This window comes from Mirounga angustirostris, unplaced genomic scaffold (assembly GCF_029215605.1).
Source record: "Mirounga angustirostris isolate CCGP_5_RB_7025 unplaced genomic scaffold, mMirAng1.0.hap1 SCAF_8, whole genome shotgun sequence".
NCBI classification, from domain to species: Eukaryota; Metazoa; Chordata; class Mammalia; order Carnivora; family Phocidae; genus Mirounga; species Mirounga angustirostris.
In genome coordinates, this window is record NW_026991716.1 from 54602482 (window position 1) to 54727624 (window position 125143).

The following is a 125143-nucleotide window of genomic DNA, read 5'->3' on the forward strand; positions in this document are numbered from 1 at the left end:
TGAATAAATAAATAAAACATTTAAAAATAAATAAATAAATAAAAGCTGGCTATGGGCACTGGGTGTTACACGAAAACAATGAATCATGGGTCACTACATCAAAAACTAATGATATATGGTGACTAACATAACTTGATAAAATAAAATTAAATTAAAAAAATAAAAATAAATGAATAAATAAAAGCTGGCTATTATTGCCCTATTTTTAGCATACCTGATAAAGGAAGTTGATGAATTCTAATGGTGATAAGTAAATAAAGTGATAGGAAGGACTGAATGGACAGGTATCCCAGGTTCTACATTCCCCCAACCTATGCACCCACAAAGTCTATTTCTTATCTATACAACAGCAATTCTTTTGAAATATAAGTCAGATCATGTTATTTTTCTGCTTGAAATTCTCTAACGCTTTCCCATTTCATTTACAATAAAATTCAAACCTTGCCAAATTATCAAAGTCTTATCAGAATTTTCCAGACCATGTATCATGGCTCATTAATGGGTTAAAAATAAGTTTCCCCAGAAAACCACAGTAGGTCACCCTTTATTGCTTTCAAATTCAAACATACCCAGAGAGAACTTTCCTAACCACCCTATATAAAGTAGCCCCACCAACATCTTCACTCTTTTTTTCCTTACCCTACTTTATTTTCTCCAAGGCTTCTATTATCAAATGAAATATCATGTATTTGTTTGTCTGTTTTATCCATCTCTTTACTAGAATGTAAACTCTATGAGAACAAGAACTTCATTGTTTCACCACAGTATCCCCATGCCTAGAATAATAGGAGCTCAAAAAAAAATTGTCAATGAATCTACTGGATGCATGAATGGATAGCTGGAGGAAAGAATGAAGTAAGGGGATGGCCTTGAAAAAAATAATATGCAAAGAAGACCCTGGAGCTAACAGAGGACCCAGTTTCCTTCTCGGAAAACCACCTTGCCTCTCACCATCCCCTGCTATACAGCTCCCTTCCCCTCCCCAAACAGACACACATATACACACACCACACACACCTCTCTCCCTGCTGCCTTTAGGACTCCGCCTACTGCTAACAACATCAAGAGAGATGGTTGGCCAGGTGGTAGCAGGGAGAAGAGAGTGGAGTATCTGCCTTGACCTGCCTAGACTGAGGGCTAAAGGGGTGCTGAGAAGCAGAACTGTCTCCAGACCTTAGCATCCTGCTTCAAAGGCTATAACCAGCTAAAGTCTTCGCCTCAATCAGCAAGAACCCCCAGTTATCTCAGATCCTTGGCACCAACCTTCAACTCTTACAATTCTTGGGCTCTTACCTCAGACTGCCTTGTTCAAAAACCCAACTTTATATTTTCACTTCAGAAATCCAGTTAATTACGCTGATTAAGCGTGTGGCAATTTTTAATAACACATCAACCAGAAAACAATTAATTTCATAGTATATGCAATTTGTTGCAAGTCTTAAGAGACAGAAAAAAAAAAGTTTATTTCTTTTTTTAAGTTTACCTATAAACCTTTTATTAATTTTTTCAAATTGTTATTTAAATTCTATTTAGTTAACATATATTGTAATTTTGTTTTCGGGAATAGAATTTAGTGATTCATCACTTATATATATAAAAAATGTTTATTTCTTAAAGCAACCATATAGCATTGGTTATTACCAAGACATTTACATCAAAACCAATTGTTTTCAAAACAAATGAATTGGCCCACTCCATTTGCAAGTATGCTGGCCCTTGTAACCAAGAACCCTCTACCCCTAGATTTTGCTGCTCCTTCACCCCAGATTGGCCTCCTTGGGACCCTGCCTGTTCTTAAAAGGAATGAAGCAATGACCACCATTCCCCAAACAACAAGGCTGAGAATCAACACAGAAAGGCAGAAGGAGGATTGGCCCAGAGCCTGCTGATTGAGATTGAAGGCCCAGCAACTCCACAGAGTTTTGAAGAATAAGAAGACATTCTTAGAAAAAGCAAGAACTTATTAATTCATTCATTCAACAAATATTTATTTGCCAAATATTAGTGGCCTAACATATGCCATTCACAGCGCTAAGCCCTGGGGATAAAATGTCGAGAAAGATGGACAAAGTATCTGCCTTCACAAAACTTATGTTCTAGTGGAAAGATAAGGGAAATAAATAAGCCACCAATAAAACAGAATCCTATTAGACAGCGATAAACCCTTGCAAAAAACAAAATGAAGCATCTGGGAATGGGGGTGGGTGGGGTGGGAGGTACCAGAGTGGTCATGTAAAGCTTGTCAGACTAGTGACATCTCAGCTGAGTGATGAAAAGGAATCAACCATGCATGCAAAGATCAGAAAAGAAATCTCCTGGAAACAGGAACAGCAGATACAAAGGCTCTGAAGTAGAAACAAGCTTGGAGTGTTTGAGAAAAATGAAAAAGAGTAGGATGGCTAGAGCCTGGTGAAGAAAAGATCAGAGAAATAGCGGACTTCAGATCAAATATGCGTTCAGTCCAAATACATGTTGTAGCATTGTTGTGAAACAATGCAAATGCCAACATGATTCTTAAAAGAGAGGATCTATGATGTGAAAAAATTAATAATCATCAAGGGAAAAAATCACAATTGATGCTAATAAAAAACCGGGAAAGACTGGAGGATTAAATGGGAGATATGGGAGAGTAACTTTCATTAAAACTTATATTACAAATAGCATAAATAAATTTAAAGCTATGAGAATTAAATGGTAATGCAGGATCAAATGGAACCAAACCAAAGACGGAATTTTAGATTAGTGCTGGAAAGATGGATTATAGATTATGTGATAAATAGTGTTGAGATAACTGGGTCACCACTGGGGAAAAAAATAAAAGTTAAACCAAAATAAACTCTAAATGGGTTAATGAAATTATAAAAATACCAAAACATAGAAGCATTTTTATAAGTATGAAATGCCATCTTAAATATGATACCAAACCCAGAAGCCATAAAAGAAAAAATGGATATATCTGACTATATTTAAAGATTCTGAATAAGAAAACTGCAAACAAAGGCCAATGAGAGAGTGGAGGAAATATTGCAATTCATAACATGAGCAACTACTTCCTTTCATATATAACCAATGAGAAAAGATCAACAATCCAAATGGACAAAATGGACAAAGCCTAGATCAGGCTTCTCAGAAAACAGCCCTTAGAAATATGAAATAATATCCACTCTCATAAAAAGAGACAAGAAGTTAAAAATGCACTGAAATACCTTTTTTTAACCAGATTATCAAAAATCTAAAATTTGATAACTCACTCTTTAAGGCTGAGCCTGAGATCTATCTTCCACTAGATGGGAAGTTTCTTGTTCTGTCTTGCTCTGCCTGCCCCAAGTACACAGCGCTTCAAAGGACCACAATATGTATTTCTTGAATTGACTCTCTAGTGAAGAAAAGGAGTTTAAAAGCACTATTAACTATAGAAGCTGTGGCAGAAATTGAAAATGATTAATGGAGTTAACGTTGAAATTCCAGAAATCCTAAAAGCATTTATGTCTTAGAAGATTTAGTGCAAAAACCAACTGTCCTTCCAAATCTAGTCTCTCTCTCTAGTCTCTGTCCACACTATCATGAGAATTACCTTTCAAAATCTCAGAGATTAGGGCGCCTGGTGGCTCAGTCAGTTAAGTGTCTGCCTTCGGCTCAGGTCATGATCCGGGGTCCTGGGATCAAGCCCCACATCCAGCTCCTTGCTTGACGGGGAGCCTGCTTCTCCCTCTCTCTCTGCCTGCTACTCCCCCTGCTTGTGCGTGCTCTCTCTCTCTCTCTCTGACAAATAAATAAAATCTTTTTAAAATAAATTAATTAATAAATAATAAATAAAATCTCAGAGATTATTAGGTCTATGTTGTCTTGATGAATATTTGATATTACTTAAATATTGTGAACTTATATGTATGTAATTCAATAGAAACTATTTTTGTTTTAATTTCATGCCTAAATGATTAAATTCAAACTATGAGACAGGAGGTCATTTTACATTCTGGTTCCAAACAACCTTTTCAGTCTTATCTCTTGTCATACCCTTTGGACTGCTCTTGTCCTCCACCAGTTTCTCTCAGTTCCAACCACCCAGACGAATTCAATTCAGATTGAATATACACTTTCATATCTCGAATCCTTTAGAATTCTCTCTGGTGGGAAGGCTTTCCCTTTGAGCTCCAGCCCACTGGACCATTTGTCAAAACTCTGCTCATCAAAGTCCAATTCAGATGTTGAATCTTCCATCCCCATACACATGGTCCAACACCCTGGTCGGAATTTATTACCCATCCCTTTGTGATTTTATAGCCCTTTATTTATAACTCTCTCCTAACTTCAAAATCCTCTGATTGCCTTCTTGTTCACTGTGATTACTTTTCATTTATTCAACATTTACTCATTTGTTCAAAAAAGACTAATTGAGCGCTACGATATTCCAGGTGCTGGTATGTAGCAGTTAAAACGAAAAACAGAGTCTTCTAAGTTCTCACGGAGCTTGGACTCTGGTCATGAGTAAGTTTTGAGTTCCTTGAGTGTCAGCATCACTTTCACCAGCACCAAATACCAGCAAGTACCAAACGCTGTGCCTGCTTGTTCCCCCTTTCCCACAGGTAACGGTTGCTCTGCAGTTAACAAAGACTTGGTTTTTTGTTTGTTTTTTCAAAGATTTTATTTATTTATTTGACACAGAAAGAGATAGCGAGAGAGGGAACACAAGCAGGGGGAGTGGGAGAGGGAGAAGCAGGCTGCCCGCCGAGCAGGGAGCCCGATGAGGGGCTCGATCCCAGGACCCTGGGATCATGACCTGAGTGGAAGGCAGACACTTAACGACTGAGCCACCTGGGTGCCTCTAATAAAGGCTTGTTAACTGAAACATGCCAGATAGAGTGTAGAAGTTGTCTAACTACTTGAAAGAATCTAATAGTAAATACCATTGTCTTAGTAATAGCAGTTAACTCACACACAATAGCAGTCACCTGGAGTATTTTTTTTATCACCTAGGAATAATGGTTTATTTCATCATCAGGACACGATGCTTCTGGAGTCTTTGCTACACACCAGATATCGTCTGAGAGCTTTTCATATTCACACATTTAAGTGTCTCAACAACTCCAAGAGATATTGTTATCTCTTTTTTATAGATGTGGAAACTGAGAAAGGCTGGTTAAATCACTTGCCCCAAATCACATAGGTGGTAAGGGATGGAGCTGGCCTTGGAATTCAGGCAGTCTGGCTGCTAAATCTGTGTCCTCATCCACTACATCTTAAGGACATAGAAAGTGAACATCATTTGCAAGATTTGATAGCCTAAAATGATTTATAGATGATCACGAATGCAAGAAGACTGATACACTAGTGGTTATAATTTCTGTTAGGCTCCTTTATTTGTTAGACAGAGAGATTTCTTTCAATTTACCTGAAACCGTGGATGGTAATATAAGTTCAAACATATGTGGAAACCCCAAAAAAAGCAGGAACCATTTAGAATCAACGTCATAGGGCCAGAAACTGTAAGTTCTTTCTGATTCCTAATCTTCTCTATGGGTCTGAGGAACAGGACATCCCAAATGTTCTTTACTCTACCATTCCCCTGTTAACCTACCTGCTCCTGTGTGTCCCTTTCACTTTATGTTATCAACTAGTTTTCTTTGCATCAGTCTCAGTTAAAATTCTGAGAAGGATCTGGTTGAATCAGCTCAAAAGGGAGAGAGCCTTTTGTCCCAGGCCCACTCCTGGAAGATTAGCAGGCTATGGATGGCTGCCCTTAGCCAATGCCCTCTCCAGTCACCCCAGGGCAGGCTGGAGGAAAGGAGTGGACTCCAAAACACTTGAGCTAAAGCAAACCCTGGGCATAGGTAGCTTCCCTGGAAAAGTGTTGTGTGCATGGCAGACACTCTTGTTATGTCATGTTGCATATAAGAATTAAGAACATGTGATGACTTTTAATATAAGGATAGATGTAGAGAATTATGCTTTAATAAAATATTTAATGTATGTGGAAGTTGCACAAACTTTCACCTGAATTATTGCAATTTCCTGCCTACCTTGTTCTTCTTCCTACCCTAAACCCCCTATTATCTATTCTCCACCCAGCAGTCATAAGGATCCTTCTAAAGTATGTCACATTACCTCAAAACCCACCATGGCCCCTCATCTCTCTCCAAAGAAAAGCAAGAGTTCCTGAAGATGGTCTAAAAATGCACATGGTGGATACTCTTCTTTCCAAGTCATTGACTATATTTCCTCCCCCTTATTCTGCCCAACAAACTTTTTTTTTTCTGTTTCTGGAATACACCAAGCAGACTCCCATCGGCCTTTTCATCAGCCTGGAATTCTATTCCCAGATAGCCCTCATCTCTGCCAGTCTTTGTGTAAATCACCATTTCGGTAAGGCCTAGCTTGGCCACCCTAATTAAAACAGCAATCACCCTCGATGTTTCCAGCCTCCCTAGGTCCCTCTACCCTGCTCTATTTTTCCCCCATAATACTTAACATCTTCTGACACACTTTATCATTCATTAATTTATTATTCTTATTATCTGTCTCTTTTTGGTAGAATATAAGTTCTACAAGGTTAGGGATTTTGTTTCTTTGGTTCACTAACGTATTTTTCTCAAAAGAACAGTACCTAGAACTTAGAGTATGCAACCAATAAAATGTTTGTTGAATGCATGGATGAAATTGCCATTAATTAGGTAAGGTGTAATCCATCCTATTTTCTATACCTGAGAGTTTTGATGCATTTCGAACATAACCCCGAGCTTTTCAGCTAATACGGGGTTTTAAATTGATGTGGGTTGGGGATTTTATTTGATGCAAGAAAATTTCAGTATAGGTGGCTCAGTCGGTTAAGCATCTGCCTTCAGCTCAGGTCATGATCCCAGGGTCCTGGGATCCAGCCCCACATTGAGCTCCCTGCTCAGCAGGGAGCCTGCTTCTCCCTCTGCCTGCCGCTCCCCCTGCTTGTGTTTGCAGGAGCTCACGCTCACGCGCTCTCTCTCTCTCTGACAAATAAAATCTTTTTAAAAAAAAAAGAAAAAGAAAAGAGAAAATTTCAGTATAGTTGGAGAAAGTGAAGTCCAATAAGAATCACTTTTCTGTTTAATAGTAGTTAGCAATACAGATTTGTTTGTTCATCTTTGGAAATCTTTCTAAAATAGTATAGACTCTGCTGTTAGTGTGCCTACCAATAGCAGCCTCTCCTTTTTTATAAGCAGTTGTGGAACGGAATATCTGCTAAATGTGAGAACTGGCAAGTCTCCACCGCAAATAAAGTGCTAGCTTTTTTGCCATCTATTGTGACTACTCAGATGCTTTTTTATGTTTATGTTCTGGTTCTCAGCAGCAGGTGTGGTTTGGACTGTCAGAAGTGTCACTACAGAATTTAAAGAGTAGTCTACAAAATAGAATATTTTGCTGGGCGGCGCAGTCGATGGAGCGACCGACTCTCGGTTTCGGCTCAGGGCATGATCTCAGGGTCCTGGGATAAAGCCCCACATTGGACTCTGCACTCAGCGTGGGGTCTGCTTGAGATGTTCGCGCTCTCTCTCTCTCTGCCCCTCCCACTCATGATGTCTTTCTCTCTCTAAAATAAATAGAGTCTTTAAAAAAAAAATTGAACGTCTAGTTTTACTACCTTATGTGGCTCTGTATTCTTAGGATTCATTTGCGATATTAAAAATTTGAGACACATATATGAACATCCTTGGTAAGACCTTAGGGTTACTATTACCTTGGACACTATAAATATTACAAAATAATACTTTTCATGTCAAAACCTTTTATTTATTTATGCCTCTAACCTTTGGGCAATCTTAATGGAACACTTTTTTGAGTTAGTCTGTAGATGCTGACTTCAAGTATTAGAATGCTATAAGGCATATTACCAATAATCAAATGACGGATAACATTTATCCCCAACTCAAAGTAAGAAATCCGACTAAGTTCCCCAGTAGAATTTAGATGCCATCCTACAAGAAACTGAAAGCCTAATGAGCTATGCCCATTGAAAATTTTTGTCAGCAAAGGTCATCTGATTCTTTTATTTCCCCCAAAGGTATGTTTCTTTCATTAAAATAATATTTTGTATAGCTGTACCTCATAACATAATAATATTTCATCACAGAATGAGGCGCTTTTAAATTGAGAACAAAACAATCTCTTCTTCAAGTTATAAAGTACTTGGCAAACCTTCAGGATAAAAGGCACTGTGCAAATATAGAACATTACTATCTCACTATGCTATTTCACAATGTCCTAACTACTTTTTTGTTGTACTAAGAAAAAATAAATAAAACTTAGAAAAGAATCACAAGTACAAAGAGGAGATCTGGACACCTTAAATTCCCTTATCAAGGAATCGGCAATTTGGATTTGTTTGAAAAACTAAAAACCAGCATATACCTAAATCTCCCATGACTTTACTTTATGTTCTGAATGTTCTATGGAAGACTAAATATCTTTATGCATGAGTCAAAGGAATGACTTCCTGAGGTATTTCAAGCCAAATCTATGGAAAGTTAACGACCTTGATCCAGTTACATATTGAACCCATATTTTTATCTTCACCTTTGCCCCAAGTACCTATACAACAATAGTTACAAAATTTTTAGTGGATTAACCCACAGGGACAGCAGTAAACAGCAGATCCAAAGTAAGACCAGGGGGAGGGGGGAAATAGAAGGAAAAAAAGAGAGAGAGAGATGGGGAAGAAACATCTAGTATAATAGTGAATAGATTTCCCAAGATTACAGTTGTTTAAAATTCCTAGAAAGCAAACAGTCCAAATTGGATCAAGGAGGCAGAAGACAGGGTATCATCTAGGAAAAAATGAATATATGATGTGTGAGCTATTTAGAAGAGGTATTTCTTAAGTCCATAGGTAGAATTTGGGGTTGAACTAGTGGTTGAATCCCTAGTAAGCAACAGAAACAAAGCACTAACTCTAAATAGTACCAACTCCAGGGAATACAAGAAGTTGAACAAGAGGTGTAAGCATAGTACACTATGTGGCTTAACTACAAATAATAGTCATATAATAATATAAACACAGATTATTGATTGAACTAAAAAAAGCAATACTACATTTTTAAGGGATATGACACATGAAGAAATATGTATCTGAATGTGTGTGTGAAAGAGAGAACAAAATTATCATGTTCCTTAATAGAAAAGCAATAGATGATGTCTAAAAATAAAAAAAATAAAAAAAAAAAACTTTAAGAAGCATGTTACCTACAAACATGAAGGTAAATACCAAAATAAACAGCTAAAGTATTTGAAAGTGATTGTTTCAGGAAAGCAAAAACCAAAAGTGAAAAAAAATCAAAAGGGACGGAGGGCTGCCTTTTTATATGAGTTTGGTAATACCATTTGAAAAAGTATTCATTAGTTAAAATAGATTGAAAATTTAAAAAAAAAGCTAAGTGAAAAGAGCAACATACAGTGAAATATACATGCATGTATTTTATGCATCTATTAAAATGATTATGTGATTTTTAGTCCGTTGATAAGGTGTATTACATTGACTGAATTTTCACATTTTAAGCTACACTTGAATTCCTGGGATAAACCCAGTTAGTCATGATGTATTATGCTTTATATATCACTGAATTCAATTTTCTAAGACTTTGTCAAGGATTTTTGCATTGCATCTATGTTCATGAGGGATAATAGAGTTTAGTGGGGTTTTTTTCTTTTAATGTCTTTATTAAAGTAATGCTGGCATCATAAAATGAATTGAGATGTATTCTCTCCTTTTTTTATTTTTTTGGAAGAGCTTGCATAGAATTGGTATTGCTCCATCCTTAAATCAATTAATTAGTAGAATTCACCAGTGAAGCCATCTGAACCTGGGGTTTCCTTCATAGCACAGTTTTTCACTGTAACTTCTATGTTTTTTAATAGATATAGGAAATATTTGAGTTTTCTATTTCTTCTTACATGAACTTTGGTAGTTTCTGATTTCGAGAGAATTGGCCTAGCTCACCTAACTTTCCAAATTTATTGGCACAAAATTAGTCATTTCTTTATTAGTCTTTTTAAAGTATCTGGAGGAACAGTAATGATGTCTCTTACTTCATTCCTAATATTGGCAAGTAACCTTCTCTCTCTCTCTCTCTCTTTTTTTCCCCCTCTGTCAGTCTTGCTGCGGATTTATCAGTTTTATTGACCTTTGTAAACAAGTGTTACAGTCCACTGATTTTTCTTTATATTTTTCTGCTTTATATTTCACTACTTCCTTCTCCTATGTTTATTATTTCCTTATGCATACTTTGGGTTTAATTTGTTGCTTTTTTTTTTTTTTTAGTTTCTTAAGATTGAAGCTTCTATTATTAATTTGAGATCTTTTTTTTAGATTTTATTTATTTATTTGACAGAGAGAGACACAGCGAGAGAGGGAACACAAGCAGGGGGAATGGGAGAGGGAGAAGCAGGATTCCCGCAGAGCAGGGAGCCCAATGTGGGGCCCGATCCCAGGACCCTGGGATCATGACCTGAGTCGAAGGTAGACGCTTAACCGACTGAGCCATCCAGGCGCCCCGAGATCTTATTTTTAACGTAAGAATTTAATGATAAAATTTTCTGACCAAGTACTATTTAGATTGCACCCACAAATCTTGATATCTAATAGTTTCATTTAATTCAGTCCAAATTGTTTTATAAACTCAATTGTGATATTTGTTTGACCCATGTTTTATTTAAAAGTATGTTGTTTAATTTTCAAATATTTCAAAATTTTCCATATATTAGTGTTATTAATTTCTATTTTAATTTCTTTGTAGCCAGAGAACATAGTTTGTACTATTTTATTTCAATCCAGTTAAATTAATTAAGATCTGTGTTATGGCCTAGAATATGGTCTGTCCTGGTGAATGTTACATGTGCACTGGAAAAGAGTATGTATTCTGCCACTGTTGCATGGTGTTTCCCATAAATAATGAAGAGGTCAGATTTGTTGACTATGTTGTTGAAGTCTTCTATATCTTGTCTAATTTTCTGTCTATTTGTTCTATTAATACTAAAAAAGGGTTGAAACCTCCAGCTGGGATTGTGAATTTATTTATTTCTCATTTCAGTTCTTTTTTTTTTTTTTAAAGATTTTATTTATTTGCCAGAGAGAGACACAACAAGAGAGAGAACACAAGCAGGGGGAGGGGGGAGTGGGAGAAGCAGGCTTCCCACCGAGCAGGGAGCCCGATGTGGGGCTCAATCCCAGGACCCTGGGATCATGACCTGAGCCGAAGACAGACGCTTAAGGACTGAGCCACCCAGGCGCCTCTCTACTTGCCGTTCTATCAATGTTTTGTGTCAAGTATTTTAAAGCTCTGTTTTTAGGTGCATATACATTTAGGATTGTTAGGTCTTCTTAATGATTTAACCCCTTTGTTTGTCCCTGGTAATATTCTTTACTGCAACATCTACTTCACCTGTTATTAATATAACCACCCCAGCTTTTTTTTTATTTTTGCTTTGCTTTGATTGTTTTGTGTTTGCATTGTATATTGTTTTCTGTCCTTTTATTTTTAACCAACATATGTCATTGTATTTCATATCCAAAACAACTCTATGAACTAGGTGCTATTGCCATTCCCATGTGAGAAAATTAAGATAGAGCATTCAACACTACCCTGCACTGTCTGTCTGCTCAGCCTGTTTCCAAAGCACCTAGCTGTCTTCTCCTGATGTGACTTCTCAAACATGTCTAAATTATATTTTCACTTATATTTCAATATAAATAAAATATTATAAATTTATATAAATAAAATAATTTATATAAATAAAATAAAAGGTGTACTTTCTCTTACCATCATCATGGAACCCAGGAAGTTTATTATCATTCTGCATGAGGAAAATAAAAACATGGATTAAAACATTTTTATTTCCCTGAATTGATTCTGGGCAAAAAATTACATAAATAGAAAATAAAAGTGGTAAGTTTTCCTTACTGTAACTAATTTCTATTTCCGTTAACTAATAATTTCTTTATTGACAGATAAAAAACTTAGGGCCAAGATCTAAACTAGAATTTTTTACAGTTATTTTGTTAAAGGAACTAAGCCAAAGCGTGCCCACCAATAGCACCATGTGGCTCGTAGTTATTAGTTTATGTTTTGGGAGAGAGTGACACTGCAGAGTATTGTGAGTATATGCCCCACACCCCACGAACTCAGTGCAACCTTCTCATCCTGCAGCAGAGCCTTGGAGCTTGGGCTCCAACCAATCGGTCATGCCACATTGCCTCTGCTTCTAAGAAACCGAAAATATGATGATGAGCCAAAGAACAAGGGTTTGGAAACTGATATGTAGATGCTCTTTTATAAGGCAGGGAAGACAAAGTTACTTTGTCACGAGGTCAGGCCCCAGCGTATTGTTGCCCAATCAGATTTAACTAACACTTTTACATGCAGACCCTATGTTAGACACTAGGTTGGGAACCTTTACTTCATAGTAGTAAAATGTCAAGCTGCCATTCTCACAATTCCTTCTATAGAGGCTATAATTTTATTAAATGACCACTTATAATAGCATTGGAAATAAATGCCAGTCCCTGCAAGTTACTAAATTTCTTCACTTCAATTTCTACAACTATGACAATGTTATTATATTTCCATACACCTTCTTTCAGAACAAAAGGTGACCAGTAATTCTCCTTAGTATCTTAAGAAGAGACTTGAGTTGGGAGCCTGAAGTTCTTGGTCCTAGGAGCCTGCTGAGGTTGGGTGGAGGACTCTGTGAAAGTCACTTCAACATTCTTGGTCTCATTTTCACCACCTGTGACATTAAAAAAGTAGACTAGGTGTTCCCCAGGGACTTAAGAGTCTAAAAATCCTTCAGGAAAGAATGTACTTTGGAAACAACCAACCAGGTATATGTTTTTTGAAGTGTTAATGATTGATAGGTTGTGACACTGAAATCAGTAAAACACGAATCAAATATTTACACATACCTCCCATGCAGTGTATTTTCCATCATGGGAAAGTATTGGGCAATGGAAAATTTCTCAAATACTTTTACTGGAAGAGACTAATTAGGCTCAGGGGTTTTGTTACTATTACATAAAGTTCGTACTAGAGCAATAATGATATGTGAAGCCCTCTGTTTATTCAGACTAAAATATCACATTGAGAATTATTTAACAAGTTGCTCTCAGGCTAAGAGGCTTATGATTTGCCTAAGAATAGAGTGCTTTGCTTTATATAAGATGGTGATTTTTACCTTAAAAAAAGATCTCTTGTTGTTAATATTGTTAATGATTGTAATTCAAAATTATCAACAACATTCTCATGAATTATAGACACTGTTTGCTAAGTTGTCCTAAAATGGAAGTCCGATATCAGGGTTTATATTTTTAACGCATCCACTGTCTTATGAGACCGTAAAATGTCAAACCACTTCAATTCTCCCAAAAGATGGAAAAAATACCATTCAACCAAGTACCCCAATTCTGTCTGTGGACAGGTAGAGACCATATTAATTGGTCCCCATGCGTTAATGAAAGCTTTGAAAAACACCCAAGCTGCCTAAACGTTTACTGAAGTTTGTTAGAAATTGATTATCTTGCTCTTCCAAATTGTAAATTTGATATTTAAGTTTTCAACCTGTTCAGGATGAATTGCATATGTATATTACGCATTTTTTAAGGTAGATCTTTCCTTTATTTGCCCTAAATTAATTTTTTTGAGGTTTTAATGATTACCTAATAATGCTGGAATTTGGAGATTTGATGACCAAGTCCACACTCTCCCCACCCACACCCTTTACTGTGCAACAGACCTTTATTCTATCTCCTTTGGGCCTTTTCCACATCAGACTCCAGTCTTTCAAATCTGCTTCTACCTGGAAGTTTTCCATTCCCTAATTTTTATTACCTTCTACCACTGACCTTTATTTATGTTTAGCTCTATTGTCTTTCTTGGGTATGTTGCCTAAAAACACACCCTGGTTTTTTGAGTGAAAGAAAATTATGCTTTCTTTTATCATGATAATAACTTTCCTAATAATATCCAATATTTCACTTGTATTAAAATAACACATTGAGTGATTAAATGAAAATCTACCCTTGAATTCGAATTGACATTTCAGAATCCTTTACCTTGAAATCACACTTTCTATTATTCATTACTGGATGCTGACCATTACTCTTGCCTATACTGAATATTATTTGCCACTTTCTTGTCCGTTTCTATTATTAGGAGAAATTTCCTTAGTTCCTTCCCTTCCACTATTACTTAAGTGGAAACTGTGTTTCCCAGAACATGCCAGCCCAAGGGGAAAAAATAATCACAATGGTAATCAGGCATCAGGATTTTTCTGGTTCTGTCCTAGCATGCCCTGTGAAAAACTGAGCCAGCCACCCAAAAAATTAAGAGTGTGTTCTTCTGAATATTCTATTGGCTGCACTCTTCCATTCTAGCTTACTGATGTGATGTCTCCTGTTGCCCGTGACATCCGGTGCAGTAGCCAGAATGTTTACTGAAGAGGTCTCTACTGTCCCACACAAAAGCATGTGCACTGCTGCAGCCCACTGAGAGACTAAGCATGGACACATGTTCTGCACATATCGTCATAGACCCCTGCGTGTCAGTTTTTCTCCTCCATGCAATTGGCTTAAAACTATTTCCCAGGATTGAAAAGGGCCTGGCACCAGCAGGTTTCTCCCTTCCTTCTCTTCTGCAAGCTTCAAAGTCTTTTTCTCTCAGCCAGATTTTTTCTAGAAGTCATAAATAAGCCCCTTCCAATTCTCCCAGACAGAACATGAACACTTCATACCCTGTAAACCTATTATCTTTTGCAAACTTCTCTCGAACTCCGTATCACATTGCTTTAAAATATCTACAGATCTGTCTTGCCCAGTAGGCTTTGAGGTACTTGAGAACAAGGATTGTTATTCAGGGCGTATCCTTAGTGTCAGGAAATAATAAGAACTCCTGAGAAACCCCATGACTAAACCCCACTGTTTACAGATATGTATCCCTAGATTTTGTTTTGTTTTCTTTTTTTTTTTATTGGTCAAGTTTATAGCTTTATTATTTTTTTATTATGTTTTGTTTTCTAAGCCTCAGTCCCAAGCAGTTGATTTCACACTTCTCACCTACATGTTTCTGGACAGTAGGACAGTGTGTCCAGGAGGCCTAACTCTACACAACATACTTGCCATGAGTTCAAATTTTGACATCTTGATTATCAATTAGTTCCAATTTTGCTGCAGTCTACTCCATAATCCAAAATGTCCAAGATCATGATAGATGAGATCATCTGGAGTGAAATACAGATAAATATACGGTTGACCCTTGACACACAGGTTTGAACTGCGTGGCCCCACTTATATGCAGATTTTTTTATAGTACTAAAAATATATTTTCTCCTCCCTGTGACTTTCTCAATAACATTTTATTTTCTCTTGCTTATTTTATTGTAAGAATACAATATATCATACATAGACCCTACAAAATATGTGTTAACTTACTGGTCATGTTATTGTAAGGCTTCTGGTCAACAGCAGGCTATTAGTAGTTAAGTTTTGGAGAAGTCAAAAGTAATATACAAATTTTCAACTGTGTGGAGGCTGGTGCCCCTAACCCTCGCCTCGTTCAAGGGTCACCTGTGTTTCTTTTTATTTCAGTAAATATGAATTTATTTTCGAGTGTGTCTTAGAACAAAACATGAACTGCTGACCAGTCTGTTGATTTCATGGATATTTTTTTACAAATAAGAATTATAAAGGGAGTACTTGAACACCTAGATGTTTGGAAGATATTGTTATATTGGCTCCTTTTTCTTTTGTTTTTTTCTTTTTTTTTTTTAATTTACACAAAGTTATTTATTTAGTAAACCACAGCGTAGGACCTGTCACCCAAATCTTCTGACTTAAGTCCAATAATTGCTTTTTTAAACCACAGGGCATTACTACAAATACCCTGAACCTGGCATCAATCCAAAAAAATATGAAATGCTTCATGAATTTGCGAGTCATCGTTGTGCAGGGGCCATGCTAATTAATCTTCCCTGTCTCATTCCAATTTTAGTGTATGTGCTGCCGATGTGAGCACTCCTTTTTTTGATAGGACAGATAGCGTAGTAGCAGAAGCACAGACTCTGAAATCAGACACCTAGGTTGAAATCATGTCTTCCCTACCATTAGCTGTGTGATGTTGGCAAACTTCTTAACCTCTTTGTGCCTCTGTTTGCCCATCTTCCAGATGGAGATAATAATTGTACCTACCCCATAGAGTTGTGAGGATTAAGTGAGTTAATACAAGTTAAGTATTTAGAACAGTGCCTGACACATATTAAGAACTATATAAGTGAAAAAAAAAAAAGAACTATATAAGTGTCTGTTGATGTGATTGTTATTATTATTTAAAATTTGTATTATTTATGATAGAGTGCAATTGAGGCTCCACGAAGGTGTGCCACAGGGATCTTGCCCTCCCTCACCCTTGTGCAATGTTGCATACATCTAGAAACACTCATACTCCTATTTGGGAAGCAAGTTGTGATAGATTCTTGTAAATATTTATGATGCTCAGGGTGCCTGGGTGGCTCAGTCGGTTAAGCATCGGCCTTCAGCTCAGGTCATGATCTCAGGGTCCTGAGGTTGAGCCCCATGTCGGGCTCCCTGCTCAGCAGAGTCTGCTTCCCCCTCTCTCTCTCTGACCCTCCTCCCCGCTTGTGCTCTCTCTCTGTCTCAAATTTAAAAAAAAAAAAAGATTTTTTTTTTAATTTATGATGCTCAACAGCTCCTCTTTACTACAATATAAAAGTAATACTTTATTGTTTTCTCTTAAGACTACAGTCTTGCAAGGACTTATACGTTCCATGTAACTGCTGACTCGCTATAAGAACTCTGGCGTATTTATGAGGCATGATGTTATTTGGGAAACCACATTGCTGGGAAAAAGCAGGTCACACTTGTCTGTACTCAGCCAAGCTAGACTTTGATGTAGAGCCTTTAATTATGTCAATAGTACATACAATGTGGGTAATGACATATGAGTTGAAAACCCAATCTTTTTTATAATGTTTTATAGTTTAACAAAGTGTTTTGAATATATTGTTTTAATTCATATTCAAAAAATCTCAGTATCCATTTTGCAGATAAGGAAACCTCATTTCAGAAAAATTAAATAACACCCACAAACACCAGGACAAAAATGTTTAGTACCAAATTTCCAACCAGAATGTGGTTTAGTATTTATCTTTTAGAGATAACATTGAAATAATTAGTAAAAAGATGGTTTGGATTTCATTCAAAATAATCTAACCAGGAAAAGGAGCATAGATGAAAAGAAATTGGCCAGGAGTTGATGAATGTTGTAGTTGGAGGATGGACATTTGGCGTTCATTATTCTATTCCATCTACTTCTGTACATTTTTAAAATATTCAATAATTAAAAAAGAACTTTTTTTTATAGTATTGTTTCTGGAACCAAAATGTCAGAGTGTGAATCCTGGCTGTGTTTTTTCATCTGCTATCTATCATTGGGCAAAGCTGTGACCAGTCGCCTTACCCGCGATGTGGTAACAATAGAGCACTTCCCTCCTATGGAAGCTGTGAGAATCAGATGAGCTGCACGTAACTGTTGCAGGCAACGACTTCGTAGAGCACTACTCTGATCCCCAGTTGTTTGCTTTTTCCATAACAAGCTAATATCCATTTTGAACAAAATATAATAAACTCATCCATTCTTTCAATAAATAAGCACCTAAAGCATGTGCAAGACATGTTCTAAGCACGAGGGATACAGAGGTGAACAAAATAAGCAAATTACTTGGCTTTAGTTCACCTAAATTCCAATGGCAAGAAAGAAAAAGTGTGTGTGTGTGTGTGTGTGTGTGTCTTCAATGCTAACGGAGAAAAATCTAGCAGGATAAGGGGGATAAAGAGTGACTGGAAGAGGATAGCCATCTGATATAGGACGATAAGCAAAATGGCCACTGTTGTCCCTGGCCCTACTCTTGCCAGCTCACAGAAGCAATCAACTTTCCAGGAATTCTGTAAGCCAGTTGAAAAACAGTCATCACTAAAAATTAAATTCTATCAACTTAAGATTAAATAAATTTTATAAAAACAAAGGTAATAAGTATTTAAAACGAATCACTCCCTAACTGGTTTGCTACAGTTTACTATCTACACTTTTGAGGTTGTCCGTGTCTATCGCGTCTGCCGGGTGGAGATGCTATGGAAGAGAGTGCAGCTACCACTCATCTATTCCCAACACCACCTGAAATAGCAGCACTGTAGGCGCCTGCAGTTGGCCATGCTGGGAATATTTACACCAGAAAATCTGATGAGTGCACCAAATCAGAACTTGGTTTATTGTTTGTTGATGATCACCCTAAACTTCAGAAAATGATGAATGAAACGTCAACAATGCTGATGAAACTTAAAATTGTGCTTTAATGTGAATACAAGCACACATTTTTCCTCAGAGAGCTGGTTGTTAAACATTTACCAGCATACTACAAACTAAGCTTCTCTAATAAAGTGATATTTGATTAATAAAGTGATAAAGAGGCTTGGAGATGAGGGTGAGCCTGCGGATAGCCTGCAAAAGAGTGTTCTAGGCAGAAGGGGCAGCAAGTGCAGGTAGGTGGGGCTGGAACCAGGGGAGTCAGGGAAAAATGCTTGATGTCAGAGAGATAACTAAAACCAGCCCTTTTGGCACCTTGTAGTTCATTATAAGGACTGCCTTTTAATCTGGAAGAGATGGAAAACCCCTGCAAGTTTTTGAGCAGACAAGTAACCTGATCTGACTGACATTTTAATAGGATGCTCTAGCTGCTGTGGAGAATACCAGAGGGAAACACAGAAGCAGAACACCTTGGAAGGCAAGGTGATGGCCGCTGTAATTTACTTTGGTAGTAAAGGAGGCGTTAAAAATGGTCACCGTTTAGATAACATTTTTATGGAAAAGCCAACAGGACTTGCTGTAGGATGGGAAATTGGAGATGAAAGAAAGGAAAGTCAAGGGAGACTCCAAGGTTTTAGGCCTAGGCAACTGGAAAGATGGAATTGGTGTTTGCTGAGATGGAGAAGACCAAGATGGTTTATCAGCACCACAGGAAGGGGTGGGAAGAATTTGGAGCTTGGCTTGGCTTTGGACAAATTAAATATGAGATGCCTATTAGATGTCTAATTGAAGATATTGAATAGGCAGTTGGATATTTGTGAGGGGCTCAGAGGAAAAGAGTAGGCTAAATGTATGTATAGCTGGTGTTTAAAGGCATGAGACTGACTGAGATCCTGCACGGAGCCAGTTTATACAGGACAAAGTTAAGTCTGAGCCCTGCAGCACTCCCACATTAAAGGGTCTAGAAAATGAAAAGGGACCAGCACAGGACATTGAGAAGGTAAGCCTGTGAAATAGGAGAACCTATAAACACAAAGAATTTATTTAAATTGTTACTTATTTCTTTGTACCCTGGTTCTTTCCTACAAAGGCTTTGAGGTGGGAAAAAATGAAAACAAATAATAAGCTAACAAATTAAAATAGAAAAAGTCTGTGTCACCAAAAGAAAGACTAAAAACATGTGAACCATGAGAAATAACAGTATGGTTTCCGTGAACTTCGCATTTGGTTCTGAGTTTTTTAGAACTCACAGCAAAAATGGAAACAGGATTCATGTATTAGTTGGTGAGGGCTGCTGTAAGAAAATACCACAACTTGAGTGCCTTCAACAAGAGGAATAAATTTTCTCACAGTTCTGGAGGCTGGAAGTCCAAGATCAAGGTGTCAGCAGGTTTGATTTTTCCTGAGACCTCCTGCCTTGGCTTGCAGAGCGCTGCCACCCTCCCCCTGTGTCCTCAAATGGCTTCTCGGTGCCTGAGCAACCCTAGCGTCTCTCCCTCTTCTTACAAGGACAGCACTCCTATCGGATTAGGTAGGGCCCCACACTTATGACCTCATGAACCTTAATTACCTTTTTTAAGGCCCCATCTCCAAATATAGTCGCATCAGAGGTTAGGAACTCAACACATGAATTTGGGGGCGGTGGGGGGCGGGGGACACAATTCAGTCCATAAGGATCAGCGACACTCTTTATTGACAAAATTCGAAAAAAATCCTCAAGTAGGACTGTGTACTATAAATGTTAAATTCATCCTCTTTACGTCAATGTTATTACAGAATGTTTGGTGTGCCCTAATATTACTTTTTAATGATTTTGTTGAATGTGCGTGAGAGACAGCGTCCAGAAGGAACGTTCCTGAGCTGAGCAGAGGAGCTGGGAACTTGGTATGCACCAGTGTGCTATCTTCAGAAGTGCAAATGTCCTCTCTAAGAAATAAAGCCTGCTGCTATTCTGCTTTGATTGCATCTTTAGGCTTTGATACTGAGAAGAGGGGTAATCAGGAAGGAAAAAATTCTACATAATCCTTCCTAAAAGCCAGGCCAGATGCTGGGAGGTAATGCTGCAAGCATCGCTGTTAGAAATAGAAGTAAAAATCAAAGACCCAGAAAAAGTCGGTGGAGCAGGACCACTAATATTTAAGATACCATGGGGAGTCACAAGATATATTAAGAAAATTACCTGTTGAAAAAAAGAAAGAAAGAAAATTACCTGTTGAAACACAACACCTTTATTCTTTAGGAGATGTATAAATACATATTTTTATTTTAACCCCCCTCAAAAAATGTGTAAAGATGCTAGAGACTTGTGACTTCTCATGCTTTACCAGGGCATTTTTATTTCCATTTGTTTCCTTGCTCTGATAAACGGTAAACCTTAAAAATAAAAAAGAGCTTGTTTGTTTCTAATTTTCATTAGCATATCTATTGTTCTGGAAAAGTACTTTAGTTAAAATTTTTAAAAGCCCTTAAATTTGTTTCAAGGGCCCAATTTACTTAACCAAGGAACACTTTTTTTAATGAAATACCTACTAACATCTTGATAAACTGAAAAAATTTTAGAATAGTGACTTAATTTTTTTAGCACAGCCCACAGAGAATACGTTTTGCATTATAGCCTATTGAATTCACCTAAACATGACAAAATCTTCACAAAATAATGTTAAAAATGTGATTTTTTTTCTATTTATTTCTTTTTTCAACACAAGTAACAACCCCACTGAATGGTTTCATGTCCCGTTAAACCATTGTAACCCATTCTTTTAAAAATGCCACTTTTAAAGATGATACTCAATAGTTGATGCAGGCACGGATGGATGCAATGATGTAATGATTATACAGGTTATACCAAAAGTTTCCTTCCTTGTCCTTTAAAGTCAGCTGATCCATCCATGTGACCATGCATGCACCTCCTGCCCACCGAAGCAAGTCCAGATCACTCTTTGATGTTCTTCCCCCACTGCTTCTCAGACTTTCCTGCTGAAGTATCCTTTATAATAGCAAAGGAGAGAGAATATGCACACCGGTGATGGCTTGATCATAGCCCAGAGCAGCCCACGCAAGGGTAAATTGTCTTTGAAGTCTTAGGTTTTATCTTAAAACTTCATGCAAAATTTGCATTTGACTCTGTAATGTAGGAAGTAATGTCATGTAGACGAACATTAAAGACAACTGACTTTCCAGGAAAGTGTTCCAGGAAGGTTTTTTCGGCAGGAAAACTGCGGTCCCCATTGACAGATCATTCTTATTCTTCCACCTAATCACACCCTAATTGGATCCAGGATTATTTCAGTTTCTCCATCTCTAATCCTCAAAGTCTAACTTCCTGCCACTGCAGCCACAGATTTAGCAATCTTTCTAATTCACCTCTTCTTTGTATTCTTTTATGGTTTTTGATGGCGCATGGTCTTATCAATCCTTGCATCCAATGAGAAGCCATATTCTAGTTCCCTGTCCAAAGAAACCCATTCCGAACTCCAACCCATTCGTCCACACTTGACTCAATCAGGCTTGGCCCCTTCTTGGCTGAGAATTTATTCAAAAATAGAAATGGGGGATGGGAAGTGGGTAGAAAAATGCATCAAGATTCCAAGGTTCCTCAGGACAAAATGTACTGGATTTTAATGATGCCTGAACTACTTCAGCATTGGGTGCTTAACAGAGGCACTCAAAACTAGCACCTTCATGTATCAACAGAATCTCTTACCACTGTCAGGTCCCCAGAGAGTTTCAAGGATCCATGTATGGAATACCCATAGACACTCATGCAAGACTACATATATATCTACAACCCACAATTTTGGGAGAAGCCTCTTAGTCCACCAACCAGCAAAGGCAAAAGGGCAGCTCTCTCCTTGAAAATTATGTTCAATTCCAGGCTGTCCCTTCAAAGTGTTGACATTTCTACCACTCAGGATTTGGTAAAGGAGAGGATCTTCCAGTTTAGCCAAGTCCACCAAGTAGCTGTGCTCCAGGAAAGGAAATATGACACACTGTCCTGGACTCGATTCAAGGAAGGCCACATTAGACCTTTCATTAGAAGGTCTCTAACTGATACACACCCAGCTCCAGCTCATGCTTAGCTTCAGTCCCTGACCAACATCTCAGCAACACCAGCTCTTCTCCCCTGCCCCCACCACATACCCACTACATACATCATTGTCTGGGAGAAACAGATCACAACAGATTTTATATCAATTTTTAGTTCCTTATGAAACAGGTGAAAAGACCCTTGGCCAGTGTGGATGAGAGAAGTCTCTGAGGTCTTCTAGCCTGGGGTCCTTCTCCTTCCATTTATTCCTCTGCATATGCCACATGGCTTTGTTTCACATGAGTCCTTGGGATGTCACTTCCCTATTTAAGTCTCATTCGGTCTCTAAAAAATTGTCCTTGGTTATAATTGCTCAGTGTTAGCTGAAAATAACAATATGCATCATAATTATGCAGAAAACCCAGGAACTAAAATTCTATCTCATAACCTTCCAGATTCAGATATAGGCACATGCTCTAAGCCAAGATCCTCACACCATATATTGCTGGCACCATGCTTTGTTTGACCCACACATTTGTTTATAAATTGACTTGGTAGCCCATACTTGGAAATCAGAAGATTTCTATTCAAATGTCCAGCTCTTCATGAAAAATCAGAAGATCTGGCAAAGGTTGGCCCATCTTCTGACATTCCCACATGAAACCTCTGGAGCTGAGTGCCAATGCCTCCTTTAGATACTGCTTCCTTTCTCCGATTCAATCCAGTAATCACCACTTTCTGTTTTCTCTCTAACACACAAACCAAGTATGAACTGCCATTTATCATTTATATTTGCACTGCTGATTTTCTTGAAACATAGAAATATGTCTTTGCATTCATGCCTACATCAAAGGTGGAAAAATGAAACATAGACTTCCTCAGAGATTTTGCAAAAAAATGAAAGAAGAGTATATTCTTTGGTGGAAGCAAAAAATTATTCTTACAAGTTTAATATAAAACATGGTTTAAGCTGAAGGCATTCAACTTAAGACATCATTATTAAACAAACCACTGTAAGAAATACAAGGTAAAAACAAGTGTGATTAAATAAAAATAAATAATAATAAAAGGAAATGAGGTGTCAGGGTTTGTTTGGGGATGTAATAAAGCTGCTATGAAATGCATTTACAAACCTGCCTGTCTTAACTCATGTACCTCACTGTACAGCTCCCTACCCCCTAACCTCCCACCTTTATCCCCATCTTACCCCACTTACTTTTGAGTTTGTAACTTCTGCTCTAAAAAAATAAATCTATCAAAAGAAATTATAACCAACTGCCTCCTATTAACTCCCATGGACCCTACATACCTCTCATCTAAGGACACCATAACAACATGGCATTTTTCTGGTTAATAATGATCGCAACTCTCGGAGAAGTGATACATGTATTGCTTGAGATGTCTGGGAAAACCCGGTGACTTAAGAGTGAAGCAAAATCTGATTATACAACTGGATATTTCAGATAGGTTGGTGGTGAATTTCATCTCCTGTTCTAGACCAGTGTAGAGCTATATGGAAGTAAGGACTGGAATATGTTTCAAGCTTGATAGAGAGGATCCAGACTTGATATAGGGCATAGACAAAGGCTAGTTGATATGGCAGGAACACATTTCTAATATTTGGACTAATGAGAGTTAAATAAATGCTGTAAGCACTGATTAGGCAGGAGGAGGAAGAAGTCAGTGGCAGCGTAGGCAGCCTGGAAGAGAGTCAGAAAACATTGTGAGTAGATCAGCATGTAGTCACACACAGTGTTGTGACGCCAGCAAGTCACGCTCAGGACTGTCTGCCCCGGAGTCAACTATGAGCAGGGGCTGCCCAAATCCTGGCAGGCCCAGGGAGAGCTATCATCAAAGGCAGCCCTTCCCTGAAGAGGGAGAGAACAGGTGGTCTGGAGCAAAGTTCAAGGAAGTAGAGCACTCTTTCCCTCTATCATTCAGATAAAGAACAGAGTGAAGAGAATAGGCATTATTATGTAGTTTTTTTGTTTTTGTTTTTGTTTTTTTACTGTTAGATGTAATGAAGACATAAGAGATAGTGGCTTAAGGAGATACTTTACCTACCAATAAAATCATTAAAAGTTCACTTTGGTGTGAGAGTACTACCTCATAATTATATGACTTGTTTGTTGCAAGCTTTCAAACTGAGTTCTGCTATTCCTGGAAATCCAAGAACCTCATCATGTAAAAGCCTGATGTGAAAGAAGTTGCTAGAGCAATCTAACAAAATTAGGACAGTTCTGGTGAACTCTTGGGGCGTAATAAATTACCCCCCCAAACTTAGCAACTCAAAACAACCATTTATTTGTGTACAGTGTTCGGTGTCAGCAATTCAAGAAGGGCTCAGTTGGGTAGTTCTCCTTAGAGATCCTCAGACAGTTGCAGTCCAGATATTGGCTGGACTACAATAATTTGAAAGCTCAGCCAGATGGGATGTCCAAGATAGCCAGCAGTTCCTTCTGGCTATCAGCTGAGAGCTCAGCTGGAGCTGTTAACTCAAGCACCTACATCCTATCTCTCAATGTGGCTGGCTCTTCTCACTGCTTAGCTGCTGGTTTTGAAGAGGCAATATCTGATGAGGAAGAGTCTGGAGTGCAGAGAGCAAGCATTCCAAGAGACCAAGGAAGAAGCTGCAAGACTTCTGACTTAACCTTGAAAGTGGCTCAGTGTCATTGGCACTGAACTTTATTGGTCAAGGAAATCACTAAGACTCTCCTGGATTCAATGTATCCCCATCATTCTACAAAAGGAGTATCAAAGAATTTGCCACCCTCTTTGATCCACCATATATGCCTTTCCATCATTCTGTAAATCTTCCATAATTGCTTTTTCTACCTTTCTTATGTTACTCATGCCCATCTGAATTTGGAAGTTGATCTCCTTTATTCTAAAGCTATGGCCTTTAATTGAAACCCTTCCTGGTAGTCAAGCCTGCAGGTATGGAAAATATGCTCTATATGTTTTGTTTCCAACATTCAATTTACTGTTTTTACAACACCAAAACCCTTAGAAGCAACATTTCTCACCCACAGTTTGTGACAGGAATGTTATTTTTGAGTTATATTTAATGTATAGAATTTCAGCTAATCTCCCTTGAAGAAATAATACAAAACAAAGTTTCTTAAGCTTGGGAATCAGGAAAGACAGGCAGTAGACTTGTCTTTGTTACATGCTGTTTTAGTACAGTTGGTGTTATGTAGTCTGTTCCTAGTTAATCTCAAATTACCTTTATATAATAAAAGCTTATAATATCACTTTTAATCAAGTTTTTTGTCTTTTGTTCTCATGTAAAAAGATGTTTCTGATCTCTAAAACTCTAAAAAGAGTAAAAAGGATGTTCTTATTTTCCCCATAATGACGAAATTTCTGTATCTTCTTTCCTCATGGCTAGTAAAGCACTTAAAATCCACACCCCAAATCAGATGCCTTATTGAAAGGAATTAGAGTTTACCATGGAAATAGAGGCTTCCTTTCAAACATGCCTTGGGGCCCTTATCCTAGACTGTGAAACTTAAAAAATGTTTTTCATCATGTACGATCTGGTTCTCTTTTTTCATCCCTTTTTGTTTGCAGACTTGGGGTGGTTGGAGATTTTTGTTGTTGTTGTTGTTGTTTTGTTTTTTTTTTTTTAGAATCAGGCAGTGGCTGTTTCTTCTTTAGTTTCTTCAATATAATTTCTTTTCTTCTATGATACTGTCACATTCCTCCTCCTCCCCTTCTTCCTCTTCCTCCCCCTCCACTTCCTTCTTCTACTCCACATGTTTCTCACATTTATTCCCCCCCTTTTTTTTTAGCATTCTGCACCCTTGAATTGGATTTATATTAAAGGGAAATGAAGAAAATCAATAAAAGAGGAAAAACTAGACATGAAGCTTTGTATATCTTTCACTGTAAGGATTTGTGAAATCAAATCTATGGTTCTTCACTAACCCTCCCTAAATTAGAAGAGTTTCAGCTTAGTAGACAGTCATTTAAATTAAACTAAAAAACTATTTAGAGCAAAGAGAGGAGATTTTAAAAGGTTAGAAGAGTATTAAGTTAAAAGAGACTTAAAATATATAGTAGGTGATAGGCAAATCCATAGTGACGGAAAATAGATAAGTGGTTGTCAGGGACTGGAGGAGGGACAATAGGGAATGGTTATTAATAGGTCAGGATTTCTTCTTGGCGTGATGAAAATGTTCTGGTAATAAAGTTCAACTCTTCATCTATTGTTTCCCCTAATACTCCTATGGACCCCAGGATTTGTTCTGATCTGAAGAAATTCTACATTTCCTTCATCAATCCTAAATAGGTTGTATTACACCATCCTGGTAGGTTCGTGGGAGGTAAGCAGGAAGGAAAGAATTGTCTGAGGAACAAAGAGCCAAAAATAATCCCAAGCTGAAAGTGCCACCTCACCACCCCCATGTGTGGCTCTCTCCAATCACATGGATGATCATAGTTCATTCTGCTCTAAGTATTCAAGAATTCAAACTTACTCCCTCAAAAGGAATTGCAAAAAGCTAATGCAATCTTGAGTAAACAACTAAGGTGTTTATTTGTTAATGAGCTGGACACCTTGATACAGACATAAGCAGAAAGAATATTGTTAATGCTTTGAAAATCAGAACACACACTGTGTGATTTTGTTTAGTCATATAAAATTCAACCTGTGTCTAATTTTCATGCAAACCTTTTCCCTATGTAAATAAAGAGAAGATGATTTTGGAATTATTTCCCTTTGTAAAGAAAATTCGGTTCTTTAACCATCTTCTCCTTGAGGTTGTTTCAAGGCATTGTGCTTTATTTTGTCTTGGGCACAGGGGGTAGGAGGTTGAGGGAGTATTGCTTGTTTTCTATGGTTAGCTTCCATAATCTCTTTATAACAACAGTGTTTTTGAAGGCCTAATAGATTGGTTACTGTCCTAGGCTAGACAGAGCTGTTTTCTTCCCCTCCGAAAACCTTGAATGTGAAAAATAGAGATGTGTAAGAAGATTGTAATCAAAGAGGAAGAGAAGCGGTAGGGAAGGAAGAAGAGAATGAGGAGGAGGAGAGGAAGGAGGTTTGTAGAGAGTTGGAATGGAGACATGAGATTTGGGCTTGAAAATGGTCCAGCAGATCCCTCAGATTGGGAAGAAACCTAACAATTCATTGATGGAGGAAACCACGGGCCTCAGAGTCTTAGAAGTATCAAAGAAGCCTGTTGGATTAACATTTTAATTCAAAATCAAAGCCACCTCCATTTCTGTGTCTCCTTTTTACTGCCTCTTCCCCAGGAAGTTTTTGACTACCCCCCAAAAAGAAGTTGCTACCTATTCCCTTCCTTGGCCATCTCTGTTCCATCTAGGTCCCTCTGGGATGGCCCCACAAAGCCAAGTAGATTTATTCTGTCCCTTCCCTGTATAGCCATGTCATTACCATATGGGTAATAGTGTGATGACCTTCGCACTTACTGTTGTTTCTGCAAGGAAATGTTCTTCCTCGGATGACCACATGGATACCTCCCTGTCACATTTGGGTTCTCCAGGAAGCCCTCTCTGAAACAGACTTGGGCACATAGGATGTTTACGAAGGGATATTCTTGGAATCAAGTGTGGAAAGGGAGGAAAGGAAGTTATGTGGGCTCAACATCCTCAACTGCCCCAGGCAGAGACTCTGAAACTGAAATTGCCCATCAGGTAGGTCTTGTTTGGGCTTTTATACCCCACCTTGATTAATCAGTAGACGTGGGCCACCCATAGGAAAAATGTGCCCTTGAGAAAGAGGCTTTTTGCAGCTGAAGCAAACCCTGAAAGTTCTGACATTGAAGGCTGCCTGGTGACAGCTCACCAGCAACTAGGGCAGAAATCCTTCCTTGAAGGGGAATCTGGGTGACACATCCCTGCATCTACACATCCCCCACTTCATGAAGACTCTGCATATAGTTTACCTCCTCAGAGAAACTCTTCCTACCATCCTTTGTAAAATATCCCCATTCCTAGCCCCCAAACACAATCCCAGCTTTCTTTCCCCGTTACCTTGCTTTATTTCCACTGAACATATTATATATTTATTTAAGTATATATTTTCTACACATTACACACACACACACACACTCTACATGCTAAATGTAAGTTTCATGAAAGCCTGAACTTTGTTTAATTCAAATTGCTAGGTCCCCAGTACTTATAACATACAATAATTCTTGGCACATGGTAGGCAGCCGAAAAATATTTATTGAATTATCAAATCTGGCTGTCACCTAGATCACTTATTTGAGGGATATATCCACTGAGACAGTCTAATAATTCTGTTGCATAAGGCTAGGATTTTTAGGTACTATCCAAAGTGACCAGAGTAAAACAAGAACATTAATGTAACGTGGGTATTGTCTAAGGTTTGACCTACCGAAGATGCCCTCTACTACTGGTAGAAGGAACCCAAGCAAACTTATTCTAATGTATGAGGGACCCACCCTGAGAGCCCCTTAAAGAAAATACAATGTATTTAGTTGCTAGGGCTTTTGCAACAAAGCATCACAGACTGGTGGCTTAAACAACAGAAATTTATTTTCTCATTTATCTTTTGAAGCCTAGAAGAAGGGTGTATGCAGTGTGGATGTCTTCTGAGGCCTCTCTTTGGCTTGTAGATGCCTGTCTTCTCTCTGTCTTCACATGGTCTTCCGATATGTCTGTGCCCAAATTTCCTCTTATAAGGACACCAGTCAAATTGGATGAGGGCCCATCCTGATGACCTCATTTTAACTTAATTACCTCTTGTAAGACTTTGTCTCCAAATACAGTCATATTCTGAGGTACTAGGGGTTCGGGCTTCAACACGAGCTTGGGAGGCGGGCAGGAAACAATGCAGTCCATAACACACAGTCTACTGGGTTTCTACAAACCAAGTAGGATTAACAACACAATAGATTTTAAAATTAATTCTTGCCCCATACACCCACCCTAAAATAAATGAGCATCAGTCCACATGGAAAATCCCATAAGACTGCCCAGATATGAAAGCTGATTGACAGCGTATAAATAAAGGAACAAGACAGACTACAGGAGTGCTTTCCGCTTTTTTGCAAGTGGACAGGCTTAGTTTAGCTTCAAGTTGGCACCTCAAATCTGCATTCTACACCAAGGCACATATTAAAAGATGATTTACTGCCTAAGACATTATATTGTAGAATGACTTGGTCCAAGGTGAATAACTTCTGGACCCAGTTATATCAGTAATACATGCTATTATTGTTGAAAACAAATAGTGAGCTCTTTACAAAGGAAACACTGAAGCGGTTTCAGTTTGTTCGAACTGAAGTAGGGATGAAGTGATGAGTTATAACGCACCAGCTTGCGATCACCCTGTTGCTCCTTATCTGTGTTGCCAATCAAACCTTCAGGATTTGAAGGAAGTTGTGGATTTCATCTGCTTTTTCTTTTTGTTTATAAAAAGATACTATTGGTATTTTAAAATCTTGGTCTTTCTAAGATTTTATTTATTTATTTGACAGAGAGAGCACAAGCAGAGGGAGCAGCAGAGAGAGGGAAAGGGAGAAGTAGGCTCCCGTGGAGCAGGGAGCCCGATGCGGGGCTCGGTCCCAGGACCCCAGGATCATGACCTGAGCCGAAGGCAGACGCTTAACCAACTGAGCCAGCCAGGTGCCCCTAAAATGTTGTTTCTTAAAATGTACCCCTTTTCAGCAAGATTAGAATCACCTGGGGTCTTATTATTAGCAGACATTGTGGCTCTCCAGACCCACAGAAGGTGATTCCCTGGCGATGGGACCCAGTAATCGGCTTTTGTAACAAGTTCTTCAGATGATTTTTATGTATAATATGAAACTTGAAGAACTTTGGGGCACCTGGGTGGCTCAGTCAGATAAACATCTGACTCTTGATCTCGGCTCAGGTCTTGATCTCAGAGTTGTGAGTTCAAGTCCCATGTCAGGCTCCACACTGGGCACAGAGCTTGCCTACAAAAACAAACAAACAAAACACTCGAGGATTATTGTTTTTAGGAGTTTTGATCAAGATGTCATACCGAAAATATTTACTTCAGTGGATAGATGGGGTTGGGGGTGCTCCTTAGGATAGCAGGAAAAGAAACATTTACAACAGTAGTTTCGTTTTGAACAGTTGTACATAGGGCACACATTAGCCCAAATGTCATTACGACTACTCTTACTGAAGTCCATCCCATGCCTAAGGGCTCTCATAGAAAGTGAAAATCATAGGTCAGAGTGGGAATCTATCTTCCAGGTGAGGGACGCCTGGTCGAGATTCTAAAAAAAGGCGAGGGTCCTACCTGTCAAGCAGCCGAGCAGATCCTGAGCAGTAGGTCAGTTTGCCAAACTTCCTGGATTCAGCAGCGAGGGGGCAAGGAGCCCACATGGATTTGTACGGTTTGTTACACGTGGCACAGAAGTGTGAGCGCCACGTTCACACTGGTCGCTCTTGCACCCCAAATTCCATAGCCACTAAGCAGAGGGAGGCCCAAAGGGTTTGTGTCATAGTGAGGAACCCTGAGCTTCGAAAAACCCCAGTCTATAAAAGGAGCTACTGATAAACCTGTCCATCCACCCTTACCAAGAGAGACAGTATCTTTATTATCCTGATCGGGAAACAAATCTGCCTACTGACTCAGAGAGATACCATTCTTATCACCCTGGACTGTCTCCAGGGAGGGTGGGAACCCAGCTTCATTATCCTGCAGAATAAGCAAATCTCCCTCCTGCCTGGAGCAACTTTGCAAATATCCTTGAACAAAGTTGTCAATGCTCTTTGCTCAGAAGCCATCCAGAAGGGCTGGGATTATCTCTCAACGCTACCTCTTAATATGTTTTGCTTTGATGACTCAAATTTGGCCTGAGTGTTAGAAGAACGTAAGCCTGTCTTCTTTCATTGAGTTCCGAAGATAAATCTTTCTGTTTAATACTTTGTATCATCATGAATTCAGGCTTCAAACTTTCTAGGGGTATATCCTAATCTCCAGCAGAATCTGGCATACAGCCTCCGTAAAGACAGATCAAAGCAGAACTGTTCTCTCGGAGGAATTCTCTCATGCTGTCATGAGCTGGGACTTCTCAGCCCCCTTGCCTTCACCTTCCCTGCATTAGGTTCTGGCCCCATTTGGCCTTTGAGCATCCTCAAAACCGCATACTCCGTAAAACATACGTGAAAACCATCACTGTACTGAAACGGTGATTGATGTTTTATAATTACTAGCCCCCCTCAGCAGGTTGGTAGGTTATCAGGCAATGAAAGAAGGGGTCACATGGGTATGAATAAATAAAAAGCAGTTCTTACTGACATTAGTGGAGACAGGGGAAAGCCGGTAGTTATAATTAGTCACTAAGGTGTGGAGGCAAATAGTTTAGTTTCTGGTAATAGGAAACATGTCTAAGGGTAGCCTTAGAAGATCATACCACTGCACCCATTTACCTAATTACTCACTCATTTATTTTATTCAGCAAGACTATTAATATTGATAACCTACTAAACACCAGACGGTATTGCTAGTACACAAAAGTGAATAAAACATGATCCCAAAGGAGGGATAAGCAGAAGCAAGTATTACCTAGGTAAAAATTATGTAATTTACACACATGTGCTCTAAGAGGGTGTGATGTGTTTCTATGATGTTTTCTGCTAGTTGACTTTTTCTGCCTAAGACAGTCGCCAAGAATATGTGCAAAATTCTTTGTGTTGGTGAAGAGAGAAAGGCTTGAGGACACTTTTTTTTCTTAAATCTACTGACTTTGAAGGCACTGAATCTTACAAACTCTAAATACTCTTATCCTTAAACTTTCCAATCAGTTAACCAAACTGTGCATCAGGAAGGCTTATCCATATTAATAATATCCAGCTGCTTTTCTAACAAGATAAACTGATAATCATAAATAACCTAAGCAGAAAATAATTTCTTCTTAGGGAAGAGTCTAAAAGCTTGCTTTTGATAATATTCACCTTTTACCAAAACTGATAAGATCTACTAGGTGCTCTAGATATAGTATATCATTTAGCTTAATTTTCATAACCACCTGATGCGTTAAGTACTACCCTACTGTCGCAAGTAAGAAAATGGAGGTTCAAGGCTGCTGGCTAATTGCCCAATGTGCTACAGGAAGTAGGAAGCAGAGTTGAGGTCTGTCCACTTCGATTCCCGGGCTCCTCAAAACTTTGTTCCATGCTTAAAGAGCAAGAGCCCATTGCCAGCACTTCTTTACTCAATCATCCTTTTAGCTTTTACCATAAAGGGAAATTCATCTCTTTCCAGCTTCTCTGAACAATATGTTCCTTGCATCTTTCTTTTCTCAATAATGTCTGAAGAAATATGAGAATATATGTGACTTGAGGCATGAATTTCCCTTTTTCTTATTCAAAAAGACTCTTCTGCAATAAAGCAAGCAAATGAATTGGTAGAAATTCGGAGTATTAAGTCTTCACAAAACTTTGAACAGATGAAATAATTTTTATTTTTATGTTAATGACAAAAACTTTTTAAGAAGTCACTTGAAGACGAATTCTCTTTCAGTTCTGAACTGAAAGAAGATAGCAAATAAATATAACAGGCAACAGAGGAGGTAAAATTACATTTCAATTTTTGCTAAGTCATTAAAATAATTTTAATATACTATGAAACAAAATGCATATCTTTGAATCATTTTGAAAATATAGGTTTCCCCCAGTATTCGAAAGTAGAGCTTGCCTATGAAAACTTTTGTAAGCTGAAATGGTATGAAGTGAAGAAGCAATTGTCATTAATTTATACGGAAAATTTTTCAAGTGTTACCAGACACAAAAAATAATCTCTTAGGCTTTGCTGATACCTTGGGATACCGTCTTGCTAGAGGATGCACACAGTAAATGGAGATAAAACACATGCTCACAGACGCAGTTCAGAGATATGGCGGCTTGATGCTAAGATGCTGGATGTGGTTCCAGGAAAGGAGCTTAGTGGGGCCACTCTCACTATTAGGGTGCGTGCTGCCTCTATAATCCCTCACTGCAAAGCAAATGCTAAATGCAATTTTCACTTTGCACTCTTTTTTTGTAAAAGTGAAAATCCTCTTTAGATTTCTTGCAGTTAGCAAAAACAGGTACTAATGTAGGTCTTTAATGAAAGTGAAGTGGTGTAAGGCAAACTTAAAAAGCAAGGGGAACACCTGAATAACAAAGTAAAAAATGAAAATGGATTATAAAATCAATTCCTAGAATAGTTTAACTAACATAAATGACTATTCTTACTCTACAAAATTAATATTTCATGCAATGTATTCAATAATTATATTGTGCTACAGACATAAGAGCTTTGGAGCGCCTGGCTGGCTCAGACGGTGGAGTGTGTGACTCTTGATCTCAGGGTTGTGAGTTCGATACCCACATTGGGTACAGAGATTTAAATTTTAAAAATTAAAAAAAAATCTTTAATAAAAAGACATATGAACTTTATTTGCCATATTTGTCCAGTTTAAGATTCTCTATGTCTTACTAGCTAGGAATATTATTTCTCTTTAATTCAAAAACAAAGTCTATATTTTACGTTTAAAATATAGAAATAATCAAGAAAATGCCATCTGTTCCTTTTGTTGTTCGACTGACCACTGGGTTTTACTTCAGTGAAAAACCATGAGGGGCACCTGAGCAGCTGGCTCTTGATTTCGGTTCAGATCATGAAACATATCGGGATCATGGGATTGAGCCCTTCCTCAGGCTCCATGCTCAGTGGGGCGCCTGCTTAAGGATTCTCTCTCCCTCTCCCTCTGTTCCTCCACCCACTCACGCACGTGTTTGCACTCTCTTTCTCTCAAATAAATAAATCTTTAAAAAAAGAAGAAGAAAAAAAAAAAAACCATGATATGACACTTTACTGCATATACTCTATTACATAAGAAAATACTCCAACACATGTGCAGAAGGTTCAATCAAAAGTAAAATACTTGGTCTCACTCAAGGTTAGATAACAGTTGTATGTTTTTCCCGTCTGTTTTCACTGGTAATTTGTGTAAGGTTGAGAGTGGGTGTGCAATTGGAGGAAAGTTAAGAAAGGGTAGTTTCTGAATAAGAATGTATGACACCTACCTCCACAAGTAAACAGGGCATTTCTTAGAGAGATGGCTGGTGGATGTTGAGGTAAGGTATACAATCTTAGGATTTCCAGTCAAGAAAAGATAGAGGGAAAGAAAATTCCTCCATCTGGTTGTTAAGCCTAACCTTTAACCATACCCCAGCCAGAGTTAGGAACTTTGTCATGTAGCAGAGGGGTCCTTCTCCTCTCTGACATTAAGACACCAGCAGAGTGCTCCTGACGGGAAGCTGAGAGCTGAATTCTAGCCCAGGACATTTCAGGGCTGGGGACTATGAAGTCAGCCCTCCAGTTGCAGCAATTCTTACTGAAACTGGGAGACACTAGACCTTTTCCTGAAAACACACCAAAGCTGAATTCTAAAAGAGGTCCTAAAGTGATCAATAAATTCCTTCAGAACCCTCTCCAACCCTCCACTGAATAATGAATTTGAGGAATTTTTCCTCTTTTTCAACCAACTCTAAGCCAATTGTTATTAGTAAATCTGAACAGGCAGAAGACATAAAAGAGGAGTTAAAATGGTTTTTAACCCATTGTAAATAACCAAGAACTTCCTGAGCATGGTACAAGGATTTCCAATTGCGATAGATGTGTTAGTGATAAATTGCCTTTACACTGAATTTCTGCAAGTGTCATGTGCAAGAGTGGACTCCCAGTATAATTCATATATGTTCGGTTGCCATTCCATTTCAACTCCAAATTCGTGTTAAGGCTTTGCATCATTTTCACCACTTTTTCCTCCTTCTACATTCTACCTCACCTTCTCTCCCCTAATCAAGTATGTTCAAACTTCTTGAAGCATCTGTTGAGTGAAGGTGGGCATGTGGATACTTCCCTGCTGCAAGACACGCCCATCTCTGCACTGAGTATAGAGGCTGGTGAGTTCAAAGTGTTCTCAAGAAATGCATCGCCATCCAGCCCCTCCTTTCAACCAGCTCTTATATGGGCTTATGCTACTCTTAATTTATTAGCCTAAGACAATTTAATTGCATAGTTTCCACAAAATAGAACATGTTGTTCATAGTAACTTCATGCTAATTCCTTTGAAAGCCTCAGTAATTATACAGTGACTTTGCAGCTCCCAACAATTGTGTGATTAACTGGTGTTACACGTTTGAAGCGAGGAGCAAGCTCAGCACCGAGACAGACAGAGTTCTGACAGGGTTTGTGCATAAAAGGACATTTTACTATCCAAACTTAGTTCCCCCAGAACTTTTGCTTCTTTATCAACGCTAGTGCCTTTGCACACAAACCCTTACCCCTGCGGAGGTGGGAGGGGCTGTTGCCGCTGGAGCAGCCTTGACATTTAAGACAACCACACAGAGGCAGCAAAACTTTTCCCGGCACAGAACAGAGTGTACTCCCCGGAGACAATATCAATGGTTGCCCAGTAAATACGCATCTATAAAAGGTTCAGTAAACACACAGGTTTAATGACTTGAGTTTTATGTCTAAATACAACTTTAAAATCACACTTCAGGGGCACCTGGGTGGCTCAGTTGGTTAAGCGACTGCCTTCGGCTCAGGTCATGATCCTGGAGTCCCGGAATCGAGTCCCGCATCGGGCTCCCTGCTTCTCCCTCTGACCCTCCCCCCCCTTCATGTGCTCTCTGTCTCTCTCATTCTCTCTGTCTCAAATAAATAAATAAAATCTTTTAAAAAAATAAATAAATAAATAAAATAAAATCATACTTCAGACCCACTACTTGTGAGAAATGATCGCACCTTTAAAGATGTTTGAAGGTATGTGGCCTTGAGGATCCTGTCTCATAGAGCCACGAAAAAAGTGGAATTTTTGCCTGGAGTGCTGGTGTGGCTTTGAACGTCACGTTTTACAGAATATTCTGCTCTGGGTTATGTTTATGAAGTGCTCTTAATTAACATTTCTTCTCCCCAAACTCCCTTTCGACTTCTCCAGGTTTGATGAGGAAGTTGGTATGTTTTGTCATCCCATTTTTTCCCCCCAATATCTGCTTTGGTTGGTTCCTTCAACAGAAATGAGTCCTAGAAAAGTGAGGTCACAAAGACTCCCTGTGAGTTTAAAAAAAAAAAAAAAAAAAGTATTCATTATAAAACTAAGGGGAAGTAAAGGAAATGCAAAAGTGTAGAAAACAATGATTTTACAGAACATAGATTTCTTACCCAGGTTTAATAAAATGCAATCAGCAGTCTGATTCATCTACAAAGCCCTCTTTCCCCCCACCTCTTTTCCCCAACTCTTCAAGTTGGAAGAGAGAAATATTCCTTAGATTTCAACCACAAGAGTTTGGGATTGGCACCTCTATAGGACCCTCTCCTCTCTGTTTTCAGTCTAATAACTTGGTTTCTGGTATTTAATCCAAGTGTGGAAACATTCAGACCATCCCCCGCGACAATAAATCATCCTGTACATCTGATCTCAGGTCTCTCTTGAGGAAGGTAACTCCCCCCTCTCCTGAGGAGGAGACCCCCCTCTTGCCTCTACAACAGCATGGACCCCTCAGCCATCTCCTCCTGCCCTCGTTTCTTGTCAAGCCAAATCATGAGCCTGCCAGCCTGACATGCCTGAGCCCCATGAACGATCATTCCTTCTGATTCAGATATCAGTTCTTCGATGATTCATTTTCAAGTGGCCCCTGGGAATCGTTTCTGAAGTTCTATAAATTATGTTTTTATAAAACCAAAATTGCTTTTCAGAGGCTGACTGAATTTCCAACAATGGAAAAGGTGAGTCACCACATTTCAGGTTCTCTTGGAGTAGGGAGAGTGAACGAATCATCCCCATGTTTCCTTGGATCCCTGTATTTATCCAAAAGCGGCAACCTACAGCAATTTATCATTACAATTTCTATGTATTCACTAAGTCTCAATGCAAAATATGGAGAGTAAGCAGAATATATACGCTGAAGCAATAGAGGAGTAAAAGAATCATAGAAATGTAGAGAAATAGTAGAACATATCAAGAGCATATGTTTCTATGGTTCAAAACTCTGATTTTAATTATAGATCCATATTTTAAGTTACTGGAGAATTGGCATCCCACCAATTACTGAAAGGCCCATCATCTAATTTCTAAAGAGAAATAGTATTGGAGAACTTTTAAATCTTCTACTCCACTTCTAAAGAAAAGGTATGTTATAGGCAAAAATTTTTACCTTGCTTTATCCTTTTAAATTCTATAAAGTCTGGTAAGTTGGTTAGTATTTCATGTAGAGTCTGGTAACAAACACTTGACATTCCATTGTATTTGTTAATATCAGTAGAAGAATGTTCTGAAACAAGATACATGCTGGAAGAACATTAGCTACTGGTTTCAATATCAACAATTCCTATATTTTATAAGTTTGTCTTATTTTAGTAAATACTAAAATATGCATTTTAAGCTTTTGAGGGTGAGAGTAGAGAGTTTTCATGGTTAATAACCTATATAATAACAAAGTTAATTCATTGTCTACTATTTACAAAGCACTGTACTAGACACCTTGTGAAATATATTGAATTTTCACTTATTACAAGTTCTATAAAAACCAATTATGATGATAGCTTGTGTTTATTAAGCACATGCAAATGCCAGGCTTTGCATTAAGAATTTACATGGATTATATCATTCAGTTTTCATATTAACCCCCCAAAATACTATTTTATCCCCATTTTACAGAGAAGAAATGAGGTTCAGAGAAGCTAGGCAACTTTGCCTACATCTTACAGTTAGCAAATAGCAGAGCAGAGATTCTTCTGTCCCCAGAGCCTATTCACACTAACAACTCTAGTACAGATCTGCTCCCTCTTGTCAAAAGTACTTCAATCTACTGAGAGGATTAGTAGAAGGATCAAAGGGAAAATCAAATAAATACTGCATAGGCCTGAAAACATGCATGTAAATTATTAAATCAGTAGAGGATTGCACCCATGTCTGTGAAGTGGGAAACTCACAGGTAATGTCATGTGACTGTTCTTGTATTAATTTCATGGCTATTGAACCCATATTGTTGTTTGGCATTTTACATGTAGCTGAATCCTTCCCTCTGCTAGATTCTGACTTTACCAATGAAGGACTGTGTTTTCTGTTTTAGGAATCTGCCATGGCACCTAGTACAATGACATGCACATAGTAGGTGCTTTGCAAATATTTGTGGAATGAACGAAGGAGGGAAAGAATTATAGGCAAGTAAGACAGTTTTGCATCCAGCTGTGTGGGGTGGCTATACACAAGGGATAGCTGTAGCTTAAGTGAGATGGCAAAGGCCTGGATCAGACGGATGAGAAAGAATGGATAGAGTCAGGAAGTAGGTTATAAAATAAACATCATTAATGGAGTACTTACTATCTGAAGTGCTTTAGAGGTAATAAGCCATTTACTTTGCAACAACAGTCCTGTGAGGTAGGTAGTTATCCTTAGTCCCTACTTTATAGATGAAACACATAGAGATAAATAACTTAACATCACCCAGGCAGGAAGTGGTTGCCTCAGGAACTCAGGCAGTTTTGTTCTGCTCTTGCCCAAATAGAGGATCTGAGAACACTTGGAGCCTCCACATGGATGCTAAGACTAAAGGAGAACAAGGACGCAAAAGTTACAGCAGAGATTCTTGACTGGAGTGTCAAAAAGTTCTAGTAATACCTAACACTGAGAGAAAGTTGGAATGAGAAAAGCAAAGAGGGAAAATGAGCTGTTGTGCTATCTTTTTTCCACATTCACCTTAAGAAGTCTTCAGAACATTCCCTGGAAGGCATCTTAGGAAAGGAGCCTGACCTGGAGGAAGGGGGAGGGAGTTGAATAATGATAAAAAGAACTACCATAACAGACCTTTGTATAGCCGTTTATATTTTGTGGGAATTGCTTTTAGTGAGGTAATTAACATACATTCTAAATTCACTGACTGAATAGAGTAACTCTCAACCCATACACGAAGTTATATGACAAATTATTTCATTGTTCTTCACAGTTTTATAGAACTGTTATGTTCTTTGGTTTGGAGAGGAAAAAACTGACTCAGAGTTTTAGGGACTTGCCAGTGGTTTCTCCCCTAAAGAGATGTCCAAGCAGGGGCAAAGCCCCATCCGGCTCATCGTGTAGATTTCAGTGTAAAGGAAACCCTGTCAGAGCAGCCTTCCCTACCTGGCAACACAAACTAAAGTCACCCCCACCCCATCAGTCTTTATCTCATCTTTTATTGTTTTTGGCAACAGAGCGTTCATCCCTCCTGTGACTTCTCTCTACATTGTGCTTATTTTCTATTTGCTCCACCCGGAACATAGGCTCTATGACATCAGGTCCGGGGTCAGTCTCATTCCCTAATCTTTACCTATACGATGTCTGGCAAGCAGTAGGCATTCACTCGGGGTTCGTCACGCAAATGAACGAAACCCAAATCCCCAAAGCCTGAAATCTTATCAGTGACAGAGGACATGTTGGTTGAAAAAGTGCAGGGCAATGGAGCAATGCATTCCTGTGGTTCTTGTCCTCCCACTGTTCTGGCTCGGAGATAACTGCTAATTTACAAGAGTTAATGTGGACAGGGAATGAAAGAAAACGGGAATTAATTGGGGGACTTTATGGGAAACTCTTCCCAGCAGGGAAAAGTGGTTTTGGATTGAGTAATGCCCGGGAGATTGTAGGGTAACTGAGATGTAGAAAGCAAACGGGATAGCAGAGGGACACCAAAAGGTCATTTGGTACTAATCTGAGTTTACACTGAGTTTCCATTAATAAGTTAAATAAACTATTATCAGCTCCTACCTAAAACAAGTGCTTTATCAAAAAAATTCCCATTAAATATAACATCCTTAGGGTTTCTTTCCCACATTCTCTATTCTTTTAGGGAATTTCTTTTTTTAATGTATAAAAGTCAAGTGAATCTACTTGGTGCACATATTGTTGCTGGGATTTTTCCTGCACATCCAACGATAAATGAGTTCTGGTTTGCTTGCTAAGTTAGTGATCTGTCCATGTTCTGTATATATCCACAATGCACAGAATTCTTCTTTAAACATTTGAAGCGTAATAACTTTCACACACATAACTTTCCTCCCATTGGAAGAGAACATTGAGAACTTACATAAAAGCCAAAAAGAAGGCAAGAAAAAACAGAACATGGTCAGTGGGTTCTGAACCAGCTCTCCTAGTGCTAACATTGAGCAGATGTGTTATGTCAGACAAGAAATCCTATACCAGTCTGTAAATGGAGACAAGAATAATCCCTAATTTATAGAGTTATGAGAATTAAAGAAACCATGTCTGGCAAATAGTAATAGCTTAAAATTTAGCTACCTTATCATATAACATTAGATCCCTAAAAAGGTGTCCAGCTGCTTTGAATAGAGTTTTAAGGGCCTTTCAACCCCTCCTACTCCTTTACAGTGGAATCTTGGATTATAGAAAAGCAGTCCTCTCTTTTCAGGGCATTTGAACAAAAGAGATTTCTCTCTGCTTCAGGTACATCAAAAATCTTCATAACTGTCGCTAAAATTTCCAGTTCAGCATTTCCTCCAGATACTGGGTCTCTCTCTGTACCACCTGTGAGACATCTAGTCATGTCTTTTATGTAGTTTAAAGCCTTCCATTACTGGGCCACCTGGGAGGCTCAGTCAGTTAAGCGTCTGCCTCCGCCTCAGGTCATGATCTCAGGGTCCTGGGATTGAGCTGCACGGCAGGCTCCCTTCTCAGCCGAGAGTCTGCTTCTCCCTCTCTCAGCTCAAGCTCTCTCTCTCTGTCTCTCTCAAATAAATAAATAAAATCTTTAAAAATAAATAAATAAAATAAAGCGTCCCACTACTAAGACACCTTTAGGCTCTGTGCAACCTGACCAATCCAACCCCCTCTTCATGGTGGCCAAGAGGTAGACAAAGTAGAATGGAGGATTGTATTTGGATTTAGCAGCAAGAAGGGATTTGGTTATCTTCATATGTCTAATTTATGTTGAGTCCGGGAACTAGAAAATGTATGTCAGAGACTCACGCGACCAGATGTCCAAGTTCTTGGTCTTCTGAGTGCTATTTACAAATCTAGGTAATGATAATTTAAGCTCCCATGTAAGTATAATTCTATACTTCTGCAAGGGTACATCCCTTCTTTAAATTCTTGGGCATCCATCTCTGAGGAAGGCATATTCCTCAAACCCACGTGGCTCTGCTAGTTGTCCCTCATTGCTTTAGACAACCATTTTGCTCCACATCACCGCAGATCACTTTTATTGCCTACCAAATTTTCCTGTTACGTGTTAACAGAGGCCCCGTCCTAAGCTCAAAAAGCACAGCTAAAATCAAGCGGTAGCATTTAACAAAACTTACTGAAGACTTGAAGATATAAAGGGAAATTATAATGAAAAAAGGAGAGCATGATCTATAAAGTAGCCATTCCTGATCCAAAGGAGGTAGTGGTTGAGAGATGTGGTTGAGAGCATGGGCTTGAGAAATAGACAATGAAAGAGTGAAGGGTGAAAGAGTAAGCTGTGACAGCTTGCTTAAAATCTAGGTGTTTCAGAGGGCAACCACCACACAAAAAATACCTTGAAAACTAATTGAGTCATTATAAGTATTACCTAGACTTCTTCCTGATGCTTAGTAAGCACTCAATAACTGTTTACTATTATTGTTGTTGCTGTTATTATCATTATATCATTACTGTTTGTGTCTCTCTAGTACTCAGCCTGTGAACATGCTCAAAGGATTAACCTACCTCCTGTGATATCACTGTCATTTCTCTCCCCCCAAATCCAAATCTCCGATTTTGTCTGAGATTCAGAGATTGAAGAAAAATCATTTTTTCCCTTCAATAATCTGTCCTCTGCCCAGAAGAAAGACAACTTTATTATTACATAGATCTGTTAAGGTCTGTATTGTGTCCCCCAATAAACGAATAGGATTTTTTTTTTTAATTTTTATTTGAGAGAGAGAGAGAACACATACACACAGTGGGGAGGGGCAGAGGGAGAGGGAGAGAGAAACTCAAGCAGACTCCCTGCTGAGCATGCAGCCTGACCTGGGGCTCGATCTCACGACCCTGAGATCACGACCTGAGCCGAAACCAGGAGTCAGATGACTGACTGACTGTGTCACCCAGGCACCCGTGGAATAGGATTTCTATTTTGCTCTGCAAACCATGGTTCCATTAAAGTGCTTTCTCCCCAAAAGGGTATCATCCTTGGGGCAATGGAAGCAAAAAAGAGACAGACAATAAAATTTAAAAATGCATACTTACTAATTGAGAGGAATGCTATGGGCAGTGTTCTGTGACCAAAAATAGTCAGGGGACCTACTTCAGATTACATGGTTAGGAAAGGGCTTTTGAAGAGAGGCGTTTAGAGAGACCTAGAGTGAGAAGGAAGCAGATGGACAAAGGGTAGAAAGAGTATCATTGCATGCAGAAGAACATTCTCCCCTTCTTTCCAGTTTTGTGTTTCGGTAATCAGCATACATACCTTTATACAGGGAATGCTGATTTCCCTGGAACCTCCTTCCTCCTACTGATGACATGAGTAAGAGTTGGTTTTAACCAATCACCATAATGCTATACTCCTTCACCAGTGATTGGTTTTAGGGTGGGTGTGAGACTATATTCTGGCAAATGAATATGATAGAAGGCTTCTGTAAGAGCTTTGCTTCTTTTTAAAAGAAGGAGAGGAGAGCTCACCGTCACCACCCCTTCATTCTTCTTGCCTTCAATGTAGAAGTGATGCACAGAGCTTTGGCAGCTATTTTAAGACTATGAAGCAACAAGCAAATATGCTATGTGTGGCTGAGTAAAAAAATACAAACAAGATGTATCCTTGATGACCTTATTGAGTCCGTGGACAGCCCTAAAGACTGCTGCCAGACTTTGTCTAATGTGAGAAAAATAAAGTGCTATTCTTTTAAGTAATTGTCAGATTTTTCTATCTCTTGCCCCTAAACACATTCCTGATATAGTAAAGTAGTGGTATGATCATATTTCAAAGAAGATCATTCTTAAGGAAGATCCTTTTATTTGAGGGATCTTTTAAGAAGATTTTGGTGCTATATGGAAAATTAAACCACTAACTAAACATTACTATGAGGGGTGCCTGGGTGGTGAGGTTGGTTAAAGCGTCTGACTCTTTGTTTCGGCTCAGGTTGTGACTTCAGGGTCGTGAGCTCAAGCCCTGCATCCCACTCCATACTCAGCACGGAGTCTGCTTAAGTCTCCCTCTCCCTCTGCCTGACCCTACCCCTCCCTTGCAATGCTCATGTGCTCTCTCTCTCACACATAAATGAATAAAAATAAATACACATTACTGTAAATTTTCTTTTAAAAAAAGATTTTATTTATTTATTTGACAGAGAGAGACACAGCAAGAGAGGGAACACAAGCAGGGGGAGTGGGAGAGGGAGAAGCTGGCTTCCCGCTAAGCAGGGAGCCTGATGCGGGGCTCGATCCCAGGACCCTGGGATCATGACCTGAGCCGAAGGCAGACGCTTAACGACTGAGCCACCCAGGTGCCCCTCATTACTGTAAATTTTCTATGCTGAGTACAGTTTATGTCACAAATTCATAATCACACAGATTTATCAGATAAAGGGAGACTTATCACCTTAAGATGAGAGCAAAGACTTCAGAACCTTTTCTCCTTCTATAAAGGTATCTTTGCAGAAGTGTTAGCTTTACTAAGAGAAAGCAGAGAGTTAAGTCTTGGTGGAATTGTCCCATCAGACTCCATTCAGTCTTTTCTTTATGCTAACTGGTTACCTATTAGGGCAATAATTCTCAAAGTCCTTCTGTAATAAAAAGGTTACGATATTTGATATTCTATGGCTCATTCTATTCTATTTTACATAATTTCTGTGAGAATGAAATTCAGACATAGGATACAAATAAGCTTTCATTTCAGTTGCCAAAAAAAAAGTGCATGGAAAACAAAGAAAGGTAATAAAATATATTACGTCTGTTGATAAAGAGGATTATACCTGATGACCCTTAATAATAATGATACAGATGGAATGTGACAAGCAATCAGGCCTTCACTGTTTTTTAATATGATACATCAAGACATTCTTCCCACACAAGTCATCGGTGTTGCTGAACCTTCAAAGGGAAAAATAAATAAATCCTGAACTTTGGATCCTATTAAGTCCCATCTGACTAAACTCACTTTTCAATTCTCTCTTCTAGAAGGATTTGAGGCAAATCAAGTTCCATATCCCTGAAATTTTATACCTCTATACCTAATAATACAAACCTAGCCAGAAAATGTCTGTGGATTTAAATAATGAGGAATAAGTGGTAATCAGGAAATAACTCCAGCTAGAATAAGACTTATGGTCTAATCTGCCAATGGCAATCAATGAATCAATCAATCAATGTCAGACATTTTTAAAAACCTATTATCATCTATTTCATAGTTTTGCCATAATTATCAAAAATATATTTCCTAGTTTTTTGTTCAACATTGCATATTTTTTCCAGTCTGTTTTTTCTCTATGAAATCATTGTAATTATCATTAATAAATATTTTCTAAAGGCTTTTAAAAAATTGTTGTTTAAATAATTAAGTATGGCATTACTTCTGGCTATGGTCTCATATCACTTATCTTAGAGCAATAAATTCAACTTTTCTTTAACCTGCCTGATTGCTAAGGTACACTTTCTGAATGAGTCAGAGTTCTATAGATGCAAACAACAGAAATAGGCTCCAGTTAATTTATACAAAGAAAACTGTTTGAAAGATATCAGGCTTCATTATCAGTAGTAAGGCTAAAGAACCAGACTGGGAAATGTGCAGAGCCAAGCTATCCCTATTGGCCCAGGATCTGGGGATGACAGGAATAGTGTCATGGTGGCAAAAATCTAGGACCTCATCCTAGATTAGATGAACTCCTACCATTTTCTCTGTCTTTAATCTTCTACCCAAAATTTAAATTCCAGGGGATAAGTGTTTGATTGACCTAATTTTAATCATATACTCAAGCTTTGGTTAAGAAAGGGTAAGCATCCTGGAGTACAATCCCACCAGGCTGAACTAATAATAATGGTATAATAATAATAATAATACAATTATAATTCCTCTAAAAGACATATGGTGTTAAGAAGGGGAAATGAATGCTGGGCAGTCACAAATTTAAGATGCCCAATACACCATCCTTAACCATTTTCTGTAAATTGCCTTACCTATTTTCAACTCATGGTTAAATGAAAATAATTCTTTGCAGCCGTTCTGAAAACCCAGGATGCTCCCTATCATTTGCTTGATGGCCTCAGTCACTGAAGTAAAAGAGGAGTTAAGTAGATTTTATTCAAGGTGGAGTCACAAGTCTCGGAAAACTCTAGGGTTCATGATACAGTCCGTTCACTAACAAGAGTTTTCTCCCCATTGCTGAGTGGTGACACAATCAGCTGATTTGATGAGGAAGTGGCTTGTCACACATCATGTTGAGTGTGAAAAGTATAAATGATGTCACCCAAAATAATATGATCAGCTGTGCTTCATTTCTCTTTCACATCCCCAACCGGTCAGTCATCACCATAGACAATGGCCTTCCTTCTCTTCTTTGCTGTCCCATGTTATCCAGAACACCCACCTCACCCCACATTTCAACTCTCTGTTGCTTCCTTGTTCCTACTAGTAACTTGCTTTCTGCACTTTAGTAATATCTACTCCCTACCCAAGCATTATGAAGTGAGGCCAAGGAACGATGTTACTATGTTCTTCCCTATCTTCTTTTTCTTTTTTTTAAAGTAGGTTCCATGCCCAGTGTGGGGCTTGAACTCACAATCTGAGATCAAGCACTGCATGCTCTACCAACCGAGCCAGCTAGGTGCCCCACTTCTCTATCTTCTTAGTAAGAAAATCCTGAGAAGAACGGTTGCCAGGTGTTTAACAGTTTCAGACTCATCAAGGAGCAGAATGGGAGAAATACTTTAAAAGGTAATTACATTCTTTGCTTAGGTTTTTGGCAGAGTTGACAGTATTGAGAAATAGTCAAATTCAGCCTGTGGAGTAGTTCTGAGAAAAAAAAAATTTTTTTTGATTACATATTGATTTTTCTTAGGATAAGGAGAATGAGATAGCTTCTTGTTTTGTTGATGAGATAATTTTCTTATCCAGTCTGTTCATAGACAGGTTTCTATCTCTGATTGCTAGTCCAATTATTTCATAAATGGTTAAGTTAGAGAGATTTTCAGAGGAGTATACTTGAAAGTTATCAGAAATAATTTGGACAAGCTTCTTTTCGTTTTCTTTCTTTTTCTTTTTTTTTAAGATTTTATTTATTTATTTGACAGAGAGAGACATGGCGAGAGAGGGAACACAAGCAGGGGGAGCAGGAGAGGGAGAAGCAGGCTTCCCGCTGAGCAGGGAGCCCGATGCGGGGCTCGATCCCAGGACCCTGGGATCATGACCTGAGCCGAAGGCAGATGCTTGATTACTGAGCCACCCAGGCACCCCCATTTTCTTTCTCAGATAGTGGAAATATCTTTATTTTATAGTTTATTAAAGTTAATTAATGACTTATTAATTAATAAACTAATTATAAAGTTAATTAATAAACTCCCAAAACTTTGAGCCGTCACTAGATATACACATGCTTGGGCAGAGTATGTATATTTGGTTTGGGAGTCTGAATTATCCACAAATATTTCACTGAACTTTTCAAGATCTAGTTCCCCTCAAGGCTGAGGCAAAAGTTCATGTCATACTACCTTTATTAGTATCCCTGCAATCCCAGGGAAAAGGGAGCGACAGAACAGACGAGTGAGGAAAGAAAGATGAGAGAGCCAATACGAGGATGACTTACCACGACAATCTTCCAGTGTTGCTTTTTCCATGACCCCAACACAGCAGCCAAGCCATTCCCACCTGCCCCAGAGTCCCTATATATCTACAGCTCAGTACATTTTTCTCTCTCCATACTAAGTCAATGTACTACTCATAACATTGCCCAAAGGGAGAAATTTCCTTTCAAGACTGTCTTTCCATCCCTGGGTAGGGCTGTAATGTGGTGGCAATCCATTTTCTGCTAGCATTAATGTATGATGGGAATTCATGTGTAAACTGAGCCTAAGTTGTCTCTTCTTCCCTCACATGGTCATAGGGGATCACCCATTCCTCCTCCGCCCCATGAGGCCCCAGGTGTGAGTTGAGGGGGTCCATTACTGTAGCAATGGCAGGTGACGCAAGAGTTTAAAATACATGTACATGTAATTTATCCACACCTTCTGGACATGTTCAGGCTGGATCCCATTTCATTTCGACCATAAGTCTGTTGATACATCTACCCAAACCTATCACTCATTGTATCTGATAATACCATGATGGGCAGTTCTAGTTGTATAGTCCCCTGATGTTCCATGATCAGGCACACAGTTTCTACCAGAATCTAAAAAAATATCCAAAACCAATTTAATGCCATTTGAGACCATTGTTGTCATCCCCAGTTCCTGGACCTCCTAAGTTGTATTGGCTCGGTCCATTTCAAAGCCTGGTTCTCCACCCTTCCTGCCAAACAGTGAGTACCTGAATCGTTCCAGGAAATTCTTTTTATTTAAGTTAAGCAGTCTGCTTTTATTTCTTGCAACCAAAAAACCCTAATGCATAAAAATTGTGTACTGGTCAGGCAGATTAGGTAGTTATGCAGTAGTTAGCTCCTTCATTCTGAATTACATATTTTTGCATTAACATAATTAGCATGATGACAGTATTTATTGATCTGCTAGAGCAAAACATAAGAAACCAAGTTTCCCATTGTGCCAAAGAGACAAAGCCGCTTGGGTCTCTCACCTCTACAATAAAGCAAAGTAAAACACCACAACACTCTACATCTAATTTGATCCTAGACTTCCTTCTGTGGTTATATCACTTCCAATTCACACAACATTCAATGTTACGCATTTAACCTAAAAGTGAAACTACATATCCACTCCAGAAACTGTTAATTTCATATGAAAGAATCAATTACAGGGATTTTTCATGCTTTAGTAGAATTATATTTTTCGTACCTACTTAGATTCATTTTGGACATTAAAACTGAAAAAAATATCAATACCATTCTTAGGCTCCTTTTTCCTCAAAAACAACTTCCTGACAACTAGTCCTAGAGAAAGCCAGATTGCTGGAGGACGGAAGTGAGAGGGAGCCTCTTCACTGCATTCCTTTGAGCCTTTAAGATTTTGCATTATGTGAATAGATACCAATTCAAAAAATATAAATGAAACAATCAGCTGTCAGAAAAGGAAGTAAATAGTCCAATAAGCTGTATGTGCATGTATTGATGCATCCTTATATGATGGAATAATAAATATTCACTAAAAATTATACCTTTAGGCAACACTAAATGATAGCATTTAGGGATATACACTCAGTGGTAAAAATATAAATAAAAATAAGGTAATTGTTACCATAGAAGTCATTAGGGCAATGAATTTCAGCAGGGAGGGGGAGGGTTCTGTTAGAAGAGTTTCTGGGGTGGCTGAGAGAGGTGACAGCTATAACCATGCTTACCTTATAACAATTCATTTATACAGATTTCTTATCTGTGTTATATGTAGCAATATAAAACATTTTTTTAAGAAAACTACTGTTTTTTTGAAGGATATTTGTAATGGGATGGGAAAATGTTCACAATATAAAATTCAGCGGAAAAAAAGGCAGGCACACAATTCTGTATACAGTATGATTCCAGTTACGCATATGCACATCGGGTATTTGTAGAAATGGACCTTAAAATAAACATACCAAATGTTAATTGTATTTAGTTTTCTTATTATTTTATATAGCTGCCATATTTGCTTAAATGTACAATATAATAATTTTTAAGTTAATATTACAAAAGATGAGGTGATAAACCTAACGTGTAGGGGAAGGACTGTGTTAATCCTTAACCCTCTTCGGTTCCTGTAAAGGCAGGCATGTAATGTGTTATAATCATAAAATTTTAGAGCTAGAAAAAAGTCATGAGATCATCTTCTCACAACAGGTCTCTTTCACAGTTGTAGAAACCAAAGAGCAGATAGGCTAATGCCTTGGCTAAGGTCCAGGATTAGTAGTTAGTCTTGGACCCGGGACAGGGCCCAGTTCAATGCAAGGTCCTCCCCTCCTTCTTACGCCGATGTATGCCTTGCATGGAAGGTGAACACAAAGGCTTGCTCTTTAAGGAAAGTTTTACTGACGTTTCCAAAGAGGAGTATTGTGAGAATTATCATGGAGCAATATCCCCAATAAAATGTAAATTTGTACTGCAATAACAGTCTCATACAGCAAACACTAAAAAGCACCATTGGAGAAATCTTATTTTTGAATGTTTTAAAGAAAGAAAGAACAGCAACACGCCCTTGGACTTCTAGAAGACCTGCATGAATTCACTTATCTAACACAGTAATGGTAGCTTGTGACTGCAATATAAAGTCCGTCATTACTGCTTTTATTGCTGTAAAAATGACACACTATACAGGGCAGCTGCTTTGAATCGTGCTTGTTTTGACAGGCTGTTTCTGAGTGTTCCACCTCATTCACACTTTAGCCCCACTTCGGTGCCATGTAGACCCAGGCGATTTGCACAAACACCACGTGACCTCCACCGCTCCTCCCAGAGAGAAAGAAAAAAACTAAACAAATAAAGGAGAGAAATTACTCCTCCTAAGTTCTAGTTGCCACCTAACCTGTTTCTATCATTTGCCTGTTTTTCATTTTTTAAATTAGTTTTCTAAACACTTGACGTTTTAGCTCCTTCATATGCACTGGTCGAACTTTGCTCCCCACGTTTTGCTTTCTGAAAGATAAGCTCTAACCTCCAACCTTCACTCAGTACCTACTAGGTGCCAGACACCATCCGCAGGGCTGGGAATCCAGAAATAAATAAAAGTTTCTTTCCTCAAGGAGCTCATTATCTAGTGAAGCAGCCAAATAAGCTGATGATGGCATAAGATGTGCGTGGTTCTACATGGAAACCAGTGAATGCTCTGCTCACGGCACTTTTTACCCCAGGAATCACTGTCCACTAATATTTAACACAAGTGTCTGGTTCTACATTTCTGTCCCTCTCTGTAACATCTTAGAGCCACGAGATGAAACCAAGTGAAGCCCTACAGATCGCAACCCCCAGTTCTTGTCAAGCTTATATAGGGAATAGCATGTCTATCTGAATGTGCCCAAGATTATCCTATACAAAAAACACTATGTAAATTCCTCAGATATAATTTCGAAGACTAGAGTATAAAAAATATGTATTATCTCTACCTTTCCACAAAATGGCCAGAGAACTAACTCCATGAAGAAGGAGACTATGAAAGACACTGTAATAGACTAATCATCATCCATGTCTGTCCTTATACACAGAATCTCAATTTTATTGGGGTCAATGATGCATACAGCCGCCAGCACTTTGTGAGATAATTACTATTCCAGACTCCTTTGCTGTTGAGCATGGCATGGTTCTGCCAATGAGATTTCCTGGAAATCTGCTAGGAGGCTTCTGAGGGCTTTTCAGTGCTTATAAAAATGACAATAAGAAAAGAACTCCCTTTACCACTTCTTTCTGATTTGAAATCAGATGAGATGTTTGGAGCTATGGCAACCATGGAGCAATGAGGTGACAAGAATAAAGATAAAAGCCAGCATGCTAAGGACACAGAGAAGAAAGAACCTGTATCCTTGGAAACATTTTAACGGGGGTTGGCTTACAGACCGCCTGTCCTCAATTTCTGTTAGGTAAACATTACATGTCTCTATGGGTTAAGTTTCTGAACTGTCTATTATGTTACTTGCTGCTGGAAGCATTCCTAATACAGACAAATGTCTAACTTGTTCATCTCTCTAACTTTAGTACCAAAACTGAGGCTGACAGGTAGCAAGTGGTTGAAGAATATTTGTTGAAAGAATAAAGAATAAATGGATTGTAGATCAGATACTAAATGTCATACCTATATTTGTGGGTGGTGAAGATTTTGTACTTATTTCATATTGAATTTTTATTTTGAGTATAATTTCTCTGAAAATAAAATGTGCAATGCGAATTTTGTTTGCCTTACATTGCTTTTCCCTTGCTAACAAAATCCCAGATTTTTTTATCCTTCAACACATTATCCAAGGGAGGACAGACCCCTCTTCGGTCCCAGAAAAATCAGTCTTGTTTGAGTGACTTATGCCTGGGCACGAGAGACAATTGGGGTCAATGGGGCTAATTCTGCTGGGAATTTTGGAGAAAGGTATGGTGGTTCACAGAAGGAAATAACCTCTTCTCAGTTCTTCATGTGATGTCAGGATCTGCAGCAGCAATTTTGCCAAAATGAAGGATAGAGCTTGAGAAATAAGCCACCACACCAAGAAGAATGGGAGCATGAAGAAATGAAAAGAACTTTGGTCCTTAATGACAAGGTTGAACCCTTCCAGGAGCCAAGCTGTCTCCAGACTCCTTGCCATATGATGAAGTCACTGTTGATTAAAAAAAAAAAAAATCATTGGGAAATGAAGGTTTTGCCTTTATTCAAATGGAACTTTTAAATTTATAATAAGGAATATGCATTAATGTATTACTTATTTAAATATAAGTTAATAATAAAGAATTAGAAAAAATAATAATAATAAAGGACTAGTGGGAAATCTATTAAATACTAATAGACTGTGTTCTTCTGTCCACATCATCTAGAAACTGGTCCTCTTCCTGCTTAAAGTTTGCAAAGAACCAGACCAAAGATACCAAGCAAGTAAGTAGAAACCTCTGCTGAGTTCTGACTCTTGATCTCTTCGGTGAACACCATTCTCTCTGATTTCTTATCATATCATCTTACTATCTTTCTTTATTTATTTTTAGTTTTTATTACTGAGGTATAGTTGACATACAATGTTATATTAGTTTTAGGAGCACAATATAGTGATTTGACAATTCTGTACATTATTCAGTGCTCATCACAAGGGCAGTCACTACCTGTCACCATAAAACATTACAATACTATTGACTAAATTCCCTATGCTGTACTTTTCATCTCTGGGACTGACTTATTTATTTGTTTGTTTGTTTGTTTGTTTATAAAGATTATCTTTTTTTTAAGTAAACTCTACACCCAATGTAGGGCTCAAACTCACAACCCTAAGATCAAGATTCTCATGCTCTACCGACTGAGCTGGCCAGCCACCTCTCCATGACTTATTTATTTCATAACTGGAAGTTTGTACCTCTTAATCCCCTTCACCTATTTCGCCCATCCCTCCACACCCCTCCTCTCTGGCAATCACCAGTTTGTTCTCTGTAATTATGAGTCCATTTTCTGCTGTTTTTGTTTGTTTTTTAAATTCCACATATAAGTAAAATCATATGGTATTTGTCTTTCTCTGTCTGACTTATTTCACTTAGCATAATATACTCTAGGTCCATCCATGTTGTTGCAAATGGCAAGATCTCATTCTTTTTTATGACTACTATTCCATTGCATATTATACCACATTATAGTGAAATTTTTACTTCTTCCCTTACAATATGGATGCGTTTCATTTCTTTTTCTTATCTGATTGTGCAGCTAGGACTTCCAGGACTATGTTGAATAAAAGTGGTGAGAGCGGACACCCTTGTCTTTCCTGATCTTAAAGGAAAAGCTTTCAGTTTTTCACCATTGAATATGATGTTAGCTGTGTGTTTGTCCTTTATTATGTTGAGGTATGTTCCCTTTAATCCACTTTGTTGCGAGTTTTTATCATGAATGAATGTTGACTTTTGTCAAAAGCTTTGCAGATTTGAACCATCCTTACATCCTTGGAATAAATTCCACTTGTTCATGGTGAATGATCCCTTTAATGTATTGTTTGATTTGGCTTGCTAATATGCTGTTGAGGATTTGTGCATCTGTATTCATGAGAGATATTGACCTGTAGTTTTCTTTTTTGTAGTGTCTTTGTTTGGTTTGGGTATCAGGGTAATGCAGGCCTCATAGAATGAATTTGGAAGCTTTCTTTCATCTTCTGTTTTTTGGAATAGTTTGAGAAGAGTGAGTATTAACTTTAAATGTTTGGTAGCATTCACCTGTGAAGCTATCTGGTCCTGGACTTTCGTTTGTTGGGAGTTTTTTGATTATCAATTCAGTTTTGTTAGTAGTCTACTCAGATTTTTCTATTTCTTCCTGAATCAGTTTGGGAAGACTGTTTCTAGGAGTTTAGCCATTTCTTTTAGGTTGTCCAATTTGCTGGCACATATTTCTGTAGCATTCTCTTACAATTTTTTGTATTTCTGCTGTGTCAGCTGTTACTTCTCTCTCATTTCTGATTTTATTTTAGTTCCCAGGTGTTTTTTTTTTTGGTTTTTTTTTTTTTAGATTTTCTTGTTTTTTTTTTTTTTTTAGATTTTCTTTATTTATTCATGAGAGACAGAGAGAGAGAGAGAGAGAGGCAGAGGGAGAAGCAGGCTCCCAAGGAGCAGGGAGCCCGATGGGGCACTCGATCCCAGGACCCTGGGATCATGACCTGAGCTGAAGGCAGACGCTTAACCATCTGAGCCACCCAGGCGCCCCTTTTGGTTTTTTTTTTTGATGAGTCTAAGCTAAAGAATGATTAATTTTGTTTATCTTTTCAATGAACCAGCTCTTGATTTTATTGATCTTTTCGACTGTTCTTCTAGTCTCTATTTCGTTTATTTCTGCTCTGTCTTTATTATTTCCTTTTTCCTAATAACTTTGGGCTTTCTTTCTTCCTTTTTCTCTAGTTCCTTTAGGTGTACAGTTAGATTATTTATTTCAGATTTTCCTTGGTTGTTTTTTTTTTTTAAGAGAGAATGAGCGTAAGCAGAGAAGGGAGGAGCAAAAGGAGAGGAAGAGAGAATCTTAAGCAAGCTCCACACCCAGCATAGAGCCTGATGCAGGGCTCGATCTCATGACCCTGAGATCATGACCTGAGCCGAAATCAAGAGTCAGATACTTAACTGACTGAGCCACCCAGGCATCCCATTTGATGTAGAACAATATATATTGCTATAAACTTCCCTCTCAGAACCACTTTTACTGTGTCCCAAAGATTTGGAACTATTGTGTTTTCATTTTCATTTGTCTCCATGTATTTTTTTATTTCATCTTTGATTTCTTCATTGACCCATTGATTGTTTAGTAGCATGTTGTTTAATCTCCACATGTTTGTGTTTTTTCCATTTTTTTTCTTATAATTGATTTCCAGGTTCATATCATTGTGGTCAGAAAAGATGCTTGATTTGATTTCCCTCTTCTTAAATTTATTGAGACTTGTTTTGCGGCATAACATCTGATCTGTCCTCGAGAGTTCCATGTGCACTGGAAAATAATGTGTACTTTGCTGTTTGGGGATGGAATGTTTTGTATATATCTGTTAAGTCCCTCTGGTCTAATACGTCATTCAAAGCCACTGTTTCCTTACTCAGAAAATTTTCTGCCCATTGGTATGAGTGTGATGTTAAAGCCCCCTACTATTATTGTATTATTATTTCTCCCTTATGTCCATTAATATTTGTTTTATATATTTAGGTGCTCCTATGTTGGGTGCATAAAAGTTTACAATTATCATATCCTCTTGTTGGACTAATCCTTTTATTACACAATATCCTTTTGTTAATCTTTGTTTTAAAGTCTATTTTGTCTGAGACCAGTGTTGCTATACCCCAGCTTTGTTTGCTTCCATTTGCATGGAATATCTTTTTCATCCCTTCCCTTTCCGTCTATACGTGTTTTTAGGTCCGAAGTGAGACATAGGCATATGGCAGCAGCATATAGTTAGGTCTTGTATTTGTCCTTTCAGTCACCCTAGGTCTTTCTTTTTTTTAAGATTTTATTTATTTACTTGACAGAGAGAGAGCACAAGTACGGGAAGCAGCAGGCAGAGGGAGAAGCAGGATCCCCGCTGAGCAAGGAGCCCGATACAGGACTCGATCCCAGGACCCTGGGATCATGACCTGAGCCGAAGGGAGCAGCTTCACTGACTGAGCCACCCAGGTGCCCCACCCTATGTCTTTTGATTGGGGCATTTAGACCAACACATTTAAAATGATTTTCTATCTTGTTGAAGTTTTCACTGAGTTCATGTACCTTCTCTCAAGTTCATTGAGTATCTTTATAACCATCGCTTTAAACTCTTTCTCAGTTACATTGCTTATCTTCATTTTATTTAGTTCTTTTTCTGGAGTTTTGTCTTTTTCTTTCATTTGGGGCATATTCCTCGGTCTCCTCATTTTGTTGACTTTGTTTGTTTCTATGAATTAAATGGAAAAGCACTTCTTCCAGTCTCAAAGGAATGGCCTTGTATAGGAATGTCCCTGGGTAGACTGCATGTGCCTGGTGGCTTTTACTGGCTGGGTTGAGCTATAGCAGGCACAGACTGGGGGGGGGGGGGGGGGGGGGCGGGGGGAGAGGGGGGCCCGTTGGGTGAGGGGATCCACAGGGCACTCTACACAGAGATGCCAGACAACTGAAGCTGAAGCAGGTGCAGGCTGGGGCAGAGGCGGGGCGGGGGAGTGTTCTCAGGGTGTTCCACGCCGAGGCCTGGCAGGACGGCTGAAGCTGAGATAGGCACAGACTCGGTGCTCCAAAGAGGGAGCACCCTAGCAGGACAGCTGGAGCTGAGGTGAGCATGGGCCAGAAGATCCCAGAACGCTCCACGTGGGTGGGAAGGGACACAGCAGGATAGCTGGAGCTGAAGTAGGTAGGTGCTAGGAGGTCTCAGGGCGCTCTATGCAGAGGATGCCCTGATGAGTCATTTGGAGCTGAAGCAGGCGTAGGCCAGGTGTCTCCCAGGGTGCTTGGCCCTGTGTTGCCTTGGCCAGACAGCTGGAGCTCCAGGGGTACTGTCCAGGGGTGTTCTGGTGTGTGCTGTGTTAAGGCCACCTTAGCGGTGTGGCTGAAGCTTGGGCGGGTGAGGGGGGGCTACCCTAGGGGTCCAGCTGGGGCCCGTATGGACTAAGGGCCCCGGACTCACTAAAGTGGCAGGCTGGCTAGGGCACCCAGACACAGCACTCTTGTCTGTGTTATCAAGGTGGAGGGGGAGCATAAACAATGGTACTCACCAGTCCCTCTGATCCTAAAGAGCATTCCACCTGTCCCCCGCCATTTGGTAGACACTCAAGGGCTGGTGAGACCTTTAAATTCTAGGTATCCTTTTAAACCATGGCTTTTTTTCCACGCCCCAAGGAAAATAAATCTGCTCCTTGTCCCTCAGTACTATCCATTCCCATTGTACTTAACATCACCTGGGGTGGGATTCCCGTGGTTGCCATGTCTCCATCTCTCCTGTCATTCTCTATATGTCTCGCTATCAATTGTTGTGTAGAAGCTGTTCAGTCAGCTCTCACTTCTTCAGGAAGATTTGCTCTCTACGTAGGTGTTGATCTGGTGTGCCCATGGAGGAGGAGAGTTCAGGGTTTTCCTACATTACCCAAATTTTGTGTCTTCATATCAAAATGCCTTTCATGCAAATTGTCACAACAGTGAAAATGTCTTTTTATTTCTAGGTAAACCATTGAATCCTTAGTCTTGTTATTAGTCACTCAGCCTCCCTAGTGTTGCTGTGACTAGTTAAGTAAAGGACTTCTGCTGAATAACTGATATATATTATTTATTTTAATAGCATTCTTGAAAAGTATTAATAAATGCACAGAGACTCTATAAAATGTTGAAGAGTTTAAGCAACAAAGCAACATTTAAGTTGCAGCATTTATAAAACATGGTATTTACTTGTTTGTTGATTTATTCATTCACATTCCCATGTTCTCTCTTGGTGCTAGGAGAGCAGAGAGATAGGAAGACATAAGAAAGATTAAAAACCCTCACAAACTAGGTAGAGACAAGAAGGTGAATAAAACTGGAGCTTAAAAAAAAAAAAGTTCTCTGAAATGGAAGGAAGGAAGAGAGCCCTCATTCATAATGTGTTATATGATTTAGATTTTTACTCAGGTAAGATATTAGAAAATCACAGGTTAACCACCTAAGTGTAATAATTTTCAAATAACTTAGAAGTATGGTCTGATTTATTCTAAGATATGCTATCACTAACTTAAAAATTTATCTTTGAAGAATAAGTCATAAAAATACTATGATTTTTTTCCTACAGTAAACATTTTTCCTATTTATTCTTATTGATCCTATTGGAAATCTGGTTTTTATTACCTTGTTTAAAATCTAAACATCAGTAAGGTAGCAAAGCATATTTTAATGGCATTTAAACCTGTTGCAACCCTGAGCAAGTAGAAGACTGGCAATAAGACTTTAATCTGTCAGCTGGGCAATTTTCTAAACCTGTCACTAAATTCTCTGAATCCACCTATCCAAAAGGTCAGCAGAAGTAAAGGCTTCATTGCACAAGTTGATACCAGTACTATGTCCTCTGCCAAGAACACTTGGTAAAATAAAGAATTCCATTGTTTCAAAAGGTTGATCTAGCAACTTAGTCAGAAAGGTTTTCTTTATACTAATTTAGATCAAGAGACAGAATAAAATCAAATAACTGTTTTAAGGTAAAGGCACTTCAAAGTAGTGCTTAAGGGCTCTAACATTTGATAGATCTGGGTTTGAATCTTGGCTCTACCAGCTGTGAGATCTTAGTTTAGCTTCTCTATGACTCAATTTCCCCATCTGTAACATGGCTCAAATGCAGCAGAGACTGCCGGCTGTCTCTCAGGACCCATTCTCCCCTTCATCCTTAGCAATAGAACCTTAATTTTTAGCTAGACACATAAATAACTGGAAAAAAAAAATCTCTTTTACAACTAGGTGTGGTCATTACTCTAAGTTCTGAGATATATGTGGAAACAGTATACGCTACTTCTGGGAAGTGTCTTTAAAGAAAGAGGGTGTGACCTCCTCACCTTTCCTTCTTCCTACAGCTGGAATATGGACATGATGGCAGGGGCTCTAACAGCCTGATTTGTCCATGAGGTAACCTTATGGGTGAAAGCTAAATAATATGCCAGAGGTTTAAAACACAGATTGAATCCCTGCCACTCTGTCATATCAGCCCTGGACTGACTACTTCTGGAATATTTGAGCAGGAAAGAGAAATAAACCATCTACGTAAGTCATCGTTTGAGGGTATATAATCCTCTCTCTGTCAAACTAATCCTAATTGATAATACTACCACAGAGAAAGGTTTTAAGAATTAGGGGCACGTGGGTGGCTTAGTCAGTTAAGCATCCGCCTTCACCTCAGGTCATGATCTCGGGGTCCTAGGATCCAGCCCCACAGAGGACTCCCTTCTTGGCGGGGAGCCTGCTTCTCCCTTTCCCTCTGCCCCTCCCCCACCACGTGTGCACACTCTTTCCCTCTCTTTCTCTCAAATAAATAAAATCTTAAAAAAAAATGAAAGGTTTTAAGAATTAAATGAGATCATGTGTCAGCTACATAGTAAGTGCACAGTAAGTGATACCTATTATCATTATCATTATTATTCAAAGATATATCATTCAAAGATAATATTATTATTATTCAAAGATGATATTATGGGCTAAATATTCAGAAGAACGAAATATATCTATAAAAGCTTACCTTTCAGACCAGTGGCATTAAGGAATTATAAAGACACCTATCAAAGGGTAAACTCTATCCTGGGAAGCAACTTTTAATGTTATTAGGATAAATTACCTGTGATAAAGAAAAGAGGTCAAATAGGCCTGGAATAGCTCCCAATCTCCATGGTAATCACATGTTTTCTTATACCAAGTATTGTCTAATGTTCCCAGTCTGAAAGACCCTGAATTCTAATGACAAACTTAAAATGGAAAATACAGGTATGTACATGGAATTTGCTGTAAAGCCAAACCTCTGACTGGTGACGGATCTCCTGATGGTAACTTCAATTGTCAACAACAGCACTATGCAAAAAAGAAACAATTTTGAAAAGAGAAACTCTAAAAGCTCAAAACAAGGATCATTACTAGGGAAAAAAACACACAATAATAAATAAGTAATATAAACATACTGCATCAGAATTTGTCAAGAATCCTTTGAAATTACATAATGTGTATGAGAGATACTGATGGAGAATTCGAAGATTCCGGAGCTGCCTCCCTCGACCCCTAATCATAGACTATGTCCAAAATATGTCATAAGAAGTTTTCTATTAATGCGACACAATAGTTTTGCAAAGCATCCATTGTTTTACCTCTTTCCCATAATTCTACTGCTGCCAGAACACACCTTAGATGGTTATTTTACTTCCCCTAATTATTGCAATACTAATTCTGTTGATTTTGTTTACTTTTCTACTTATTTGTACCTAAACTCATAGCCTAAGTACCTTGAGGCCCTGGCAGAAAAGGTGAGAATAAATTTTATAATTGCTATGTATACAATTAGCATTTTAGGCATCCCCATTGCAAAGAACTAGCAATGGAATCTAACAGTGGTAAAGGGTAACAGCCATTCTCCACCTCATCAAGATTCATACTTTTTTGACATTGAGACAAAAAAAGAAGGTGGCAGGTGACATAGGTATCAGCATCAAAATTTTACAAGTAAACGAATATAGTGCTCAGAGATGCTAATTAACTTGACCAAGGTCACACAGGTTATTTGTGAGTCTCCAAACCAAGATTTGATTTTACATCTTTTTAACTCTATAGCTAGGGCTCTTTTCAGCAAGCCATTCAGCCTCCACTATGTACTAACAACAGTGAGGATAAAAGCGGGATTTTGCCTTTAATATTTGGAATAGTAATGCAATAATCATGAATGTACCTGGGAAGTTGCAGAAAAGATTTTTTTTTTTTTAAAGGTGACTCAACATTGAGAAATACTAAGAGATTTCAGATCAAAGAAAAGGTACTCTTCAGGCCCGACATGTTTGGGAATTCAGTATCTTTCAGATTTTAGAAAGAAAAAAGGGATATATACCATATATTACAACACACTTCCAATAGGATCTAGATGGCACCCCATTATCAAACACATTAATATTTCTGTGGTAAAGCATATGAGTATTCACACTAAATAGGATAAATAAAAGCTATAAAAGTCACATGTCGGTTCAGTAGTTTTCATGGCTCAGTGAGTTCAGGTCAGGTCAGGTTTTGAGTTCCTAAAATACTTCCCCTTTTCATTGCTTTTTGGATTTCCTAACTACAGGTAAGGGACATGGGCTTATACTATGTCCTGTCTCACCAGGTGAGGGAAATACTCATGATAAACTGATTATCAGAACTGACTTTCCGCTAACAGAGTGAAGGCACCACATAGGCCAAGTTTGTCCCATAGATTTGGCACAAGCTTGTTTCCTGTTGGTGACTCCATTACAGTCCATTATGTGACTCAATTGAATTTAAAAGTAGGCCATGAAAATGAAATACAGGTCAGTCTACTAAAATCCAGGTAAGCTATTAAGTAATTCATGTGTGACTGTTCTAATTCAATGCTAAAACTATACTTAACTTCCAAGTTTTACACTTAACTTGCAAATAAACAATGGAGAAAATTAGGAAGTACTATACATAGATTATTAGTCCTTGAAATTCAATCATTAATGTACCATTAAGGTCCATCCTGTTCAGATTAAAGACATTTGTTATATCATCCTTTACTTTGACAGATGGACAGGAAATAAACATTCAGCATATTACAATTCAGCAAACAGGGAGCCTGGCTGGCTCAGTCAGTAGAGCATGCGACTCCTGATCTCACGGTTGTAAATTCAAGCCCCACATTGGGTGTAGAGATGACTTAAAATTAAAATCTCAAAAAAATTAAAATAAAAGGCGTTGATTAAAAGAACTAAATAAATACAAATAAAATAAAATTCAGCGATCATCTCTACCCTGTAACTGTGTAAACCTAGGGAGTGATTTAATGTGTTATCTGTCGTTTGTTGAGGATCCTCTCTATCTGGATCTAACATATTCTAAAACTACAGATAAATTTGCAAGTAAGCTTATAGTCACCAAAACAATTAACCACTAACTATCTTACATTGTTACACTCTGGTATTGCATTGATATTTTTCTCTCCTGTTCTGTGTCTCTTCTTATCTTCAGTCTTCCTTGATTCTACAACTGAAACTATTCTCCGTTAGCTGTTGTAAAATTCTTATTCTCCAATGTTGAAATACATTGGTCTTGAGCCTCAGGAGATTTATCAATTAATATTGCAAAGAACTAGGAAAAAATAGTGAAAAACTGAAAATGGACACAGACATCTAAAAATGATTTTGGCATAATTGTTTCCCTTAATAAATTTGTGGCCTGTGCTTACAACATCATTGTCTGCTACTCTTTTGGATTTTTTGCCTTGTAAACAGAGAGTAAAGAGACCACATAATTAGACCATGTGCTATAGGAAGTATGCTGCATGAACAATCCGTTTTAAAACTGAATAAGAAATATAAATAAATAAATAAATAAATAAATAAATAAATAAATAAATAGCAAGAAAAGAAGAAACCAGAAAGTAATTTTTCAATTACTGCCTAGAAAGTAATTTCTGGCTTGTCATATCCTAACATAAAATAAATCATTTTTTTTTTATCGGTTCTCAATTCAATTTTTTCCCCAATCTAATTCTATACCACAGAAGCTCATGTGGCATCGGGAAGATGCAGCCGCCTTCCTGTGTAGAAATGCACAAAAGTAGCTAATTACATCAAAAACAGAAAGGACATAAACACCCCCCATAAAAAGGGCAAACGACAGATGGCTAAATGCGATAAAGAAGTTCTACAAATATTACCATTAATCACATTAACCACCAAAACAATTTCTTTCCTAAGGGAACATCGTTTGGAAACAAATAGCATATATTTTAGAGAGTGCCCCTTGACCTGTATAAATTGAAAAATAAGCAGATGTGCCTGCCCTTTTGCTGCCTCCCCGGCAGTAATTTATTAATAGTTTCAATTATGTTCACGCACTTTCTGGCTCCACAAAGCCCTTTGTTGCTTTTTCCAGTATCCGTATGCAGAACAAATTCCAAATAACCTTCACCAAATAAGTAACTAAAATTTATCTACATGGGTGTTTTGTGGAGCACGTAGAGACAGCCAACGGGAATCTTATAATAAAATGTATTAATCCAATTCTCTGATTATTCAGATAAACTAAGTGGTCCCTGAAGAGTACTGAGCTGTCAAGGACAAACACTCCATGAGTGGCGAACTCCAGACTAGAACTCTAGTCACTCCACTCCCCCTCCAGGGCTCTTTCCCACGGGCTCCCGCAGATCGTGTTTCATATTGGATCACAACAAGTGGGTAGAACCTTTTGTTAAAGAGGCAGTTAAGTCTTTGTCTTCCACACGGGGCTCTTCAGTTTCTTCATCACAATCCTAAATTTATGCCTTTTTTTTAATTTTATGGGGTTTTATATCACATTTTCTCCAAGGCATTTCAAGAGCTATACTGCAAATTTAAACTATTGTTTCTGTTATTGATTTGAATTTAGCTGAATTATTTACATAATTATGAGTAGAAGAAGAGGTCCAGAAACCATATCCACCATATGAGTGGAATCACCCCCACTTACCTGCTAAAAAAATTTTTTCATCAAAGAACAGTTATATATAATATTGTAGTAGTTTCAGGTGTTTAATATGATTCAACATTTATATACATTATTAAATGATCACCACAATAGTCCGGTTATCATCTGTCACCATACAAAGTTATTACAATATTATTGACTATATTCCCTATGCTGTATTTTACATCCCCATGACTTACTTTCTAACTGGAAGTTTATGCCTCTTAATCCTATTCACCTATTTTGCCTATCCTGACTCTTCCTTTTCCTCTGGCAACGACCAGTTTGTTCTCTGTATTTATAAGTCTCTTTGTTTTGTTTGTTCATTTGTTTTGTTTTGTTTTTTAGATTACACTTATAAGTGAAATCATATGGTGTTTGTCTCTCTGACTGACTTATTTCACTTAGTATAATACCCTCTAGTTCCATCCATGTCATTGCAAACAGCAAGATTTCCTTTCTTTGATGGCAGTAATATTCCATTGTGTATATATACTACATCTTCTTTGTCCATTCATCTATTGATGGACACTTAGGTTGCTTCCATATCTTAGCAATCATAAATAATGCTGCTAGTGAGAGAAAAAAATGATAAACAATAAATAAATCTGTGGGGTAGATCATTCTCATTAGGAGACCCTTGTTATAACTCGGATGAAATAAGCTGGGGTGTTGTCAAATGCCAGAGTTCTTTGTCACGCTCACCAAGACTGTTTCCATGACAAGCTTTTGATAAGAAAAGAGAACCGTGAGAAGCGCTTTCTCCTTGAGGTAGAAAAAGACTCTATAAATTGAGTATTCCCCCAAATTTACTACTTGTATTAGTTAAAAGAACACAATAGTACTATAAAGTAAAATAGTATAACAGCCAGAAAACAAGTATTTGCTCATATATTTATTCAGAGTTGCAATTCCTTAGACAGTGGGAGCAATACCATAATACTGTTTGCTGTAGAAGATTCAGTGCAATGGGTCTGCTTCAATTGCCACATAGGGGGGTTCAAACATAAAGGTAGTTACATGATCTCCTTTAGAAGAGAGGGTCAACTTTAAGAAACAGCCTTAAATAAGGGTCCAGGGTATTTATTTTATTTCACTGTTGATTATATGCTTTCTCAGGTATTATAAACAATACGATGTTTATAAGTGAAATCCCATATCAATCTGCAATAAGCCCCCTCGAAACAGGGCCAAGACATCTGCCTAGAGCATTCTTTGTCTGAATTTTTGGGGATCGTCCACTTCTAGCAAAAAATGTTCTGTTGTCATTCCCAAGTTTCCAAGATACGATTATAAAAATAGCAAAAATAAATTAAATACAGAAAAGGTAGAATTTTACCACTAGGTTTTTATTTTGATTTACAAAGTGCACAGAGGCCTGGGGGACATATTAACAATGTACATTCATATGAAAAGTGATTTCATATTCAAGCCCAGTACCTTCTGAAAACTGCCACAGCAGACGTATTCCTCTAAAAGGACATCAACTGTGGCCTTTGTTTTGCCTTGAGTTAATCAATGGGAAACTTTAAGGTACTATACGTAAAAGTATTTTGAAAAACATAACCATTATGATTTTTATTATATTTATTTATGTCCTACCTGTCGCAAGAAAAATATAGGTGAGGTAACTCATAACTTTAAGAAATATAGGAACAAAATGATTAAGCAGAAGCCTTAGAAGCGATTACACTAAATGAGTTTCAGATTCCTGGCAGCCAAAGCAAAAGAGAAATTCAAGATGTTATTTTTTTTCCTTCCTTTTGTCTGATAAGAGAAAGTATACAGGGATGCCTGGGTGGCTCAGTCGGTTAAGCGTCTGCCTTCGGCTCAGGTGATGATGCCAGGGTCCTGGGATCGAGTCCCTCATTGGGCTCCTTGCTCAGAAGGGAGCCTGCTTCTCCCTCTCCCTGCGGCTCCCCCTGCTTGTGTGCTCTCTCTCTCTGACAAATAAATAAAAAATCTTTTTAAAAAAAAGTATACAAATTCATGTGAAAAGATATATTTGTCTTACCCTGGTATTAAATCAGAGGAAGAATTATATACAAATGACAAAATAACAGATGTTGAATATTATAATGGACAAAACTCTCCATTGCAATTGTTACAGGTACCACAGAGGCACTTTCCATATTAGCATTTCTGAAAGTGGGAAAAAAGATCAAGATAGCGAGATTCATTTATGAAAGTATCATCTCAGAGAACTAAATTAGTGGAATTCGGCCTTTCACAATCTCTTGTCCTAACTTGACTCAAGGATTTGGCTTGGAAAAACTAGAGCAGCATTTCTGAAAGCGTGATCTGAAGATCCCCTGAATCAGATAATTCCAGGTTCTTTTTCAAACGTGAAGATTTCTGGGCCACACTCTAACACTACAGAATCTCTGATTCTGGAATTCAGGAATCTCAATTGTAAGTAATTTTTCCTAGTGAATTGTATCCTTGTAGTGTTTGGTTATTAAACATCTCTCAGGATCAAACCCACCCTTCTCTGTGTGGCTTTGCGAGGCCACAGCTGAGTCTCTGTAACCAAATTTCTCCTTTGCCACCTGGCTCGCTGTTAGGTTCTGCAGATAGGGGGCACTAGAGGGAGCACGGAAACCGGGTGCAAGGAGATGGACCTCGCTCCTAGTTTGCTTACTGTTCCCGTCGGTGTCACCTGGCTGCAGCCTTCCCCCCAGCAGTTCTCATTGTTTCCAGTAGAAGTTGGTTCCATTTTCCACTTAATTTCCATCTCACAGAACCAGGCCAGTGGTGCTCGTTTTGAGCACCAGCATCTTCTGAAGCTGGGTTCCAGCTCCACGGGGCTCTCCTCTGAGTTCCTGAGGCACCAGCACCATCCCAGCAGCTTCCTCACCTCAGAAGTCTGGATTCCTCCTCCAAGCTTCTAAGTCCTAGCAGCCCAACCTTTTCCCTTTGCTCCCTCAGGTCTAATGGCGGCAACTGCTTCCTGCAATTACCCTGTTAGGTTTGTTCCTTTTCAACCTTTCAGTCCTCCAATACCTATATAACCAATTCCCTATATGAATTCTCTAAATAACCGGTAGGATTTGTTTTTCCTGAGTTGGACCCTGACTGATACCAATGTTAAAATTTGAGTTCTACCCTAGACCCAGGAATTGCGTTACTTTGGTATTTATCCAAAGGACACAAAAGTACTGATTTGAAGGGGCACATGCACCCCAATGTTTATAGCAGCATTATCAACAATAGCCAAATTATGGAAAGGGCCCAAATGACCATCAACTCATGACTGGATAAAGAAAATATGGTGTACACACACACACACACACACACACACAGTGGAATATTACTCAGCCATCAAAAAGAATGAAATCTTGCCATTTGCAACGATGTGGATGGAGCTGGAGTGTATTATGCTAAGCAAAATACGTCAGAGAAAGACAATGATTTCACTCATATGTGGAATTTAAAAAACAAAACAGATGAACATAGGGGAAGGGGAAAAAAAAGAGGGAGATGGAGAACAAACTGACAGTTACTGGAGGAAAGGTGGGCAGGGGATGGGCCAGATGGGTGTTGGGCATTAAGGAGGGCACTTGTTGGGATGAGCACTGGGTGTTTGTATGTAAGTGATGAATCACTAAATTCTACTCCTGAAACCAATGTTACACTATATGTTAACTAACTTGAATTTAAATAAAAACTTGAAACAAAAAAAAATTTGAGTTCTTGTGACTTGAAGGATTAAGAAGGTGACAACATATCTCTTAGCCAAGAGATCTCTCACTTATCAATTGTTTAAACTCTTATTTTGGTAGCAGTAAATAAAAGACTAGTACCAAGAGCTTCAACTACTACATATTATTGCCTTAAGAAATTTCCAGAAGCTTTGGGTTCCAGATGAGCACATAAGAAAGTTGAAACTCTGTTATTAAAAATGAAAATCTCTCACATAATCTTTCCCAGATTCAGAGCTAATTCAGTTTTATATAGGAGTAGCCCACTTATGAGCCTCAGAGCAGAACAAAAATTTTTATCAAAAACAGATTTTTATTCTTCCTAAGGGCTTTCATAGGAAACACTACTTGCATTATCTGCAAGACAAAGACCATATATTTAAAGCCACCTATGAAGTTATGCCTAGAAAATTCTTCAAACTCATTTCAATCATCTTTAGTAGGGTACTGCTTCCTCCTGAGCCTGTTGCTCCCTAACACACCTTATGTATGGATTTCTGCCTCCTACACTAGCTCAGGCAGTTTTCTCTGCCTGGGAGTCCTCACTGAATATACAGATATCTAGAGCAGTGTACATAATGGGAACTCACACATGTTGGAAATGGCTTTCATTGCCTTATTTCTACATTAAGCCTTCCTCGGGACTATTCTGCTTTCAACTGCCACGGCAAAGGTTATCTTTTGAATTGCTTGTAGACACGTACAATCTATACATTCCTCAAGAACGAAGCCGTATGTCATATATCCATGTATCCTTACAATGCCTCAAAGACATTGCATCGAATAGTGACTGATAACATTTGCTGAATGAACAAATGAACCATAAATAGTCATCTACATTTTTAAGGAGCCAATCATTTCTCCTGGACTATATGGTAGGTATCTCACATTCTTTTACAAATGTAGAAGATACAAACAATATCCAATGTGTCTTATACTATGTCCACAGTGTTATAAAATAATTGTTTTCATTTGTCTAAATCTGCGTACATGAACTGTTTAAATTTGGGTGCCAATTCTGTGGACCCATTTCCAGTTTTAATCAAGGAAACTAAGGCTCTGAGAAGGTAAGTGACCTTGTCCAAGGTCATGCAATGAGACAGTGATATTCTTGGAATTTGACAAGGGCTCTTTTCACGCACATTACCCAGTCTCCTGGGAAGCTGGTGCTTAGACAGTGATGATGATGGTGATGAGCTCACCTGACAGATTGTTCGTCCTCTGCGGAGACTCGCTTCAACACCAGGAACAACTTGAAAGGAATGACTCACAGTTCCCAGCAGCAGTGCCAGTTCATGTGCTAGGATTCTGACCACAAGTGTAATGATCAGGCCAGGGAGTCAGATTTCTGCTGGATTTAGAAAAGCATCTATGTGTTTATGAAAGGAACACAATGGGCTGGTGATAGTACTGCAGCTCTTGGAGGATCCCCATCTGCCTCTTCAGCCCAGCCAGGAGCATGGCTATGGGAGGACCAAGGCAGGCAGCAGAGAGGTAAGTGTGGCTCCCACGTCCTCCTCCCTCCCATCTTAAGCTAGAGTGGTTGCTGGGTAGCCCAGTCCTCTGTGTTGTTTCACAAAGTCTAATGAGCCATTGAAATCCTTACTGGTCCATGAAACGTCAAGCACACCAGCAACATAAAGGGACACAGTGCAGATCGTGCACACTGAATATATTTCCCTCTCCTGTTGAGCTCTCTGAAAAATAAGGTTAATATACACCTTGGGTGGCACTCTCAACGGAGGACTTGTAGTAAAGAACATGTTTTATAAAAACTGTGTTAATAACTTTAGAGAGCTTTCAGATAATTTCAAAAGGTACCCACCCAGGTTCCCTGGAGTCTCAAAGAAATATTATAATCAATATCTACTCTTCTTCTACAGAATATCTGATACATAAGATGGCCTTATTGCAAGACAAATATTAGATTAGAACAACGATCAAACCGGGTAAAACTTAATTTCCAACATCATCAGTTCAAGTAGGCAATGTGTCTCAAACTTGTGTCAATTGCCCCGACAGTTTCACCTTTCTCACCCCTGCCCCTCCTTCACCTGCTCTTGCCTCTTTTCCTAACCACCCGCTCTTCCCTTTTTACCTTCCTCCCTTCTAATTCTCCCCTACTTCTTTCATTTTGTGGAGTATGGACTTAACCTTAAAGAAATGGCTTTGTTTGCTGCACTTTCTTTCAAGCCTGGTCTAAGCAGCCAGTCCTGTTTGCAGAAAATAAAAGTTAGAAAACTAAGTTTTGTGACCCAAGGGTGGAGGGGCAAGTTATGAATGCTACTGCACAGCCCATCGGCCCCGAGATCATGCCATCAGCAGAGAACTAGGTCCAGTTTTTCTGAGTAATCCCTCATCCACACACATCCTATATTGGTAAAATATGTGCTTCAGGGGAGTTGGCAGGATCTATCAGAGGGCTCAAAATTATAAATTAAGTGTAAAAATATGTTAGCAGTTACCAACAAGTTAGTGTTTCAACTCCTAGAGAAATATTATATTTTGCCATTATAAATAATTATGTACTTTGGCTTTTCACCATTATTTAGATGCCTTTATGGGATTATGAGCAATATTTCATTTTCTGACAAAGGGAAAATTAGAATCATGAAGATTAACTGTTGCTGGAGATCGGGCAAAGATAATAACAGTATAGATTCCTGAAAATGAGCAGATAGAAAATCAATGCAAACAAACTGGCAGAAGGAAGTCAAATTGGAACTATGCAAAATGATGTAACGATGAAGTGCTATCATTAAGATAGTCGTGAGGTTAATTTACTTAACACTCTTTTTCATCCACGGGAGTCAGCAGATTATCCCAAGGTGAAGAAAAGATATAGGTGTAACCTTGTAAGAGGAGAGCTGTGGGACAAAGCTACAGACAAAACCAGCCTGAGAAAAAGGGCACAAAGGCTAAATATTGAATTTATATGGTGTTGCTGGAAGGCAGCCAGGAAAGGTTTGCCCTGCCTTTTATTACCGTCTAATAGTCTAAATGGATGGCCCAAGAAGATCCTACAGGTTACCTTGAAGACCTAGGCACCCAGACACAAGACTGCTTCATATGGGTACTCAGGCTGTTCACTGCACAACTCCAGGGGGCGCCATTCACATAGGCTACAACGTGAACAGAGGCCCCTGAATCTGTGAGATGTGGAGGCCCTTCTGTGATAACCTGCTGGAGTCATATAGAATAAGAGAAAAAAGTAGGATACAAAATCGTACATAAAATATGATAATAAGGGCACCTGGCGGGCTCAGTTGATGGAGAGTGTGACTCTTGATCTCGGGCTGTGAGTTCAAGCCCCATATTGGGTATAGAGATTACTTAAAAATAAAGTATGATAGTGATTTTTTTTCAAATAAAACATATACATAGAAAAATGACCAGAAACTATATCAAAATAATAAAATTTCTGGAGGTACACACGAATTCACTTTTTCTTATTCCTAATTTTCTGTATTTTCAAATTGACCAAATTAGCAGCTTTTTATTTTTTTTTAAGATTTTATTTATTTATTTATTTATTTGACACAGAGAGAGAGCACAAGCAGGGGGAGTGGGAGAGGGAGAAGCAGGCTCCCCGCTGAGCAAAGAGCCTGATGCAGGACTCGATCCCAAGACTCAGGGATCATGACCTGAGCCAAAGGCAGACGCTTAACCGACTGAGCCACCCAGGCGCCCCAATTAGCAGCTTTTTAATCAAGTAACAACTTTTAATACATTAGGAGCTTAAAACATCCAAATTGATACTGTTTATAGCTTCAATGTTATAAAGTGTCAAAGATGTAAGGATTAGAACGGTTTCCACACAGACGTAAAATCCTGTAGAAAAACTGGGCACTATTTTTCTCCATGTGTTTACATTTCAACTGGTTTTGCATTTTACACTATTCGGTAAAATTTAAGAATCAGCTTTGCTTTTCAAAGCCCTGATTTTGAAATTTAAGGATTGGCTTTGCTTCTGAAAGTCCTGATTTTATTACAAATACTGAAGAACCGGAAGGCCGTACATCCCAAACCGGAATGAAGCACAGCTCCCTCAGCTCCAGGGTTCTCTGGATGCTGCTTACCTCTGGGGTTGGCTTCGGTTCATCCCTCAGACCTCCCCCGCCCCTGGGACCACAGGATTCCTGATTCACAGCCAATGGGAAGAAAGACTGTGCATCCCTAAACCAATGACGACCAAGATGAGGGGCTTGGCTGCAATTAACCAGTATGACCCTGGACCAGGGATCGTTAATATCACTGTTACACAGAGGGGAATGGGTGGTATTAAGGACAAATACAGGTTTTGTGAGGGTTAGGATTTACACACTCCGGGAGTTCTCGTTTAGTAAAACTATTTAAAAATACAAATCCCGGGCGCCTGGGTGGCTCAGCCGGTTACACGTCTGCCTTCGGCTCAGGTCATGATCCCGGGATCCTGGGATCGAGCCCCGCATCAGGCTCCCTGCTCCGCAGGAAGCCTGCTTCTCCCTCTCCCACTCCCCCTGCTTGTGTTCCCTCTCTCGCCGTGTCTCTCTCTGTCAAATAAATAAATAAAATCTTTTTTTAAAAAAATTAAAAATACAAATTCATTATGAAAATGAACATTTATTTAGAATTTTAAAAATTGTAAATTTTTTAAATGCAAGGTGCCATGGACATCACCAAATCTAGAAAAGAGAACATAATTTTTTCATTAACTTCCTGACACATTTCCATTACACTTTTTTTACAATTTTTTGGCCACATACTGTTTGCCTCTTCCTATGACAAGTGTATAATAGTTCATAAAGAAAAAATAGAAATAGAATTCAATCTTTCCTCTGGCATATATAATTTGAAATTCCTTTCATATTGATAATTTCAATAACTTTCTTTTAGTATCACAATTAGTTATCAGTGATGTTACACAAATTTTCAGGAACGTTACCAAACTTAGGCTTCTATCAAATTCTTTTTTTCATATATGGTTATAAAATTTGGAAGAATCTTTCACAGCCTAGCTTCTGGATTTGTACCTCTCAAGTTTTAAATCTCCTCCACTACCCACACACTACCAGCACCAGGCACTACAGGACCTCCTCATGGTTCCACACAGACATCCTGTGCCTTGGTTGGTACAGCACAATGGGTGATTTCTGGAAGCCATTTTTACACCAAGGCAGCTAACTGCTCATGGGAGTAATTGCAAACCAGGTAAATATGTGCCATTAAACCCAAATAAAAATATTCTATATTCACCATATCCTCGATTGGATCTCAGAAATGCCCTAGGCTACCGTGCATCACCCAACTGAAGGGCAAGTGTGATGGAGGGGAAGTTGGGAGAGTGAATCAAAAATCAGTCCTAACAGATGAGAGTTAACATGACCATGTTAAACCCGTACCCAGGTCCAATAACAATGCAATCTGTTTGAGAAGTGATCAAAAATATTGTCTAGGAAAAAAAAGTACACAATATGTTTTTTGTTATAATGATTAACTTACATGTGTTTCTTAGTTAACTAGTTAATAATTGATTAATGTATCACATTCCTGATGTGGTTCCCCACCCAATGGCATGAGGGAGGAGGAGACAGACATAGAAATATATCACCTTGACTTTGAAGAACTAGTGACCTGATAGGGGCATCAAAATTTATAAGCATTCATTTTCTGCTTTAAAATACTTGATAGGTTAAAAATAAACAATAAATATATGTTGGCATTATGAATATCTTAATTTTATATTATACACATTAATTACATGAAAAAATAAAGGCTACTATACAACTATTTGAAAATGAGTTTAGTTGGAGATTCACACTGACGTTGTGGAAGAACAGTGCCTTACCCAACTTTAGTGTGCATTGTTTCATCTTGGATTCAAAGCTATTTAACATTTTCATCACTTGTGTGGTTGATGGACTAGAGCGCATGATGATTAAATTTACAGATAATAGCAAATTGGAATAAGTGGTTACTACTTTGGAGGACAGGATTAGAATTCTAAATGACCTTGCAAAGCTGGAAAGTGGAGTCATATAAATAGACTGATGAGCAATTGTGTTGAGAAATGTGTGAGGAAGTACACTTAGGATTTTTTTTAACTACACAAACAAAATGTACCAATTTCTTGAACAATCATTTTTTAAATGCAGAAACCACTACCCGTCACAAATTGAATACACATCAGTAAGTATCGCAATTCCATTTTTAAAATGCTTCATTTTGGAGGTGGTTTAACAACAGTGTAATTGGAATGGAACAGAAAATAATATATTTTCCCACTACGTCTGCTACCATGCAATCTCTCATGGGTCAAGGTTTACTTCAATTCAGGAGAAAATGATTTTCTAAGGGCATTTGACTACAGAGCTTCTGCATCTCTTAGATTTCCCCACTGGGGGGACGGAATGTCAGAGTAGTGTCAAGGGGGCCTAAAATTGGGGTCTGTTCAATCAGTACTTATAAAACATTTATACATAACATTGTACCAAGTACTATAGGCAATAAAATACATAGGGCATATTGTCTCTGGGCAACGGAGGATTTGAAAGGATTAAAAACACAGTAATAATATGCATTTTCTTCCTTAATTAAATAGTAAATTTCACTTATTCCATAATTAAAATTGGTGGCACTGTCAGTTATATCTGTCATTACGATTTCTCCAAAGTTAATGTTATGAGATCAATTGGATGTTAATACAAATAACTATAGAAATATTTATAAAAATAAGTCTGATACCCAGAGCAACATCACAAACAGACTTAGAGTAGCTTTGATGAGTTAGTCACAAGGACTGTGCCCCACACATATCAAAGGATCAGAAAGCTGACAGACTCCAAAACATTATGGTGAGTTAAAAATCAATACATGTTTATTTTTGGCACAAGTCATTTTATTACTCTGCTTTGCTGGTATTTGAAAGTCAGTCACAAAAGTTTAAGGATGTCTCATTACCTTTGCTGAGAGAGTGAAATACACACCAAAAAAATTTGGTTTACAACAGTGGAATTAGAAAATATCTGAATCCAGGAACCCCATAGGAAACAAATCACTGTTTATATTTTATCCACATCATTTTATCCAGTTTTAAGCTATGAATGATTTACAACGTTCCCCCCTGTAACATATATGTTTGCTGTGTTTTATCCTCAAGGATAAAAATGCTCTAAAGAAATTTTCTACTTTTGGGTGCCTGGGTGGCTCAAGTCAGTTAAGCTTCTGCCTTTGGCTCAGGTCATGATCCTGAGGTCCTGGGATTGAATCCCACTGCCTCTCTCTCTGTCGTTCATGAACAAATAAATAAAATCTTAAAAAAAAAAAAAAGATGTTTTCTACTCTCTACAAAATAAGCATCAAGAAAAAGCAACTGCAAGAAAAAGCTACTGTAATTTTTATTATATTATTTATATACCTTTTTTTAAGTCATAATAATAAATTTGAAGTTTGGGGTGTACAGTTTTTAATAGTCTTAGCTATCTGTACAGGGTCCTTCTGTAACTTGAAGTTCCCCCCAGAGCACTCCAGATTTTAAATTCTCCTCTGAGCAAACCCTGTGACTGTAACTCTCAGGATTGGTGTTACTACTTCAAATGGCATTTTTTTTTTAAAGATTTTATTTATTTATTTGAGAGAGAGAGAATGAGAGACAGAGAGCATGAGAGGGAGGAGGGTCAGAGGGAGAAGCAGACTCCCCGCTGAGCAGGGAGCCCGATGCGGGACTCGATCCTGGGACTCCAGAATCATGACCTGAGCCGAAGGCAGTCGCCCAACCAACTGAGCCACCCAGGCGCCCCCTTCAAATGGCATTTTTAAAGATTGTATTTCTACGTTATTACAAAAGGTCGCAAATCAATGAGTTAGAGGGAGTGCCTTCCGTGAAAGAGGAAGGAATGGGAGTAAGAATTGCAAATTAAGGTAAAAAGTTTAAAAACTAAAATGAGAGGACCTTTCATGGACTGATGATGAAAAAGTGGAAGGAAGTATGGAGAATAATGTTCTTAATCATTCTAAAGTTTAAAGAGTATTTCTTTAAATAAACATTTTATTTACTTATTTGAGAGAGAGAGTACACAAGCAGGAGGGAGGGGCAGAGGGAGAAGCAGACTCCCTGCTGAGCAGGAAGCCCAATGGACAGATCCCAGGACCCTGGGACCATGACCTGAGCTGAAGGCAGATGCTCACCCAACTGAGGCACCCAGGCACCCCTAAAAAGTGTTTTTTAAAGGGAGGGTGGCATTTCATGGGTGAGACAAACATTATCTAACAGCAGTTTTCAAGTTTTCACTAGGGAAATGGTTCTCAGAATGTGGTCCCTGGACCAGCAGAATCAGCATCCCCTGGAAACTTTTAGAATTGTAAATTATCAGGCCCTATCCCAGACCTACTGAACCAGCAACTAAGGGGTGGGGCCCACTAAACAAGTTTTGACAAAGCTCTAGAAGTGATTCTATGCATGATAAAGGTAGAGAATCATATTAGTAACACCTGAGAGCTTTTAAAACTACCAATACCCAGGCCCCTTCCCAGACCAACTATACCAAAATCTTCAGGGATGGGGCCTTGGCATCAATGTGGTTTTCAACACTCCCCGCATGCTTCCAATGTTGGGTAGAGAATCTGCCTTAGAGAGCCCTTCTTCAACCCCAGAGAAAAGAGCCAACTGGCTGAACTCCAAAACTAACCCTCCTTCAACAAGATTAGTCAAATCTTGAACCCGTTTACTTCTTTTTCAATGACATGTTCTTAAAAGAAATTTGAAAACCACTGGTTGAACAGAGTCAGGATTGATTCATTCTATTAAAATCCATTAACATCTTTGTCAGTAGATCCTAACCCCAACACAATAAGGACACTGCAGCTTCATTTCATGAAAGGAAGAGAGGAAGATGACCATCCTGACCCATGGGGTGCAGTGAAGACACCTCAACAGCCAAGAATCTGGAGAAAGGGCCACAGCCCTAGTAGAGGGGAAGGTAGCAGAGACTCTTACCATAGGAGTATGAGCAGGCCCAGACAAGGATTTAAAAGAATAAAAAGCAGATAGGGTGTCACACACAAATCTCATTGGCGTCAATCAGAGTTTACCTGAGGCTAGCCTTGTACAGCCAAATGGAGATTAGTCAGATACAAAGATAAATTAGCTCCGAAATTATTTTGCAAATAGTGGGGAAACTTTTTAAAATTTCCTGACATTAAATATACATGCAAATTCCAGGCACTATCTCAGCAGAACTGTGCCCAATCATCTCCATTAAAGGTTCCTCAGAATAGGAGCTGGGGTGTTTACTAATGAAATGATAGATTTTTCAAGAGATACTGTTTGTGGGACGCCTGGGTGGCTCAGTCAGTTAAGCATCTGACTTTGGCACAGGTCATGATCCCAGCGTCCTGGGATTGAACCTCATGCCGGGCTTCACACTCAGTGGGGACTCTGCTGCTACCCTCTCCCCTGCCCTGCCCCCCAACCCCCTCCTCAACACTTGTGCTCTCTCTCTCAAGTAAATGGATAAAATCTTTAAAAAAAAAAAAAAAGAGAGAGAGAGATGGTGTTTCCTGGGTTTCAGTTGGAAGCTGGTATTAAGGGAAAGAGAAACTCCCAGAACTGTTCTATTAGTTTTCTCTAGGACCAAGATTTCAAGAATTTATACTGAAGGTTTAGCAAACATTGTTAGAGGAATCTCCATTCTTCATAAAAAAGAATAGACATATAAAAACCAAGACAATAACTTATTGATTAAATTCTAAAAGATGAGTGTTGAATATTCTGAGTTAAAAGAAATTAGACAGAAATTAGATTGGTTTAACTTTCAGTTGAAGACACTTAGTGTTGAAGTTACATGTCCCAGTATTTAAGCTGTGGCATTATATAAGCAATACATAACTTAAAAATTTTTGAAATATGGTTCAGACATATAAAATACTGCAGATACCAAGTAATGGCATTCAAAAAATAAAAATAGAAAAAGAATAGTTGGGGGTCTCAAGAGTAAAATTTCTTATTTTTAAGATAGCCTCAAAATGTGCTTTAATTTTTCCCTACAACAATAAGTGCAAAAACTTTAACTGCCCCCAGAATCATCTGGGAGCCTTGATAAAACAGATTGCTGGGCCTTCCTTCCTCCAGAGTTTCTGAGTTCAGAGTTCTGGAGTGCAAAATTTAAGTTCTCTGGTGATGCTATGCTATTGCTCTGAGAACCACACTTTGAGAAGCACTGATTTAGAATACTAATTAAATTCTAGCATGTGCGATTTGTTTAAAATTACATAACACATATAATTTACAAAAAGATAAAGAATAAATCAATAAATATACCTGACTCACCATCTAATGTAAGAAATTAAACATTACAGTTGAGTTCCCCTATAAATCTTTTCTGGATTCTATTCCTCTTCAAACTTAACTAGGGGTAATCATTATCCTTCTGTTTAATCATGATTCTTTATGGTCTGCAAAGAACTGCAAATCAACAAGAAACAGGAAAGGTTTTTTGTTTAAAAATGCAGAATATAAATAGGCTATTTTCAGAAGAAACTCAAAAGATAATCAGCAAATATATGAAGTCATGTTTGAACTTGCTAATAATCAGAGGAATACAGGATTTTTAAAAACTATGAAATAACACTTTACATCCATTTAATGGGCAAGAATTAGGAAGCTGGGTAATGCCACGTGTTTGAGGGTTGGAGGGTTGGAGGGTTTAAGAGAGAGAGAGGAATGTCTGTGACTATTGGTACAGCCTTCTAGAAAACAATCTAGTTTCTTAGTTAAATCAGTATGGGTATATACACTGTGCCCCCTGCAACTTAGGTCCTGACTATCCTTCCCTAAGAAAAGAGACCTGTTTAAAGATTGTGCTGAAAGTCAGAGACAATCTAGTGTCTATGATTGGGGGGTAGATAAACAAAATGTGATAGAAGCAATTACCCCCTTGAACTACCATCCTGCAATTAGAAGAAACAGAAGATTACATGTACACATAAAAACGTAGATAAATCTTAAAATCTAGTCCTGGTTTTTAAAAAGACGCAAAATGAAGGGCGCCTGGGTGGCTCAGTCAGTTAAGCATCTGCCTTTGGCTCAGATCATGATCCCAGGGTCCTGGGATTGAGCCCTGCATCGGGCTTCCTGCTCAGCTGGGAGCCTGTTTCTCCCTCTCCCTCTGCCTGTTGCTCAGCCTACTGGTTCTCTCTCTCTCTGTCAAATTAATAAATAAAGAATAAAAAAATAAAAAGGCACAAAATGAGATTTCTATCACAGTACCATATGTATGTATACATATTATTTTATTCTCTAAACTGGTTGAGAGTAAACTGCAGACATGATGCCCTTAACCCCTTATTGTCCTAAACCCCAGAGTCCTGAAAATGAGAATAAGAACATTCTCTTACATCATCGCAGACAATTATCAAAATCAGGAAATTGGCACTGACACGATTATATTAGCTAATTCACAGACACTCATATTTTTTCCAGTAGTCCCAATAATGTTTACAGCAAACAAAAATCCTGGGTCCTAGACTGTCTTCAGTTGTCATGTCATGCTTGCTTTAATCTTGACAGTACTTCAGTTATTCCTAATTGTTCAGGACCTTGATTTTTCTGATGAGTACTATAGTCCATCCCCACTTATCCACAATTTTGCTTTCTGGGGTTTCAGTGTCCCACATTCACCTGCATTCCAGAAGCTGATGATCCTCCTCTGATGTACAGTCAGAAGATCACTAGTAGCCTAACCCCACATCACAATGCCTACGTCTTTTATTTCATTTCATCCCAACACAAAGGCATCTTATCATTTCACATCATCACAAGAAGAGTGAGTAGAGCACACTAAGATATATTGAGAGAGAGATCTCATTCACATAATTTTATTAGAGTATATTTTTATAATTGTTCTATTTTATTATTATTGTTATTAACTTCTTACCGTGCCTAATTTATAAATTGAATTATCTCCTAGGCATATTATGTATAGGAAAAAATAGTATACACAAGGTTCAGTACTAGCTGCAGTTTCACGCATCAACTGAGGGTCTCAGACCATACCCCCACAGAGAAGGGGGGACTACGGTACAAGCAATTGATTTTAGGATATGCCTCTGTTTGGGTTTGTCTAATGTTTTCTCAGGATTACATTTGGGTTATACATATTTGGCAAGAATACCCCTGAAGTGTTGTTGTTTTCTTCTGTGTGCATCCTGAAAGGAGGCACTTGATGTCAGTTTTTCCCATTACTGATGATACTAATTTTGCTCATTTTGTTAAGGTGGCAACCACCAGGTTTCCTTCGCTAAAGTAACTACTTTTTCCTTTGGAATTAATAAGTGTCTCTGGTGGGATACTTTGAAACTATATAAATATCCTATGACACATCAAACATTTACTCACTAGTTTTAGCATCCACTGATGATTATTTCCTAAATTATTATTATGATAGTTGCCAAATGGTGATTTGCTAATTCCATTTCTTCCGCATGTACTAACTGGCATTGTACAATAAGGAAGGTCTTTCTCTACGCCCTCAAATGTTTACTTAAGTACAGTCTCATGGATTTTCATTTTATTCAATGGGTTATAATCTGTTACAATCCTTACTTATTTTGATACCAAGTTGTCCCAGATTTGGCCAGTGGGAGCCCCTTTAAGCTGGTTTCTGATTCCTGTTTATATGTTTCCTTTCATCTTTGAACCCTTTTTAAATTTCTAGCTCAAGATGTTTCAGACTCATTTTGTATTTTCCCAGATTCAGCCCAGGAACCATTTATTTCTCCAAGGAGACCTGCTTCCTTTCAGAGGAGAATGCTTTTCAGAAACCAAAATCTGGACGTTAGGTGTGCTCGGTATCCAATCCAATATCCCAGCCTTCCCATGTTCCACACTTGTAACTCCTCTTTTCTGGCAGTAAAAAAACCTGGTTCCATTATACAAAATATATTTACTTATTTTCTTAATTCAAGAATGTTCAGAAAGTAGTTTCAGAGTACTGAGATAATCAAGGCTTCTAACTACAGTTCAGTATTTATTTAGAGTTTTCTGTGTTTGGGAAGTGTTCTTGAGGAAGGACTAGAAAAAAGATAATAGCCTCCTTGGCCCAGGAGGCGATCCCATATAACCCTGTTTCCCCTGCTGTCACAAGATCCATACATCTAATTGGCTCTTGATAATTATTTATTTAATAAGTGATCCACTAGTTTTTTAAATTTTTTTAAGATTTTATTTATTCATTTATTTATTTATTTATTTATTTATTTGGAGAGAGAGAGAGCAGGGGGAGGAGCAGAGGGAGAGGAACAAGTTGACTCTGCGATGAACACAGAGCCCCATGCGGGGCTCAATCCCACCACCCCAAGATCTTGACCTGAGCTGAAATCAAGAGCTGGATGCCAAACTGGCTGAGCCACCCAGACACCCCATCCAGGTAGTTTTTTAAGACTCATAAGCATTTGGGGCACCTGGGTGGCTCAGTAGATTAATTATCTGTCTTTGACTCGGGTCTTGATCTCAGAGTGGTGGAGTCCAACCCGGGGTCCAGCTCCGGATCCAGCCCAGGCTGTGGCTCCACACTCAGCTGGGAGTCTGCTTCTCCCTCTGCCCCTCCCCCGCCCAGCTGGTGTGAGCGTGTGCATTCTCTCTCAGATAAATAAAATCTTTAAATTAAAAAAACACTCAAAAGCATTATGGGTTGAAATAAAGAGTGATTAAAGAAAGAAAGATTATTCAAAAAGATACTGCCAGAAATAAGGGTTTTTAAAAGTTTTGGATTAAAGTGGTAATAGTTGACCTTCACTTGTTTAGTTCCAGGTATACAACATTCATTCCATTCCATTCCATTGAATACAACGTATTCAACTTCTCTATAGGGTCTGCTGTGCTCACCACAAGTATAGCTACGTGTCCTCATACAGCACTATTACAATATCATTGTCCATACTCCCTATGCTGTATCTTTCAGTCCCATGACTTATTCATTCCATAACTGGACCTGTTATCTCCCACTCTCTTTCACCCATTTTGCCTATCCCTTGACTAACCCATCCCCTTCCCTCTGGAAACCAGAGACAAACGTTGACAAGATTTGAAGGCTTAAAAAAAACTTTTAAATTGGGAAGTAGGAATTGCACACAGCAAACAGACAACCCACAGTGATTGCTTTTTGAATCTATATAATACATTCAAAACAAAGGGCTCTGTGTGCCTCTTCCCGGAGAGCTATCAACAGAGGTGTGAAAAAAAGTTCTTTAGAGATAATGTAATCAACAGGAGAGGAAAGAGTTGCCCACTCCTTCAGGATTATAAAAGGAGTTGAGAGAGGCTTGGGTGATCCACTTGGAGAGCTGAGAGTGAAGCCACAAACTGTGGAACTTCCTTCTGATAACTGACCCAATGGACCCCAAGAGAACACCTTAAATAGAAGGTGAGTGGACCCACACCAACCGGTGTGTTAAAGGACCCAAAAGTCAAGCTCCTCAGCCCTTAGAAACTGTTAACAGTGCTTCTGAGGAGTGAATCTGGGATATAGGTGTGGGTGGGGTGTTTATTTCTAAACATATAAAATGTTTGATTTTTAGAACTGTGTACATGATTACTTTTCCTATCAAAAAAAAGAGTTTCAGTTTGTACAGAAGGAATCTGATTGCCAGATTACACATGTGACCATATTTTACAGACCAAATAATCAGGTCAATCAGTAGGACAAATATGTGACATCAGACCTACCCCAGATAATTGAGGAAACCATGGTCACAAAATTTATATTTTGATTATCCAAGGATTATCAAACTTTGAAACCAGGTCCAGTATGAGCTGTGCCAAGTCATAATGTAATATCTGGTCATTGGAAGCTTAAAAATCAATTTTTTTATAATTAAAAAAATCAGTCTGATAATTGAAAGGTGGACCACAGTTAATTTCTTATAACCTGAAATTAATTTTGCTTTGGGAATCTAACTGAACATACTTGATCATAATTACCTGGACCTTTAAAAAAAATGTTGATAGAGGGGCGCCTGGGTGTCTCAGCAGGTTAAGCGTCTGCTTTCCGCTCAGGTCATGATTCCAGGGTCCTGGGATCTAGCCCCACATCAGGCTCCCTGCTCGGTGGGGAGTCTGCTTCTCTCTCTCCCTCTGTGGGATTCCTACCTACCCGCTCTCCTCTCCCCCCTCACCCCGCCCCCAACTTGTGCTCTCGCTCTCTCTCAAATAAATAAATTAAATAAATAAATAAACGTTGATAGGGCTCTTCTTATATATGAAAGCAGTACAAGCCACATAAATAATTGGAAAAATAAAGAAAAGTATAAAATAGAAAATAAAATGTCCATAATTTATACAGCTTCAAAAGTAGTCACTATATGCATTTTGATATATTTTTTCCAGACTTTTCTTCTATGTATATACAAATATTTTGTTTCAAAACTAGGATTATGTCGTATAAAGTTCATTATCCTTAACATTGCTTCATGACCAAGACCTCTTTTCAGTGAATACTCTTGGGAAATGTGATATAAATAGTTGCATAGACTTCTTCATACAAATTTACCAGATTGTAATAAATTGGTCTGCAAAGGTCAAAGTAGTAAGGAAAAGGTATATCTTAGAATACTGATTAAATTCAAACCATTTTTCTCCTCAAAGTATACTATTCAACTTTAAACTTACATATTTTGCCTCGTCAAATAAGCCCCCAGTAATCGCGCCATACGACTTAGTGTATGCAGCCTCTTGATGATATCAAAGCTCTATTTTAAAAGGTACTGTTTGTTACTCAAGTTTGAGTAGAACCTGCTGTGGTAATTGAATGGTTTGCACACACAGTTTAGGTCTCTGCTCCAAAGTGAAAACCAAATGTCAATGTGCTTCCTCCTTATAAATAACCAGTTACATCGGTGACCTAAAAATAGAGTTCTTGTTGGCAAAGACAGGTTAATGACAGCCAGCTTGGAATCCTGTCATGTAGCACAGCTATTTTCGTGCCACAGTGTAGCTAGATTTGTCAATCTTCTCTGGCCTTTACACAGATTTTAGATCTTACTGCCCCAACTAAGGAATCACAGCTAAGGAATGTGGAGTTTACTAGTGAAGAATTGATTGCATTGTTTCTGATTAGATCAGGAGGGAATTAGAATTCCGTGTTTTTGTGTAGAAGAGAAAGAAAAGGTAAAGCATGACTTAAAATTCACAAAAGGTAGTAGGACAAGGGAAAGGAAGAAGAAGTTATGGTGTGAACAGGTAAGCAGAACTATTGTCCAGCTTGGGAGTGTAATTGTAATGGGATACAACTAACTTATTTGACTCAAAATATTTAAAAGGTAATGGTTACAGTTGTTTAAAGAAGAAAATAAGAATAAATAATAGCAGGTCATCAAAGTTAGTGATGTCATATTCCTTGGCCTTATTTTAAGAAACTTACAAGCACAGCTGGAAATTTCCAGTCATCAATCTAGAAACTTTCATAGACCATACTTTTTTTTTTTGTAATTCAGTGATTTACATTTTTTTTAAAGATTTTAATTTTAAGTAATCTCAGTACCCAACATGGGACTCGAACTTACAACCCCAAGATCTAGAGTCGCATGCTCTACCAACTGGGCCAGCCAGGTGCCCTTAATTTTTTTTTTAAAGCAGAATACTGGAAGCACAAATATTCAGATTAACAGATGGCAGACTTCTCAGCAGAGGCAATAAAAAGACTTTACAGTTCTTCTCACCAGAAATGTATTTAACCACAATTCAGTCTTGCAGTCTTTTTTTTTTTCCAAGTACATTTCATTATAGTAGAATTTTTCTCTATTCTTGTCAAGTTTTGATCCCTCTGGAAAAGTCAACACATATGAAAAACATTTATGTTCTTTTTATCCGATTACCATAATACTGGGAGTATGTGGTTCAAAACTTGGGACCAAAAATTCTTCTATTCTTTCTTCTAGACTCTAGGCCCTCTTTAGGAATACCGTCATGACTTCACATCCACTCCCCATTCCAACTCCCCAGGCAGAACTAGGCATCACCCAGCAGGGTTCCCATAGCATACAACAGAAAACCTCCATTGTACCTTTTATTGCACGGTACTGTAGCTGTTTACATACAGGTCACTTTTGAGGACAGCATCTTTGTCATGGTTGCATACACACCTCTTAGACCAGCGCATAATAAATGCCAACAGAAATTCTTGTAAGAATCCTATAAGAATAAAATTGTTTCTAGGGGCTGTGTGGGCAGTTCTGAAATGCACGGTGTGGTTTCTGCTAAAGATGTTAACTTGTGGTTGATATTAGAAGAGAGCCAAGCAAAGCAGCAATTATTCCATGTATTCCTAGAAAACTTTACCCCCATTTCTTTTAATCTCTTCACTCCCAGAACAACTGCTGTTTATTTCTACTAATAGAAATAGCTGATCCTCCCTTCTTCCAAGGAGAACATAGTTGGCTCAGCAGAGAGAATGGGCTCTATAGAAACAGTAGAGGCCGTCGAGAGAGGTGGAGGTAAAAAGTATGACTCACCATGGCAACCATCTCCATCATTAAAGGACTGAGTCAGAGTTTTCAGAGTACAGAAAAGCACCTTGGAAAAGTTCCCTGGAAATCAGAGCATTTAAGAGCTGGGTTTTCTTGTCACAGTCTTAGAGTAGATCTAGACCTAAAGGAGGTAAAATCCTTGAAATTCCTGTCAGCCAGAGTGTCCCCCTCTCTCCTGTGTCTCCAGATACAGATCTGTAGAAGTAGCATGGGGCCTGGGTTACCAGAATTATTACTACTGCTGCTGTAGCTGTTACTGCAATCAGAATTTTTGGAACCACAAAGAAGCTTGCATGCCCCACTGCGCTAGAAATGGATGACTTTGTCTCCTTGAGTAACATACCTACCTTATATTACCAAAGGTGTGCCTCCACTCTGCCTAGCAATGATGGCTATCTTGGCAGCACCTGCGAGGTTTTAAGATTCACGGGCCTCACCTTGCAAGGATTCAGGATCAGCCTAGGTGGCTCTAATGAATTTGGGACCCAGGGCACCAGAGAAGATTTGAGCCTTAGTTAAGGGACATGTGGATTCTGAAAGTATGGAAAGAATAATGAGTCTGGGAGCAGTTTTCAGTTTTGACTGGCTCATTTACTAAGTGTTTTAACCTCTCCGTATGTAAGATGGGATAGCAATTCTCCTCCCAATGCCTTGCTAGAGTAGGTAAGACATGTGCTCAGATAATACAAAGGAAATTATTTGGGGAGTTAAATTGCATGGAAATGCAAGGTACATTCCTGTTAGGAGGACTTTCCCCTTGGCTCTGAGATGACTACCACTACTTGTGAGCACTCGGATGAGTCATTTATCCTCTCCAGAGGTCTGTTCTCTGAGGTATAATTGGGTTATCTCCCAGGCCTTTCCAGTTCTATCTTTACATGGCCCTAAATTTCTTTCATCTTCTTATATTTGGAAAAACTCCTTCCTCCAACCCCTTGCTGCATTTCCTGCCTTTCATCATTCTAACAGCTTTGGAATCTCAGTGCCTCCAAAACAGTGTGCAGATATAAACAGTTCACCATTTCCCCCTTACTATGGCAGGCAGAGAGAGAGAGAGAGGCTGAGCCATGTAGTTAGAGTGCTTGGAAAAGAAAAAAGCCCCTTAACAATGAAAGATTATAATGTAGACGTCAGGGGTCCAAGAATAAAAAAATAACCAAGAACCGCAAAGGGCCATTTTTAATGATTACCATAATATCATAAATTTTGTGCATGGTTGCAGGATAAAACTCTAAATAGTATGCAACTACTCCCCAAGATATTTGCGATTATGAATTAATCCCTATATGTACAATAGTCACCTGCTGGGATTTTCCCCACTCTAAAAGGATGTAATTTAAAAAAAACTATTAGAAATATTGTGAGATCTGGGGGCGCCTAGCTGGCTAAGTCAGTAAAGCATGAGACTCTTGGTCTCAAGGTTGTGAGTTTCAGCCCCATGTTGGGCATAGAGATATAAATAAATAAATAAATAAATAAATAAATAAATAAATAAATAGCTGAAAAATTTTTTAATTTTTAAAAATTAAGAAATAAAAATACTGTAAAATGTTCTTAAACAACCATCACTACCACTGATTGGTCAGCAATTTTCAGCATATATAAAGGTTACCCAATAGCCAACTGAACATGTGCCATACTCTTCCCAAATAACTTTAATATTAATTAGTATTTCTTTGGTACAACCAACAAAATAAAGACAAAGGAAATATTTCCCTTAAAATTCCAAAAAGTTATCTAGTCTTCCATTTCACATTTTGCTAATCTACAAGTTTAATCACACTAATACAATATAACAATTTTGAAATATTATAATAAACTTGCTTTAGGTTTGCCATATTAAATAATTTCTCAAGTGCATGGTTTCTGTCTGCCTTATAGTACACAAATTGGAGATGATACTAGAGGGGAAGTTAAGTCTAGAATTCTCGATTCAAAGGCTCTGCCAAAGAGATCAGCATGTCACTATCACTTTGGGTGAATCTGTACTGAATCAATAATTTATTCCTGAGTCACTGATACTGTTTGTCAGTTCTTTTCCCTTGTTATTCATTTCAAGGAATAAAAAGTAAGATTATTCTAAACAGTAATGTAAAAGTGAATTACAGTCTTTTAGAAGAAATTCTCAAACACAGAAAAAATAAAAATAAAAAGATAGCAAACAATCTGTCCTCTTGGGTGATACTATCCAAGATAAGTCAGCCTGTTATCATCATCACTTTCTTGATTTCACCCTCTAATCTCATTATCTGCTGCCAGATCCTATTTCTCAGGGTTTCTGTGCCTACCAAACACCAGCATTGTCCTCCAAACATCCTTAAATCAAGCACAAAATAATAATAGCACAAAACACACTAGTTGCTCATTAAATACCTACCATGTGCCACGTACTGTGTTAGGCACAGGGTAATTAACAGGACATGGTCTCTGCCTTGGAGAGCTTCATGGGATATGAGGGAGATAGATGGAGTTTACAAAAATGATTACCATTATGTAATAAAGGCTGCAATTGAGGTATGTACAAGGTACTATGAAAGCACAGGGGATGGAGTATCTATGTTGATGGGGAGGTTGGGAAAACTTCGAAAAAGAATTAACTTTCAGGGGTGCCTGTGTGGCTCAGTAAGTTAAGCATCTGACTTCAGCTCAGGTCATGATCTCAGGGTCCTGGGATCGAGCCCAGCATCGGGTTATGCTCAGTGGGGAGTCTGCTTGTCCTTCTCCCTCTGCCCCTCCCCCTGCTCATGCTCTCTCTCTCTCAAATAAATAAAATCTTTAAAAAAACAGAATTACTATTCAGGTTTTAGAGGAAGTAGAAAGAAAATTTTCCAGGTAAAAGGAATTGCAGACCATGGCAGTCTGAGAAAGCATGGTATATATTTTTTGGAAATCACAATTGGTTTCAAAGGCTAGAAGAGTAACAGTGGAGAAGAAAGTAGGGCTAGTAAGGCAAAGGCATGATTTGGAGTGTCTTAAATATCTTGCTAAAATGTTTAGACTTTCTACAAAACTTAATGGAGGGCCATTGGAGGATTTTGAGTAGGAGAATGACAAAAATACAGAATGGATTAGGTGGAGACAAGACTAGAAGTTATTCAATTAAGTTATTTCTCTTTTTTTTTTAAGATTTTATTTATTTGACAGAGAGAGACATAGCAAGAGAGGGAACACAAGCAGGGGGAGTGGGAGAGGGAGAAGCAGGCTCCCCACATAGCAGGGAGCCCGATGCAGGGCTCAATCCCAGGACCTTGGGATCATGACTTGAGCCAAAGGCAGACGCTTAAAAACTGAGCCGCCCAAACGCCCCACAATAAGCTTTTTCAATAAAACTTATTAAATATTGTTAAAGGAATTAAGGGAGGTGGTAGGAGAGGAGAAAGAGGAGACTGACAGTAAAAAATGGAAGAAGGGGGACAATTTCCAAGATATTTAGTAGATAGACTCAACAGAAATTGTTAGCCAATCAGACAGAAAGGAGGAAAAGGCAGGAGTCTATTATGACTGCCAGGTTTCTGTCTTGGGAACCTGAGGGACAGAGGTGCAATTTACTGGTATTAAAACCAAGTAAGATGAACAGTTCTCATGAGGGAAGGAAAGAGATTATTGACTCAGCTTTGACCATGTTGAGTATGAAGTACTTGGAGTTAATCCCATAGAAATATAGATCTGAAACTCAAGAGAGAAGTCTTTACTAGAAGCATATTTTAGTTATCATTGAATGTTTGGAAGGTGAGACCAAAGAAGTCCTCTCTAAATGGCTCTGAGACTGTAAAGTGTAAGGGAATGCCAGAGAAGAAATAAATATTCTTACAAATACCAACACCTGTAGGGCAGGAAAGTAGAGGGAGACAAGCCATCTCTGGAGCTCCCAGAAACATAGGTAAAACAAGAGAGTTTCGAAAAGGAAATAAAGATAAGGCATGAGTTTCCTCATCTGGCAAGTAGGTTCTCAGATAATGCTCATAAAGTGTTCATCACAAAGCCAACATGTAGTGAGTACTAAATAAATATTGTAGGATGATTAGGTTTGAGCAGGACATAGCCAAGGCAGTAAGACTCTATGGCAGTGTGGAGGATAATTTGCTCCCTTTGTTCCCTTTCTTAGTAGAAAGAACACAGGAGGCAGGCGCCTGGCTGGCTCAGTTGGTTAAGGGTCTGCCTTCAACTCAGGTCATGATCCCAGGGTCCTGAGATCAAAGCCCACATTGGGCTCCCTACTCACCGGGGAGTCGGCTTCTCCCTCTACACTTCCCCTCTGCTCATGATCTCTCTCCCCCTTCTCACGCTTGCACTCTCTCTCTCAAATAAATAAATAAAATCTTAAAAAAGAAAAAATGAACGAACACAGGAGAATGGTAACTGGGTGGCTCAGTGGATTAAGCAGCAGACTCTTGATTTTGGCTCAGGTCATGATCTCAGGATTGTCAGATCAAGTCCTGTCTTGGGCTCTGTACTTGAGATTCTCTCCCTCTCCCTCTCTCTATCCCTCCCTCCCCTCTCTCTGTCTCTCTCAAATAAATAAAATTTAAAAAAAAAACAACACAGGAGAGATGAGTCATTGCTATTCACAATGTCTATTAGTGGAGAATTAACTAGTACAATTTCATCAAAATGAACTCATATTTACAAATAACACACTAATAAAGAAAAATAATCTTGTAACTATAAAGACTCCTTTGTAACAAATTTTTAAAGCCATTCCAAAGTAATTAAAAGGATCATGATGACACTTGTAAACAGCAGGGAATTAAATGGAGTTATTTGGGGAAGTAATAATGTATAAAGCTATTTCACAGAGTTCCATTTCCATCGTTACTTTTAAAACAGGAAATTTACTTTACACAATGAATATTACATAAAAGGAAAAAAGCTTAAATAGCAGTAAAAAGTAATGTAATCATTGGTCTGTAAGTTGCAGACATAGTTTTCCTGACTGTCATCATTGTAAATAATATTTTCTGTCTCCTTTTGAACTCTGTGGAAGTGTGCTACAGTAACTCTAAATTGTCCTGACTGGTGCACACCAATGTAGTAACAAAAATATGTTCATATATTTGTAAAACCACAACAATAGTTCTTATTTAAAGCTTACTGAAGGAAGCTGAGAAACAGTATTAGTGGTTTCTTTCTTCCTGATGATAGCAACCCAGGATGGACAGACTTAGAATAAAAACATTTTTAAAGATCATGGAGTGGTGGGGTGCCTGGGTGGCTCAGTCGTTGGGCATCTGCCTCTGGCTCAGGTCATGATCCCAGGGTCCTGGGATCGAGTCCCGCATCGGGCTCCCTGCTCAGCGGGAAGCCTGCTTCTCCCTCTCCCACTCCCCACTCCCCCTGCTTGTGTTCCCTCTCTCGCTGTGTCTATCTCTGTCAAATAAATAAAATCTTTTAAAAAAAAAAAGATCATGGAGTGGCCTCATTCACAAAAGACTAAAGAAAGTACTAACAGTAATGCTTTTTATAATTAATTTCCATAATTTTCATGTGTCAGAAAATTTTAAAATGCTTAAAAATACAAATCTAATTTTAAAAATTAAATTAATAGGCATAAAATAACCATATCAAATTGCTTGCTCTCAACTTCTATACTTACCTCTTCTATACTTGGCACCAGTTCACAAACTATACTTTGAGTAGCATTGGTCTAGAGGACAATTTCTCTTAAAATATTCATGAGCATGAGAGGTGGGGTTTTTAGTAATTTACTACATAATTATATTTTATGATTCACTCATACTAAACTCTTTAGAAAGATGACATATAAACCAGAATGCAAGTTCATTTGCTATGGGATAATCCCTTCTAGGATTAGAATATGTGGGAATCCAAATTAACAATTAGAAGTTTGTTGAGGGGTGCCTGGCTGGCTGGCTTAGTTGGAAGAGCATGTGACTCTTGATCTTGAGGTCATGCGTTTGAGCCCTACTTTGGATGTAAGAGATTACTAAAAATAAAGATTGTTGAGTAAAGAACCAGGGCATAAGAAATAACAGAAGAAGAAGGAGGAGGGGGTGGGGAGGGAAGGAGGGAGGGAGGGAGGGAGGGAGGGAGAGAGGGAGGGAGGGAGGAAGGAAGAAGGAAAGGAGAAAATAACCTTAAAGGGATATTTAAAGGCAAGGAGAGCAGCTTGGCAGAGTGGTGGAGGCAGGGACTCTTCCATTCAAGCCACTAGTATTTGAATCCCAACTACACCATGTAATACTTGTGTGACCTGAAACTTTGTGAGGCTCCATGTCCTAATTTTTATAATACAGATAATATCAGTGTGGAGAGATTTATAAAAAGATTAATACAGTGCTTAATGCAGTACCCAGTGCATAGTAAGCATTCAATAAATGTCAGTTGATATTATTAATACCATCCTATAATAATATATATCTCTACAACAACCAACATGCTTATGGTATACAGATTCCGTGCTTCTTCCCTAGACAAAGCTGGATAAACCCTGACAACCGTCAAATCTTTAGCCTTTACTCTTCTGTGTACCTAGTCATCATCTTCCTTCTGTTCTCACAATCTTCCTCTGGACAGATACAAAAAAATTGATTCTGTTTCAATTTACACATTCCAGGATGACTTCCCTTAGATCACATTCAATTCATCTTGACTCAAGTTTTCTGGGATCTGGGATGTAGGGAGCAAGGAGTCTGCTTCTCCCTCTCCCTCTGTCCCTCCCCACCACCCCCTCACCCCCGCTCCTGTGCTCTCTCTCATATAAATAAAAATCTTAAAAAAAAAAAAAAAGAATATTGGATGTGATTAAATTCCTTTAAACATTCATTTGCTCTCTCCCCCCATTATAAGAGTGGCATTTTGGGAAAGAAATTAGAAAATACAGAAAAGAAGAAAAAAACTGTTCATCCCATCTCTCAGTCACACCTGCAAAGCACTTAAATGTCAGTTATAACATGGTTAATATTTTGGTTTATTTTTTTTTCTATTTTTAACTTGCATTTTTACATAGTTGTAATTATACAAATTATATAAATTGTATTGTTTCTTTTCATTTAACATTACAAAGTAAGTATTTTCTCCATGTTAAAGTCATTAAAGGATACTTCTTAATATCTGAAGAATATGACATTATGTAGATGTTTCATTATGTAGATATCTCAAGTGATATCACCTACTATGCATTGGTTCTTTAAAGAATTTCTGAGTCTGATTTTTCTAACAAGTTCAAGAAAAAAATGCAAATGTGTATTTAGCACAGCTTGGAAAGCAATAAGGACACAATAAATTTTAGCTTTTATTTATTTATTTTTGAGAGAAAGAGAGAGAGAGCAGGGGGAGGGGCAGAGGGAGAGAAAGAATCTTAAGCAGGCTCCATGCTCAGCATAGAGCCCAACACAGGGCTGTCTCATGACCCTGAGATCATGAACTGAGCCAAAATCAAGAGCTGGATGCTTACCCAATTGAGCCACCCAGGTGTCCCATGCTTTTCTTCCTATTATAGTTATCTCTCAGGAGTTTGATTGTTCTCTGAAAACTTAAATATACAATTTTTAGGAGTTCCTACTCTACTATGTTCCTCAAAATCTTCAGAAATAGTGCCTTTCTCCAAGCATACTTTGAGTACCATTATTTCTTTTAAGCTTCTAGTGTGTTCCTCACATAGTGCTAATGAAAATGATCATGTGAATTATGGAACTTTATGTCAGTGTGCCACCACCATTCAGCACCATAGCGTAAAATAGGCTTACAATAACGACCTTATATCCTTGTTGGGACATGAACAAAAATTTTTGGAAGCCATGGGGCATGTTGTGATTCGAGTCTTCTCAATTCTATTTCTGTATCTCTGATCTAGCCACTTTTGTCCATTTCTGCTGCCCTCTGATAGTCAACACCATCATTGTTCCCCATTTGGAAGGTAGGAAACCTCAAGTCTTTAACCCCATCACACTGATTCCATTCTAGGACTCCCTCCAATCCATATTCCACAGACTAGGAAAGGTTATGTTCTTAAAAACATATATTTCCTGTTATACAGCTGTTGCTCATCATCCTTAAAATAAAATCCATTCTTACCAAGGCCTATAAGGACCTGCGTGATCTAGTCCCTGCCAGATCTCTCCAGGCTGACTCCCAGCTTTCTTCCCTTATTTCGCTGCAGTTCCTCAGGTCTTGCATCTCTCTGAACACCAACAAACTCTTCCCAGCTCGGTATTTGTTTTGTCATCCCTCTCCTCCTCTCCCTCTTTCCTTGATTCATTCTTGTCATTTAGGTCTGGGTCTCCTGGGAGGTACCACCCCCCGACCTCCCTGCCTAAGTCAGTCGTCCCACCACCTAGCCTGCTTACCTCTTTCACAGCACATATTATAACTTATAATTATATTCTTTGCTTAGTCACTTGTTATTTTCTCTTTCCTCATCTGTGTATAAGTTCTACTGGAGGCAAAAACAATGTTTACGTTGTTCTTCATAAGACAGCAGAGTGCCTTGTATATGCTATGCATTTTGTCCCTGTGACTTATTCATTCCATAACTGGAAGCCTGTACCTCCCATTCCCCTATACCCATTTTACCCACCAACATCCACCTCCTCCCCTCTGGCAACCACTAGTTTGTTCTCTGCAATTATGGGCCTGCTTCTCTGCTTTTGTTTGTTCATTTGTTTTTTAGATTCCACATGTAAGTGAAATCACATGGTATTCATTTTTCTAGGACTCACTTTACTTTTTTCACTTATTTGGTAGCTTCCAATGAAAAATGCACTAAGATAGCAATATTTGTCCAACATGCCCAGTTTAAAAAAAAAAAAAAATTGTGTTAGAGTAGGAAAAAAAAGTATGACTACTTTAGCATTTAGTTAAATAAATGTTATTATGTTTGCCGGAAACTGTTCAAGAACATTTCTCCTTATGTAAGGCTTACCCCCAGTAATGCTGCTTAGGTCAGTGTCTGTCTGGATTATCTGCAGCCTAAATGCCAACTCTGTAAATTAAAGCTGTCAAGTGACAACTTTGCCATAGCATGCATAACCAACTTTTAAAATTTATTTATACTCCATTCCCTTTCTCTGGCCAGATTAAATTCTCCTTTCCTAAGCCATTTTTTTACTCACTCCAGACTGTGGCATAATTCAACATGTTCTAAACAATTACATGGAAACTACAGCTCTTCTGATTTCCAATTCCCAAATGACTTTCATTAAGACTTTAGAATAGCAAAAGAAATTTTTCAGAGTTCACTAAATGTAACAATTTTCTTAAATTCCTCCAGGTAACAGTGTATGAATCAGTCATAATAATGGCATGCTATGAAAATGCTGTGAATTATTATAGGTTCATAATAAGTCCTTTATTCAGTGTCCCAAGGAAACAGTTCATTTCAACATGCAAGTGGAAATATTCTTTTGACTAATCTGTCCATCACATTGTAATGTGCATGCTGAACCTCCACAGAAGTAAATACTACATTAAGTGGCAGGATTTCTAAGGTGAAAACACATTTTCCTCTGATATGAAGACTTCCCTAATCAATTTCCAGGTTTCTATTTAAGTGGATTAAAATTAGTCATGAAAAGTAAAGAGACAGAAAATGGACATAATAAGGATTAACTGGAGAGAATTATTTTCTTAAATGGACGATTTTTTTTAAGTTGTTTGAAAACTGCCTTAATTTTATTGAGAAAACATTACTTCTGGTGATTGGGTTGGATGACTTAGTAAAATTTTTATTTCTGATCCAGCAGGATTCATTTATCTAAAGATATTTACATCTTTAGCACCCAGTTGGGTCGGTAACTGGCAGTTTCTACGTCTGACATATACAAAACACAACAGCCCAAGTATAGCTATCGGCCTATGGACTTTGTCCTTGAAAAGCCTGTTGTGACAAGCTTAATTGCTTGTTAGAGATCTCTGTGTTTAAAATTCCCACAGAAATGATGATGTAGCACTGCTGTTTGGCTTCATTATTCATCAAACTAATTTAAAAGATTTGATATCCCCATCACAAGAAAAAAATTTGTAACTATGTATGGGGACAGATGTTAGCTAGACTTATTGTGAGGATTATCTCACAATGTATACGAATATTGAATCATTAGCTTGAACACCTGAAATTAATATGATGTATGTCATTTATATCTCAGTAAGGTAAGTACACAGAAATATATAGATATAAAAAAAGACTTCATAAAACTTAAATCAATGTCTCAAGGGATGAAACTTTTTAACGTAGAGCATTAGTTTTAAGCATTTATGCTGACAGTTGTATGTTCACAGAAATGTAAATGTGCTCTACATTTTTTAACATTTTTTACAATCACACAAGAAGATTAATTTTAGATATAAAACAAAATAGGCTGTTCTGTAACAGCAAAAGGAAAATAAACTTTTACAATGTTGATAGGGACTGTGTTGTGTCCCTGAATTTTTAGGAAATACTTAAGATTGCCCTCTGCACTAGTATCCAGACACCCACTGGGGTATTTGCTTCTACTAAGTATAGTTGGCATATTATTATACTTTGCAGTCTACTGTTTGTTTCTGGGTTAGTATTGACACATTCAATCTTTCTATCATTGCAATGGTAATATACATACTATATTAAATGCTTTTTTTTTATTAAATGCTTTTTTAATCAGACTTCCTCATAACCCCAAATCATCATTCTGTTTTGCTGAGAAAAGTAACTTATAGCTGGGCATCTTGTTTAGTAGGAGAAGTCATCTTCCATCTCAGGGCTTTTTCTGGAGCTTAGAGCAAGCATTAGCTTTCAGCATTGGGTTTTCTCACCTCTGGGTGTCTGGACCACTATTTGCAAGCATGTTGGCTCAGGCTGGAGACCTTCTGCTAATAAGTGTAGGTGCTGATGCTCCAAATGCAAATCTGTGGAGGTTAGTAGGTCTTCAGGCCACAGGAATCTCTGCACCCATATTGGGATTGACTACTGTTCTCTAAGAGTCAACACCTTTAAACTATTGGGCTGAGTAGACCAGACACCCTCAGCACTACAGTGAACCACCATGGCACAGGACACAAATAAACATGGCAGCTGCCAGAGTGACAGGCCCAGGGCTACCCTGAGAGAATTTAGCAAGCTGGTCAGCAAGACCATATTTATATTTGGTTTAAAGTGTGTCCTTTCTCTCAATAGCAAAAGTTTTCTCTAGTTTTTCATCCTTAAAATATGTCCTTTTCAAAATAGAAGATGGTACCTCATCTGAGAGGCTAAGACCTCTGGAAGCTGATTAATGCACTTGTGAGTTTGAGCCCAGCTTTTAGAGCTTGGTGAGCATCGCTGACTGGATACTCCATGTCAGCCCTACTTGTGGTAATTACAAGATGTGTGCATCACAAGGCTTGCAACTTGTATCACAAGTTCTACAAGAAAACTGGCTAATACTGATTTGGCTCTGCTTACCAATTGTTGAATTTATATCTTGTCCCAGCAAATTCATTTTTTGAAAAGTCATTACATGAAAAACTTTCACCACTCCAATTAGCATCACTGTGCTGACCAACTTTTGGAGTGAGAGTAGCTGATTGGAGTGAGAGTAAACTGATAAATGTTTTTTAGCTACACTAGTGTTTATGTTGGTCAAGCTTTTTGTTTATTATGAAGTTAATTCTGCCCATGACACACCGTTAGTATTTTCTCCTAGAGTGCCATCAATATTTTAACTTTATCAAAAGTTTTTGTCATATAGAAGTTTGTAATTTTTATATAATGAAATCTATCTTTTTCTTTGTGTCTTGAGTTCCCTGACCTACTTAGGAAGGTCCCTTCCACCCCAAGATTTTTTTAATATTTTTTTTGACATAACACTTTAAGATCTTTACTCCATTTAAAGTTTATTTGTAAAAGGACATTGTCTCTCAAGCTCTTTAGTTTTCCTTGATTTAGATGGATTCAAAAGTTTCCTAAGCGAGTAATTTCTTTAAAATGAAGATGATTTGGGGGCGCCTGGGTGGCTCAGTCGTTAAGCGTCTGCCTTCGGCTCAGGTCATGATCCCAGGGTCCTGGGATCGAGTCCCACATCGGGCTCCCTGCTCGGCAGGAAGCCTGCACCCCCTCTCCCACTCCCCCTCTTGTGTTCCCTCTCGCTGTGTCTCTCTCTGTCAAATAAATAAATAAAATCTTTAAAAATAAATAAATAAATAAAATGAAGATGATTTTACCTTTGCTTCTGTAAAAGCCTGACACAATTCCTTTTTTCAAAAGTGCTTACTTTGTTTACAGAGTATATGTTTACAAGAATGTGGAATAACTACCCAAGCACTCTAAATAGAAGTACTAACAAATCCTAAAATACTGCAGTACAGTGACTGAGAACACAATTTGATCCCTAAAGCCGTCTCCAATCTACTGCTCAGTGAAAACAGCAAACAAAAGGCCTCAGTGTTAGTAGAAAACCGAGTTCTTCAAAGCAGGTAAAAGTCCTGTTTAGTCCTTCCATAAGGTAGAGAAAGGGTCCCCAGATTATAAGTGACAAAGCTGCCCTTGTGTAGCACAAAACAATCACGATAAGGCTTTACTTCTTAAAGGCCTAAATTATGAAGAGAGGGGAGCAACAGAACTGAAAATGAAAAAAAAAAAAAAAGGCTTTAGCTTTGACGCAAAGAATGACAGCAGTCCTTGACATAACCAAAGATTCTCAATTTTTAAAAACGCTTCCTTTTAGCAGTGACTAACCTTTCATTATCTGTGACAACACATCAAGTGAGCAGCCGTACAAAGGATGCATGTGATTTCGAAATGCCACAACTGAGCCAACTGCAGCTGCCCGCGTATGCAGTCTGGAGGCGTGACCAAAAAAGACTGTAGGGAGCACGGAGCTTTATCTGCCTCACGAGGTACTCTCCCAGCCTCCCGTAGCAGAAGTTTCTCCCCGCTCGAAAGTGCCCCCGGCGACAAGTCTTCACCTGGTCCGAGTCTAGGGCCGTGGCGTTCAAGGTGTTGAGTCACCGGGTACAGCGGTCGTGCGACATAAATATTACTTGATGACGGAGATCGGGGTGGCGCAGGTGCCAAGGTAAACCGCTGGCAACGATGCCTGTGGTTTGACTTAAGGCAGAATAAAGTAGGGTCGGGACTGAGCCACGCTTCTGGCCCTGAAGGGACTGCATTTTAAGTTGAGGCAACTTCAAAGCTCCCCATGTGACATGAGTGCGCTCCTCGGCGGCTTGAACTAGGAGAGCCAGGGTTTCCGGCGCGATTCCTTCCAGTCGATAGGCTGCAGCCTTCCCCCGCTCGCAGCCCTTCCCTACCCCAGGCTCGCTCGGCCCCCGAGTCCCCCCACAGCCCCTTCCCTCCCCCGCCCGCGAGACGCTACGACTCCAGCACTTCGCCATTCATCAACCGGTTCACACCGGCAGCGGCCGCCGCGCGGTGACGTCGGCGGGGGGCGGGCTTCCGCCCCCGCTCGTCGGCTCTCGGCCGGGGCCCCGGCCACAATTGGTGGCCGGGAGTTCGCACGTCGCGCCGGCTATAAAACGGAGGGCCTGTGACGCAAGGGCGCCTCGGCGCGCGTATTGGCTCCCCCTACTGCGGGCCGGCTGGGCTACGCGCTCTTCTCGGAGCCGCTCACTGCATGGTAGAGTCTGGTGCCCCCGCCGCCGCCTGCGAAGCCGCCGCCGCCCCGCGACGACCACCGCTACCCCCTGCCCTGCAGCCGCCGCCGCCGCCGCCGCCTGTGTCGCCGCCGCCTCGGGACCGGCTGTATGATTAGGCCACAATCTTCAATGAGTAAACATATTCCTGTGAGTATCCGTCGCACCGCCGCCTCTGGGGCCGGGGCTCCCCGACCGGCCCCCCCATCCCCACCGTCGCCTTTGTTCGGAGCCCGGCGTCCGCTCCCCAGCGCCCCGGCACGCAGTTCCGGTGGGTCCCTGGCAGGAGGGGGCCGGACTACGGTCCTGTGGCCGGACGGTGGGGCGGGCTGCGGGGAGGCGGCCGCTGGGGTCCACGGGGCTGCGGGTTGGCGGTTGGCTGCCGGGGGCACCCGCTTCCTTGTCCCTGCCGAGCCGGGGGCGGCCGGGCCTGCGCGGCGGGTGGGGGCGGTTTCGGCCCCCGCAGCGGGCCGGGCGGGGCGGCACAAAAGCCGCTTTGTGACCGCCGCCTCCGCCCTTGGCCCTCCGGTCTGGCGCGCCTGTCCAGGGCCCGGCGGGCTCCGCGGCGTCCCGAGGCCCCTTTGTTTGGCCGAAAGAGAGCGGCCCGCCTGGGAAGCGGGAGACGTGGCCCGGGGTGGGGCAAGGGCTGCGCGTGTCACTGCGGAGCCGGATACGGGGAGGGCGCGGCGGCGGGGTCGCCACCGGACCCGGGCCGGCGTGGGGTAGGCGGGGCGGCCGGCGAGGCTGATAACGGTCTCGGCCGGGAGGTCTCCGGGCTCGGGGGCTGGCACGGGACAGGAGCCTGGTGCAGGGACCCCTGTGCTCCGCGGCCCGGACCGGCGCCCCAGACAAAATGGCTTCGGCGTCCGCGCCTGACTGAAGGCGCGGCGCGAACCCGTGATTGCGGCGCGGAGAGGGGGCGCCGCGGGCGGGCCCCGGCGCGCACCGCTGCGAGCGCGGAGCTGCGGCCATCGGGGGCTTTCCGCGAGCGGCACCCTTGGCGGGGGCTAGAGCGACACTCTGCTAGGTGAGGAGACCGACTGCCTGCCCCGCCCTGCGCCCTTAGCCTCCACCTGGTAATTCGAGCTGTTCCGGATTTAACGCCCCACTTCGGGCTCTGGATAATGGGAACAAGTCGAGTCTTGTCCTTTCTCTGGGGCAGGTCGGTGGAGAAATGGTCTGGGTCTGAGCGCCTTGGAAACTGCCAGGACTACTGTTGCACTGAAGCGAAGGAGTCCACGGCCGGGCACCAGTATGCACTTTCCCTGCCAATCTTTGGGGCCCTGGATGGCGCCTTTTAATCGGGGACTATTTAGAACTGTTCCTGAAATCCTTGGTGTAATATGTTGTTGCCTGCTTTTGGCTTGTGGCAACAGCAGCCGACCAGAGCCAGAATTCTGAGGTTTATCTTCTGTCCGTGGAAGCCTTCTACCATTCCAAGAGTATTAAGTTGTTATTTGCGCTGTAGTTGGAACCGTCGACCTGCTTCGGATCCAGATTCTGAGGCAATGCTTCCTGTTACTCTTTTTATACGAATTTTGTTCGATGGCAGTTAATCAGTTGAAAACCAAAAAGCTAGGTCATTCCCAGGAGTAAAGCAGCATTTTACATATCCTCTATAGTAGGTGCATTACTTAAGGTATAGTAGGTCTGGAAAAGACTTTACAACGAACTGTTGGACAGAGCGGTGGTTATACGGATTAATTGCTTTGACTCTGCAATCTGACAAACTGACTTAAGCTTCTGCACAGAAATTGCTTTGTTCCCGCCCCGCCTCCCGTGTATATTATTGTGATTATATGGAATGATAGATGGGAGGGGGAAGAAATGCCTTGGTATTTCTGAGCTGCCTATTGTGGATAGTTTTTCCTGTGGCAAGGAAATTGGTAACGAGGGAATGTTACGAGATGTTAGGTAGTTGGGGTCACTGCTCTTTTGGTGGAAGTTCCCCCCCCAGCCACTGGATGGCTCCACTAAGTGAGTTATTTCTGTTGCTTTCTCTGCTTCCTGATGAACTTGCTTACATGAAGAGATGAGGCCAAAGTCAGTTGTAACAGGAGTTTTAGCTGTTAAATGTGGAAGTCGTGATGTGAAACACTACTGTCTTTCTCATACATCTGCTTTCAATTGAAAAAAGATAGTATCTGGAAATCAGAACACTAAGCCACGAGTCATTGCACTTAACAGCTTTACAAATGACTTCTTTAATTCATTGTATGTCATGGAGAAGCTGCCAGAATTCACTTTTTTATTCTAAGGAAGTAATATTTAGGATTTGAGGTGAAAAGTATAACTGAAATTATTTTCCAGATTATTGCTGTGTTCACTGTAATAGAGCCAAGTTTACTTAATGGTAGTCACTAATGTTTTGACCCAACTAGCAAATACATGAAGGAATAATCTCTGAGGGCTCCTTTGAACAAATTTGGAATAATGAAAGTCCTCTTTCTTCTGGGACAGCTTTGTAAGAAATGACTCCTGAGGCTACTTCTTTGTTTTGACAGGAAAATGAACTGGGTTTTTGACTTGCTGTTTTTCACTGATCTGCTAGATCGCCATATGAATTCTTCAAAATTAGCAAAATTGTTCTAGAAACTATAGCATGGTGCAAAATGCTATTTAAAGGTACAAAATGAAAATAGTTTGAATTTAATTTTAAAATTTTGAAATGCTTAAATATAAACTAAGGGAATCTTTGGTTAAAAGATGTTATTTGGTAATTTGCCCTTGAGAATACATACAAAGTGTTTGGGGCAGTGGCTGGCATTTGGTACTCTTGTTAACCTGTCAATTTTTCTTATTCCTCTCTTTACTCCTTAGCACACACAAGTCTTTTTTTTTTTTTAACTTTATTAATGTTTATCCTTGTAATATTTCATATAACAAGTTGATTAACTTCCAGAGACTCAGATAAGGAAAATCTGTTAAAAGGGAATTGTAAATTAATAGGTTAGGGATCAAATGAGATAGTGTATGTGGAAGCATTTGGAAACCAGTTTCTTGTCTTCCTCTTAAGAACATATTGGTTGAAGGGCGCCTGGCTGGCTCAGTTGGTAGAGCATGTGATTCTTGATCTTAGGGTTGTAAGTTCAAGCCCCACGTTAGATGTAAAGATTATTTAAAAATTTTAAAAAATATTAGTTGAGTCTTTAGAGGAGTAAGTAAATTATGCAAGGACTAACAGCTTCCAAAGTTTTCATGAAGTTTACAATATGTAAAAATATTTCCTAAGCTGGAAAAATCAATATAGAAAGTGGTAGATTTTATAATACTGTAAAGCCACCAGCTATTTAAAATGAATAATTAGTAGAAGAGTATGTGTAGGTGATAATGTCTAAATGTAACAGTGGTATTCTTTGAGGGGTCTCTGTATTAGGTTAGTAATTTCAATTTAAAGTAATCTATTTGTGAATGCTTGTTCTATGGTTATTGATTTAATTTGTAATTACCCTTATATTTCTGTGGTTTAAGTAAAAGTTGAAAAGGTGGCTTGGGCCCAAATTTGAAAAGACAGTTGTGCACTTACATGCTACAAAAGCATAACATGTTCCTTTGAATTGGGAAACAACTTTTTTCTTCTCTCTCTCTTTTTTTCTTTTAAACAGCAGTTCTGTGGTGTTCTTGGTCACACATTTATGGAGTTTCTGAAGGGCAGTGGAGATTACTGCCAGGCACAGCACGACCTCTATGCAGACAAGTGAACTGTAGAAATTCATTACTACTCCACCAAGAAGCCCCCGTAAGAGTGGTTAACCTGGACACAGAAGTGTTGAATTGAAATCCACAGAGCATTTTACAAGAGTTCTGACCTGGATGGGGTAAACCTCAGTGCACTTCCTTTCTATTGCCTCAGTATTACTGGATTGAAGAATTGCTGCTTCTTGTTAGGAGGTTCATTTCATTTCTCATTACTCCCAACTTCATACTCAAAGCACTGAGAATTTCAAGTGGAGTATATTGAAGTAGACTCAGTTTCTTTGCGTCATTTCTGTATTCAATTTTTTAAATTCTTTCATAACCCTATTGAGTGTTTTTTAACCAAATTAACATGGCTCGAATGAACCGCCCAGCTCCTGTGGAAGTCACATACAAGAACATGAGATTTCTTATTACACACAATCCAACCAATGCGACCTTAAACAAATTTATAGAGGTAAGGCTTGATGCTTGTTAATGTCTTAAACTGGTTGCAGTTTAATGGTGAGGTTTTTTATCAAACAGAATAAATAGTAGTTTAGAAAAATTATGTTGGTATGCCTACAGTTGAATTTTCAAGAAATGAAATATCAGTTTCTTTAGGTTACAGAAAATTATTTTGTACATTTCAAAAAAGGACCTGTACTTGAATTAGTTTGGATTTATAATAAGATCATCTAGTTGTTCATGCCTCACAGTTTATTTAAATCTCTATGAGGTCAGTATAACAGTATGATTCTCATTTATAAGAAATTTATAGAAGGAAGACTGCCACTTAGAGATTGTTCATGTATCTGCTTAGTCTAATGACTAATACTGTAACCAAAGTTAGTTAATGTCTTGGATCCTTTTTGATGCTTCGAAGCCAATTTTTAGCTACTAATTATAATTAGTAATAATGGATTATGCGTCTTAAAGCTTGTCGTTTTAAATGATGTGGGGTTTTTTACACTGTACTTACAGGATTTTAGAGTCTTTGAATATACCTTTAAGGTTCTAAATTACCATGTGTACTGCCAGTGAGCAAAAGTTTAAGTAGTTAATGTAATCAAGTCAAGTTAGATTACTTGTAGTCAGGAGTGATTCCTTTGGGTTCTATTTACCTTTGTCTCTGAATTGCTTCTCTCTTTTGTTAGTGCTTCATTTCCATCTAGCTGGTGTTACCATGACTATAAACACCTTCCATGTATGAAGGGCCACAAGATTTTTTTTTTTCATTTATTAAAAATATATGTGATGTTTAATATTCCTCTTTTATGCTATTCTAGTGTTGTCCTTTAAAGCAGGATTTCACTTCCCAGAGTTGAATTGTGAATGTGGGTGGTGTGAAAAAATAATAAATAAATAAATAAATAAATAAATAAATAAATAAATAAATAAACAAACAAGATTTCACTTTCCTGTTAAACATACATAGGTTATACCATTCATTCCTTGATTTTCTGTTAACTAGCAATACCTTTTGAACACTTGGTGAGCAGGAATAACATGGTTATAAAAACTTCATTAATTATTTTTTATGTATGTTTTATCCAGGAACTTAAGAAGTATGGAGTTACAACAATAGTAAGAGTATGTGAAGCAACTTATGACACTACTCTTGTGGAGAAAGAAGGCATCCATGTTCTCGTAAGTGTTTAATAGTTCTGTGTGTTTGATACTGTGCTACAAAATGACCAACTTCAAAAAGCTTGATTATTTTTTTAAGTTATTACGAAAGTATGCAGAATCTTAATTTCTAAATAAAGATGAAAGCTAAGTAAAGCTCTAAAGTAATGAGATCTTTATAAAGATTCGGAATTTATTTGCATTTCATTGACAGTGGGGTTTCATACAACACATGTTTAAGCATATTAAAATGCTTTTGAAGACATCTGAGTGGTAGAAATTTAGAAGTATTAGTTGGCATTTATATTAAAAAAAATCTAAAATGTTTATTCTTTTGACTTAGGATTGGCCTTTTGATGATGGTGCACCACCATCCAACCAGATTGTTGATGACTGGTTAAGTCTTGTAAAAATTAAGTTTCGTGAAGAACCTGGTTGTTGTATTGCTGTTCATTGTGTTGCAGGCCTTGGGAGGTAAGAGAATTTCTTAAATCCATTTAATGGTATTGGTCTTGATTCTAGTAAAAACTTGATTTTGAGTCCAGGAAAAATTCAGTTATCACTTTGTGAGTCAGTTCGCTTTGTTAGATTACATATTAAATTAAATTTAAAAGGAGGTGAATGTAATAGAATAATGTATTCCAGTACAGCTGGAACTAACAAATGCTATAGTTGTAATTTACACTTGTCTCTGTGGGCACAATTACTTACAGAATTAATTGTGTGTCCTAGGTTATATCAATGATATTGGAATCATTGTCCAAACTCATTGTGAAAAAGAATTATGAATCATTTCTAAGGTGGTTTGCGTTGCATATGGTGTACTTTTGATAGCGTTCTTGATCCTGGAGATTCCAATTCAGTAGGAAGTCATTACCCAGTAACACCCAAATATTCATATCCAGATTTGTAAGTCACTATCACTGCGCTCCATCCCCACCACCAAAAAAAAGTTCTTTTCTAGTGGGGAAAAGTAAAATGAGCATTGATCGCCCTGGGGGGTTTGGCATGCAACTGTGTCACAGTCTCATTGATAAGCAAAAAAGGAAGCAAACATTTCCAGAAGATGTTTAGGAAAAGGAGTTCATGACCTTTAAAAAAAATTTTTTTTTAAATAGGAAATATTTTTCACTGCTTGGATTCAGAAAAAATTATCTGCATTTATCAAGATTTACCCCCTTAAGTTTTTTTAAGATTGACCTCGAATAATACAAGTCTTAATTTCTAGATTCATTTGTAACAATTAAGGGCATAGTTTATTTTTAGTTCTAGGTAAAGGCCTGAGTTTAGTAGGGAAATGCTGATGCTTTATTCATCTTTTAACAAGAAGTCAACATTTACTATAAGGTATTACATAGGAAGGGTGGTAAATAATAGTAATTTTGGGTTAGGAAATGAAACTTTGGAGTGTTGAATTTTCCAGGATTTGATTTTGAAAAAAGTGATTTATCAAAATTCTTATCCTACCAGAGCCCCAGTGCTTGTTGCCCTAGCATTAATTGAAGGTGGAATGAAATATGAAGATGCAGTACAGTTCATAAGACAGTAAGTATATAATGAATTTTATTTTCATTTCTTCATTGTCGGTGGATTTTATTAATACAAAAACAGTTTTTCCCCCACAGCCCATCTAACCATTACATTCATTTTTTAAGATAGTATTAAAACCAGGAAGTAAGATCTTATTTACACTCCTTGTAAATGCTCGTATTACAGAGATTCTAATCAATAAGTTGTCTTTTCTCAGATCTCATATACGTGGATATATAAATTTTGACTATTGTAACCAGCACTCAAGATTTAGGACTTTTTAGTATCCTTTTTCCATTCCACATGTATGCCTATCCATAAATTAAGCATTAAGTCGCAGCATAATAATCAAAAGATAAATTGCCACGAGAGATGATAATTGTCTATAGCATAGTAAATGGTAATACCAGGATTTTGCTTTAGTAACTTCATCTTTTGTTTTTCTTCATCTAGAAAGCGGCGTGGAGCTTTTAACAGCAAGCAACTTCTGTATTTGGAGAAGTATCGTCCTAAAATGCGGCTGCGCTTCAAAGACTCCAATGGTCATAGAAACAACTGTTGCATTCAATAAAACTGGGGTGCCTGATGTAATTGCCTTGGAAGTGGAACTTGAAACAGGACCTAATTTGTCATACATACTAGCCAACGTGTTGGCTTGGTGATTAAGTCTAATGAAGCTTCCATAGGAGTATTGGAAAGCTGTTTTATCAGGCCACAAGTTTGACAGAATTGCAACCTCTATGTTTGGGTTACGATCAACCTATTTGGACACTTAGCAAAACATTTTTGCTTTACAGCATTTAAAATGTGCTTATCACTTGTACCAGTTGACCTTTCCTGAAATCATGGAGTATTGAGTTATGTCTTTAAATCTATTCCCATGCCAGAATCTTATCAATATATAAGAAATTTAGAAAGATTAGGTGCCAAAATACCCAGCACAATACTTGTATATTTTTAGTATCATACTGAACTAAAATCCCAGGAACTATGAACACTCTGGACCTTATGTGGTTTATTCCTTCAGTCATTTCAAACATAGAAATTAGGGCCTATATGGTTATTTGCCTGCTCACTTTATGTTTACATCTCCCACATTCATACCAGTATACATCAGGTTTGCTCAACTTTTTTTTTTTTTAAACCAAGTCTTACAATGATTATTTCATGTCTTTCTACAAATTTCATTTTGTGCTGTTATAGAAAACCTCCATTTTGAAAATCTACGTTGTACAGAAGCACATGTCTTTAATGTCTCCAGACAAAAAAGCCTTACAGTTAATTTTAATGTTTGCACTTTGGGGTGCAACTTACAGGGAGGGCCTGAAAAAAGAACGGGAGGGGGCTATTAAGTATTTTTAGTAAAATGTTGCCTTTGTCTTGTGCAGAACATGTAGAATATGCTCTTTAATTTAGTAAATATTTTTTTAAAAGGTAGAGATGCTTTGTTATCGTAGCTAAAACAATTCTTAATCATAAAATTTCTGAAATTCTTGTAATTTTTTTTCTTACTCATCTGAAGTTGTTTACCAACTTATTTTTGTTTGAAGTGTGATTTTTTTTCTTCTCTTCCCAACCTCTCTTGCAAAAAAAAAAAAAAAGTGGGTTTCTGCTAATGAATTGAGCAGACATCTAATATTTTATATGCCTTTTGAGCTGTGTAACTTAATATTTGGATACTTGATAATTTGTTTTATTATGTAATTGATAAAATGGTGATGTGTATTAATGTTAGTTCAACCATATATTTATACTGTCTGGGAATGTGTGGTTATAGTTCTGTGGGAGAAATAATTTGTCAGTGTTCACCAGCTTGTAAAAATCTAGTGCGAGAGCTTAAACATCTAAATAAATAATGAAATGCATTTATCATCATTGAAATTGTTTGGCTTAAAGTTAACTTATTTTGTAGAAAATGATAGAAATGAATTATGCTTCACTTAGTGCCATTTGAAGTATGTCCTCTTTTTTTTTTTTTTAACAAATGAAGGATTAAATGAAGTTGACATTTAGTAAGCCCTTTATCGACACAATTTGTTACAGTCATGAGAACTGTTTAATATTAAAAGTACTTTCCATTATAGACTTTCATTTTTAAAGGTTTAAATAATTTTGAACCAGTGTACTATGCTATATTGAGAAACTGTAGAGGAAGGCCTTAATTTGAAGCTCAGTTCCACCAAACAATAACTTGTTTTGGGCAACTTCTGAGCCCATTTTCTTATTTGCAAATAATGGATGCCTTTATAGGTTTTGATATTTGAATATAATATTTGGCACATGAGGGCCTAATAAATGTTAAATTTCTTTCAGTAATCTAAAGTGCTTCCTTTGCATAGCTCCTGTTAATCTGAAAGGGACGGATGTCCTTGTCTGGTTTTTTTTTAATAGGTAAAACAGATTCAGAAAAAAATGGTACTCCACATTGTATTTTAAAGATTTTGCTTCCATCTCTTTGTGCCAGTTTAGCACCTAATGTACACCTTTTTTGAAACTTAGAGCCAAGGCAAAGGAATAAGGAGGGGTCCCTGGGGACCCTTAGTTCTTTAAATCTTAGATCCTTTGTAATTGGGACTAGTTATTTAACCTGGGTTTTTTTGTTGCTGTTTTGTTCTTTTTTAAATGCAGCCTGCCCCTGAAGGTAATTTGATAATTTTGTGTAATTGATAACAGTGATAATTGCTACTCCCACACAGCCCATAAAACAGCATTTGTTTATTGAGAGGAGGTGCCATCATGATGAATGAAACATCTTGAGTTTGAAACATTGTTGGTTTGCAGTATTGGATTGTATATATATGGTGCTTAAAATCAATTTATAAACCTCATCTGTACAGTATACAAATGATGAAACTTGCTTTTTATCCAAATATTTTGTGTCTTGTAAATATGACTATAGAAATACCCATTATACATTCTGGGAGATTCCTTATATCTAATAAGAAATAAAATAGAAAAAATGAGATCTTGAATATAAGAAGTTATCAGATGGTGTTTGAAAATTTGGTTACTTGGTTTTGGATAACAATTTCCATCAATAGGATGATATAAATAGTGACTAGTTGACTAGGCCTGTCTATAGGAACCATAATGCTGACAAGTAAGTAATGTGATTACTGAATCATAAGAGAATGCAGTCCTTTAGTTGAAAGCAAAACCTAGAGACGTATTGCCAGACTAACCAATTAATATAGCTATTATGATAGCTACCATTAAGGATCTTTTTGTCAGGTAATTTTCATAATTTGATTATCTTAAAATCCTGTATTTTCCCAATTTTATACATAAGGGCTATAAGCCTCCAGTATCTGATAACTAGAATGCAGGGATTCAGGGTACCTGGGTGGCTCAGTCAGTTGAGTGACTTGCTTTCAGCTCAGGTCATCAACTTGGAGTTGTTGAATTGAGTCCCCCCTTCTGGCTCCATGTTCAGCAGGGAGTCTGCTTGAGATTCTTTCCCTCTGTCGCTTGACCTACTCTCAAAATCTTTTTTTAAAAAAATGCAGGGATTCAAACATGTGACTACTACACACAGCTATGATGACATATGCCTGACCTTTTTTAATGTAATCATTGTTAAAGGTTTTAGGAGCTCTTGAACTGCCTACGGAACTCATTTTCTTTAAAGAAGTGTGAATACCATGTGATTGTAAATTTCTTCATTTAGATTGAGCCTTCTCCTTTTTCTACAAGACCCTTTTTGAAGTAAATCAGGATAGGCTAGGATAATGCTGCAGAAATAACCAACCCTGAAAATTATTTAGATATTCCTTACTTAAGCTTCATATCCATCCACCCAAGCTGATGGAGCGTCTTCTCTCTAGAACAGTGCTAGTTGTGACAAAAGGCCAAAAGGGCTTTGATAATTAAGTTCTTGACTAAGAAATCATAACACATATCCAACTCATTGGATAGAACTGGTTACATAGCCACCAGCACGAAAAATGCAATCCTACTGTGCTGAAAAGCTAGAAATTTACAGCAGTAATTGCTACCACATCAGAGTTTATAAACTTACTCGCTTCTGTTTTTTATTTATTTTTTTAAGTAAGCCCTATGCCCGTAGGGCTTGAACTCCCAACCCTGAGATCAAGATTCACATGCTCTACCCACTGAGCCAGCTAGGTACACCTAAAGTAAATTTGTTTTTTAAAGAGTATATCCACAGTAACATCCCACATAACTGAAATATCAAGCATAGCGGATAAAGTTCCCAAGCAACCAAAATAGATGTCATGAAGTTTAGGCATCCAAGTGTGTGCTTATTAGGGAATCAAAGGTGCTTATTTAAGCCTATTTAAACTTATTTTAGAGTAACTTTAGCCAGCATTTGTAATTTGGTTTCCTGCCAGACTAGAGGTAAGATGCAGAGCATGGGGAGAGAAGCACATGGGCAAGATATACTTGCCAACCTGATATTGAAAGACTTCGACTATGAAAACTAAGCTGAATTTAAAAAGCACAGCCATTTGGGATGCATCGATGCTATGGACTAACAGCCTTAGGCTTATATACCTCTGTAGACCTTCAGCCCATCAGTGTTTCACACAGAGCACAGAACAATTACAGATGTTTATAATGATTGCCCTTCATCATCAAAACTATAAACCATTACATTTGGCTTTGTATGTTGTTTTTTTTTTTTTTTTTTAAGATTTTATTTATTTATTTGAGACAGAGAGAATGAGAGACAGAGAGCATGAGCGGGAGGAGGGTCAGAGGGAGAAGCAGACTCCCTGCCGAGCAGGGAGCCCGATGCGGGACTCAGTCCTGGGACTCCAGGATCATGACCTGAGCTGAAGGCAGTCGCTTAACCAACTGAGCCACCCAGGCGCCCCGGCTTTGTATGTTTTAAGGCAAATTTTATCATCTAAAATGTTCAAGGGATGTTCTTAGGAAAATGGTGCCATGAATAAATAAGTTTGGCAAACACTGACCTAAATTTAGATATTATTTACTGCTAATGCCTTTACTGTGTTAATTTAAATTTTCTATCTTTCCAAGAGTACAATATAATAACTATTGAGTAAGTCAGCTCCCCAAAGGAAACAGATGGTACATTCCCAGTGGTCAATTGAGAACATTTAATAGAGGGAAACCAACAAGGGAGACTGCAGTACTGTTACCATCTCCAGGCCTGAAGAGGCAAGGAAGGGGGGAGCAGTTGACAATTGGACAGAACAGCTAAATGGAGAGGACCGCCTCACAGAAGCTGTGACTCTAGTAGGAAGACAGCCAACTAACTCGCAGCAATCCCGCAGAAGGGAGGGGAGAGAGCCAGGAATAAATAGCTATCTCCATTTCCCCATCTCCTTTAATGTCCTGCTTACGCCCCATTCTCCTTCAGCCCTCCTCCCCTTAGCCCAATCCAAGAAGAAGGCAGGGCAAAGGAACCTGGAGTCTATGATAAACCCTTTGGGCACAGAGCAGAAGGGAGACTAGCAGAGAGTGGGAAACAAAATACTCTGTACAACTGTGGGTTCCTTTTTTTCACAGATGACTGTTTGGGACTACAGTATTCTGCAGAACGTGTTTTCAGAAAACTTGACATCCATTTATAGATATACAAACTAACACATATAAACACACTTTTTAAAAAGTGACAATGGAAGAATCTACATTAATAAGAAACAGCTCGTTCATTCAAATTCAATTTAATCAAGTGTTGATTTTGGGGGGAGCAGAATATAATTTCTCCAAAAAAAAATGGTAAGATCAACAACATAATGTCCATTTCACTTTTGATTTACTAACTGTGATCATGGAGTCGGTCATTTTTGCAAAATATTCCAGGGCTTTTTCCCAAAGATCCTTATTAACCAGTTATTCAGATAATTTGTCTTGAAGCTACTATGGCATGTACTATGGCAACCATGTAAATTTTCTTTCTTCCAATTTTTAATTGATTTAACTCGACCAGAAACTCATCTAATAACTTTTGGGGGATGCCTGGGTGGCTCAGCAGGTTAAGCGTCTGCCTTCAGCTCAGGTCATGATCCCAGAGTGCTGGGATCGAGTCCCACATCGGGCTCCTTGCTCAACAGGGAGCCTGCTTCTCCCTCTGTCTGCCACTCCCCCTGCTTGGTGGTGATTTGAGCAGTTCTCCAAAAGCACTTTCATTGACTCCGAACAATACTGAAACTTAAATTTCACTTGCATATGTTTACATTGTGTTGTTGGCTACACTGGCAAAAAAAATGACCAACAGGTGGGTTTGGATGTAATTCACAATGCTAATGTTAATTAGGGAGAAATACTTGTAGACTAATTTTATAAGTGGATGTTCGTCAATGAAAATACTATATTTTGCTTCCCTGGAACTTAATTTACATAGGGACTCAAATAATGAATATACAGCTAAAAAGAGCCCCTAGTTCGAAGGAATAATCAACAGTTCAGCTTCTATTTGATCTAATGAGATCTGGATAGGTGTGACTCACTCTAATTCTTTTATTCAGTCTGTGTTCATCAAAAATCTACTAGACTGTGCAAGACTGTTGAATCACAGATCTGTACCTCTGAAACAAATAATACAATATATGTTAAAAAAAAAAAAAAAAAGAAGATAGCAGGAGGGGAAGAATGAAGGGGAGGAAATCGGAGGGGGAGACGAATCATGAGAGACTATGGACTCTGAGAAACAAACTGAGGGTTCTAGAGGGGAGGGGAGTGGGGGGATGGGTTAGCCTGGTGATGAGTATTAAAGAGGGCACGTTCTGCATGGAGCACTGGGTGTTATAAACAAACAATGAATCATAGAACACTGCATCAAAAACAAATGATGTGGGGCGCCTGGGTGGCTCAGTCGTTAAGCGTCTGCCTTCGGCTCAGGTCATGATCCCAGGGTCCTGGGATGGAGCCCCACATCGGTCTCCCTGCTCAGCGGGAAGCCTGCTTCTCCCTCTCCCACTCCCCCTGCTTGTGTTCCCTCTCTCACTGTGTCTCTCTCTGTCAAATAAATAAATAAAATCTTTAAAAAAAAAAAAAGATGTAATGTATGGTGATTAACATAATAAAAAATTTTTAAAAAACCTACTAAAACTGGGTGATGGACATTAAGGAGAGCACATGATGTAATGAGCACTGGGTATTATATAAGACTGATGAATCACTGACCTCTGCCTCTGAAACCAGTAATACATTTATATGTTAACTGATAAATTTAAAAAAACCTACTAGAAGTTTTCACACTAGAAGCCCAGCCAAACTGTTGATAACTTCACCAATAATTCCCATTTCTTGTCAGCCAAGAATTCAGTTCAGCCTGAGGGAAACCAACCCATCAGTTGGTTTCTGTAATTGTCATAATGCAAAACCTATAACATGACAATACTTAACGACTATTAACAACTAGTCCCACCTCCCACCCGTACCCTCTTTCAACATACATAAATACCTATTTCTTTCGCAAAGGACAGGGTTTCAGAGAAATCTCTGCCTGGGGATTTCCCTAATTTGAATTCAATCATTAAAAAAATTAGCATATTAAGGGTTCCTGGGTGGCTCAGTCGGTAAGGATAAGGGCCTACTCCTAATTTCGGCTCAGGTCACGATTTCAGGGTTGTAAGGTCAAGCCCAGAGTCTGGCTCCGTGCTCAGCCAAGGGTGTTTGAGATGTTCTCTGTCCCTCTTCCTCTGCCCCTCCCCCACTCACACACATTCTAAATAAATAAATAAATGAACGAATAAATAAATCTATATTTTTTTAAAAAACACTTTTTAAAAAAAATTAGCATAGTAAGAAAAGCATACTTACAGCCATGTAAGACAAATTGTTCTGTCTTTACTAGTTAGTATTTTATGATTTGTTATTATGTTTGCTGGGATTTATTCACTTATTAAATGCCAAATGCGATTATTAGATGCTTTTTGTCAGTTCAAAGCATACATATTCTTCTAGGTAAGAAGCACTTTTTCTTTTTAAAAAACAGTAGAGATTCTTCTGGTTTGTTGGCAGGGCTAAGGGCAAGAAGAGAGGCAAAATTCTCCTAGCCTTCAGAGAGCTATTGAATTTTTCAATTAACTAGAATCAGGAAATTGTTTGTTAATTCCATAGACGTTCATTGAATAAGCATTATGTACCATGTATTTGGCACCGAAGACAAAGTAATGAGGACCAACTTGGTCCCTGCCTTCATGGAATTTAGGCTAGAGATCAAAATTTAAACTTGCACTCTTGTGTATAGCATAATAGTGTATCTAAACAAAAATAACCTCTCCCTAAAGGTTCTGGATTGCAAAAGAAGTATATTAAACTGCTTCTGTTGCAAAGGTATATTCAAATAATTTTCATGGGTAGCTACCAGCTGAATGTCATTAAAACACAGATTCAAAGAAAGCAAATATTTAAACAAACATTAATGATAGCTGGGGCGCCTGGGGGGCTTAGTCGCTAAGCGTCTGCCTTCGGCTCAGGTCATGATGACAGGGTCCTGGGGTCGAGCCCCGCGTCGGGCTCCCTGCTCGGTGGGAAGCCTGCTTCTCCCTCTCCCACTCACCCTGCTTGTGTTCCTTCTCTCGCTGTGTCTCTCTCTGTCAAATAAATAAATAAAATCTTAAAAAAAAACCATTAATGATAGCTGTAGTTATGCCTCATACATATGCTATGCATGACGATTACTACTGCCAGGTTTGATAGGGCTCTTTGGTGCATCTAAATACTCAAACCCATCTCAAAAGTGCAGCTCAAACAGCAAAACCTCAACAGGATAAACTTCCAACTTGGCATTGAGTTGCTTATCTGGTTGCACATACAAATCAAGTTGTTCCTTATGGAGAATCTAAAATTACCAACAATTTCTACTTGAAAAATGATTCTGCCCACCAGTTCTACCTCCTGATGGATGAAAAAAATGACTGACTGAGTTCTGACTTAGTTTTAACAACACTGACAGTACTGTCAATGAAGACTCTTTTTCTGACTGTTAACAGAGTTCACAAAGCTAAACAGTACCCCATTCCTTTGAAATTGGGCCTTGGGGTGATCTTTTTATCCTATCTGAAAGATACAAAAATAAATTCCCAAACCCAATAGGAAGGAAAATAGGGGCACCTGGCTGGCTCAGCCAGTAGGGACATGCAATCTTGATCTTGGGGTTGTGAGTTCCAGTCCTGAGATTACTTAAAAATAAAATATTTTTTTAAAAAGTAAAATAATTTTTCTAGCCCTTCCAGCATTCAGTTTCTTTCACCTCTTTCTACAGTTTTCTTATGTTTTTAGGTTTTGCTCAAAATAAGCAATTCCTTTCTCTGAATCATAACTTTAATTCTTTTAAAGATTTATTTTATTTATTTGAGAGAGATGGGGAGCACACAAGAGTGAGGAGCAAGGGCAGAGGGAGAGGGAAAGAGAGAATCCCAAGCAGATTTCCCTCTAAGCATGGAGCCCGATGTGGGGCTTGATCTCATGACCTGAGCCAAAGTCAAGAGTCAGACACACTGACGGAGCCACCCAGGCGCCCTATAACTTTAATTTTTGAAAGTAAATAATAATATGAGAAATTTTTAGTTATGTTGAAACTACAGTAGTCAAGTGGTTTTTCTACCCTACCCTTATTCACGAAGATGGTGATTCTCAAACTTAAGCCTGCATCAGAATCACTGGAGGGCTTGTTAAAACACAGATTGCTGCACCCTATCCCCAGAATTTCTAATTTAGTAGGTCTAGACTGGGATCTGTGTATTTGAATTTCTAACGAGTTCTCAGGTGCAGCTGCTGGTCCTAGGAAAACCCTTTCAGAACCACTGCTTTAGAAAAAGCTATTCAAATGCATAAGGAAATGGGAATGTTGACATGGATGTATTATATGCAACCTGAACTGTAGCTTCTGTGGTAATCCAGAGGACTTGCCATTTACCAAGGCATTAAGAAATAGGTTAGGGATGATGACACCACTTTCTATGGTGAGCTCTGCAGTAGGTGTCTTCTGTATAGAGGAAATAATATTGCAGGATACCACAAAGGATTTGGATCACCCAACTCCAAGGCGAAAAATGAGATCTTGGAGTGTTAGAGGTCAGGTGACAGCGCTAGATTGTTAGAGATACGATAGGTGAAATTACTATAATAAGCCACAGAGATGTAATGGTAATTAGTGTTAATTTGTTTCTGGGTTCTGTGGTGGTGATTAGTTCATCATGGAATCCCTAGAAATGAAATAGATGGACAGCTTATAATGTACCACCTGACACCCAAACTTTTCCACTAAGTATGAGTCTTCTGGCCAGAAAACATAATTCAAGACCCTGTAGTGGGATTCATGATCTTTTCCAATTCCCAAATCTAAGACAGTTCAGAGTCTGAAAGGACTTTGCCACTCTTCTGACAGTGTTTATGGTGAATTTTCCTTCAAGCCTTCCCTAGAGTCTGTTTAACAGTTGACTTTGCACCGAGGAAAGGGAAATATCCAAAACTTCTGGGACTTATACTAGACAATCACTTGAACTTACACTGAAATCAGACATACCATTGTGGTCCACCAGTCAGGGTATGGGTTTATGAGGGTCAGAGAATGGATAGAAGCTTGACCAAAGCCCATAGAACAGTGGGTCAATGTGGTAGCCAGCTTCTAAGGTAGCCCTAATGATCCTTATCCCTTGTTATGTATTCCCATTAGTGGTCCCATTTTACATTGTGCCAGGGTTTGTCTGCATGACCAATAGAATATAGCAGAAGTGATGGTGCATCACTTCTGAGATCAGGTTATAAAAAAAACCTGCAGCTACCTCTTGGGCTCTGCTCTTGGGGAAGCCAGCTGCAACATCCTGAGGACACCCAAGGAGCCTATAGAAAGTAAGAAAAGTGAGGTGTTTAGCTGCAGCCAGAGGAACTGAAGTCAGCCAACAACCACTGAGTAAACTTGAAAGCAGATTCTCCAGCCTTTCTGATGACTACAGACACCCTGAGCCAGGGCCACCAAGCCAAGTAGCCAAGCTACTTCTGGATTCCTGACCCACAGAAACGCTGAGATAAATGTTGCTTGTTTTAAGTTGCTAAATTTTGAGGTAATCTGGTATGCAGCAATAGATATCCCTGATACAGCAATACCCCACTGGGTTATTTGAAGCAACTGCCCGATAGAACATCATTTCATCCAAATATATTTCGTTGTACATTGCTAAATGATAATTTATCTTTTTGAAACATACCACAATATTATATCAGACCTAAAGATTGACAATAATTGCTTAATATCATTAAGGATCCAATGTATCTAATCACTGTTCAAATTTCCCTGATTGTCTCATGGATTTTTTTTTAAGATTGTTCAACTTAGGATTCACATAAATTGCATACATTGCAATTGGTTGGCATGTTTCTTTTAATTTATAGATTCTCTCTCAATTACTTTTTTGTCCTTTGTAATTTATTTGTTGAAGAAATTGGACTATTTGGCCCATAGATGTTTCTGTATCCTGGTTGTTGCCAGCTGCGTTCACATGGTAGCATTCAACATGCTCATCTGTGCTTTTGTATTTTCTGTAAATTGTTAGTGATAAAGATTCATTCAAATCAAGGTTTGTTTGGTTGGTTTTGGTATGATGTCTTCATAGGTACTCCTTTTAAATTCTGAACCATGTGAATATATTTAAAAATAAATATACAATTTTAAAACCAATTTTCTTTCTGTAAGATAAAAGCAATCATGTTGCTTAAGTAAAGTATAGCCTGTAACTTCTCCAATTTGCAGACACTGATTAAGCATGATTTCATTTTAAAAGGTGAAGTTGCTCACCAATCCTTAGAGAACTGGCCTATCAAAAGTGATGATGCTAGGGGTGCCTGACTGGCTCAGTCAGAAGGGCATGTAACCCTTGATCTTCGGGTTGTGAGTTTAAGCCCCACATTTGGACGTAGAGATTACTAAAAAAATAAACTTTAAAAAAAGAAAGCTATGGGGCTCAGTAGGTTGGGCGTCCAACTCAGGGTCCTGAGATCAAACCCCCACCAGAGGCCACCTCCAACTCAGTGGGTGTCCCCTTCTCACCTTCTCTTTCTCCATCTGCCCCTTCCCCATTCGCATGCTCTCTCCCTCTCTCTCTCTCTCAAATAAATAAATCTTTAAAAAAGAAAAGAAAAGAAAAGAAAGCTATGATGCTAATGAGTGACAGAGTAAATCAGCCAATACTTTAGATTTGGTACATTTCTGGAATGTGCCTTTCAGTGACTAATATTCTTAGTAGCTGGATTTGATCCTAAAATGAAGGACCCTATGTGTTTCCTTTCCTTCAAGTAACCTGCATATTGGAACACATACTTTCTTACACTCAAAGTTATACCTTTTTTTTCTTTCTGTGGGTCTTAGCAAAAGCATATTTGGCAAAGAGATAGCTGGACTGGGATACTCTGATCAAAGTCGACCCCAGAACGTCTTAGCATTCTATAGTTTCTTTAACTGGAATATCACCTCATCAAATCTTTGACAAGGCTAGGTGAAATTTCTGAAAATCACTTAATATTTTTCCTGATAAGGGATTTGTCTGTTTATTTATTTGTTTGTTTGTTTTTAAGATTTTATTTATTCGAGACAGAGAGATACAGAGAGAGAGAAAGCATGAGCAAGGGGAGTGGCAGAGGGAGAGGGAGAAGCAGATTCTTCGCTGAGCCAGGAGCCCGACATGGGGCTTGATCTCAGGACCCGGAAATCATGACCTGAGTCGAAAACAGCCCCTTAACAGACTGAGCCACCCAGGTGTCCCTGTATGTTTATTTAGATTTTTTTAAATGTTATGCGCCCCAAAAAGAAATAGTTATTTATTAAGCCCTGTGCAACATAGTCTGGTAGCACATTCAAGATGACTTTAGTTCAAGTAAGTAAGGAATGGAAGAATAGCTGTCCTATTAAATTTCCTAGAGTTAATCAAAATGGAACATATGCTTCAAATAATATATAAAATATGGTAGTGCTTAATGATTTTATATGATGCAAATGATGGTGATTTTAGTCATATTGCTGTCTATTCTGTAGATCAAACTTTTTTTTTAAGTAGGCTCCACGCCCACATGGAGCTCAGTGTGGAACTTGAACTCATGACCCTAAGATCAAGACCTGAGCTGAGGTAAAGAGTTGGATGCCTAACCGACAGAGCCACCCAGGTGCCCCTCTATCGATCATCCTTAAATGAGATAGTAAGAAAATTTTTTTTTAAATCCTGGGTCACCTGGTTGGCTCAGTCAGAAGAACATGCGATTCTTGATCTTGAGATCATGAGTTCAAGCCCCATGTTGGATGTAGAGATTACTTAAAATAAATAAATAAAATAGAATAAAAAGTCCTAAGTCACTCTTGATTGTCTACCCTACAGGCATTTCTACCTTCTTCCTTGTACAGAACTCTGATTTTGTCTGCTGTTTTGTTTTGTTTTGTTGCTCCAGAGAATGAATCATGTTTGAGCCAAGCCATGGGAGAATTTTACAAATACCAAAGCATAACCCCAGAGCAATTAAATCAGAATCTATGCAAGTTGGGCACAGGTGAAAGTATGTTCTAAAAGCTTCCAGGTTATCCTTATGTGCAGCCAGGATGCAGGACCACATAAACCAATTATGGCAATCCGCTCCATTTGTCAGTGGCCAGAGGGAGGTACCTGATACTGTTCTGACTGAAGACTTAAGGAAGATTCTGCTAAGGCTTTCTGGTAAAATTTTTCATCCCTGAAATAGGAGAAGAATATAAAGAGAAAGACCTTTAGGTGCCAATACTCCTGCTTCTTGCTTGTGGTAATGTCATGTGAGAGCATAATGGTTGGTTGTGGTGGCCATTTTGCAGCCAAAAGGAAAGATACTGTTGAAGCAATAAAGACAACAGAGCATAAAGATCAAAAGATTCCAAGTGTATGAGTAGGAAAACAGAGCCACTGTAAATATAATGAGAATTAGGGATTTATTATAATAATTGGACCTTACACAAATATAAGAAGAGTTTCAAAAGTGAAGGTCTGGTAAGGGAGTCAGAGAATCAGAAAAATAGGCAAGGTGTGAGTGGACAAACTAGAGCTGGTAGAGAAATCCAACAAACCAAGCTCAGCTGCTTGCCAAAGTGGGACTGCAAAGGGAGAATTCACGGAGAGGTCTCTTCCAGTTGTCACCTTTAGGAAATAGTCACCTTTTTGTAGCTACACACATCCAGTGTAGGTCAGGGGCTGCCATGGGTTAGCAGGACCAGTAGGTGGCAAGAGAGGCAAGACACTGATTTGAGATAAAAAAGGACAAGGTAGGACTCACTAGGTACTTCTACCATCACCCAGTTTGATGGCAATGACTTTCTGAGCATAACAGCTTCAATTTCATGCACTTTCCAAATCCCATACAAATTCTTCTTTTGTCCAATTCTAACCTGGAATGATGTGGGAAAAGGGATTCTGGGAAATACAATTCCCAATCTTAGCCAAGAAATGGAATAAACAAACAAGTTGTAATCCTTCTGGAATGTCTAAATGTAACGGTTAAAATCAGTAATATAGACAAATTTGGATGATGATACCAGCTGGCTATCTTTCAAACCCTTGCCTTTCCCAATTATTATAAATTAAAATCAATTTCCTTAAACTTGGTAGGTCCATGCCTCTTTTTGACTAAGTTCTGGTACTTCTCTCTTATACAGATAAATCAATAATAAGCACAGACTATAAACAATAATGAAATAAGGACAAACATTCAAAAGCTAGAATTTTTTTAATGAAATAAATTAAAATTTAAAGAAGCAGATTGATATTAAAAATAAAGATTGATTAAAAATTAAAAACATTCAGTAAGTGGGAAAATTAGAATGGGTGGGAAGTTAAAACAGGAGGCCTCTAATTTTAAAGCTACATGGTAAAATAGAAGAATACAAAAAAGGAACAAGAAACAGCATACATTTAGATAAGGATATTAATTAAAACAGTGTGAAGTTAACTTGAAGAGGATGAATAGAGTAAATTATAATTAATTCAGATTTTTAGAGGCAACCGACACTAAGAAAAAGTTAAATTGACCCCACTCTAACCAATGTAGACAACAGTTCTAGTGGAGGCTTTAAGAAGTCCTCATTATGCCAACACGTCTATGTTGAGTATTTTTGCAAGACCCACACACAGTGTCCGTGGCTCTCACAAATTTGTGTGGTTTGAAAAGCTCATAACTCATAAAAGAAAATAGAAGATAGAGGAAAACTACAAAACTTATAGCAAATATTTTTACCTTTTTTTTTTTTTGGAATATTGGCTAATGAATGGAATAAGTGGATTGATATCTACACACAACATTTATTTTAAAATTATCTTCCCCTCTGGGGCTCCTGAGTGGGTCCATCGTTTGGGCTACCCACTCTCAGTTTCTGCTCAGGTCGTGATCTCAGGATTGTGAGATCAAGCCCCAAGTCAGGCTTCAAGTCCCAAGATGGGCTCCGGGCCCCAAGGTGGACTCTGCTCAGCACAGTCTGCTAGAGATTCTCTCTCCCTTTCCCTCTGCCCTTCGTGCTCTCTCTCTCTCTAAAATAAATAAATAGGAGCACCTGGGTGACTCAAACAGTTAAGCATCTGCCTTTGGTCCAGGTCATGATCTCCAGGTCCTGGGATCAAGCCCCGTATTGGACTCCCTGCTCAGTGGGAGTCTGCTTCTTTCTCCCTCAGCCCCACCCCCACTTGAGCTCGCTCTTTCTCTCTCTCTCAAATAAATAAATAAAATCCTTAAAAATAATAAATAAATAAATTTTTAAAAATTAAAAAATAAAATTATTTTCCCCTCAATACATTATCTAAACAAATATTTAAGAATATTGGTTGAAAGTGACTGACCCAAACTATAGCTTTATTTGAGTGGTAAACTAGCTTCAAACAGGCACTGATGGATCTGCCATGCGACTCCTTAGAAATCTATCTAGAACTTTGTACTAATTTTCAGACACACAAGAATATATTGTGTGTAACCTTGGTCGCCCCCTGGAAAGGGAAATAGTATCCAAAGAACAGGAATGAAAAGGAAACTTTCACTATTGTCCCTGTATGCTGTAAATGTTGTACCTTATGAATATGTTACCTATTCAAAAATAATTTTAAAACCAAACTTTTCAGATTTTCAGCTTCTGCTTCTGAAATTGACAACCACCTTAAGGAAGAAAGCAGTCTCAAGTGCCAGGCTCACCATTCTTGGCTTCCCTCCTCTCTTCCATCTTGGTCCACAAAGTTTTACTTCTCTCGTTGCTCTCTCATGCCTTCAGATTGACTTTCTATCAACCTCAGCATGTATTTAGTCAGGGGGCACCTGGGTGGCTTAGTCGTTAAGCATCTGCCTTTGGCTCAGGCCCTGCTCCCAGGGTTCTGGGATCAAGTCCTGCCCTAGGCTCCCTGCTCAGTGGGAAGCCTGCTTCTCCCTCTCCCACTCCCCCTGCTTGTGTTCCCTCTCTCGCTGTGTCTCTCTCTGTCAAATAAATAAAATCTTAAAAAAAAAAAAAATACATTTAGTCAGAAGGATGAACCAAAATGGTCTAGTCTATCACTACCTGAAGCAGAACTTTTCCAATCCCCTCCCCTACCCCCACCACCTCCCCTCATGTACTTGAAGTGGCAATATTGTTTCAGTTTCCAAGTTACCAAGATTTAGTAAATACAACATGTTAACCAACAAGTGTTTAAATTTGCTGTCTCTAAAAATAAGATAAGAACAAAGGACAATTGTTCAATTCCATAGACATTTATGTGCAGCTGGCATTTACTTTGTCTACTGTAAGACAGGTCCTCTATCAAATGTTATTAATACACCATTTTACTTCATCTTCATAATCACCTGATATTTAGCATCAGTCATATTTTACAGATAAAGAACCCCATCTCAGAGACATGAAATAATATTTTCTGTGTTTCATAGCAACGATCAGTAGAACTTAATTCAAAGTAAGCTTCAATCTTTGAAGTGGGTGATACATTCTACATTTTACCAGCCTCTGCAAGGCACTGTACTAAACCCTGAATCAAAACAAGCAATGAGAGCATTAAACAAACCAAAAAAAACCACAACAACCTGCCAATGGTGTCATTTAGTTTGATATTTTCTATTCAAAATTTGTCAATATATTGAAGATACCATTTTTGCAAGATGGAGTTTGCCATTAGGAGAAAAAATTATCCTGAAGAGTAAAAAGCACCTCAAGATGGAAGTATTATTTGCTCTTCTTTCATCTCATCACACATGATATTTCCATACTCATAATAAAAGGTAAAATCCTGGGGCGCCTGGGTGGCTCAGTTGGTTAAGCGACTGCCTTCGGCTCAGGTCATGATCCTGGAGTCCTGGGATCGAGTCCCACATCGGGCTCCCTGCTCGGCAGGGAGCCTGCTTCTCCCTCTGACCCTCCCCCCTCTCATGTACTCTCTCTCTCTCATTCTCTCTGTCGCAAATAAATAAATAAAATCTTTTAAAAAATAAAATAAAATAAAAAATAAAATAAAATCCTGAAGGTGTCATAGAGGGGAGTGGGGGGTATCATCAATTTCACACATTTGTTTCTCAGACCTGCTTCTGGATATTGCCTCTACGCTATACTTGTAGGGCCCAAGCTGGTTTCTGTCTTCTTTACATAGTAGCTGAAGTCCCTTGGTCCCCAGCTTCAAACTCGATTCTTCCTCTGGTTCCCAGAACCACTGTCCAGTCACTATCTTTAAGCATTGCCAGTTCTAATTTCTGACAAATCCCCTTTGACACTTGTCTGCTAGAGTATTTTATCAGTTTGGGTCATCCTTGGCTATATCTCTCTGGCACCTTCTTAGGTTGTTTTTTCTTGTTAGTCCCTTTCCAAGATCTGGATTCATGACTCCAAGTCTCAGTGACTTCTACCATGATACCAAAAGCCTGCCTGCGGGAACCTCTTTGTATCACTCACTATAGACTTGATGTTTTTGCCCTATTAACTATCTGTATCCCTGCCCCCCAACATTCCCATCCTCCACATGGTGGTCAGTCATTATTCCACTTTACTCTCTCCTGCAGTGAGACACCCACTGGGTTGCATGTACCTTTCCTTAGGCTGTTGAATGAAGTTGCTTCTTCTCAAAACTATGTGAAGAATATTTATCTCCTGGATGAATAGATTGATCTATGACTATTGCTTTAGAAATAAACATTCATTTAAAATATTCTTAAGCCTCTTACTACTGTTAATGTTATAGGTTCTAGTAACCAGAAAAACAAAACAAAACAAAACCCCAAGACCTAATCATAATCACCACCCTTTTGGAATGTACAGTCTACTAAGAGAGCTAAGCTCCCTAAGGAGGCAATGGAGGGCAGAATGGAAAAGTGCCATAGGAGAACAGATGAAGTACTATGGAATTAAAAAGAAAGAAAAATATTTCTTCCAAAAGGAAGAAGCTGGTATGATTTAATGAGAGAGAAACAATTTCTGTAATTAGAGCTATCAAAAGAGAATTCCTTTGTCTCCGAGGATGTGAGCCCAAGAGCTGCTAACACCTATTTTCCCAGCCTTGGGGAGGAAGTCAGTCTTGGGAGTCGTGTGGGGATCAACAACCAAAGAGAAACAAACCAAGAATTAGGGAGTGAGGAAGAAAAAGGAAGAAAGGACGGGAAGGAGACCCTAATGACAGTTGAGTCTCTGGTTCCAGACACCTCTGAGGCTAGTTGTATTGCTGATCTTGATAGGATCTGTTTATACAAGCCAACAAATTCCTTTTTTTTTTTTTTTTTTTTTTTTGCCTAAATTAGTCCCCTAAACTGGGATTTTCTGACTTACAAACAAGAGTTATAATGAACCTATAATACTCTGGAAATTTACCAGTTACTAATTACATCTTAGTTAACTAATCTTAGTTAATACTTAGTTATACTTTCAATCTTCGTTAAACTAATGTTTTAACTTTTTTTAATGTTTGATTTGGTCATTTTAAAGTTAATTTTTAATCTTTTTTCCTTGGAAACTCTCCTTTCTAACCTTTCTTTGAAGGTTGTTATTCCACATTTGAAGGATGAGAAGTAACAATACAGAGAAAGAAGTCCTTGGGTAGAGGCAATACCTCAAAATTAAACTCGTTCTTTAAGTATACAGTGGCTAAAAAACTCAGATAAATAGGCTAGCATTTTGAAGACAGTGCATTAACCTTTATACTGAAAAGAAAGCACCAAGACTCAAAAAATGAAGTTAACTTTGGAGCCGAACTCTAGAAGGATATGAGTTATAAGACCACTTTACAAAATAGGTGTATTTCCCATTTGTGGAATAACAATGACTCGAATGCAAGGGTGTGCAGTATTGGTGCATTTTCCCTGAACACTGTTTTGATGATGAGATGAAAGGGCCCAGCTGCTTCAGACTGCTTCATTTATTCAACACACATTGATTGTTCCCTCTTGATGATAAAGCACAGCCAGGGACCAGACAGGGGAAAGAAGAAATTGGTACTATTAAATCTGAGAATTCAGGGGCTGGTAACTGGTCCTACCCTCTCTTCCACATGTTCCACTCATAAACTGTAGTGTAAAAAAACCACCCCAAAACTGAGTGGCTGAAAGCAACAATCATTGCCCTTATCTCTCATGGTTTCTGTGGATCAGGAATTCAGAAAGGGCTTGGCTATCTAGTTCTGAATACAGTTGCAGTCAGAGCGTGGGACCCGTGGAGGGCTAGAGCAGCTGGGGGCAGGTCAGGCATTCGTCCTTCAAGTAGTCTCAGAGTTCCTCGTGTCCTTCAGTGGGTGTTGGTTTAGGCCTCCTCACAGCAGGGCAGCCTCAGAGCACTTGAACTGGTGATATGTGCGTCGCGCACCCTAGTGTGAGCATCCCAAGATCATAATGAACATGTGTAGCATATTTATGACCTCTCCTTGGAAATCCCACAGCATCCCTGTGTCACACACTTTGGTTAAGGCCTGGGTTGTCCTTAATACTGTTTAAACCAGATTTCACCTTCACTTTTATGAATATGGATGAATGAGTAATAAAGCAAATAAAAGACACAATGTGCTTTGTTTCAGGTGCTACAACCCACCAGTGATAACCATGTCCATTGTAAAGTGTCTGTAAACTCCCACCAATCCCATCTCTATTCCTATTTGAAAGCAGCTGGAAGTAATGAGTTTTGTTTTGACAGAATAGAGACCTCTACAAACCATAGCAGTCATTTTATAGCCTATGTATCTGATATTCCTATTTCCTGGCACATATTCTATAGACAAACGATAGTATATGCATGGCATTTTACAGCTAACGAGCATAAAATTATATCATTGAATAAACCACATTTTTATTAGGAATTTCATTTTTTCATTGGTTTCTGAATGTTCTTACATTTTCAGAAATACTTATAATGAAATCATTTAAAAATATCTCTTGGGACATTGTTTAACTATCTTTTTATTTTTCATTTTAAATTAAAACACTTCACACATATCAAAGAGCATGAAAATAAAAAGGCAACTAATGAACAATAAGATTGAACAAAAGTTAACATCTGACCACATTAGCTCCCCTCCTTCCCCCCCAAAATAAGTTACAAATAAAATTTTAAAATGATTCCCATATTTCTGCCCTCCCTTCTTAGGTCTGCCATATAAGAGACTGTACAGATTGTGTAAACATTGTAGTTAACATGAATGTTGATCCAGAGGGTCGTGCACCTAGAACACAATTATTCATGGCAGTCCCAGAATTATAAAATTATTGGTTTTCACTATAATCCTAATTTTTATACTTTTACTACAGATAAGGACAATGTATAAATGTTCTTCATGTGCTGGTCTTTAAATTTTTACATTGATGCTATTATATAATTAATTTGGGATT

The 125143-nt window shown here is 38.6% G+C and overlaps 2 protein-coding genes, 1 long non-coding RNA gene and 1 other non-coding gene across 6 annotated transcripts; 2 read left to right on the top strand and 2 right to left on the bottom strand.

Moving 5' to 3' along the window:
* Nucleotides 1-15917: 15917 nt before the first annotated feature.
* LOC123840411 (U6 spliceosomal RNA) lies at nucleotides 15918-16028 on the bottom strand. Its single transcript, XR_006789979.1, has one exon. It is a non-coding gene; the product is annotated as a U6 spliceosomal RNA (small nuclear RNA).
* Nucleotides 16029-47852: 31824 nt separating this feature from the next.
* LOC135365574 (uncharacterized) lies at nucleotides 47853-97182 on the bottom strand. Of its 2 annotated transcripts, none has more exons than XR_010413663.1 (3): nucleotides 96624-97182; nucleotides 67678-67826; nucleotides 47853-51765 (listed from the first exon to the last, which is right to left on the bottom strand). It is a non-coding gene; the product is annotated as an uncharacterized LOC135365574 (long non-coding RNA). The 2 variants fall into 2 exon arrangements; XR_010413664.1 differs by lacking the exon at nucleotides 47853-51765 and adding an exon at nucleotides 63291-64717.
* A 372-nt stretch (nucleotides 97183-97554) lies between these two features.
* Nucleotides 97555-101285, top strand: LOC135365573 (uncharacterized). The gene is made up of 2 exons (XM_064597740.1): nucleotides 97555-97690; nucleotides 101146-101285. Exons 1-2 carry the CDS (start codon nucleotides 97652-97654, stop codon nucleotides 101239-101241), a joined length of 135 nt encoding a protein of 44 aa, XP_064453810.1. The 5' UTR covers nucleotides 97555-97651; the 3' UTR covers nucleotides 101242-101285.
* Nucleotides 101286-101430: 145 nt separating this feature from the next.
* On the top strand, nucleotides 101431-106255 carry PTP4A1 (protein tyrosine phosphatase 4A1). 2 transcript variants are annotated; one of them, XM_045870121.3, is made up of 5 exons: nucleotides 101431-101693; nucleotides 102773-102865; nucleotides 103188-103318; nucleotides 104315-104389; nucleotides 104828-106255. In XM_045870121.3, exons 1-5 carry the CDS (start codon nucleotides 101589-101591, stop codon nucleotides 104943-104945), a joined length of 522 nt encoding a protein of 173 aa, XP_045726077.1. In that variant the 5' UTR covers nucleotides 101431-101588; the 3' UTR covers nucleotides 104946-106255. The 2 variants fall into 2 exon arrangements, with proteins under 2 accessions (XP_045726077.1, XP_064453809.1); XM_064597739.1 differs by having other exon boundaries at nucleotides 104832-106255.
* The last annotated feature ends 18888 nt before the right edge of the window (nucleotides 106256-125143 follow it).

Excerpts from the sequence above, each read along its gene's own strand:
- LOC135365573 (XM_064597740.1), top strand. The coding sequence starts at position 97,652 with ATGATTAGGCCACAATCTTCAATGAGTAAACATATTCCT. Across the intron at positions 97,691-101,145 it reads CAATGAGTAAACATATTCCT|CAGTTCTGTGGTGTTCTTGG; the intron begins GTGAGTATCCGT and ends TCTTTTAAACAG.
- PTP4A1 (XM_064597739.1), top strand. The coding sequence starts at position 101,589 with ATGGCTCGAATGAACCGCCCAGCTCCTGTGGAAGTCACATACAAGAAC. Across the intron at positions 102,866-103,187 it reads AAGAAGGCATCCATGTTCTC|GATTGGCCTTTTGATGATGG; the intron begins GTAAGTGTTTAA and ends CTTTTGACTTAG. Across the intron at positions 104,390-104,831 it reads GCAGTACAGTTCATAAGACA|CGGCGTGGAGCTTTTAACAG; the intron begins GTAAGTATATAA and ends TCATCTAGAAAG.